The sequence below is a fragment of the Mytilus galloprovincialis genome, chromosome 1 (genome assembly GCF_965363235.1).
Source record: "Mytilus galloprovincialis chromosome 1, xbMytGall1.hap1.1, whole genome shotgun sequence".
NCBI lineage: Eukaryota > Metazoa > Mollusca > Bivalvia > Mytilida > Mytilidae > Mytilus > Mytilus galloprovincialis.
This window is the reverse complement of record NC_134838.1, coordinates 123,966,849-124,088,430: the sequence shown is the minus strand read 5'-3', so window position 1 is coordinate 124,088,430 and position 121,582 is coordinate 123,966,849. Positions and strand designations below refer to the sequence as shown.

At 31.9% G+C, this 121,582-nt stretch overlaps 4 protein-coding genes across 10 annotated transcripts; 2 read left to right on the top strand and 2 right to left on the bottom strand.

Moving 5' to 3' along the window:
• Window positions 1-6,599: 6,599 nt before the first annotated feature.
• On the top strand, window positions 6,600-22,335 carry LOC143056933 (A disintegrin and metalloproteinase with thrombospondin motifs like). Of its 2 annotated transcripts, none has more exons than XM_076230152.1 (14): window positions 6,600-6,870; window positions 10,796-10,841; window positions 11,578-11,792; window positions 12,681-12,797; window positions 13,608-13,749; window positions 14,194-14,387; window positions 14,927-15,162; window positions 15,428-15,567; window positions 15,814-15,943; window positions 18,922-19,065; window positions 19,571-19,700; window positions 20,109-20,216; window positions 20,632-20,684; window positions 21,317-22,335. In XM_076230152.1, exons 1-13 carry the CDS (start codon window positions 6,796-6,798, stop codon window positions 20,680-20,682), a joined length of 1,728 nt encoding a protein of 575 aa, XP_076086267.1. In that variant the 5' UTR covers window positions 6,600-6,795; the 3' UTR covers window positions 20,683-20,684; window positions 21,317-22,335. The 2 variants fall into 2 exon arrangements, with proteins under 2 accessions (XP_076086267.1, XP_076086258.1); XM_076230143.1 differs by having other exon boundaries at window positions 6,601-6,870; window positions 21,330-22,335.
• Window positions 22,336-23,746: 1,411 nt separating this feature from the next.
• On the bottom strand, window positions 23,747-64,275 carry LOC143056919 (choline transporter-like protein 1). 3 transcript variants are annotated; one of them, XM_076230131.1, is made up of 20 exons: window positions 64,193-64,275; window positions 59,968-60,075; window positions 58,467-58,609; window positions 57,803-58,039; window positions 54,277-54,391; window positions 53,876-53,939; window positions 51,799-51,907; window positions 50,444-50,564; window positions 49,050-49,097; window positions 44,587-44,658; window positions 38,045-38,111; window positions 35,469-35,530; window positions 35,082-35,188; window positions 34,179-34,232; window positions 30,544-30,630; window positions 29,397-29,512; window positions 28,609-28,775; window positions 26,370-26,462; window positions 24,753-24,845; window positions 23,747-23,943 (listed from the first exon to the last, which is right to left on the bottom strand). In XM_076230131.1, exons 1-20 carry the CDS (start codon window positions 64,208-64,210, stop codon window positions 23,854-23,856), a joined length of 1,971 nt encoding a protein of 656 aa, XP_076086246.1. In that variant the 5' UTR covers window positions 64,211-64,275; the 3' UTR covers window positions 23,747-23,853. The 3 variants fall into 3 exon arrangements, with proteins under 3 accessions (XP_076086246.1, XP_076086228.1, XP_076086238.1); XM_076230113.1 differs by having other exon boundaries at window positions 64,157-64,274; XM_076230123.1 differs by having other exon boundaries at window positions 59,968-60,072; window positions 64,157-64,258.
• Window positions 64,276-67,757: 3,482 nt separating this feature from the next.
• On the top strand, window positions 67,758-90,762 carry LOC143056907 (post-GPI attachment to proteins factor 6-like). Of its 2 annotated transcripts, none has more exons than XM_076230103.1 (12): window positions 67,758-67,915; window positions 69,206-69,371; window positions 69,986-70,184; window positions 71,516-71,649; window positions 73,271-73,545; window positions 74,036-74,367; window positions 75,350-75,555; window positions 77,174-77,319; window positions 77,803-77,981; window positions 79,595-79,861; window positions 80,829-81,039; window positions 85,106-90,762. In XM_076230103.1, exons 1-12 carry the CDS (start codon window positions 67,825-67,827, stop codon window positions 85,246-85,248), a joined length of 2,349 nt encoding a protein of 782 aa, XP_076086218.1. In that variant the 5' UTR covers window positions 67,758-67,824; the 3' UTR covers window positions 85,249-90,762. The 2 variants fall into 2 exon arrangements, with proteins under 2 accessions (XP_076086218.1, XP_076086209.1); XM_076230094.1 differs by having other exon boundaries at window positions 80,829-81,075.
• A 4,725-nt stretch (window positions 90,763-95,487) lies between these two features.
• LOC143056887 (uncharacterized) lies at window positions 95,488-112,812 on the bottom strand. Of its 3 annotated transcripts, XM_076230073.1 has the most exons (12): window positions 112,669-112,812; window positions 111,457-111,493; window positions 109,461-109,618; window positions 108,930-109,011; window positions 107,033-107,216; window positions 106,028-106,095; window positions 104,736-104,812; window positions 104,029-104,135; window positions 103,416-103,567; window positions 98,824-98,946; window positions 97,537-97,551; window positions 95,488-95,933 (listed from the first exon to the last, which is right to left on the bottom strand). In XM_076230073.1, exons 1-11 carry the CDS (start codon window positions 112,732-112,734, stop codon window positions 97,547-97,549), a joined length of 1,059 nt encoding a protein of 352 aa, XP_076086188.1. In that variant the 5' UTR covers window positions 112,735-112,812; the 3' UTR covers window positions 95,488-95,933; window positions 97,537-97,546. The 3 variants fall into 3 exon arrangements, with proteins under 3 accessions (XP_076086188.1, XP_076086181.1, XP_076086196.1); XM_076230066.1 differs by lacking the exon at window positions 97,537-97,551; XM_076230081.1 differs by lacking the exons at window positions 95,488-95,933; window positions 97,537-97,551; window positions 98,824-98,946 and adding an exon at window positions 101,434-101,659.
• Between the last annotated feature and the right edge of the window lie 8,770 nt (window positions 112,813-121,582).

Genomic DNA, 121,582 nt, shown 5'->3' with positions numbered 1-121,582 from the left:
AAAATAGGTAGGTCTGCAATGGGGGTTACAAAGGGATGTTGAATGGGAAGTCTTTGATTGCCACTGGAATGTGGGTAAATAGGACAAAATAATTCTGTGCAACATGCCACCTTGAGACACTAAAAAATTTGATGTGGTTTACATACAGGGAGCATGCAACTCTCTCTACAAGAGGCATCAGATTTATCATCCCCATTCTGACCCAGTGTGGAATCAACTTTATACATCCTGCTCAATCAAACAGATACCCTACTTTTGAAAGGGTTTTACAGCTAGCTTGTTGATGACCAAGGTGCTCATATATTTCAAGATCCCTGTCCCCCTTGGGCAGACATAAGATGAAATTAGCTTGTGAGTTAGTGAACAAAAATTTAAGTATCTACCATTGCTAATAGAAAGAGTTGGGGTTCTTACGTAATATATTATCAGTGAAAATGATATATATTGTCCTGGAACAAATAAAACAATTGTAAAGGCACAATATAAATTGTAAGCAGGGTTCTAGAGGCAGAAGCTCAAATCAATATTACAATTTATACAAAGAAAAAAATGTGTTAAAATTATTTGATATGTACACGACTAAAAAACTTAAAAAATGCCATGCTTAGAAATTGGTATGGCTGTGCTGTTTGAAATGTGCAACAATTGAAAACAGATAGGGTTTCATCATGAGAGATATACAGATCAACTAAAAAGCTTGTATAAATGTTTTATTAAAAAAAAAGGGGCAAATATGTGCTGTTCATAATGATGAGAGGTTGAGAAACTGGCTGAATTATTATTAAAAAAAAAAACAGTTAAGAAATTGGTGGACTGCTGCTGATCAATAAGCATTTAAAAAAATATATAAAATTTGTGCTTTATAAATAGAACTGTAAGTAAACCTCAAGAGGATGTCATAGAAATTCCACAAAGCTCATAAATTTAATTTAAATGAAATATTAATGTACCAATGAAGTCCTTTTAAAGGTTTAGCATACATCTCATAGTTTAGGTACATGTTTATTCATTTATAAAAATATTCACTGACTTTATAGCATAACAGTTACTTATAAGACCAACATGAACATATAATAATTTGGCATTAAAATTAGAAAGATCATATCATAGGGAACATGTGTACTAAGTTCAAAGTTGATTGGACTTCAACTTCATCAAAAACTACCTCGACCAAAAACTTTAACCTCAGGCGGGACAAACGAACGAACAGACGTACGAACGGACGCACAAAGCAGAAAACATAATGCCCCTCTACTATTCTAGGTGGGGCATATTAAAAATATATAATATGACCCATTAGCTGATTATCTTAAATAGTGTCTTTGTAATCTATTTAAAAAATTAATACAATTTAATTAGTATTCAGTAGTATTGTTTGTGCTTCGCGTAGAGCGGACAAGTCTAGCCTTTTCCAATTGATTTTTATTGGATAAGAGAGTTTCGTTGACATCCTTATTTCAATATCAAGATGATTTATGAGCTTAACATTTTTGGCTTGCAGGATATATTTAGCAGATCTCAAGTGAACCGATCTAGTTTAAATCTATCTAAATGTCTAAGTGTGAACGGATCTTATCATAAACATGACCGCCTCGGAGGGAGGAGAATTCTGCATATCGAAATCCCTTTAAAAGCAAGGTTAGGATACCAAATCACATGCTTTACAATGTGAACATAATGCATTTTTATTGCAAATTATTACCTAAGTGACAACAACCTTTACAAGACCAATAAATTTTATTTCCTTATCGTGGGTTTACGTGTTATATTTAAGTTCAAAGATATAAATACATTACATGTTACAGTATGAAATATTAGGTGGTTTCTGGTTTGATATTATCTTTCCTTCCTGTATGCACACTCAGCTTGTTTAAGTCAAATTAATGTGCTTGGTTTGCATTACATTTAATTCTAGTTTTTCCAATAAAACCATTCTACATGTATAAGCGATTCCATTAATCATTGTACGAATTATTTATAGTCTTGACTTATAATGGTTTCCTTTTACAAATTGTGACTTGGATGAGAGAATTGTCTCATTGGCACTCATACCACATCTTCATATACATTGTATCTATTTTGATAAAATGGGATAATAAAATGATTTGTGTATCTTCAATTTTGAATTGTCCCGCACAGCAAATCTCTAAAAATTGCCAATGAGTCAACTATCGACAAAACTAGCTAAGACAAAAGAATAACATGCTGACAGGCATATATAGTATCTGGCGGGTTAGACATGTTTGTTAGCGCTTAAACCTATCAAAACCTGGTCGGTACTGTAACAACAATATATAAAAACAAACTGTAAAACAAAACAAAATGTAAAATGTTGGAAATGAATTGAATTGAATTGGTACGAAGTACAAACAAAGCTATTAACATTAAGAAAAAAGTCAGAAGAAACTGACTTTGGTTCTTTTTTAATAACGATTGGGATATACTCCACAAAATGCAGTTTTGAATTTTACTAAGTTGATAAGTTTTGTTCTGTTTTTTTCATTTTAGCAAAAACACCTTTCAAGTTTATTTTAGAATGAATATTAGATTGTACGAGACTAATTTAAAAAGGAGATTTAGATTTTTCGATTTATGAGTTGGACTGTCGACTCCCTTTGGTATCTTTCGTCACTCTTTTATAATCACCAGAAACCGTTTTGACCATGTTACTATTGAGAGCCCGGTGTGAAAAATAAGGTAATGAAAAATCTCTATATAAAATAAAGAGAAATGGCCTGATTTTCATCGAGCCAACCTTCAACTCGAGTCGTTTGTGGAATTAAGTGACTGTACCTAGATCACGTACGGCCTTCAACCAAATTTAAAAAAAAAACGTAAAGTCGGTATCAAAGTCCTCAACATGACAAAATGTGAAACAATTCAAACGAAAAATTTAACGGGGTGATTTATGAGAAAACAAACATGTTTGTGATCGTTCAACCCTCCCCTAACTGTTGATGTTTATGTTGTCTGTCCTCATTATGGCAACTTAGGTGATAATAAGAATCTGAGCAGAATATTAAACAAGAAAAGGTCAAAAGTTGTATGCATGATTTTAACAAGGATATAATCTAACATATGTTTAATTACGATGTATTTTTAAATACGTTCTTAGAGATGTCAACCCTCCCCTTGGTTTTCATCTTGATCTGATCAAAAATTACACAAGAGAACATGCAATTAAAATCAGTATAAGAAAAGCAATTCAAAACACCGATCATTAACAGTACAAAAACACACAGAATAAATAATAAATCACACGTATTTTTTAAAAAGAATGACGAATCATACAAAAATAAATGTGCGTAATTAACAGTAGAAATGGGATATGCCTTAAAATTCATACTTTTTTTCGTTTTGTAACTCGAATAACCCCATGTAAAACTGATTTTGCACGTGTGGACAAGTAATACAGCAACATTTGAGCAGCGTTGTTTTAGTGCTATATATATATTTCTGTAAAATTCATCATTCTTTTCAAAATACACGGTTTTATTTATTATCAGTTGTTGTATTGTTAAGCCCCAGTCCCACTAGACCACGATCGCACCACGCTCTTCGCGATCTAAAATGAATTCAGATCGTGGTGAGGTCGCGGTATAAGCGGTATTTTCGTTGCCGCCACGATGCTGCTACGTCATCATTACGCTTCTAAACGACCCCGCTACGATTACACCACGTTTTCACGGCGCTTATTCTGCGACCTCGCTACGCTTATCCAGATCTGTCTACGCTCACCACGTTTTCACGACGACCATTCCACGAGTAATCCGATTGGAACACGATCTTACCACGCTTCTACTGCGATTATAGCAAGTTCTTTTCACGATTATACTACGTTAATACCGCAATCTTAACTACGTTCACAGCAATGGTGTCAACATCATGTTCCATATCAATACGATTCCATTCTTTCTATTTCTGATTAATACCTAGATTTTTCAGTAACAACATGTCATGCCACCAAAATATACAAGAACTCTTGGGAGTAGTGGTAGGGTGATAGAGGCAGAGGAAGGTTTGACAGTAAAGAATCCTGAACCAGCAGAGATGTCGAACCGACCAATCCAACCTAAATCACAGACCTATTGCTGGTTCATCAAGCTCAAATGACGATATGTAAGTGAACGATAGCAGGGATGACACAGACGTGTCAATATAAACTTTGAAAAAATATGTGGTATGATTGTCAATTAGACAACTCTCCACAAGAGACCAAAATGGCACAGAAATTAACAACTATAGGTCACCGTACGGCCATCAACGATGAACAAAGCCGATGTCGCAAAGTCAACGATAAAAGGCCCCGGAATGATAATGTAAAACAATTCAAACGAGAAAACTAACGGCCTTATTTAAGCATGGTCGAGCCATTAGAGAGGTCCAAATTACATACAGACAAACAAAACCCGAAGAGCTTTTATACATTTTATGTGATAATGAGAAAGAGCATGATGATCGTAGTATGAACGTAGTCAGGTCGTAAGAAGAGCATGATGATGACGGTATGTGCGTGCTAGAATCGTACTATGATCTTCAACAGCGTGGTGTAAACGTGGTATAGTCGTAGTTGGGTCGCAGTGAGAACGTTCTAGTCGTAGTGGGGTCGTAATAACATAACTTTGAGATCGTAGCGCAGTCTCTCCGAATCGAATAACGCTTTCACTACGCTCTCGCTACGATGGTACAGCGATGGTACCGTGATACGACCTTACTGCGATCTACACGATCGCACTACGATCGTCAAAATTTGCATTTTTTTCACCGATCGTAGTCCGATCGTGGCCTAGTGGGATTGCGGTATTAATAACGGTGTTTTAAAGTGCGTTTCTTGTATTGATTTTAATTGTATGTTCTTTTGTGTATTGTTTGATCGGATCGAGATGAAAACAAAAGGGAGGATAGACATCTCTAAAAACTTAAATTGAGACAACTATCGAACAGAGTCCAGCAGACGTGGATTTTTAAAGCATCTTTATGTCACTGTACGGCCTTGAACTATCAGTGTGTTCTTCGCGTATGTCATATTTTAATGATACGGTACTCGTATTTGGAGCATTGGATGCTTTAATAGAAAATATTCAATTGTTTATTCTAAATGTATTCACAATTTTTTATTGACTCTGGACGATTCAGTGCTTGATAGACACTTGTATACAAATTCTTTGTTGTTGGGTTAGGCGCATTGATGTACACTTGTATACGTCTCATCAAATCAAGCAATGCTCAGTTGCATGTGTACGGGTAGATGTTGACCTTTTTATGAAAGCTGTTTCAAAAGATGATAACTTCACTGCATTTTACCCAATTACATGTAGTACCAAATGGAATATGAATACAAAGTTTCTTTCAAAGGAATTGAGCATATGCCAAATGAAACTTCGTTAACAACTTTTATTGAATGTACAATTAATTGGGTAATGCGCTTGATTAAGCGACTAAATATCTCATAAAAGCATCTTTTTTGGATTATACCATAATAATTTGTATACCATAATCATTTGTAATAATTTATATACCATAATGATTTGTATACCATAATAATTTGTATACCATACTAATTTGTAGATCATATTAATTTTTATTTTATCAAAGTCATAACAACTGTAGGCAGACAACATATAAACAACAATAAACTAGAAATGCTTTTATTCAAAATGTAGTTATAAACACTTGTTTTTTTTTTTTTTATTCAGTACAATATTTTTTTTACACAAGCAGCTTTTGTGAATGATAACACTACTAACTGGTTCCATCGACCAAATAACGGAGAGGACACGTGACAAAATAAGAAAATTAGTAAAAACAATTATCATGCAATAAAGAATTATCTTTACTATCCTGTTAAATTGCTTTTTATATGATAATTTCATTTATTTATTTATTTGTTTATCTTTTTATGTACATGTGTTATCTTATTTCATTTTGACTTTTCAAAACATGACGGTCGAATCGTATGATGCAGATGTAAAATTAAAGGCACAAATTACACTCAATACGATTTTTATTACAAATCTTATGTCGACAAAACTAGGAAATGTATGCCCTTCAGTAAGCAGAGTGAGTATACTCAAATAACGGAGTTTATAGTCTTTCTGGTTTAATATCAAAAGTACCCACTTTCTTCATTTTTCTTTGAATGAAATTAAAATATCTGAAGATTTGTTTAAATAATAGATGGCTCTGCTTTGCGCAATAATGGAGTGAGTCAAGGTTGTCCATTATCGGGTTTAATTTTTCAGTTATGCATTGCATTATTTGATTTTTGTTATTCTCTCCGGTTTCCAAATCTCGTTTGGTGCCATGATCTGCAATGAACTACACGGTGCGTCATATATATTATTTTGTATTGATATGAATGATAACAATTTCTATTTTACACTATGTACTACTCTAAAATTGTTACAGAATATTGATGTGGTTATGTTTTTTTGAAAAATGAGGATTTTATAAATATTATTTGAGTGAATGTGATATTTATTATTCCTGTCATACTATGACGATAAGTTTTTTTTTACTGTGTCTATTTCTAATTCCATTATTACTAGCGCCGTAAGGCTAAAATTAACCAAGCATGACATAGGTTGAAAAGTGAACTCTTCGACGATCTTGTACATATATGAAATGAAGTATCAGTAGAGGCCCGAGGCTGGAGATAGCAGTTGGTACTTCTTTCACTGCATAAACATTGCATGTAGGAAGTGATAAAGTAATGGAAACGATGCCGACGTAACAAAGCAATATTATTTAAATCGAGGATTACTATTTCTGCCAACAATAGTTTTGTGGACTAATATGGGAAGTTATTATGTTCTAAAGTGTTTAATATTGTCTCTTGTTCAAATTTCTTTTGCTCAATGGGATTTTACAGTAAGTAATTTAAAACTGATATGTAAAACTATATAGTATCAATTCGTTCTTATTTACATCTTTATTTGCATTTGTTTAATACCGTATCTAATGATATGTGTGACTTCTTCAGTAGCATATAGGTATAAACTATTTAAATCACATGCTTTTGTTTCACATCCTTTCCAGAGTATCATGGTATTTTACTATTTTTATTTAAAAAAAAGTTGTATGTTATGTATATGAAAAACTTATCTTCACCCTCTATGTGCCTCTCATTTTTCTATAATTATTATAAAGCTCGAAACAACAAATCTTAACTGTCAACTAGTATATGTTTAATGAATACAATGTAAACTAAAATTGGCTATAGAGAAAGCAATGCTTTATCTTTAGTTGTACGGCTTTTATGAAATAAAAATAATTCGATGATAAAAAAAGATGTACATGTATTGTGTACAAGCAAAATAAAATTTGTCATATAATTCTCTGTTTTCTGAAAGAAAAAAAAAACGGTATTGTATCTTTATAACTAATTATTATGTTATCAAAACTGTTCAATTTAAAAAAAAATAAAACAAATTTATTTAATAAATTTGTTTTTGGTATATCGAAAATGTAGCCTTGGGGTAGATATTGACATTGATAAATGACAAATTCCATGTTTTCCTATATCGTCAGTGTATAACGTAACGAGTTATAACATAGTTTGAATCACACACACATTCACCATTCCCATATCCTTAAACCATGACTGAATAATCCAAGTAATACGTTTCCTGAACAATTCTGTTCGGTACTTAATCTTCGAAACCGGATCCCTTCGAAAATAGAACATTTGTCCTTTACTGCTGACTGGGCTTCTCGTATATATAATATTAGGCCATGATTTTCCGATTCTTGATGATTCACACATTATTATTTATATCTAACCCACATATACTAGTTTTTTTTTACGTTGTGAGATAAAATTGTATGTTCTGTGAATATAAATAACTCATATAATTATTAATTACTTTGTCTCTCAGTAATTGTAAATAGGTTATTGTGTATAAATACGAACAGAAATTAAAGACCGTGATATATACGTTTTTAATTATTTGTATACACAAGATATTTTTGTTTTTCGAAATCATTTCATTATTTCAGTTCATTTTTTATAAGATTTTTAATCAAAATTATCTCTATTTAAAATATAAATAAACTAGAAGTATACCAATGGCTTAGGTATCAGATGAGTATAGGAGTCAAAAATCGCATGCTCTGCAAACCGATTGAGACATGGTTCTTAAAGTTTCTTTTGAAAAATCACCCGTACTGACAATAAATTTCTGTAAATCCATGTATATATTTAATGTAGACTTCATTTCCGAAACAACAACGGTACAATGACATTTCTCTGACCCATACACACAATCAGGTTAGTATATAGTTGTGTAGGTAGACATCAAATACTGTTTTTATTGTGGGAAATGTCGAAGTATAATTACTAAATAAGAACGTATTCATGTAATACAAGATATTGGGAGGTTTTAATTAAAGTTACTGTTTCCTTACATAACCCTACTACTATTTATATGTTAAAGTAGATGTATAGGTCATTTCAAAACTCTATTACTATTTATATGTTAAAGTAGATGTATAGGTCATTTCAAAACTCTATTACTATTTACGTGCTAAAGTAGATGTATAGGTCATTCCAAAACAACACTGTAAATCAAGCTGGCAAAAATAAATTTTCAAAATTAAATGTGTATGCTTTCCCTCGAACAGGTTGTGCATTGTCTAAAAAAGAACCTTGACAGGTATCGTGATTAGGCAGTTACAAATTCAAAAGTGACAGTGTTTGTATATATACATCTGAATAATAACGGAGAACAAAAACGGACAAACGAACTTAATTATTCATCAACTTTAATCGTGACAGTCATAGGGAGGGGATTTTCTTATATAGACATAACTATTTTAAATCAATTATGTGCCACCTTCAAGCGATATCTTTTAGAAAAGTATATACTCCTATTTCTTACATTTCATCAGCGGGTTTTTAAAAATATTTTTATCATTGCATTTCAATTTTCCTTAGAGATTGGGTGTAAACCGTTGTACAGCCTATGCATTTTCTTTGTACTATTATTTATTGTCGTTCAGAGGAAAAAGAACCATATAAATTGTCTCATTTGAGTTTAATATTTCATTTGTATTTCGGGAGTCTTTAATTCGAAAAAAAATCTTGAAAAAGGAACCACCAAAAAACGAAACTAACCAAACTCACACACAGCTGATGAAGAGGAGAAAAATGTCAAATTATAGTGGAAAAACTTATTATTTTCTCTATTGCAATGTCATAATTTTTTAATATTCAGAGTGAATTGTGATGATACTTTTATAGTTTTGTCCATCAAGACGTTCTAGATATAAAATCATAGCTTATTGTAGTTTGTCTGTCTGTATCTTGTTGCTATAACCATTTATTATTAATACGTTAATGATAAGAAAGTTATCCATTAAAGCTAGATGCATGTCTCCTTTAATGTAAGGATTGATGCGTAAGAAACATTGCTTTGTCACATAGGTTAAGATACGAAAGTCAATCTGCCAATCACTGACCTTTGAGGTCTGTTAACCATTATCACTTTGTGTCATCTTTTACCACAAATCGCAAAGAATGCTTGAAAGAAAAGCTGCTTAGTTGTGTTTTTTGTGGTTGCATTTAAAGTAATCAATTAATATGCGGCTATGTTTATATTTTTGACACTGGTCCTTATGGACTTAAAATACATCACCGTTGTTGTTTTTGTGTCATAAAATGAAGGATTTAGATTTCATAACCTGATCTTTCAATAACAGACGTTGTGTTATAATAAGGTTAAACTTGAACTTAAAAACAAACAATAAAGCCAAAACAAAACAGTGTGTTACGTATCATTATAGCTTACTATCTGTCACGACAAGGTCAGTGAGTAATTATAACAGAAGTTTTAATTTACATTTTGATTTATCAAGTTGTATTAAGACGTCTGCCTACTATTACAGTCATTACAGTCACCATAAAAAATCTAGTTCTCATTTGATTTTTTTTAAGACTTATTCATTTAGCTTTTACCCAAAAATATGAGCTATTCCAAATTTCTGATTTTCCTTCATGAACCAAAAAATATTCCTTCAGTTCTTTGTGACACGCTTCTATGAGTCTTAAATCATAAGTTGTCTATCTTGTTTCTATATTTGAAAGTCATAATACCAAAATAAGATTAAGCTTATATCGGCCCATTTTGAGTACTAGTATTATGCACTGTACAGATATACTCTTAAATTTAGCAGTTCTGTGTTATATTTACAATTTAAACTATTTGTTTTTCTTGGTTGTGGTTGTTTTGGAAATAACTAACACCGTAACTGTTCAAAAATAATCTCCCTTTTATTTATTAGTACCCATTTCTAATAAAAAAAAAACATTTCATGTAGGTTAGATTGCTTAATAAATGCACTTACTTTTCAAAAGCACATACGCATGAGTTACTCACAAAAATTTCCCTAGCTATCAGATTCCCGTCTATTTTTAAATGTTAAATGCATTTTGTTGATATTTTCCCGATACATGACCAAATTGATAACAAAAATCGTATTTAAATAAAAAGTGAGAAAAAAATATTACATATTATGTCAGGCGTTGTGATGTATTTTTTTTAAATATGTTCTATTAAGTTTTCCTCATAAAATACTCCAATAAAAATCAAGGAGGTTGTTAACCTTCATAAATAAAATACAGTGTTTCAAGTTGTTCGGGAAGACAAATGAAGCAATTAAATCACATATACATGTGTTTGATATTTAAGTAAATATGAAATAAAGTAAAGATAGAGGACTACGAAAAAAACAATCGACTGTACTTTAAAATTATCAGTTGAAAAGGTTTTTATTATGCCATTATTACTTTTTGCAGAATAATTTAAAAGAAATAAGCCAGATCTGGGAACCTTTTGTCTCTGGTAAGTTTTCCTTTAAATGCCGAATTTCTTCAAGGTGTAAATAGATAGAATCACAAAATTAATGTTGAAAGTGGGGATCTAAATATTTTATTTTTATTGTATAACAACATTTAATGGAATTAGAAAGCAAAACAAAAAACGTATTTATCCACAAAAACTTGAGATTTAGTAACAAACACACACCAATCCATAAAAACCGGAAGTGACCTAAAATACGTACGTACCATTCAAATCATATCGATGAATAGCATTACGACTTATAAGAATTGGTCATTATATATAAAAAAAAAAAAAAAAAAAAAAAAAAAAATTACAAAAAATTAATAAACTTACACAAGTACCAATAGCACAACACAAAACTTATTACTGGAGCACGAACACACCTACAATCATACATCTTTAAATTTTAGGCAAACTTTTACACATAAAAAAGAGAATATAGGATTAGCAGTCGGTGCAAATACACTGAAGACATCGGTCAAAATAATTTAAAAAAAACAACAACCATGACTTAAAGGAAAATATAAAATATTACACAGAAAACTAGTCAGAGCGGTATGAAAACACCACCGAAATCATTTCAATACAATAGCTTTTCGGTTGAATGTGTGTTTTGGCGAGAATGGGTCGCAATTTGAGAATATAGAAGGGATGGACACTTTGTTTCAAATCAATAAGATTAGTTTCTTTTTTCTTTCTCATTGTATTACAGAATTAAGATTTCTATTCGTTTCAGGTATAAGTCCCCATGAGGATCTCCCAGTAGATTTTAATATAACGGGTGATCCGACACAGGACCCTTACATAGATCTACATTTACTAACAGTTGATCGTATATATAAAATGCAGCTGCAAAGACTGGAACATAATATTCTTCATGAAGATGTTCGTTTATTAACAGTGTCCGTTGATTCTTCTGGAAGGACCGTATTTAAAGAGCAACTTAAGCCGGTATGTTTGTCGAATTATCAATAAAACAAGAATGTGTCCTCAGTACACGAATGCCCCACTCGCACTATCATTTTCCATGTTCAGTGAACCGTGAAATTGGGGTAAAAACTTTAATTTGGCATTAAAATTAGAAAGATCATATCATAGGGAACATGTGTACTAAGTTTGAAGTCGATTGGACTTCAACTTCATCAAAAACTACCTTGACCAAAACTTTAACCTGGAGCGGGACAGACGGACGAACGGACAGACGGACGGACGGACGGACGAACGGACGCACAGACCAGAAAACATAATGCCCCTCTACTATCGTAGGTGGGGCATAAAAAACACTATTAAACTATCGAATGCGATAATTCATATGACATACTAGTAGTAACGGGAAACATTATCAAGTTTTCTCATTGATGCTTGACTTTAAAAGCTGTTAGAGTATGTATTAATTAATCTATTAAGTTAAAGCTCAGTATCATATCATAGGTTTGTGTAGAAATAAGAAATACATCTAAGGAGGAATATAATACTGACAATGACATGTTTTATGTAGTTTTAATGAAGTGTCGCGCTGGAGTCGTAAAATAACTATAAAAACAACATACTGCAATAAATCTGACATCCCTCTATTAAAACGTCACCGGAAACATTTTAACCAAACACAATTCTAGTTTCGTTAGATTATACATTAATTAATTGATATGTTAAAATAAACAAATTTATGTCAAATGTATTAATACAGTTGATAAAAAGGACATAGACCTCAGGTGAGAGGAAACTAATCTATGGTCCATGGTCTGATATGGAACAAATACATGATCTATGTCAATATCAGACTCCTTATTATCAAAGAGATGTCACTATTTGATAAATTAAAACATATTTTATATTCAGGTCGACATCTTTTCAAAGGCAAAAGAAATGAACTTTTATCATGATATCAACACAGGCACATTAATTAACGTCAAAGCTCGTCGGAAAGGAACTGCTGATAAACCATTTACATTTATTGTAAGTTTAAATGATACAGGCGAAAGCTGACAACCTTGTTGTACACACATCTAAGTGCATTTGTATGTAAACTTTAATTATAGTACATTGAGCTATTTGTTTCATTAGTTACACGTAATTTACATTACATGTTATAATATTAATTTACCTTTTAATTTAAGATGTAAAATTATAGTTAAATGTATATGCACAGGGCATCCGGCTAATTAAATAAGAAACGACCATCCGTTATATATGCATGGGATACCTTGAATTGTGTAATATAAGTGCAGAAAACATCATTATAATACATCAAATATACTACATCACGAATAAACTACAATTTTCAAACATCTTATCATTATCTTAATGATGTATATAGAATGCACCACATTATTTGTATTATAATTTTGCACTTGTATAACTTTCAGCAAATATATGCAAATATGTTTACCTCGACTGCTGAGTTTGAGATCACAGTATCTTTTTTTATTTACTTGGTTCAATCCATCATTTTCTACATTTGGAAATGCCTGTACCAAGTCAGGAATATGAAAGTTGTTGTCCATTCGTTTGATGTGTTTTATCCTTTGATTTTGCCATTTGATTAGGGACGTTCCGTTTTGAATTTTCCTCGGAGTTCAGTATTTTTATGATTTTACTTTTTAATATCCCATCTTATGTTCAACGTTGCCTTGTTTTTGTAAACATTTAAAGATATAATTGCTTTAAACATTTTAGGAAGGAGTAATGTTTGACGAGTTATTGATCTTTTGAACATTTTGGGAAGGAGTAATGTTTGACGAGTTATTGATCTTTTGAACATTTTAGGAAGGAGTAATGTTTGACGAGTTAATGGTAGCTTCTCCACTGGCTCAAAAAAGACACAAACGATCTATTCATCGTCAAAAACATATTTTATACAAGAAAAGCGAAATGAATAACGAAATGTTTCATTTTGATACAGTCAAAGGTAATTATTTACACGTTATAAATGTTTATACTTCAATATACCAGTCCAAGTTATAGGATCCTTTTTAAAAGTTCCCATAACCATCGTCAAAAAGAGACAAATGAAATATTACCTTTTTTTTTAACTGTTTCTGTTTTGTAAATATCAAAAGATGCTAATAACAACTCCGAATCTTTATTCTTTTTCTCTCTCAATAATATCTATTTGCATTCTGTTGGGACGGACACTTCAGGGAATAGACAAAAATTTAAATATAAACTACTTTTAGCTACTTCTGGTATGTAAATATTAAATGATGCTAATGACAACTTCCAATCTTTATCAATGTTCTCTAAAAAATATTTATTTGCATTGTTTTGGGGACTTAAGAGTTATTAAAGGTACCAGGGGACTTAATATCTTTCAGGGGATTAAAACGTGTCATCAATATATGTTTTATTTCAGTGCCAGAACATATTGACAAATTACAAGAACCTCAAAAATCACCAAACATAACATACAGAACAAGACGGAAACGACAAGCTGGCACTCCAAAAATTGAGCCAGAACTGTTGTTATTTGTTGATTATGCTTTGTTTAAAGATTTTGGCGGGGATTCCAATGAACTCCTCGAATACCTACTGCACTTTTGGCACTCTGTAAGTATTATGTATCTACATTTTAATTGTAACATTCCTAAAACAATTGATGACATCGATACAAATATCTTTAAATTGTATCACCTTTTCGTCTAAAGCGAATATTCAATATTGTTAAATAACTGTTACCTTTTTACGTTTAAAAAAAACTCCCAGCAGTCCTTACATATATATACTACATATGATATCACAGGGTTTGCGTTTTCTGATTATATTTTCATTTACCTTCATTGGTTCGAATGATCATTAAACATTTTTTTGCTCTTTTGATTTTTTTCTGGAGCATCAGTAATCACATATAAACATCAGACTAAGAAAAAGTTATCAAAGTTTTATTTGTTAACTGTAAAAATCTATTCATTTTATTCATTTATTCGTGAAACTCGATAAAAAAAAAATAACCAAGGGACATATGAAATCTCATTCTTCGAATAATCGAGCAAATTTTAACCATTTACATCTCTTTTAAGCGAAAAATCACAAATGATAAATAATATTGTACTTTTGTATTAAACTTTTTATTCATTATTATTTTTAAGGTAAATTGGAAATATTTGACAATCGCCTTATCTGGGAAGTGGCCAATAATTGATATTAAAATTAGAGAAATTGGTGTATTTAAAGAACCCAATGCACAACCATTTATAGAATCTAGTAGGATGACTCCAGGAAGTAAACTATTCTCATTGTATGATGCAATGGATACTCTTCAAAAATGGCTAGTTAAATATGAAAATGCATTACCATTACATGATATAGCATTTCTGCAGACAGGGTAAGTTTTATAACTTTAATTTATTTCTATGAAAAACAGTGTCATGTCCACATTCGAAATATAAATAGACAAATAGAATGTCATTGTTATATAGAAGCATTATTTAGGAAGTCAACTAGATATGCATTGTCTTTTTCAAACTAGAAGAAATTGTAGAACTTGAAAACTAACTGATTTTTTTTAAAACCAGTTCTTATTGTAAAATTTCTCATTGTGAAATGCAATCAAATTAGTTTTATGAAAAAAATAATTATTATGATTTTAGTGAAAATGCGTGTAGAAAGACACAACACACTGACCCAATAGCACCATGGGCGCCAAGCATACTTAGCGCATTAAGACATCGGTTGCCTCTCAAAACTATTGAATCTATGGATGATGACGAATGTGTCAAAGGAACAGCAGGTACTTTATATGATATATACTATAATTGACCTTAATATGTCAGGTTTATATTGCTTTTCAACATGTCAAAATGTCAGTCAGAAATCCAAAAAACTTTTGTCGGAATTATCCAAGGAGAGCCCGTCATATAAAATAAATACAATTGAATTATAACGACCGAAAATAAAGATCTATCGATTCAAATTGACAATTAGATCACTTTCCCAACTAAATGCATCGTTAATTATTGTGTATCTTTTGTTATAGGCGTTGCATATGTTAGAGGTGCATGTCTGTCAGCACCATTCTTAAGAGGAAATGCCTTTAATTTTGGGATTGGAGAAGCATCAACCAGTTTTAATGGAATAATAATAGCAGCCCATGAAGTAGGCCATCTGTAAGTTATTTCTTAGGAACGTATTATTTCACAATTGTTTTTGTATCTTTGTATGACTAAAAGCAACTTACATCAGTTTGATTTATCGACAACATGAGAGGTTAAATGCTTTTCAAATATATTCATATTCAAGGTTATTTTTAATTTTGTGACAAATGAGCAGGCAATTCGACCGCTAAGAAATCCCACGGAATTTCCCTAAAAATCTAATGTTTCAACAAATTTCGATGTACCTCGTTTTGATTAAAAGACTGTATAACCTTTTCGTTTAATCTCTCTTTTGAAACGATGTACGTGCATCAGAAACAGCATAACATTTTTGAAATAACAAGATATACCATTTGTAAAGCATGTAGTAATATCTTGACGCTGCACACAGAAATCCCTTGTTTTAAACATTTTGATACAAGAAAAATCAACAAAACCGAATTAACTCTCAGACATTCTACCGACTTGCATTGTTTATGATTCATAAAATTAAAATAAAAGCTTTTATTCTGCGTTGTCAAAGGCGAGATATGTGGTCTAGAAGTCACTAGACTCGGTCCGTCCGTCCGACCACCTAAAATTTATTTACGACAGAACACAAATACAGCACAATAGAATAGTGAACTGTGCGTCACACGAATATGTTAACGCAACAAACAGTGACTTCACAGGTAAATTTCTAAACATACAATATAAAATTGGGATTAAATTTGTAATGGTGTTATTTGATTATTTTCTAACCGCTACAAGAATATAAATATAGAAAGGTGTTAGTAATTGTGTAATTATCAATATTTCATAATCATGTCTGTTTTTTACTAAATTAAACTCTGTGAAAACCAAAAAATCCTGTGCATTAAACTTAAATTCATTTAAACTATATGGGTGTTTAATATATTTGCCTTTACATATAGATAATAAAAATAGAATTAAAATCATAAACGGTAATCATAAAACAACATCCAAGTTGCTTTAAACTTAAAATCATATAAAAGAACTAGGTGCTTAATATCTTTACCTTTACATACATATATAAAATGAAAATAGAATTAAAACCACAAATGGTAAGACATAAAACAATATCCATACAGAGTTACAAACGAAATGTCATAACTGAATACAAAAAATTTGGGTGTGAAAATACCTATTAGTTTTTTACAACATTAATAAACTTTGCACAATGATGGCACATTTTCTACAACCTTTGCATATATTACCGTATCTATGACATTTTTTTTCTGAATTTTCGTTTTTTAATGGTCTTATCCAAGTTTAACCCACCATTTTCTACATAGGAAAATGCATGTACAAAGTCATGTATATGACAGTTGTTTTTGCAATTCTTTTGATGTGTTTAAGCTTTAGATTTTGCCATTTGTCAAAGATTCTATCACCACTTTTGAATATAATGTAGACGAAACATGTGTCGGACGGATCACATCATAAGCCTGGTATCCTTGATGAGTTTCAACAACCACTTTATCCATAACACTGCGAGTGGACTTTTCAACAATGATTACATGGATTCTATCACCAGACAAGTAGTCAGAACTTATATGTTGACATGAAGTATTATTGTTACAGTGATTTTCAGTAAATTTACTGTTTACCAAATTTCCTGAGTCGAAATACAAAGTTGTTTTTTACACCACAGGCATTTATTACAATAGACGTATTTGGTAAAACTTTTAGGAATGTTCAGTTTTAAATGCTCGTTAATGCTCACTGATGAATCTTGTGTAAACGAAACGCGCTTCTGGCGAACCGAGTTTTATCGGGTAAATTCAATAAGAAAAGTAACACACAGACAATAAAACCTTACTATTTACAATTATTTCAATGTAATATAGAATGCGATTGTATTCAATGTTCTACGATTGATACAGATTTCAGTGCACACGATACATGCATTTTGATATAACCAACTCATGCATGTGGAAAATTCCAAAAATAAATTGCCAAATACAGCTAAGGTTATCTAGGGATACAAACTTTTTTTTTCAGAAATGTAAAGTTTTGTAAACAGTCAATTTATAATCATGACCATATCAATGATAATTCATGTCAACACAGAAGTGCTTACCAATGCATACCTATGAATACAATTGCAATAATTTGGTGTTAAAAATTTTGTAAGGTAATTTTTCTAAAATTGTTTCATCCGAAAATGCCGAACCAATAGAAACCTTTAATACGATAATTCTGAAAGTGTATAGGTGTACAGATTTAAAATAAGTAAATAAAAATACTATGTTATAAGTTGAATGTATCCGAAGCGCATTTCTGGATTGACCTCCATCATAAACGCTCAATCCATAAATGTGAAAGTCAAGAATGTTCAAGACTTAAAGACTTTTATTAAAGGCATAAATAGCTATTTGACTAAAAGTGAGGTAAAAAACAAATTCATCCAAAGTCAGCTGAGAGAGTTGGATCCTTAGATTCGATGTAAAAATGCTTTATCAAATGAGAATTTAGAAAATTTAGTGAAAAATAATGAAAAGTGGTCGGTAACTGAAGATGAAGTACATCTTACTTTTTTTATACAATAAATCTCACTCAAAATAAACAAATGTAAATAAAATGTTTGCTAGTTGAAATACAAAGAAGACGTTTACCTTGCTGTATCATTTAGTTTTGTTCACTTTTAGAGTTTTGTCGATTCCCTCAGTTTTTTGTTTTGTTTTTCTGTTTTTGCCTTGATTTGTATCTTCTTGACTGTTTAATGGGATTAAACATCGGTTAACTACCAGATTTTATTTATCATGTAGTTTTCAAGTTTATTGGTCCTCCAAAGTTAAATCTTGAATTATGTTTCGCATTTCAGTGTGCTCAAATCTTGTTCTTATTTTGTTCCAATTTTTGTATGAATAAAATATTATATCGTACAATGTCTAAATTATACATACGAAAAAGCTGTAATGTATCATACTTGAATCGGAAATCTATGGTTTACAATGTTCTTAATCAATCTTTTTCGACTTGTATAGACTGGGTGCCTACCATGATGGAGAAGCGGAGGCTAGGTCATGCTCCACACAATCAGGTTATATAATGAGCTATACTAGAGACGACTCGTTTAAGTTTAGTAGATTTTCATCATGCTCAATCAAAAGTTTTCAAAATTTCCTCAGGTGAGTTTGTTATCTGTATTTCTGTACTTAATTTTTATTAAAATCAGTTCATATGTTTTCGCGGTAAGGTTTAAAAGTAAAAAAAAGAAATAACAAATAAAAGTAACAATTCAAAAGAAAAAGAAAACAGTTGATTTCATTTTTATATAGCAAGCAAATACTGGTACATTATAGGGAACATATTATTCTGCTAAAGTTACCACATGCTGACTTTATCTGAGCATCTTCATTGTTAAAAAAAAAATTAGAATAATATTGATAGTTCTATAAGCATTTCATTATAGTCCGAACATTTATGAACCTTGAATTTATTATTTTAGTTATTATACATACTGTGTCGAAGACCCATTGGTAGTCTTGGTGTGTTTTCTGATCATTGGTTGGGTTTTTGTCTCCTTTACACATTCCCAATTTCCATTCTTAATTTTAGATCTAATGTGAAAATCGTATTCATTATCATATGTTATACATACAGACCTCTTAAAATCTTTCTTTTACCTCACAGGATGGAAAGAGCTAAATGCCTTTTACAGCGTTATAGTAGAGAATCATTGGAATTTCCAACAACTTTTCCTGGCAAGTTTATGAATCTCAATGAACAGTGTAGACGATTTACAGGTGGACCACCGTGTGAAGTATGTTTTATCTTTTTCAGAAACATGAAAAAATTAAACTCTGAATATACGTTTTCCCTAAAATGCTTGCTTGATTAGGACACACGTTTACCTTTTCATGTATGTATTCACTAATTAGAGCCATTGCCCTTCAATTTTAAAAAATTTTCACCTTTTTTTTGTATTTTGGATTATAATATTGAAAGCTACAATACACAGACGGAAACTTTTAAAAGCAAATGTGATCAGCAAAACAAATCTTCGAATAAAAAATGATGAAATTGTATGTCGACTCATTATAGGTGTTATGTTACCTCAATTATGAAACTAAACAAAAATGAAATCGTTGTGGTTTTTTTTTTATCTTAATGTATATTATATTTATAATTTTTTTTAACCCAATGATAAAGAATTATTTTTTTTCCGTAGGAAGGACCTACCCAGTGTGAACATTTATGTTGTGACGACAGAAATGGAGAATGGAGATACACCCGATCAGAACCTGCAGTAGATGGGACAACGTGTGGATCATCCAGAGTACGTTTACTTTTGATTAGTGTTATTTGGAAAAAGAGATTAATTGTTCGAAATTAATCGATTTATGACTATTGAATAGCGGTATACTACTGTTGCTTTAATGTATACAGAACATCTTAGCTGCCGTCCACCAGTATTAAAAAGAAATTAGAAAAACTATGTCCAGTGAATTAATGTGTATTTTGGAATTTTGTTTCTCATCAGATATACTCCAGTGGTAATGACTTATTTTTTAGAAATCCACTAACACAAGGTTTTTTCCCTAGGAAAATCACGCATATTGATTTCAAAAATGTCGAAACTAATTAAATAAAATAAACACGTTATCATTATTCATGTTTTTAAGTAAACAGTTCGTCTCTCTTGAACATTAAATTAGTGTGATACATTCTTGATTGATCATTTCGTTTTACAGGTGTGTCTAAACGGGCAATGTGTTCCACTTTCCACAATAGGACGAAAATAAAAGTAAGTACTGACTAATTTGATCAATTGCATTGAAATCGCTCATTATTTCACATAATTAAGGGTTTTTCTACATTTTGCAAGGATGTTTTTGCATTAATATATCACGACAAGAAAGACTTTTTAATGCAATCAATTATCTCGAGAATTATCAAAGTACTTTTCAACTTCACATGCTTTCTTTAAATAGTTAAATTGTTTCCAGATTAGTAAATGCAAATTCCTTTCGGAACAAGTCTTTACATCACAGCATTAAAGAAGGGTAAACTTGTATGCAAATTGAGAACAAAATTGTGACTTACAAACTTTGACATACAAACATACACATGTCCTGTACCAAGTCTGGATTTTGGCAGTTGTTATCTAATAGTTCGTTTCTATGTATGTTGCATTGTCTTTTGTTTTTGCTGCACTTCAGTGTTTCTGTTGTTTCGTTGTTTTCCTACTATAATTGATTTATTTCCCTCGGTTTTAGTTTTTAACACATGTTTGTTTTCTCTCAATCGATTTGTGACTATTGAACAGCGGTATACTACTGTTGCTTTTATTTATTGAGAAATTTGGTAAACAAAAGTGAAACCAATTATTTCATTAAACTGTATATCTCATTGTATTCTTAATATCAACTTTTTCATATTATTGTTACAGTTTAAGCCAGCTGCGGATATTCGACAATCATCTGTCTCACATTTAGACAACAATCGATCTGGATGAATATGCCTTGTGACCCGATTCTGAGTTTTGTATCATGTGAGACGAGCCGTGAAGATCTCACAACTATTGATTATGAAAGTGAAATCCAATTGTGACTTTTGTGATTAAAACAGACTTTAGTTCTAATGTGACTCCATAATTGGACCATATGTAATGTTCCTTTATGCCATATGATGGCAAAGCCTATACAAACTGTACAAAACTATGCTGTATACAAAATCCGTTGAAACAATTAATAAGTAGGTTTTTTGTATGTTATTTCACTAATTATCATACACTTTAAATCTTTACAGCAACTACATGGAATTTTAAGTGACCACATATAGTATTGGAAGTCAATGATTTATTATCGTTGAATCAAGCAGATACATAAATTTTATCCGCCCCTTTCTTCACTATGACCAACCAAAATTTGACCAATGACGTCGAGTAGAAAAAGACAACCTTCCCGGTCTGTAAAGCCAATTTGTACTCTTAAAATTGGAAAACATACTGGGAATTTTATTTTCATGTAATAATTTCGAAGTCTAAATGTTTGAGTTGTTAACTTTTTTGTATGTCCTTTTTTTCTATCAAGGACATAGAGCCTAAACAATCTACAGGTGAAGAAGTGAGGACATGAAAGAATAACACAGAAAAAAAATTTCATACATATTTTGATTTTTTCGTGGAGTGGTTGAGCAACTCTAAAACAATTAAGCATACACATATATTTTTTTCTATGAATATGAACTTCTAACTAAATAACGTTCCAATACAACGAAATTATTTTCTGTTTTGATGAACACCTCTATGATAATTTCTTCTCAATAATAGCAGATATACAACCTTCAATCATATTGATACAGTCATTTTAAGCAAATTGTCTGAATTAACACTTTAATACATATGTTGTCGTATAAATGTACACGTTGTTATTTTTAATAAATGTTTGATTGCAGTCAGTGTACCTTCTATTCATTTATTTTTACATAATGTCCTACCAGGAATATTATTTGGAATATTTACTTTCATATGGATTAATTTTAAAAGTGCTGAAATGTAAATCACATTTAAACACAATATGGTTATAAAAATAGAATTTTCTATTTTCATTGTAATCAGAATTTTTTCATTATTAGTTCTTTCAGCACTTGTCTAATAATTAGACTACAATCCTGCAAATACCAATTCATGAAGGGGGCATTAGAAAAAATATATGAAAATACAAAGATGCTATAAAAATCACAAATGAAGAGAACTAAACAGTAGTGTCTCAAAGACTGCTGTTGTCTTTTGGTTTTTTTTATGCCATGGCGTTTCCTATGTGTCTTCCGACTGACGAGTTTAAATATCACTTTGGTATCTCCCAAAAATAAACGTTAGACTACAAAGACACAAAATATTAACAATTATCGCACCTCGGGTATATTATCACGTTGTAATTGGTTTAACGCCATCACGTGGTTACCCCCTATGAGACTGTAGGGGGGTTAGTAAATTTCATAGGGGGTTCATGACGCGTTAATGGTGACGTCATCTATTAATGTTGTTGTGTTTCATTGTTTATTTTTCAACAAAACACAGAAGAAAAAGTCAAGCGTGCGATAAATTCGTTATCCGGTCTCACCCCCTATGGATTTTACTAACCCTCTATGGATCCGTAGGGGGTCGGTAGCGAACCATATAACATATATTGTTTACCAAATTTTGAACTTTTGAAATACTAAGGCTTTTCTACCTCAGGCATATATTACCTTAGCTGTATTTGGCAAAACGTTTTGGAATTTTGGTCCTCAATGCTCTTCAACTTCGTACTTTATTTGGCCTTTTCAACTCTTTCGGATTCGAGCGTCACTGATGCGTCTTTTGTAGACGAAACGCGCGTCTGTCGGATATACAAAACTTAGTCCTGGTATCTATGATGAGTTATTTATATTGAGGAATTATGACCTCACCATGAAAATCAGCGTTGAAATAGAAGTTTATTTCTATTGTTCGGCCTATAATACTGATTATATATGTATATCCTCACAAAATATTTTAATTCAAATTTCAACATAATCACATCAAAGTGTTTTTAAAAACAAATTCCAAAAGGAAATTAGTTAATTGCTAATTCCTAAATATCAACGAGGAGATTTCAAACGGCGAAAGATGAAAAATGGACAAGTTAAATCAAAATCTTTTTTGATAGCTCTTTAACTTGAATGCATGACTTCAACTACAAAAGACCACATAAATAATTAATTTTTCTTTAAACAGTGTTTCTAGCCAGACTGAGTGATGTTTTGAAAAATCGAGAACAATTTACCTAAACAATGGGGAAAAGAAACTCTTTGTAAGGAATACATTGAACATACAATACACTATTTCAATTCAAAGAATTATATATTTTTTTTAAGAATTAGAAAACTTAACGAGATATAACAATATACAGTATGAATAAATAAAGGTTTCTGAAAAGTTACAAGCACAATCAGACATTTTCTAATTCTATCCCTTCCTTTCTGTTTGTCTTTGTCTTTTCATCTTTAGCTATCATCTTGTTACTGTCATTAAGATATTTCTGAAAATTAGGAAACTACACACTGAAGCATTATATATACACTTATTTAAGGATTTTAGAATATTACGAAAATCTACAGAAATTGTCAAATACTCTTTGTTATGAAGGACAATTTAAACAATGGAATCATAGACATTAGACTAAACTTCAACAGCTTCAGTATTAATTATGTTTTGACAATGCAAATGTAGGATATTGACTCAGTAAAAAGGACAGAAGGGAAAATGTGGAATTGAATAGTCAATGACAGTTGCAATCAAGTTCAATCTTCACAGAGTGAACCGTGGTGCAACGACTGGGATTTTAAACTTTATTTCAATTTTAAGACCATAAGTAGAACATATAAACTAAATTGGAAATACGTCAGACGGACAAAAATAATCACGTACTATCTATGACAGGTAACAAAGACGGACAAAAATAAACACGTAGCATCTATGACAGGTAACAAACATGATTCCTGTTTCATGTGACAGTGAGTTACAATGATGATCTGCCGTACCAGTTCGTGACGGCGACTGCAAGCTGGTTTTACATTTCAGTTGTCGTTTTACCACCTTCGATTGTGTGTGAAGTACTGATTTTAGACAATCTATATTATAACCTACTGTAGTAATTTAGTCAAAAATAAGAAGAATTTGCAATATCCAAGCCACATGTCCTCCAGTAATCCAGATGAAGTTTTTGGATTAATCATTTTCGACAAAATTTAATAAACAAACAAAACAATTTGCAGCATAAAAAAAAATGCAAACATTGCATTTCATTCTTCGGAATTTTACGAGATCTAACCAACATACTATACATACCATCAAGTCTTTACTCATATAATATGGCTTTGTAACTCCATCATTTCTTTCACAGTCTTCACAAAAACACAAAAATATTGTGTCTATGGCAACCTAAAAGTAAAACTTACACTATACCAGATGATAATTGACATCATTTCATTTTATAAATTCTAAAAAGTTATCTATATCCACTTTTTGGGTTTTAAATATCGTTTATCTTCGTTCTTGATTCAGGCCTACAACTGTGTAATTCGAAAGTTACATATAAGTCGTCTGAATCAAAACACACGTCTGGCGTAGACAATAATTAACCTGGTATTTTTTTTTACATCATCCTTAATACAAACAGTTCTATGAAAACAGTTTAACCTTTTACATAATTATAAATAATAGTACATGTATTTAATATTAAAGGATACAAGAAAGATAAGACTGAGCTAATTATTCTGCTAACACTCAGATGAACGTATGCTAAAGTAACAATATACATTACACAAAATGTATATCAAATTCTCATTGCGTATACTTCAAATAAAAAAAAACATCTGCTTAAATCCTCCGAGGCTTCTAGTATCAAACTAAATTTGTTAGAGATGTATCATCAACAGTTTAGATGATAGTTTTAAAATAGCCCTTTTCGGTTTTGTCTTAATTAAAAGTGGTATGGGTTTACGATTTTCGTGGTGGAAATATTTCCACTTGATCTTTCGTTTTATTTATACTCACCGTGTAAATTAATTTAAAACTATTTCAGCATAGTTTTCGCAGTCATACGTTTTTTTCATTATTATGAACGTAATTTTCAGTATTAAAAACAAAAGGTTGATGTTACTTGACTAACTAACTAACTAACTAATTTTATTCAGTATAAAGTCCAGTACAAAAGGATAATCGCTGAAATACATGAACTAACTAACTAACTAATTTTATTCAGTATAAAGTTCAGTACAAAAGGATAATCGCTGAAATACATGAACATATAGAAAAACAAAACATAACAGACAACAATTGTGACACTTATAACAAGCAACAGACAAAGCACCCTATGACTATACAGGGAGCAGCGCCTTTACTAGTATTCTTTATCGGTTTATGAGATTCGAACATCGGTATCGGTAAACTACTGTTGTCTAAATTAAATTTACATTCTAGCAATTAGTAAATGCAATAACAAACCATAAATCGATGGCTATTATTATTACCTCTAAATGTATGTGCAAAACTTAATCAGTAATCTAAACATGCGTGCATTGTCAAAATCTGTAATTACTTGAACACGTTCTAGCTAGACAAGTAATTGGGAAATGTAATAACAAACCATAAATCGATGGCTATTATATCACCTCTAAAGTACGTGCAAAACTTAATAAGAAGTCTAAACATGCGTACATTGTCAAAATCTGTAATCACTTGAAGATGACAAGCTTCCCCTTACCTGAGATTCCCTTAAAAATCAACCATGCTTATTTTACTGTTATATCATATATATGTTCAGTCATATTTTCAAGCTTAAAGAGAGTACTTTGCAGATTCGGAATTTATGATACAAGGATAACTTAAATTTTATACATATTGTCCGCTTCTCACCATCAATCTCTACTACAGCTAGCCATTGATATTTACGACGAAACTTACCTCATACACCAGAAGAAAACAATGAGACACTGCAAACCCAAAAGCTGCTGCAACTGTTATTGGCGCCCACATGTAGTTAATGTCGTCCCTGTGCTGAAGTATATATAGTTGCCATGAATATACAGAACATAATGTATTGTGGTTTCGTCTTAAGTAGGTTTTGTACAATATAAGATTGTCACTTTGAAAAGGAAATTCCGAAAGATAGAAACTTGTGGAAATAGCATTTGTACGAGAGAAAGTGGGGACATCGAAAATTGACTTTTCTTGATAAAACAAAACAAATGGGGAACTAATTTTGAACACCAATAAGATATTTCTTTGTTTCAATCAATTGCTTCTTATATTAACTTCATCAATTCTAATGTCATTGTGAAGTACAAAAATAATTTACTATTTATTGTAAAAATGAATTAGAAAGCCTAAATCTTATAAATATCTCTTTACATTGACCATTAATACCGACTTCTTTGTCTTTGCATCGGAAATAAACATATTTATTCTAAAAACAGTTGTTGGCATGATACGGGTTATGTTTTTCTCATATATGACATAGTCTTTCAATCAGTTTGAATTGAGGTATGGGGCTGGCATGCCAGAAGCCGCTTATAGGTTGCACTTTGTAAATACAGCTGTTTATCAAAACACGCCTCTTTTGGGGAGTAATTGAATATTCATAGAAAAATAATTTTGTTTACATACTGGTTTCCAGTTATGCTCTCTGTGTTCCATATCGCAGAGACAGAACTTGGGAATGTTACCAGTAAATAAACACGTACATATTGTTTACATTGAAATCTGTGGTAACCTTTCATTCGACGTAGGGTTAGTTAAGAAAATTAGTGTAAGTTTAAACTCTGAGAAGTTCAGGGCATATAAACGTTGAAAATATGCCGCACAGCCCTATATTTTGACCTTTGAAAAAAATTGTGGTGCATATGAACTTTCAATTCTAGGATAAGATTTTTTTCAAAACTTCATAGTAAAATTGGTACAGTTTTAGCCGTAAAAGGATTTCCTATGGGAAATTGCATTGTCAATATTTACAGAAATGCAACCTATAGTCCTTTGTTAATTTATGTATCTTTGTTGTTTTGCTTAGTTTCATTTGTTATGTATTCTGACATCGAACACGGATTTCTTTTAAACTGAGTTTTTCTGTGCATATTACTGTGTATGTTTTTTTACTAAAGTTCATTTATATGTATTGGAGTTTAGTATTACGCATTTTTCACTGAACGAGTACATTCTTGTTTTGGGGTCAGCTGAACCCCGCCTCCCGGTGCGGGATTTTCTCGCTTTGCTGAAGACCCTTTGGTTGCATCAGCTGTTTTTTTTCTACTTTTGAGTCGGTTTGTTGTCTCTTTGAGACATTCCTTATTTCTATTCTTAATTGTATTCTTCCATATTTTGTAAATTGTCTCAAGTATAACAAAATACAAATAGAAGGGGAATAATAGAATTTCTGTCGTTTAGATTTACAAAGGGAGCTTCAAACCTACTCTAACTCGCCATATATTTTCCCTGAAATAACCATGTATACCTAGCACAATATCTTCAATAGTTCATTCCGCCATCATGATATTGTGTCATAATTCAAATTAAAACGCATATTTCATTCTGAAAATTATGTAATAATAATTTTATGCAGAGATGCACATTCACCTTTAATAATGTTTCTTTATTTTTTTTCTAAATATGAAGGACTTATAATGATCAATGAAGGTGCAAACCATCAATTTTACATGACTTAAAGTTCTGTTTTTGGCATCTCAGTATTAAAATGTATAATGAATAAAACGAAGTAAAATTTGTTGTCCGAATAAATATTTATAAAATGGTTTAGATCTTTAACATTCGAGTCAGTCATATCTGTACTTCTTAGTTATATTAGTGTTGTAGCTGAATGTTCTATAAAAACAAAAGAAGAATGTTTTTGAGGACACAAATACCACGCTGAAGCTTTGCAACTTTCAAAGTTATAAAGGGGCAAAATTTTTATACGGCAAATGACTTAAAACTTAAGTTAGAGTTCGGAAACGAAATGGGACAGACGGAAGGAAGGACGGACGACGGACGTTCAAGGGTAATATTTTATCTCCCCGTTGCCTATGAAAGGGGCGCATGCAAATACTAGTTAGTGAAATAAATAAGACGGCACATAACACTCGTATAAGATTTTTTAATTGGATGTCTGTTAGAAGAGTCAATCTCTTAAAATAACATTAAGAAAGATTACCTTTAGAAATTCATGACCAATGACTAATACGATTGCCATTGTACTTAGTTTACCAAGAAATAGTACAAAATCGCCAATGGAGTTTATAGCTGCAACTCTCAAAGCATTGGCAACGATGAGCAGAAACGCCTTTTGTGCTCCTCTACAGAAACTATACCCGTAAATAGCTACAAAAATAATGAAACATGTGTAAAGAAAGCATTTTCTGAAACCACATTTAATATCCAACTTTTTAGTTCATGTCCACTGACAGAATATTATGGTGAATGTTAAAATTATACATATCATCAATATATGCGAATCAGACTATTTACCGGATTTGCTATAACATAAGCAACACGACGGATGCCACATGTGGAGCAGGATCGGCTTACCCTTCCGAAGCACATGAGATCACCCCTAGTTTTTGGTGGGGTTCGTGTTGCTTATTCTTTAGTTTTCTATGTTGTGTCAGGTGTTCTATTGTTTGTCTGTTTGTCTTTTTAATTTTTAGCCATGGCGTTGTCAGTTTTTTTTCGATTTATGAGTTTGACTGTCCCTCCGGTATCTTTCGTCCCTTTTTCATAGTGTTTACAATTATATATAAAAAATGTCATATGGTTTTAAAATGTCAATTGGTTTAATACAAATAAAATAAAGAGGTTTGTATTGGTTCGTTTTCCTCAAATTATTATTGATTGTCGTTTGAACTTACATTGGTTGTCATGTCTACCTCTAAAATTGTTCATTTAATTTGTCTACAACATGTACACACATGCACTTAACGGTTACAAGGTCTACAAACGTACCTATTTCAATATAAGCGTTCCTATTTAGGTAGGCTAGAAATTTTTCAAAACACCAGAGGCAACATTGCAACATTTTTAGAAGGAAATCAGTCACCTTCCCTACTTTTCCACGAAGCCTAAAATAATCAAAACATTAAATAAAAGGAATGATTAACTATTGAAATTGATTAAACAATTGACACTTAATTAATAAAATTACATATAATTTCAAGTGTGACATGCATAACAAAATCCTTATGATGTAATATATGTAGGCAGATAAACACACAGTAGCATTATTTTATATCTATTGAACAAATATATAATATAACATTAACTCTTAACACGGTAATTTGTGTCGATGTAAATATGATATAGAAGTAACACTTTTAAGGTAGATTTATACTCTTTGACCAAACACCCAAACTGAACATCTATTGGTGCTATGATAAGTTTGTTTTATTAAACAATGATGAGCAAAGAATGATTTTACACAATAAATATATATATATATTCTATAAAAAAAAAATATAGAATTTTGAAAAACCTATTTTTCTATTTACATAATTGCTGTGTATACGGTGACTTTAATATTCAAAAGTTGTAAGTTAGATGAAGAGATCTGTTACTTTCTTATAGGAATATATTTTTCAAATACATGTCAATTATTAGATCAGGAAAGTGTTATTGTACATCAATTTTAGTGTCTATCCAAATTCGTTTACACAAACTATCAAATCCTACGTTTAGCTACCTATGGTATTTGGTCGTGTTCGTGTTATTCAATCTATGTTGTCTTTGTTGTGCTTTCTGATCTGTTTATTGTCTGTTCACAACACTATTGTCGTTCTGCATATCATGGTAATTGATTACCTCTTGGTATCATCTCTCCATTTTTTAAATGAGAGCAAACATATTTTTGTACAATTTATTTGGATTATATGCGATTGGAAAAGTGTAGGTCTTTGCTTGAGCAGTGTTCATTCTGTCTTTATGGTTTGATACTTCGCAATTGCTTGAGAAATTTCAGATTTGCAAAAAAATATATTGCAAAACTATAGCTTAAGACTTGACTAATTGAGTTGATGTTGTTCACTAAACACAATTTGAAAAAAGTTACATTCATATTCATAACAATTATAATCAAAATTGCCTTTACAGTACTCACTTGTTCTGAATATATCCAAGGACCAGTCTGGCCAGACGGACAAGAGCAATAATAAACGATCCAAATGCAACAGATCCAAGATGGTATCTGCCAAAAGATAATTATTACTTTTTATTATTATTCTGTAAATATGCTTTTTAAGTTACGATCTTATATATTGGTATCCTCTAGTTTAGCTTGTCAGATGAATTGTGTATTATTTCATGACTGAGATGTCTAAACTTTTTTGTTAGTTATTCATTTGTACTTTTCGTATTTCACTGATCAAGATTAAAAGGCGGTAGGTCGAGATCTCAAAACATAAATCAACTTCACCACACGCTCATTTACTTTTTCCAACGCAAGAAATTATATTTTGTGGTGATATCTGCACTTTTTTTTCATTCATAAACAGTTTGAAACAGACAAATATTTGCCAATTTCCTAGACTCAGCGCAGTTTTCAACTGTTCATATTGTACCTAGACTTATGTCTCTCGGTGACCACATGTTTACCTCTGTGTCTTTTGAGATTTGATGTACCCTCGTGGCGCTGTGTAATCGGTGTAATTCATATAACTTGCAAATATACGATATCCAACTAATCAAATAGAACGTTTTAATGCCATATATAATCTGATTAGTCTTAGATGAACTAATATTAATTTAAATGCAGTTTATAACGTATAGCAGGTTATTTTCGAGGGGTGTAAATTTTCGCTTATAGAACAAAATCACCAGAATAAATTCCGCCAATTGAACAGAGCACAAAGGTATTGATAGATTTTGAATCCGCGAGATAATATCCGACATAATATTTCGTATACCTTGTTCAATGAAAATCGCGAAATTTTACACCCGCGAAAATAACCCGCTGTACGATAGTATTCAGACTGATCTATCTGATTGAAAAGGAATTTCGTTAATAGGATTGAAGTTTTCAATATTATTAATAACTGTTTCTATTCAAATAACGCATAACTGTGTTTTAAACTATTACCTGAACGTTTTTAGAAACGCAACACTACATTATTCTTTTTCATTCCAAGTTTTCAAATATGCATTTTTCTAACATATATGTATGAACATATATTTCATTTATTACTTCACTGTCTTTGCAATTTGAAAGTCATATTAAGTACGTCATTTTCAAAATTCTATCCATGTGGTATGTACAGAAACCATACTTTTCTCCTTATCAATCACTGTACGTGTTACCTCCGAAGGCAATGAATGCCTGTAACAAACACCAAAATAATTGCCAGAAGGGTCAAACAATTCTGTTAATATAAAAAAAAAGAAGATGTGGTATAATTGCCGATCAGACAAATCTCCACAAGAGACCAATGACACAGAAATTAACAACTATAGGTCACCGTACCCATACCGCTTGGTCAGCTATAAAAGGGCCCGAAATGACAATGTATAACAATTCAAACGAGAAAACTAACGGCCTAATTTATGTAAAAATAAATGAACGAAAAAAAAAATATGTAACACATTAACGAACGACAACCACTGAATGACAGGCTCCTGACTTTGGACAGGCACATGTATGTACATACAGAATCTGACGGGGTTTAACATGTTAGCGGGATCCAAACCATCCCCCTAACCTGGGACAGTTGTGTAACAGTACAACATGAGAACGAACTATAAAAATCATTTGAAAAGGCTTAACTCACCAGATGGATACAAACACAAATACTACACAGAGTGAACGTGGCTGGCCGAGTACTTGTATATCCACAAAACAAAAGACACTAAGTACAGATCTGAGCGGAGTACTCGCAGTTACAGGCAGCTAGTTCAAAGCCACTAACAACTAATAAAAAAAAGTGCATCTAAGACTAAATTATCAATCAGTAAACATTCAACATCCAATGGATTTAGTGTAAAGACGTCATAAACAGTAAGAGAAAAACACAACCTTGTGCAATAGGTACCAACAGATTGTAGATCCATGAATGTGTATATGTATATAACAATAATATTTAGTTTGCTTTCAATTTACTGATAACAAAATCAACATTAATACCAATGAAAAAATACTCGATGATCTCAATTCAGTGTTGAATTGGTTACCCTTTAGAATAAATGTATGTAAAGGATAGATAAGTTTACTATGATCGTTTCTAAATTGCAGACACAGTAAACAACATTTCCGTTTTCCGAACTTTAAAACCAAATCTTTATATCTATTGACGAATTTAGTAAAGGTTATAAATAGTTTGTGGTAACGAGATACCTGGCTTAACAATTTACCAGTAATACATAGATTACGTTCGTTAAGATCAAAAACGTCACAACAGACATAGGCATAGCGAACGAGTTGTGAAATATAAACACCGTAAGATGGTGCCAAAGGAACATCAACATCCAAAAAGGGAAAATTAACAATTAACAATAGGGAACGAAAAATCGTTCCTTTTGTCGTAAATTTTAGTGTTTAGTTTCCCGTGTAAAACCGAAATATCTGAATCAAGGAGAGGACAGTTATTACCGTTTAAAATTCATTTCTTTAAAGTAAGTTCCTTTGAGAAAGTATAATGAGAAAATTCTTGATTATTTAAAGAAAAAATATCACAAAGATAACGCTAGATGTTGTTGAATTCATCAAGTAATTGCAATTAAGACGGGTCTTTACTGAGTTATGTCATAAACTGTGATTCATAACAGTACAAAAACTAACTAAAGTCTGCAAGTAAAGAGGCGCAACAAGTGTCCATTGGAATACCTAGATCCTGTCGATAAACTTTTTTTCCGAAACATACATGAATATTATCAAGGAGAAAATTAACAGCTTTAATCATCTCATCACACCCCCAGTAAGTATATCTAGCATATTTACCTTTCTCATTAGAGAAGGAGGCTTTAAATGAGTTGCAGCAAATATATTTGCACTCAGATTTACCAGACGACCATTTAATTAAATAAGAAATTTTGTTTGATAAGATTGTTTGGAAGTGTAGTGTAAAGAGTAGAAAAGTCAAAACTGACAAACAGAATCAAAAGTACCATCAAAGGCACGTAATTTATCTAAAACATCCAAAGAATTTTTTACACTGCAAAAATAATAATTCCACTATTTTCGTAAATTGTTTTCCAATAGTTTATAATGAGCTGTTTGATAGTAGTTAATGAACTTACTAAAGTTAAAAGCACTCAAAGATTAGGTATGTTTTGTGTTCTTTTTTTTTTGTACCTTTTATTTTGCCTTTTTCCCATCTATTACATTGTGTTTTTGCCAATACTGCAGTTTAATCTTTAGGGCTTTAAATGTTTCTGCAGTCGATTCTTCTGCTTTAAAAATTTTGGGAAACATTTATGGCAGGAGTTTGTCTACCATGGCACTCGGCGACTTGATTAGAATGTGATGTTGCGGCCGTAAAACATGTCTCGCAAATGACGTTGTGTGATCAAAATTATATTTACATTAAATTATTCGGTATGTTCAATAAACTCAGATAAGTCGAATTTTAAACTTGTCTTAACCGAAAGAAGTATCCTAATCATGAAAAATTGTTTTGTTAGGATCAATTATGATTTGGTTAAAAACAAAGTCAACAGAGTGTGTGTTGCGTTGTTACAGTCAGTCTGTATATTTCATTAAAAAAGTATGTTTTTTTTTCTATTTCAAGAAAATGTCACACTTACCTTATAAGTCTTTTGATAGATGCAAGTACTGGCCATCCAAGTTGGCTCTTATCTCTAAAATGATGGAGAATTGATATATTTCATCTTTCTGTTTATTTTAATTATAAAGTTTAACATGATTATTAATAGATATTCTAAGATTTGCAATTTGACATGTATTGTTAAATTTGTCTTCATCGAATTTTGGTAACTTTAATGGAATTGTCTTAACTTTTCATAGATAAGAAGCATAAACACATACATTGATACACAATTAAGTTTATGACGTTATGATGCTTTTAAAATTGTCACTTATTCACACATAACCATGATTCTGATTTATCCCTATCTTTTAGTCGGTAATAATAAAAAGAAAATTAACAAAAAAGAAATTGATCGCATTGTCGTGTTTTAAAGCATATCCTAAGTTGCAATTTAAAATACTGAAAACAAGAATGTGTTTATAGAACACGAATGCCTTACTCGCAATGTCATTTTTTTATGTTCAGTGAACCGTGAATTGGGGTCAAAACTCTAATTTGGCATTTAAATTAGACAGATCATATCATAGGAAACATGTATACTAAGTTGCAAGTTGATTGGACTCCGACTTCATCAAAATCTACCTTGATCAAAAACTTTAAGCTGAAGCGGGACCGGCAGACGAACGAACGAACGGATGCAAAGACGGGAAAACATAATGCCCCTTAGTGGGGTATAAAATGAAGTCTGAAAGATCCGTAGAATGCTTTCTGTTCATGTTATCACTTTTGCAGACTAGATATGAATATATCTTGTTTAATAGAAATGGAGAAGTGTGTGACAAAGTATTTGTTAGACAAATGAATGGTTGGTCGGACAAAAAGGGGGGGGGGGAGTAAAGTGCAATATAAACCAACCCTCTAGAATGATTAATGATATTACCTTTTGAAAAACCACGTTGCGATAGCACCAGCAATAACCATATCTTGACAGGCCACAATGAATGCTGATACCCATAGGATTCCAAATATATGGTACCATCGTAGATACTATATACAATATATAAATGTTAGAAATTGATTTTGATTACACTTCCGATTAAAAGTTTTGTGGAAATTGTGTTTTTTATTTCTGTGAAATATAGTTTTAAAAGTCATGTTCTGAAATATAAAACTTTTTTTTAGATTTTTGAAAGGTGTTTTTTAGATAAAACCTTTTTAATTATTTTAACTTTAACCATTTCTCAGACTTCACGAGTGCAAAATCAATCACTTTTTAAAAAAAAAATGTTGCAGACATTATAAAATTTGGTCAGCTTTCAAATATTACCCTCATAGTATCCTCCATACCATATTTGACAATTCCTGTTGAGTTATTCACTACCGGAATTCCTGAAAATATATCAGAAAATACGAAGTCTAAAATCTAGCATACCAACCTTATGTTTGGTTGGCATATGCAATGGGAAGTGATTTACGAATGCAATATCCTAATTTGAAGAAAATTGAAAAATTGAACATCAATTTCTTTCATGTTTATTTGTTTTTGGAACTATTCTGTTGTCTCAACAGTATGCTTTAGAATTTAATTGACACTCATGCTGTGTTTGGCAAAACATTTAGGAACTTTTGGTCCTCAAAACTAGCTATTCAACTTCGTACTTTTTTGGCCTTTTAATATATCTTTTTATTCGAGCATCACTGGTGAGTCTTTTGTAGACGAACACGCTTCTGGCGCAAATATAAAATTTCAATCCTGGTATCTATGATGAGTTTATATGGCAAATCACCAACATATTATATATAAAGGAGCCTTTCAAATCAGAATATTCGATAATGTTTCAGCGTTTTTAAATACTATATTTCCGTCAATAAGGCATACAACGAAATATATGTCTTGAAAAGTTGGTCAAAATAATTTATTAGTTGCATAATAAAGTAAAATTCAAAATCTACATACAAAATTGCAAAAAAACAAGTAAAGATCGATCTTAGTTGTGTAAAATTAAGAAATAATTCATGGCACTGTAGATAAACTCATCATAGATACCTTGACTAAATTTAGTATATACACCGTACGCGCGTTTCGTCTACAAAAGACTCATCAGTGACGCTCGAATCCAAAAAAGTTAAACAGGCCAAATAAAGTACGAAGTTGAGGAGCATTGAGAACCAAAATCCCTAAAAGTTTTGCCAAATACAGCTAAGGTAAACTTTGCCTGAGGTAGAAAAGCCTTAGTATTTCAAAAAATTCAAAAATTTGTAAACAGTAAATTTATAAATATAACCATATCAATGACAATTCATGTCAGCACAAAAAGTGCTAACTACTGGGCTTGTGATACCCTCGGGGAAATAAATCTAGATTTGTTTTCAATTAACCATGGGTTGGACATTTATATTTGATTATTTTACCCTGAGCGTTAGCGAGGGGTAAAATACGAATATAAATGCCCAACCCATGTTTAAATAAGAACAAATCTACGGCTGCCATGAATTATTTCGATTCTTATAGGACAAATTCGGAAATTAATTTTGTTAACCGTGAAAGACCTTAATTAACATACGATACTATTTTGGCTGTTTCGTTTGACCCAATTTTGATAATATTAGTAATATTATATGATTCAATGATTGTTTTTTTAATCGCATTTGTCACTTATATTTTTTCTTCAAATGTAATTGTATTCGTCCTGTGCCATACAAGAAGCTTTAAAACAACTTGTCTTTACATTTGATTTTTTGTTTACGGAAATATACCTGTGACGTCACCTTGTTTTGTTGCCATGCCAAGACAATAACACCATATCGCGGAATTTTCGTTTTATGAAATTTTATCATGAAAAATAAATTGAAATTGACTGATATGTTTGTTTTGATGTAGAATATATATATATATATATATATATATATATATATGGTATCTAAATCTTGACCTACGTTAACGTGGGGTTTTGATGTCGAAAATTAAGAATATCTGGTAGTATAAATAAGTTGGTTGTAACGCGGAACAGCCGTTTCTGTGTAATACTGCGTTTGCGCTAAAGGTGGATATTTCATTGTGATTATACTGGTTGAAGATAATAGGTCGTCATATTAGAATTCCATATATTCTTCAAATAGATATATGGTTAATGGTGACTTAAGATTGTATGGAAGCATAAAATTATGAAATACTGTATTTGCTAGATTAAACTAATCGTAAACAATCGTTTTCACCAAAATCATCCATATGACATAGGCCCATTCCTTTACTCTATTTCAGCAGAAGAAACATACCATGTCGACTCACCCGGTCTTTCTGCTTTTGAGGTTTGTGCAATTCACTCACTTTTTTTTTTTGTTTTCTTGATTTTTCATTTGTCTTCTTAATTGTTTTGTGAGTTCAAAACGTCAGTAACTACTTTTGCCTTAATTTACAAACAGCAAAAACGATAGTCACAGATAGAATTTTAAAATTAAGTATTACACAGAAAGGATATCAACAATAGAATACCACATCAACACTAGAACACCACACTTAAAGTATTTCGCTGGAATGTATAGCAACTGGCAACAAGTTTAATTCCCTTTATATTTATACTAAGTATTATTTGGAATATTAAAAACAGACTTTCGCTTCTAGAAAACTTTAATCTACAATTAGAAATAAAGGCCAGCAGATACTATTACGGATTAAAAAAATAACTGACCACCTTTAGAACAGGAGTAACTTGAAACCAAGTATAACGTTAAAGTTAAATTCATGACCCATTACATGGACAATGTTGTCTAGAATTATTCATTTGTTGAGCAGAATTAACCTCATTGTTATGTATGTATTACTAACATTATAAAACAAGTTGTTAAAACCGAATTAGATTTTAAATTCTAAGTAAACTTAGACAACAATTGTATTTTACTTACCAGATGTTTCAATATGTGCTGCTATAACAGAAAGACCAGCTAATACTCCACCAAGTATAATCAATGTCTAAAAGATTAAAGTTACAATCAATATAGTGTCAATAGTAAAGATCATTATATGTATTTCAAATTATTAATCAAAACAAAGGCAGATGGGTTCTAGGTTGTGTAAGCTCCACTTCAATTTAAGATCGTAAGCATTATTGCGGAATATGAGAAATGACCATCGATACTCATCCCTTTCGTAGTCGCAATCCCATCATCCATTATCCGTGTTTTGTTGATAACCAAATTTAAACTTATCATTAGAGATACGACAGGTGCAGGAAGTAGAATGGGAACTACTAACCCTTTCTGACTACCAGTTCACCTTATGTATACATGGGACCCTGCTGTTCCTTATTAAGCTTACTCTTATATTTAATGCGTTTCCCTTAGTTTTAGTTTGTTACCCCAATTTTTTTTTTTGTCCATAGATTTACGAGTTTTGAACAGCGGTATACTACTGTGGCCTTTATTTGAAACTGTTTTGTTGATTCTTTTTTAATTTTTGGGGGTATTTTTTTTTTAGTTTTGAAAATGGTGTTGCTTGTTTTAAGAACCGATTTTTTTATGGCTTTTTGAATCTTTTATTTTTTTCATGACTTGTCCATACCTTCATTTGTTCTTAATCCAATAAAAGGAACTGGACCATAAATAATGAATCAATATTATAAACATTTCAAAAAGATGTACAAGAGTGCATTTCATAAAATACCAAATGGTATCAAAACGTTGGACTTCTCGAAGTGTACTACTTTACATGACTATTCCGCTCTCTGTCCAGCTTTAGGGGGCATGTACATTATCCCAAAAGGGTGTCTTATGTTGATAAAAAAAAGAGAGAAAGAAGGATAAACTAAAGTATCATTTTTTTAACACGCCTTGTACATTATATTGCACATTATTGCTGGTACTAATTAAGGTATCAATTTTATATTCAAGTAAAAAATATCCTACTTTGAACTATCTTGATTTCAATAACAAATACACCAAAGTAGAAGTCAATAAAATGATAGATAATTTATTGTGAGAATAGTAGATTAATATCTCCAAAAGACAGTGAATAGTATATATGTAACTCTGCAAGCCGACTTGAACTTGTACGCGTATGAAGCATAACTAATTAAAACATTTCTATTCTTGTAATTATATATAAACTTTCCACGTTCTTATTTGCATCCGTGAAAAAAGTGAAGTTACGTTCTGGTAATTAACATTTTTAATAAAATTGAGAAAGGAAATGGTGAATATGTCAAAGCGACAACCACCCTACCATAGAGCAAACAACAGCCGAAGGCAACCAATGGGTCTTCAATGTAGCGAGAATTCCCGCACCCGTAGGTGTCCTTCAGCTGGCCCCTAAAATATGCATAATAGTACAGTGATAATGGACGTCATACTAAACTCCGAATTATACACAAGAAACTAAAATTTAAAATCATACAAGACTAACAAAGGCCAGAGGCTCCTGACTTGGGACAGGCGCAAAATTGCGGCGGGGTTAAACATGTTTATGAGATCTCAACCCTCCCCCTATACCTCTAGCCAATGTAGAAAAGTAAAAGAATAACAATACGCACATTAAAATTCAGTTCAAGAGAAGTCCGAGTCCGATGTCAAAAGATGTAACAAAAGAAAATAAATAAAATGACAATAATACATAAATAACAACAGACTACTAGCAGTTAACTGACATGCCAGCTCCAGACCTCAATTAAACTGATTGAAAGATTATGTCTTCATCATATGAATATCAGGTACAATCCCTCCCGTTAGGGGTTTAGTATCATACTATCATAAAATATATGAGAAGTACATAACCCGTGTCATGCCAACAACTGTTTTTTTTAGAAATAAATGTGTTTAGTTCCGATGCAAAGACCCTATCAGTGAATCAATGTTAAAGCCAAAATATGCAATCTTTAATGACCTGACAACAGTATCGTAACTATATCCCCTTTTAATAAGTCTATTTAAAGGTTTTGTTAGTTTCTGAGGAGAATACTGACATTTTTGTGCTTTATAAAGAATATTTCCATAAAATTTTGGATGTGAAATACCTGAACGTATAAGATGTCTGCATGTTGAGTTATATTTACGAATTATTTCCTTATACCGGTGATAAAATTTAGTGAATGTTTTGACCAGTTTGTGATATCGAAAACCCTGGTGTAATAATTTTTCAGTAATACATAAATTTCTCTCGCTAAAATCTAATACATTGTTACATACACGAGCGAATCGTACAAGTTGAGATATATAAACACCATAAGATGGTGACAAGGGAACGTCACCATCTAAAAATGGATAATTAACAATAGGAAATGAAAAATCATCTCTTTTATCATAAATTTTTGTATTAAGCTTCCCGTTTATGATATAGATATCAAGATCGAGGAAAGGGCAGTGGTCATTGTTATCATTAGCTTTATTTAAAGTAAGTTCTACAGGATAAATTTCTTTAGTATACATACTGAAGTCGTCATTATTTAGAGCCAATATATCATCCAAATATCTAAAAGTATTGTTAGATTTTTGTATCAAATGTTGTTTTGATGGGTCTTTGCTAATTTTAGTCATAAATTGTAACTCATAACAATACAAAAACAGGTCCGCAATAAGTGGTGCACAGTTAGTCCCCATTGGAATTCCAATAACTTGACGATATACGGAATCTCCAAAGCGAACAAAAATGTTATCAAGTAAAAATTCAAGTGCATAAATAGTATCAAAGCATGTCCAATTGACATAGTTCTTTTGTTTATTGCTACTAAAAAATGATCTAAAAGAGTTTGAACATATGTACTCGCATTCCGACTTTTTAAATGCCCAGTTAATTAGGGATGTGAATTTTTTCTTAATAAGAATATGAGGCAAAGTGGTATATAGGGTAGAAAAATCAAAACTTTGAACAGATTCAAAATCACCAATATATGCATGCAATTTATCAAGTACTTCCAACGAGTTTTTGACACTCCAAAAGTAATTAATTCCACTATTTTCAAAGGCCTTATTTGAACAATTTATTATCAGGTTTTTTATTGTACCAAGTGTACTAGTAAGTAAAACAGACAATTTAGTAGTTGAACAATGGCTAGAAGATGAAATAAATCTATATTTGTAAGGTTTTTTGTGCAGCTTCGGAAGCCAGTACATAGTTGGGACTTTCATTGTGTTTGGTTCTGCTTGTAAAGAAGTAGCTAAAAGTTTATGTTTGTTACAGATATCGTTTTCTGAAAATGAAGTCAGTTGGAATGTTGGTGAATTCGTGATTTCCTTTTGCAGAACCTCTATATAAAATTTACGTCAAACAATAATGATATTATTAGCAGCTTTATCAGCCGGGACAAAAACAAATTCCTTGGCTAGTTCTGTTAGTTAATTTTTGATACGCGAAATAGGGTTTTTATAGTTTTTGTTGAGGGTAAAATGTTCTTTAAAATGTTGTATTCGAATATCAACTATCTTCATTACTGAATTAAAAAAAGAGTCCAAAGATTTTTTGTCAGCTTTTTCCCGTTTTACCCATTTCAAACAGTAGGCACGGAGTGAGTCGTTGATGATATTACGACACTCATTCCAGTTAATAGTTGACGGGGGACGATATTTAGGTCCTTTACTGAGAAATGATTTTAACTCTCGGTCGCGAATGATGTTAAGGTCTCCTGTTATAACATGGGAAATTGGTCCATAGGTGTATTCTGAATTACTGCAATTACACGACATAGGTGTATTTTCAGTGATATTTACATCTTTACACAATTGGCTATAATTAAACACATATTTTCGGGTAGATTTCTTGTAAATATAACAAATGAGAGGGAGTTCAGTATTATCAAAATATCCAGGAATTTGGTCTTTAACAGAATGGTCGTTAAAAATACCGGCAATATTTACAAAATCAAAACCTTTATTGACATACTTTATTTTAATAAAATGTTTTTTATGATCTTCAGGGCGATCAATTTTTGGAAACAGTTTAGAATAACAATATGCCATTATAATTTGGACAATTTCATACTTAGGACTGTAATATGAAATTGTGTTGCAATCCTCTAAAATTTTATTTAATTTATTTATAGGTAAAGAACAAAGCTTGGTTAACAGATAATGTCTGCCGTTGTTTTTTGAAATGGAAATTAGGTCCGAAATATTTGTATGGTTGGTCCGAAATTTTCTTTGATTGCGATTTTTTCTGCGTCCATGAGAACGATTTTTACGAACAGTTTTAGAAACTATATCCAAAATGTTAACAGAATCGGTTCTTGATATATTGCCAATTCCCATGATATTATCATTAAGACCGAGAGGGTAGACTGTCTGTAATTTTTTAATCCAATTTAATTCATTTATTTTTCGTGATCGTACAAACTTGGAATGAGATTCACAAGGCTGCTTATTTACTACTTCTAAAGGTTGAACTGTTAAATATTTAATAGGATGACTGTGCTTCTTAAGATGTTGATAAATGATACTTTTGAATTTATTGGGTCTTTTAAAACGATACAGGTGTTCTTGCGTGCGTTTAGATAAATATCGCCCAGTTTCACCTACGTACTGAATACCGCATCCCGGTTTGTTTCATGTGAGTAAATAAATAATACTGTTTGTTTTTCAAGTAATATCAGTTTCAAAATTTAGAGAAAATGTGCGACCATTAAATGTGGACCTTACTGTATTGTTGGTGGAAAGACGGGGACACGTAAGTCATTTTTTGGCATGACACTTATCGATAGAAGGGTAACCACGATTTTTATTGTTAAAAATGTATTGTCTGACAATTTCTTACCACTTCAATTGTACTGCTTGCGTGACTGATTTGTCACCGCTAAATATTTTGTTCCAACGTTTACTGCAGTGAAATTTGTACACCTACTAGAGCAAGTCATGTAATCATAATGAGTGAACAATGGTTAAAGACAATTCCAGTACTGAAGTTTTACCTCACTTTCTTAATATCTATACTATTAAACGAGAAGACCTCATTTTTGGTGTCGCTTCTCCTCCTTTCACAAGAAATGAATCATCATGCCTCTGTGTCCTATAGGTAACATGTATAGTCGCATTTGTCATCTATTCTTATGATCATTAAGTTTGGGTTATTTTGGGATAAAAAACGAAAAAGAATGCGTCCGGATATTTTCCCGTCATTGGACAAAACTTTAAGTCAGATTAGACTTCCGGTTCGTGTTTTTCTGTACTTCGAACATACAAAGACTATGAAATAAAGTATATGAATTTGCTTTCTGCTATCATTTTGAGTTCTAGCATGTATCATCCTTGCTTAACGTGTTTCAGTTTGGGTTATTTTGGGAGGAAAACGAAAATGAATAATATTTGCTATTTACTATGAATTAGTTTACAGTAGCGGATCCAGAACTTTTCATACGGGAGGGGGGCGTTGACTGATATAAAAGGGGGGGTTACTCTCATGCTTCCCTATTTAATCAACAATCTTTTTTCAACGAAATGGGGGGAAAGACCCCCCCCCCCAAGCCCCGCCTGGGATCCGCCTATGCTTTACTATTCATGGCGTTCACTGATGTATATATATATATATAAGTACCTTTGACTTTTGATACCTCTCTTGAAATTCTCTATATTGAGTAATTAAAGTATATGCATGTTCATAGAGTACAGAAAAACAGAAGGTATAAAAATCTGTATTTGGAAAATAGGAGGGCAAAAAAATGTGCCCAGTCCCTAAGTACCTTTGAATTTTGATACCTCTCCTGAAATTCTCCAGTCAGTATATTTTTTTTTACAGTTCAAGTTACATACGCTCTATTTCCCCGCGATTTCGCGGGTGTGTTCTAGTATTATTATAAAACCAAATATATCCTAACTCATATCTACGGATTGCTACAAACTTGATTGCTGTATCGATGTTTTCCAGTATATGCATGACTTTACAAGACGTTAATTTACTCTATTGCTCGATGCACATGACCTTAATTTAATCGTCCTTTACATGCTGGTCTAGAAACATAATCAATTGGACAGTGGTCCCGTATGTCGGCAATTCAGTGAGACCCTACTGTTAGATAGTAGTTACGTTGTATATATTGTGCATAACCAATTTTGATCCCACTTTTGTTGTATCTTTTTAATAAAGAGTGAAGAAATATCAATGGAGCAACATAAACCAAAAGGCGAATTAAGTGAAGACTCAAAAATCGAATGAAGTGTAGAAATAACACGTCGAAAAAAAACCAAAAATATCATGGCTACAATAAAAACTTAAAAGACAAATGTTCAAAATACACATCGCAAAAACTGAAAACGAAATCCACCAACAAGTCGATGTGAATGCATGTCCTCCAAAAGGGTTTTAACTTATCAATGTTACCAGGCTTACTATAATGTGAGCATATTCTGATCCACTTTGATAACCACTAGAATTCCTGATAAAATTACATGAAATCCTTGTCAGTGTATATTGTGAACCAATACTAATCGGTTTCTATAAATTTGACACATATTTGTGAATTTTAACTTACCCATAGAGGTTGGAGCAACAAGAATGGAATACATCTGATTGCTTTTGCAGCCTCTTTGAATAACTGGACAACCTAAATATCAAACTAATCGTTAATCAATGATGAAAATAAAATATTTATATAACAGCACAGGGTCAACAGACAACCAAAAAGTATTGTTATTTTTTTGTAGTATGTCATTGTCATGTATTAATTTAATTCAATTCAAGACCGAACTGGACATTTGCTTTTTATATAAAATTATTGATATAAATACAATCACATCTACCTATGTTTGAGATATATATGATATATATTGTTTTTATTGGGTAAAATTTTTGCCACATGGTGTTGTTGTTCACCCTTTTGATGTAGGTTCTTCAATCGATTCATGATGGTAAACAAAAGATAAATCTTTCTAATTGATTGATATATTATTGAGTTTTAATAATAATATTCCAATTACTATGTCGTTAAAATTTTTGGGTTTGAGTGCATTCCTTATGCCCGCGTCACACTGTCCCGATTTTTACGCCGATGGCAACACGATAATGGAAATTTTCAAAATCGGGACTGATCGTATCCAGATCGGGCTATTCGTAGTGCCATCTTTAACCATCGTAGAACCATCGGCCACTTTTTCTAGCCTTCGGGGACAACTTCGGGAAGGGTTCTAAATTTTTTAACATGTTAAAAAATCCCCGAAGGTGCGTCCGATGTTGAGGGTTCGTATTGAGTTCGTATCACCATCCTCACTATCGTAATGTCACCGGGAATGCATCTTTGCACATCGTATTGCATTCGTGTTTCCATCGTTTCCATCGGGCAGTTTTGACATTACGATGTCTACACGAATGAATCACGAAGATATCCGAAGGTCTAACGATGGCAACACGACTTCGTGAAGACCTCGTAATCCCGTCGTGTTGCCATCGAATAAAAGTACGAAGGCGACAAGATGGAACTACGACGGCAATAAATCCAGCTAAATGTAAGTTAATTTTCGCGTTAAAATACATTTAAAGTGCCATGCGCGATATGCACTGGTCAGTCTAATATGACAGTTAAGAAAGACGTTCACAAAACATGGAGCTCATATCATATGATTCTATGAGAACAAGAAAGGCAACAGCGTTGTTTCTATTAATTCAAATGGAACAAGAAGAGCAGCTATTACAGGCTCAGGATTTACTTTTACAAATAAAATATTATTTTTTGTCAATTTTCCATATCAAGTAACATAATGAAAATCATAAACGCGCCTCGTACACCAACACTGCAGGTACACGTATATAGGGAAACCAACTTTTTCTTCATTATTCTGATTTTTTTATGTATCGTCTGAGTTGTTGTCACACGAATATTTACTCCATAACCATTTTGTTTTCTATATGTCATATTTTGCCGCATTTGTTGCTTTCCCTACATCCTTCCTTTTGTCTATATTATTATGATATTCTCCTGGAAAGAGCTCTTTTTGAATAAAAGGGATCAACGAACCCATTACCTTACCTTTAAGATAGATCAGTAAACATGGGCATAATTATGGGTGATTATTCAGACTAGTGCATACCTGCCAACTGTCACTATTTGCAGGGGATTTCCCCCATGGAGGCTCCCAAATTGAAATTTTGAAAGAGCAATTTTGTCCACAATTTTTAACAAAACAATTAAATTCACAATGATTTGAGGCTTATAAAAGTATGGAGAAGCCAAAAAACAACATTAAAATGTATTTGAAGGACCCCTTGAAGATTTTTTAGGACTATGACAGCCATCTTGCATGCAAAACCCCCATGGGCATTTTGAAAAGTTGGCAGGTATGCTAGTGCACACATTTTACAGTTCAAACAAGGCAATGCCGAGCGTGGCATCCCCTCGTATGTAACATATTGGGGACAAATATGGACATAAAATTGAGAATGGAAATGGGGAATGTGCCAAAGAGACAACAACCCGACCATAGAAAACTATATTTGTATATACACATGCAGAAAATGGTAAATTGAATATGCATATTTGATACATAAACTATTTTTCTAGAAATCAACCAAAACATTCAGTAACTGGAAATACCTTTAATATTGTCTTTAGAACCAGCAGGTAAAAAAATGAGCAACCAATTCCTGTGTATTATGCTATTTCAAGGAGAAAAAAACAAGTCCATCTGCATGACCTTGACCTTTGGCCTTGAACGTAAAAAATGTCAGATCATTACAAGGAGGAACAATATACCAAATGTGGTTAAAATCTTTTGAAGCATATTGGTTTTAGAGTGTACACAAGGGTGATATTGCCCTGTATTACAACTGCCACTGTGACCTCGACCTTTGCACTTTAAAGTCAATAGCGCTTAAGATATTCTTAACGAGTAACACCATACCAAGTTTTGAGCATTTTGGGTCTAGAGTGTCAATAACAATTTTATATACACGCAACGTACATGTAATAGGCGAGGGGATAATAAACTAAGTTTTATAAGAATTAGACAAAAAGATCGATTTCCCGCCATGCACGGCAGACTTGTACAGAAACGACATGTTGTCGAAATTGTTTTCGTATCTTTTAGACATCGTATGGCCATCGCGCCATCATCGTAATCCATCGTGTAGCCTTCGTAATCTATCGTGTAGCCTTCGTGATCCATCGTGTAGACTTCGGCTGAGATATGAAGCTTAAATATCCATCTTTTGCTATCGTATATAATTTCGGCACCATCGTATAGACTTCGATATTCATCGTACTTTCTTCGGTCACTTTTTGGTATTTTAACGAGATCGGGACCAACTTCGTACGAACTTACAATTTTCGCATTCGGGTGTCCATCGTATATAAAAATCGGGACAGTGTGACGCGGGCATTATGAACGTAAACCAACACAATTGGTGTTATTCTCATTTTAAAATATAATCCTTTAAAAAAAGAAGCTATGAATAATGAGAACTAAACTCTAAATAAATGTCAACAAGCGTTTTTAAAGGTCATTTTTTGCTAAATTTATGACAAAATCTGCATTCTTTATTAATCTAAAAAAAGAGTGTGGTATGATTGCAAATGAGACAACTGTCCACAAGAGACCAAAATAACACAAATATAATCATGATTATATCAAAGATTTAAAGATGTGAGCCGATTGATGACTACACATGGCATAATTAGTACATATAAAACAGGCATTGTTGAATGCCGTACAGTGACCTATAGTTGTTAATTTATGTGGCATTTGGTCTCTTGTGGAGAGTTGTCTCATTGGCAATCATATTACATCTTCTTTTTAAATGTTTATCATATCAGAAAGCTTTTTTTATTTCTAATTATCATATGAAAGCAGCAAAATTCAGCAAGATATATAACATATTTTTCTAAAGAGCATATTCTTTTTGTTATTAAGTGGTTTACATGTTAAAATGCACTATTATATCATTTATTTATGTATTTTTCTGTCCTGAATTTTCTTGCATTTATTTGTACTGTATAATGTATTCCTATCGAGTAATGTTGTAATTTAGCGATATTTTTAACATTCCAATATAGTATACGGAGATTTGGCTAGCCATTAAACCAGTTCAAACCGCCATGATTTCTTTAAATGTTCCGTACCAAGTCAGGAATATGGCAGTGTTTATTACATAGTCCGTTTCTATGTATGTTTGCGATTGTTTTTATAGCCGTTCTGTGTTCCTGTTGTTCCGTTTTGTTTCCTCTTAGATTGATACGTTTCCCTAAGTTTTGGTTTTTGACCCGGATCTGTTTCAGTTTAATCCATTTATGACTATTGAACAGCGTTATACTACTATAGCCTTTAATTATTTATACCTTTGAAATTTGTAGAGAAAAAAAATCTTTAAGAAAATCTTTAAAAAAATTTGCATATGTGCGACATCACAAATCTTGGCCATTAATTTAAACTCAATGGATAAAAACATTTAGAATATTTTACTTCTTGTTTAAGATAAATCCTCCATGCGAATTTATAGTAAAATATTTGTACATGTGATGTATGTTGAGATTAGATGAATACTATAGTGAATATTTTTTTTATTTCATTATGTAATGTTAAGTTTAGAGTAAAACAAAATTTCAAATATTTCGGGACAGAATTTTTTTCAATTATTTTGGATAATGTTACCATAATTTGTCTTTCCAAATCGATATAAATTAGAACATCAGTAAACTGTTGTCTCTTTTATCTATGACGAAGAACAACTTAATTGAATCTACACTACAACAGTTTTATAGTAATCAATACAAATATGCTGACCCGACAAGATGTGTCGTAGTCTAAACTAAATAAGTTTTTGCGGTCTTAGATCTAAGATACAAATAAAGTTTGTTCTGTGATGTTTTATAGATGTTTCTTATAATTACTTCTGATCAATATCAAAATGATATTAAATACTTTTATTTCTTTAATTAATTTATCAAACGCGCGGGTGGATAGATATTTATTACATATTTGATAATTTTTTTCGTCATATACTTACTAGTGCAATTCTTTTAAACATCATCAACAACAGCAGCAGTATAATGATCTATAAAAACAAAAACATATAAAAAAAAATCGTTTAACTCGCCATGATTATTTTTAGACCGTTTACCCATAGATCAAACGATGGCTTTGAACGTCTTTGGCCAGCTGAAGGACGCCTCCGTGTGCGGGAATTTCTCCCTGCATTGAAGAGCTATTGGTGACCCCATGCTGTTGTCTTTTCTATGGTCGGGTTGTTGTCTCTTTGACACATTCCCAATTTCCATTCTTAATTTTATTTACACATGATCATTCAGTAATGATGTTCGCTGTATCTTCTTCTTTTGTACGGTTGTAGTACAAGCATTTCGATATAGGTAAAAGTTGAAAAATGTTGTTTTTTGGCAGAGTAATATACACAATACGAGAGTGAAGTAAAGTTATTTAGTTGACAACTTATAACTTGTAAATAGTTGAAAATATGGCTATCTTAAATTGGTGGAGATGTATCAAAACTTATTCGCAACTGAAGAATAATGAGGAATATAAGATTCAGCGACAATGTTGCCTGACAAGAGATGTCACCTGCTTTCAATTTTCAGTAAGTTCATTTCAAAATTGTAATACTTTAAAAATGATATGTTAAATGTTATCTAGCCTCTTTACCAATGATGAAATAATTGAAAAATAAGAAGGTGTGATTTGATTGCCAATTGAGACAGCTATCTATCAAAAGACGAAAGGACGAAGATGTCAACAATAACAAGTCACATTACGGTATTCAACAAGAAACAAATCTGTATTGTAAGTTATAAAAGGAATCTAGATTTTTAAACTTGTCACATTGCAATGGGTGTTGCATACTTAATAGGAATAGCTAAACTTTTCGACACATCGAGTATCACTCCTTTTGCAGATGACAAATTCCATCAGGTTTTTACAGGATTTTTGTTTCCTTTTAATGGATTTATAAGATTTGAACAGTGATAAACTACTATTGCCTCTAATTTGGACAGACACATTAAAAAATGTGGAGGGCTTGAGTATGTTTTAGGGACTCAACCCTCCCCTACCCTGTTCCATTAGTGTATCAATACAACATAAAACTGTTCAAATCAGTTGGAAAGGGCTCGAATCATCAGACCGGCACTAAGCGCAACAAAACATACGATGTATGACGGGATGAATATGCGTTCAATACTAGTTATTTTAATAGAATGTGCGTTTATAAGATTTCGGTTTGCATGGGTTAAAGTCATTATCATATGAGTTCATGTTGATAGTTAATTATATTTTTCCGTTGTATCAATTTGGTATTATATGTGCACACAGTAATACATTATATGTTAATCAGTGTTTACATACAATTATGTCAATTATTAACAAATCATGGATTGTCAATATACTAACGGTAATTCCACTGGCTATACAAGCATAAATTAACCAGGTTTCCACAGCTTCACTCCTGTCAGCTGTCTGTTGTGATGCAGCGAGACTATCATATGCCATTTTCAGGTTATACCATGAAGACCTAAAAAATGAAATAGAAAATCGTTATACAGTCCACAGAAAGCCTTATAATAGATTGGTTTAAGTGTTTTATGGAAATTCCATATTTGTTTAAGTACTACTGACCCCCACTACTAGGTAAAATTCTGATGTCTTTTGACGGATAATGCATGTGTCTTTCTATGTTGTGATGTTACACTATTGTTTCAGAAAAGGGAGAAGGTTTGGTACCATTTAAACGTATAATCCCGCTGCAAATGTTTGCACATGTCCTAATAGTTATCAAAGGTACCAAGATTATAATTTAGTACGCCAGACGCGCGTTTCGTCTACATAAGACTCATCAGTGACGTTCTTATCAAAATATTTATAAAGCCAAATAAATAGAAAGTTGAAGAGCATTGAGGATCCAAAATTCCAAATACGGCTAAGGTAATCTATGCCTGGGATAAGAAAATCCTTAGTTTTTCGAAAAATTTAAAGTTTTGTAAACAGGAAATTTATAAAAATGACCACATTATTGATATTCATGTTAACACCGAAGTGTTGACTACTGGACTAAGTCAGGAATCTGATGTACAGTGGTTGTCCTTTGTTTATGTTATTCATACACGTTTCTCGTTTTATATAGATTAGACCGTTGGTTTCCCCGTTTGAATGGTTTTACACTAGTAACTTTTGGGGGCCCTTTATAACTTGCTGTTCGGTATGAGCCAAGGCTCCATGTTGAAGGCCGTATCTTGACCTACAATGGTTTACTTTTTATAAATTGTTATTTGGATGGAGAGTTGTCTCATTGGCACTCATACCACATCTTCCTATATCTTTTATCAGGAGATGTTAACTATGTGGACGCATGTGATACATTTCTAATACTGTGTTTCTTACTGCTTGTCTTGAATTATGTGTATAGTATATATATATATATATATATATATATATTAGTTGAAAACATAGGTTAACAATCTTTGTAATGAGCTTTGCAAACTATTTCTATACTTGATTCGTTTATTTGCTGAAAATATTGAAAAACGTGCCACCAGTCATTGTAAGACTGTTCTATTACCTCTAAAATGTGTTCATGTTAAACCTCTCATTGGCAATCAAACATGTTCTTCTAATTTTTATATTCGTTACAATTTGATTAATCTTCAAATTGATTAGGGAGATTAAATAGCACCAGCCCATAAACTATTCATATCAAAATCCATGTTATTTTTTTCTGATTAGGAAAAACATTTGACACATATGCTTACCAGCAGTACGCTGTTGCTCCAAGACAAAACGCAACTACAGCTATCACTATGAACCATATTATAATGGCCGCCAAAAATCCAAAGCATGCCACAATAGTTATGGAAACACCTAATGAATATCAGGAATTTTAATATTAACATTATTATAGAATAATCTGTGATAGAGTTAGAGTACGATGTTCTCGTAAAATATTCTCCAAAATTACATCTGTTCCAGACATAATCATGGAGTTGCATTATTTCTTTAACTAACAAAACAAAAAAGATAGTACATTTCTATCTATGCAAGTTACATATCCTTGTACCAAGGCATAACATAAAGTGCATCAGTATGGATAAATTACATTCACTTCATTTTTCAACAGGGAAACATATATATAGTGCATCAGGATGCGTTAAAGGATATGCTTAACCCGTGACAAAGAATAAACAGGATGTTCACATATCATCACGTTCTTACTTTATTGCAAATTATAAAAATATACTTATCCATTACTGAACGTACAATACAACACAGATCATAATTTAAACATGTTATCATAATATTATATACAATAAAGGCAATAGTAGTATAATGCTTCCGTAGTCATAGATCGATTTAACTGAAACAAATCCTGGTCACAAACTGAGGTATAAACACATCAACTATGAAGAAATAAAAAGGAAAAACAGAAACACTGAACTGCTATAAAAACAAACGCCAACATACATAGAAACGGACAATGTGATAACAACTACCATGTATATGACTTGGTACAGGACATTTCAAGAAAAACGGTGGGTTGAATCTGGTTTTATGTCTAGCCAAACCTCCCACTTTAATGGAAATGTTAAAAATACCGCTAAAATGACAACATTGCGTGACAAGAATACAGTACAAATAAATGCATTCAGGACAGAGATATATAAATAAAACGCCTGCTCAATTTATTTTTTTAAGATATTATCTATGTTAATCAAATATTTTTTTTAATCTTTTCAAACAGATTTTAATTATTGTATTTATTTCTACTATAAATTCAAAGCCAACACTTTTAATATATTGTTTTTTAATAAAACGGTTTATAATACTTGTTGATTCATTGCAACTGACATCAGTATGCACACATGATAAAAAAATATAACACCAACTAAGTATTTCATACAAATAAAGCAAACCAACATGTAAATCACGAACACATGTGAATTCAGAATATAGAAAGTAGAATTATAATGAACAAGAATATCCCGCTCGCAGGATTATATTTCCTAGTTTATTTCACAGTTGAAGATCTAAAATTTATCAAATCCTACTACATATTGAATATTTAGGAGTCTATATCCTTTGTTAAATTATTCCTTTTAAAATTGTTATACGTTGACGACTGATGTACCCATATTTTGACTATTTTATTTATTGTGTCTGTTTAGTTAACGCATCGATGTAAATATAACGGAATTTGATGAGACTGTCATCAAAGTGAGAGGGTTAGCGCTATAAAACCAGGTTTAATCAACCATTTTCTACATTTGAAAAATGCCTGTACCAAGTCAGGAATATGATAGTTCTTGTCCATTCGTTTTTGATGCGTTTTGTTATTTGATTTTGCCATGTGATTATGGACTTTCCGAATTGATTTTCCTCTAAGTTCAGTATTTTTGTGATTTTACTTTTTGCGTAAGATATTGTTTCACAATATTACATATTTCCATAAAAGGTTTTTAGATATTTTGTTCCTGAAGGCATTTTGATACAAATTTCAATTGAAATTTGGCATTTACTTTTAAAATGTCACTTTATAATACATATGTGTACTAAAGTATACGTTTCAAGTCGTTCAACTTTATGGTAAAATTCCGTAAATTAGAACTTTTATCTAATCAGTGAAGCACAACTAAATTCATTGAAGGTTAGAATCAGTGTGAAAATGTGAACCAAATCTCATGCTGATTTGACCACAATTTCACGGGAAAATAAGGATAAGAGATGGACGAACGAACGAACTAAAAGATGTGCGCACAGAACCATTACATACTCCTCCTACTTTCGTAGGTGATGCATACAAATTCCGTAAAATCAGGAAACAACTATGATTACCAACAGATATTGCACATAGATATAGTATTTCCTTCCATGTATTTTTCATGTCAGATACAATTTTCTGAAAGATATAAAAGTATTATACAAATGACAGAATATATTGACATTAGCTTGTTGACATAAGTTTTACTTTAGAATCTAAACATATGATAAGATTATATATCCCAAAAGGGAAAGGGAAAGGAAATGTTTGTTTCTTAGAATTTAATCAAAATAACTGTATGTTTAATATGAATACAATGAATTCGTGAACATTAAGGAGCATAGCAGATTTTGTTTTGAAACTTTGGCAACACCAGGATAAATATAATTGCACAAAAAAGGACTGATATGATATAGTCCAAAGATAAAAAAAAATAACTTAATTTTGTTTACACCTTACATTTTATCCTTTATACCTTGCTTATGTCTCCTCCTACGGTAACGCTACTTAACACTGATGTAAACGATCTTGCCATCGTTCCTGCCAGGTTGACTAAGACTTCTGGTATACATCTATTGAACACGCTTACACTAAAAACAAATATATTAAAATGTATTATATTGAAGAATAAATCGACTTGGAATTCATCTACAAGAGAAACTATTTCCTCTTTTTTTTTACTATCTAATCATTTTACATGCAGTTGTCTGGATGTTTAATGTCACTCACGAAAAACACTGACACATGTTTTTGCTTTCAACTGAATTTAGTTACTTATAAAACTACTATAGGGTAACCAAAAGTTAGTCCAACATGATATATTACACCATGGCTAAAAGAAAAGACAAACATTAGTCAATATATTACAACAAATAACACTGGCTGCGTTAGCTTGGTATCCTCGTGGTATGTACAATCCAACCAGTAATGATACCGATCTAATGGATGAAAATTTGTATTCTTTTGTGACGGTTGTAAACGAAAAACCGTACCTAAATTAATATCTGTAAAATCCCAAACTGACGACAGTAACTTTTAATACAAAACTAATTCTATCATCGTTTGTATTAAAACGAAATAATTCTTATCATTTTTAAATAGAGAAAAGAACTGACTCGGTATCTGTCTTGAGAAAGGCACGAACTGAGATTCAGCTAGTTTATGTTGTGTCGTAGTTCTCCTCTTATATTTCATGCGTTTCCGTCAGTTTTAGTTTGTAACCCGGATTTGTTTTTTTTCAATTGATTTATGAATTTCAAACAGCAGTATACTACTGTTGCCTTTATTTTTTTTGTTAACCCTCAGTTATCAAACTTTTTACTATCTATCAGCGTAACAGCAACAGATAGATAGAAGAAAAATACAATAAAATTCGGTAGAGATGTCCGATACTTATTCCAGTGTCTTTGACACATGTTTCTGAAATTACTTCATCATGTATATGATCAACAAAATGTCAGGAAAACATCAATTGGAAAATATTTTATTTCAAAACATGGTCATGGATTACGTTTTTGTGGTCCGAGTATAAAGTTGTGACGTTATAAAGACAAAATGGAAAACTTCATTAATATCTTTTAGGCTTTTACCTAGAATTTGACATAAGCGGTCATCTAAGACTTCTAAGTTTCAGAATATATAACAAACGAGACGGTTTTAATTTTGAAATTGTCTATTCCCCCACTATAGTAACAATATACCAACTTTACCTACATACGTAATATACATGTCCCAACTGTTTCAGTATTCAAAAGCTTGCAGCTGCTACACCGAGTTTATAAAATGTCAACAAAAGTTATTGAACAAGGGTTATGTCAAACAATGTCTCGTCCTTTTCGTTCAAAAAAGTTGATCGGAAGCACCCAGACCTTGTTGATAAAAGTTCCGTATAACCTTCACAAATAATACATGATGGTCCTGAAGTTTAGATCTTAGGTACTGACGTTGTTTATCATCTTATTTGCGTGTTATAGTGGTCCTTTTTTTTTTTTGTCTTTTTAAATTATAACTTTAACTGTTACCTCTAATTTTGGGAATATCCGTTTGACGTGCCTCGGTACTTATACATCCTGTCATTGTGTTATTATGCTATGGGAATTGTTGTTTTCTTGTATTTCGTTCTTGCTTATGTGCTTTGTGGCACAAGACACTTTAGTGATAATTTTTTAACTAACAGGGAACATTTTGGCGAAAACATTATACCCCATTTCAGCGCAGGATTATTTCATACACCATTGTTTTCGATAAAATTGAGAATGGAAATGGGGGATGTGTCAAAGAGACAACAACCCGACCATAGAGCAGACAACAGCAGAAGGTCACCAACAGGTCTTCAATGCAGCGAGAAATTCCCGCACCCAGAGGCGTCCTTCAGCTGGCCCCTAAACAAACATATACACTAGTTCAGTGATAATGAACGCCATACTAAGCTCCAAATTGTACACAAGAAACTAAAATTAAAAATAATACAAGTCTAACAAAGGCCAGAGGCTCCTGACTTGGGACAGGCGCAAAAATGCGGCGGGGTTGAACATGTTTATGATATCTCAACCCTCCCCCTATACCTCTAGCCAATGCAGAAAAGTAAACCCATAACAATACGGACATTAAAATTCAGTCCAAGAGACGTCCGAGTCTGATGGCAGAAGATGCAACCAAAGAAAATAATCAAAATGACAATAATACATAAATAACAACAGACACTACTAGCAGTTAACTGACATGCTAGCTCCAGACTTCAATTAAAATGATTGGAAGATTATGTCTTCATCATATGCATATCAGGCACAATCCTTTCCGTTAGGGGTTTAGTATCATACCATCATAACTTATATAAGAAGAACATAACCCGTGTCATGCCAACAACTGGTTTTTAAATAAATGTGTTTAGTTCCGATGCGAAGACCCTATAAGTGAATCAATATTAACGCCAAAATATGCAATCTTTAATGACTTGGCGATAGTCCATTTTAGAGCAAACTCACCTGGTTGAACAAAACTCATCATACTAAAACCACGAACAGTAATTTATGCTGTTTGCATATACAGTTTGGTTAATCATGGAAATAACGTTTTTAACTATTATTAAATTGAAAACAGCATAATTTATCAAAACAAAAAGTGGAGATGAATGTACACCTAAATATAGACATATCAAGAAAATGAAGTTACTGCTCCAATTTTATGAACGGTATTGCTCAGGGGGTATATCAAGCGACCTTAAAAAATGATAAAAATTTCAGGCCAGAACGGACTTGTAACAACTGTGTTATAACTTTTAGACTTTGTTGTGATCAGCATAACATTTTTTTTAATTGTGCTTTTTTTATTGTTTTGAAATTTATTATTCATAATTTCGGTCGGTAAAATGGGCATTGACAATTTCCCTTTTCACTAAAAGTTGGTATAAAATTTTTCGCTAAAATGGGCATTGATCATTCATCTCTACGCTAAAATTGGTTATAACTAGAAGTTGGCGATAAAACGTCCGATCTTTTTAACTAAAAAGTCCGCCGATGCTTTGTCTATATGCCTTATTGTTTGGTTTTGTTGATATATTTGTTTGTTTTTATAGTGAAGATTAAAACACAATGTAGACTGTCGTACCCCTATTTTTGACTTTTTAAAATTTTTTACCTATAAAGTTAACATGTCTGTTTGTTTTGATCACACATCGTTAATATAAGAAATTTTATGCGACTGTCTAACAAGTGAGAGGATGATGATGGGAGCTTTTTACGACCTTAACTGCTATACATAGTTAGAGGATTGGCTAGCTATAAAACAAGGTTTAATCCATTGTTTTCTACAATAGAAAATGCATGTACCAAATCAGGAATATGACAGTTGTTATCCATTCGTTTGAAGTGTTTGATGTGTTTGAGCTTTTGATTTAGCCATTTGATTATAGGGACAGACTTTCCGTTTTTAACTTTCATCGTAGTTCTGTATTTTTGTTATTTAAATTTTAGATATTTTGATGTCCAAAGAAATAAGCTTACTGCTTAGTTATAGGTGGAGTAGGACATATTTGGTTATCTGACACATAAGACAAGGTATCATATCTACAGAGGTTGATTCCAGAAGTGTTCCGATATTCATCAATAGCTGAACCATCTACCAACGTATCATTTGGGCATCCCGACACACACGTGGAAATGTAGATACTTTCATCAAGTACCGGTAGTCCTGTATTAATCTGGGAGGTAAAATACGTCTGGTCGAAGTAAAATTTCTTTCTGAAACATAAAAAGAAATAGCTATATATATATAAATTATAAGAGAAATCAAACAATTAATGACCAATGGACAACAAATGAATAACATTAAATAATCGCATAGATTTAATCATGAAACACTACAAATAGCTAATTTTGGCATCTGCATCAGAGCAATCCGAAAAAAAACTGTTCAATGATGAATTCTATTAAATTGCATATTTTAAACATTTAATAGGCGTTGAAACTTCATGACAAAGTATTTATTTTAGAGATAATGGTTTTTAATTTGTCCCTGTTTTGAGGTCCTCATATGCCTCTGTATTGTCTCTTTTCATTGCTTCTTTTGTCCATTTAAGTTGTATTCCTACTTGCTCGATAAAAATCTCGACTTCAAAATCAAGATGTCTATCAACTGTATATTTATAAAGTGAACTATTTGACTTACACCTTCCCAATCATGTTCCGTCCAGACATTGGCGCGCCTGGAATCAGCTTGTTCTCACGGTTACAAATATTTCCCCAGCTATCTACACCGTAAATCATTTTATAAGGGTCACCTTTATTAATCCCTATGTATGCCACATAAACCTGAAAAAATATTGTAAGTATAAAATCAATTCTATCAAAATTACACTATTAAAATTCAGGAAAATGAGATAAATATTGTCTTTATGTATATTATTTCCAAAAAAACCCACTCTTATCAATAGCACCAAATAGCGAAGTACTAAGAGTTGCTTGTTTTTCTCTTTAAAAGGATTCGCAAATTTAGAAACAAACTCAAATTCAAAGGTAGAACATATTTCGTCTCGTACCCGTGTACAAAAAAAGGTAGCGTCTTCTACTATAATCTTAAAAAAAATAATTAATAAATAAAAAAGATTTACCATCAAGTTTGGAATTTGTTTTAAACCTGCGGCAATAATCCCCGAAAAAATCCGTTTGGCATGTACGTTAGAAAATGACGACTATATTTTTCACACATACGAGGAACAAATCTATGGTCATATGTAACAAGATATGAGACATTATGTCCTAACTAATAAACGAATAGTTTTCTATCAAAACCATGGTCAAATAAATGCTTTGTGTGTAACAACCCCCTTAGTATCAAGGAAATCATGATTTGAACGTTAACCTAACCCTTGCAGCAATTCTTTGAGTATGTGGTATCTTGCAAGGCTTAATTTCTATATTTCTATATTTCAGGAATGTGACAGTTGTTTTACATTCGTTTTATGTGTTTGAGCTTTTCATTTTGCCATTTGATATAGAGGAACCTTTCGTTTTGAATTTTTCTTGGAGTTCGTTCCTATTTTGTTTTGTTTTGTTTTGTTAATTATTTTACTTTAATTTTTCTGTCCCCATCAAATGTACCTCATACAGATGCATTCCAAATGTCAGACCCTCAATGCCAGTCGATCTCTATTATTGAATTATTGTTGAATTGATCTTATCCTGAACAAGCATGACATAGTTGTCTTTTGACTTTAGGCTAACAACAATCAATCAACTTAATGATTTTGGTATTCGCGATTCGATGCGTCCGACCATTACCCGGTTAACTGGTTAACTATTCGCGATTCGATGCGTCCGACCATTACCCGGTTAACTGGTTAACTATTCGCGATTCGATGCGTCCGACCATTACCCGGTTAACTGGTTAACTATTCGCGATTCGATGCGTCCGACCATTACCCGGTTAACTGGTTAACTATTCGCGATTCGATGCGTCCGACCATTACCCGGTTAACTGGTTAACTATTCGCGATTCGATACGTCCGACCATTACCCGGTTAACTGGTTAACTATTCGCGATTTGATACGTCCGACCATTACCCGGTTAACTGGTTAACGAGGATAAAATAAGTGAGCATATCATCAAACACTGAAACTAGATAAATATTCTAATGATTCCATAAAACATTACATTATACTTGTATTACCATTCCAGCTAAATACAGCACCAATATAATAAGGAAAAGTACATCAGTACAACTACGATCTGTCAGTGGGCCATCATCTAGCGATGTATCCTCTTCTTCATCTTTCTTCTTGCATATAAGTAAACAATTGTATCATATAATTATGAATTTCAAAAATAGTTTTAACATTAATGAGAATGCTCTTATCAGTTGTACATGTTGTAAGTAAGACTGACGGAAGAATAGGAATCGGCAAGTGTGCATATTGTTATGAGTTTACTTTTCTACATTGGCTAGAGGTATAGGGGAGGGTTGAGATCTCATAAACATGTTTAACCCCGCCGCATTTTAGCGCCTGTCCCAAGTCAGGAGCCTCTGGCCTTTGTTAGTCTTGTATTATTTTTAATTTTAGTTTCTTGTGTACAATTTGGAGCTTAGTATGGCGTTCATTATCACTGAACTAGTATATATATTTGTTTGGGGGCCAGCTGAAGGACGCTTCCGGTGCGGGAATTTCTCGCTGCATTGAAGACCTGTTGGTGACCTTCTGCTGTTGTTTGTTCTATGGTCGGGTTGTTGTCTCTTTGACACATTCCCCATTTCATTCTCAATTTTATATGTTATATACAAATTGTAAAGTTGTACAAATTACAATTTGTACAGAATTGTTGTACAAATTATCTGTGTTTCATGAACCTCTTAACACATTTAGATGATGCAAGCACACAGTCTTTTGTTCCGCATGATTCTGCTGTATTTACATGACTACAAGATACATTCTTATACTGAGCACTGATACAAAAGACATTATAAGAACACAAAAGACTTTTTATGGATATGATTTTGGTGTAAGGAGAAAAATAAAAATAGAACTTAAACTATTTAAGTGTCCTTATTTCCAGTTAAAGGACAAGGAGAATAGCATTAAAAGTTAGGTTGAAGTATATGAATTTAAGAAATTTAACTGGTACATTTCAGGCGATAAACTTGTATCACCTGGTGCAAAAAGGTATGTGACAAAAAACTTATAACTTGTACAAACTTACAACTTGTACACAACATATACATTTATTTGCTATATAGCAGATATTACACATTTAAAAAAAAGAAGACTTTGTGTGATTGCCGATGAAACAAATATCCTCCAGAGGCTAATTGACGTGGTTTTGAGCATGTTTTCAAGTTTGAGAGGTCCAGAAGAAAGTTGCCTCCAACAATTTCATTAATGTTTTGAATATTCAAAAACAAATAAAGTCTTTAACATTGTCGGATAGTCGGTAAATTTCAAAATAAATACTGGGATCGACCGATATAATCCCCTTTTCTCATTTGATTAAATTTTGAAATGTTTTAATACAAAAATATACGCATACTAGGTGATAAAAACAAAAATATATTTTATTAAAGTGTCACATACTTGTCTATAGATTTTCATACATATTATATACATTGCACAATAATAAAATAAGACAAATACCCAGCCTAGATAGGCTTATGAGACACTATATATACAAATATATATCTATTTAACAAAAATAAATTGAAAAAAAAATAGTAAAATGTTAAAAATGTTTAAAATTATCCGGATGTTTCGACGTTACGCGCGATGTTCGTACATGTAAGCGTAACACAACGTCGCGAATATTTCGTATAAATGTTCAAACCAAAACTTCGACTGAAACGTTGTTTTAAGCAAATGCGACATTCTTGTAAGACTCCGCAAAATCGACGGTGCTTTTTAACTACCCATTGAAAATTGATGTATTTTAGATTTTTGAAAACTTAAGAAAATTACATTTAAAAAAATCATAAAATTCTACCATTATAAGAGCACTGATAAGGAAACAATTGACGTAAATTTGAGTTGAGTTCGTTTTTACGTCAAAAAATGGCAGTGCGACAACCTTGTAAGCCTTTGAAAAATCGCTCATAAATTACCATATATCATTTTTCAGGACATTTATCTTTAAATTCATTTATATCGGTAGCATGAATAGACTACAGACTTTAATTACTGTCGAAAATACGCGCGAGTTCGAATCTTTCATTAGACTCTCGTTTTTGAGAGGATAACATATCGCAAGTTAAAAGTTTAAAGTTATGATATGAGTTATCTTAAGTTAACATAGTGGTCAGTGGATTCTTGAAAAATAATCCACTGTTAGAACAATAGACTGACGTCAGAGAAATGGGTTAATTTGATAGACGTAATTTTACACCAGGTGAAATGTTCTGTTCTGTTCTGAAATGACGCCGGTATGATAAAACGAATTTCCGTGGTCACCTGTGACACAGATATAAAAAATTGAGAATTGAAATGTGTCATTGAGACAACACCCCGACCAAAGAGCAGAAAACACCATAAGGTCACCAACACAGCGATATGTTCCGGCATATAGCACCATTGTGAGCAGCAAACCTCTAGCAAGGAAACTATGAAAGGAATGGTATCTTTATAGTTAATAATTTTACATCAAAAGGTCTAAGATTTCACTTTTGGTAGACAAAATCACCTCGAATACTGTTTATGTCTGTCACAGTCTTCGTTAGTCGACCGAAATTTCGAGTTTGTTTATGTTGACCGGTTCACACAGTTTGGACTCGAGCATATCTGCATCTGACGATCTCGTTTAGTGTTTGTGATACACTGGTTTCAGAGGCAGTCCTTCACCCCTTATAATACATATATAATATTATACTTTTCAAGTTACAATCAGTCCCATTCCTAGCGTTGCCGTGTTAATGTACCCCTTTTTCAAAATCTGCTTTTATAGTTGGTTTAAACGGGTCGTGCACAGCGAACAATAGGATACTTAATTTTTACATCAATGAGCTAGGTACCATTTGATTTTTAGGGGGGAGGAATTTGAAAACAAGAATGTGTCCATAGTACACGGGTCTCATTCGTACTATCATTTTCCATGTTCAGTGGACCGTGAAATTGGGGTCAAAACTTTAATTTGACATTTAAATCAGAAAGATCATATCATAGGAAACATGTGTACTAAGTTTCAAGTTGATTGGACTTCCAAATTCGTCAAAACTACAGGCTAACCAAAAAAAAAACAAAAAAACTTTAACCTGAACATCACACTATAATATTTCTATGTTCAGTTGACCATGAAATCAGTTGGGGTCACAACTTTAATTTGGCATTAAAATTAGAAAGATGTACAAAAAAGGGCAACACGACAGATACCAGGATTCAATAAACTGAGCTACCCGGAAAGACTGAAAAAACTCAAGCTGCCAACATTGTCATATAGAAGGGTCCGAGGGGACATGATTGAGACATATAAGATACTAAATGGTAATTACGATCCAGAAACAAGTTCATTCCTTAAATTAATTTCAAGCACTGAAAATAGACATAGCACAAGAGTAAACAGTAATAAAATCATTCACCAACGATTCAAAACAAGTCTGAGGAAAAACAGTTTTTCTGTAAGAATAGCCAAATTATGGAACAAGTTACCAGATAAAGTAACTAACGCGCCATCTATAAACTCATTCAAAAATAGACTAGATAGATACTGGGAGTACGAAGAAATCTATTATTCTGATTATCGAGCTGAATTAACCGGAAGCAGCATCAGAAATAATGGAGACAATATTCAATTATATGAGTCTGGTGAAGAGGAACCGTGAGGATCCTGTACCGGAAAACATCATTAAGTATCATTAAGTAAGTATATCATGGCATGGGGAACATATGAGTTCTACCTTGACCAAAAACTGTAACCTGAAGCGGGAAAGAACGGGCGAACGGACGGACGGAAGGAAGGACGAACGGACCGGCACAGACCACAAAACATAATGCCCCTCTACTATCGTAAATGGGGAATAAAAAAATGCCTGAGAAAATTGTAAATTCCCCCCAAATGTCAGCTTCCTTATATGGCTTATAACATGTATTACTTCGCCGTTTTTCAGCAAAAGCCTTATTAAAAATGAGACAAGAAAGGTAAACCTTTATCTTCTAAAAGATATCAAGATCATTATTTTGTTATCTAGGACTATTTTGATTGTAATTTGTAAACTGCACGACTGAATGTACAAATTGAAATGGTTTTTTTTTTTATAGAAAACAAGTGCATGTGCCGTTGTTGGGTTTTTTTTAGGTTGCGAAAAGAAAATGTCGTTTTACATAATTTATAAGGAAATAATTCCTTATTTCTAATTTATATGAAGATACACGTAATCAATATACCTGACCGTCTAATGGTTTCACTTTTGTAACCCATACCTTTCCACAGCAGGGCATTTTTATTATGAAAAACGTCAATATAGTTTGCGTGCTGACGTCACGGCTTAAAAAAGGGGTTGCACTAATGACAGGACGACTGCCCGGATAGTGACAGGACGGTTGACCGGACGAGATATAAATAGTTATAACTTTTTTGTTATTCATTAGATTTGTTTGATATTTGTAGACCTTAAAGATATTAAAATATATGTTATGAAAATCAAACAAAATAAGTGAAAAAAAATATTTTTGAGCAAATAAAGTTGACCGGACGGTATTCAAACTCGCCGTTATAAGCTATACATATATTCAACTAGTCGGCAACAAGTGTTAATATCTCTTTTGTTTTACAATATTTGTCCAAGAAATTCAGGAATCTGTGAGATTTGTAAATAAATTATTCGAAAATATAAATTTATAGTTAAAAAAAAAGTTTTTCTGCTAAAAAAGTTGACCGGATGGTATTCACATTTGCCGATATATGTTAAATAAATATATTGAAATGATCAACACAAGTGTTAATATCTCTTTTGTTTTACAATATTCGTCCATGAAATTCAGGAATCTATGAGATCAATAAATATATTATACGAAAATATAAACTTCATGATAAACAAAAATGTTTTTCTGCCAAAAAAATTAACCGGTCAGTGTTCACATTCGCCGATGTACACGTTGATTATACGTGTATGTTGATAAAAGAAATTAAGGATTTACGATATTTAAGCAGCTGATTTGAGTCATGAAACTGCGACATCAATAAATATATGATATGAAAATATAAACTTTCTTCAAAATAAAGTTGACCGGACTGAATTCACATTCACATTTAACAGAGACATATGAAACAAGAGATTCGCAAATCTAATAGAGTCTGTAGTTGTAATTTATGTGTCTTGTTTTAAATATATTAACAAGATCGACACAATAACTCTTTTTTATTTCCATTAAATCAAAAATTCTTGTCAAGCTTTGCTTTCTTAGCGGAAGGTGGAGCTTAGAAGTATCTGAATTGATGAACTTGACTGCCATTAGCACCATACAGCCTTCTGTTTTGAAGGTGTTTTTAACTTGGCTGGTTTTTTCAACTTGGCTGATGTCTTTTACCAGTAACCTGACTGGTGTTTTGGAGCCTGAGGTCCCAAGGGTAGGGACACTCAAATAATTGTGCCTCCTATATATTATAAGAGTCCGCAAAACTCTCAGGATTCACAATTTTGCGTACTATTTTTTCATAGCTTCAGGGCCGGGGTCTTGAACGGTCGCCAGATCCCTCACCGAATGGCGAATATATTTTGTTTCACTTTTAAATGAATCTAGTTTAGTCCCTGAATACAGTAGAAACGGATTCTATAGTAATCAAACTTTGAAGAGAAACTGTGATTTTTTTATAACTGAATTTAATCCATGTCAGCTATCTAGTTTTATTTGAGATTTTGTATTGTTTAATTAAAAAAAATAAAAAGTGCATGCAATTCACTGTAATCTTTGATTGGATTCTAATTGCCAACTAATTATATAAGTTAATTCAATTAAATGAATTTGATGTCTCAGGTGTGAGAACTTAAATGACATGATTATTGGCTTGATTGGTGATTACGACAGGTGTCAAAATTAGATAGTAATCTTAATTAAATAATAAATATTTTAAATATCAGGGGCCGTGTCAATGAAAGTATCCTAGGATATGTCATAAGATATGTCTTAGGACGTTATTTAGGATGGTCTTAGGACGTGTCTGAGACATGTCTTAGGATGTAAAACAAAGCTGTCTTAGGACAGTCCTAACTACGATGGTCCTAGGACCATCCTAACACATTTTTTTAATTGAAAAAATATGTTAAGATTGCTATGACATAGATTTAATGGTATTTTAGTATCTATATGTATAAAGAGAGGGAGGAGGACTTTTATATGGAAAACAATTAACGCAAAATAAAAGTTCAAGATTTAACGTTATTCTAATAAATAACGTTGTTTAATAATATGATAAAAGATATATAAATGAATTTAATACGAAAACAAAAGTAAATAGTCACGAAACTTTGTTAAATGCGATATTCGTGCTGCAATTTTAGTCGATAACTAGTTTTGTCCTTAGGTCCACTGGATTTTATTACATGTATCGAATGAGGATTAGTTAAAAAAAAAAGTCATATTTCCCCATTTTTAAATTAATATTACACCGTTTTTAGTTTAGTCGCAAAAATGTTGCTTTAATGCTTGTATGTTTTAGGCTTCAAAAAAGGCAGCACGAAATAATCTCATGTCATACAATTAAATCTTTAACAAAAATTGAAAAAAAAATTGTTGTATTAATTTAATTCTCATAACAGTATGATAGTTTAATATTGTATATGTATTTTTAGTATTGAGTTTATGCCATATTTGTTGTATTTATTACGTTTTAGGACATTGTAACCTTTAGGACTATCCTAAGACACCTATTTGTATGTCCTAACTTTAGGACCAAATTTAGGACATATCTTATTTTAGGAGACTTTCATTAACCTGACTTAAGACTAAGACGTGTCCTAAGACCATCCTAAGACATGTCCTAGTCCTAGGACAGCTTCGTTGACACGGCCCCAGGTCTTCTAGTGTGCTGGACGTGTGTGGTGAACTTACCCAGGTCAACATTTTGGGCTCAAAGTTTTTATTATAAAGTGTATATTTATAAAGCTCACAGATTCCTTAATTTCATGGATAGATATTTAATATGTGTCTGATCAGTACAATATATTTAAAGCATATATCGGCAAATATGAATTCCGTCCGGTCAACTTTATTTGCTCAAAAATATTTTTTTTTTACTATAAATCTAATATTTTCGTATAACATATTCATAAATCTCCAAAAATTCTTAATTTCATGGACAAATATGGTAAAATAAAAGAGAAATTAACATTTGTGTCGATCATTTCAATATATTTAAGGCATATATATCGGCGAATGTGAATTCCGTCTGGTCAACTTTTTTTTGAAGAAAAGCATTTTTATGTACTATAAAGTTTATATTTTTATATCAAGTATTTATTGATCTCATAGATTTCTTAGTTTCGTGTAAAAATATTGTAAAACAAATAAGATATTAACACTTTTTTTTATCAGTTCAATATGATTAATGCGTACATCGGCGAATGTGAATACCGTCCGGTCAACTTTTTATGGAGAAAAACATTCTTTTTTACTATGAAGTTTATATTTTCGTATCCAATATTTATTATTTTCACAGATTCCAGAATTTTGTTGACAAATATTGTAAAACAAAAGAGATATTAACACTTGTTGCCGACCAGTTGAATATATGTATATGGCGTATAAAGGCGAGTGTGAATACCGTCCGGTCAACTTTATTTGCTCAAAAATATTTGTTTTCACTTATTTTGTTTGATTTTCATAAAATATATTTTAATATCTTTAAGGTCTACAAATATCAAACAAATCTAATGAATAACAAAAAAGTAATGACTATTTATATCTCGTCCGGTCAACCGTCCTGTCACTATCCGGGCAATCGTCCTGTCATTAGTGCTTCCAAAGTGAAGAGTTACTTCCCATTTTTCCAATCTTCAGTCATTATCATGTGGCTGATGTAAACAAAGCATGATTGTCGGATTTTGTCAATCGAAATGTACAAACATGGATGTTATTTTGATATAAATCATTTAATATGGTTTATAATTGTTATAGCCCTACTACTACAACCATGTAAACCTCAAGGTAAAGCATGCATGATGTCCTTTTAGACACCGACCACCATCATGACCATGAAAACGATAACGTTATCTACCTTACCTTATCTCTGTATCTTTACCCCCTTTGACTTTGTAAAGGAACCATACGCTAGTCTGTAGAACTTGTGATATCATTTTCTATATACAGTGATGCCTCCACCAATTAAGAATATGGTGAAGTGCTAGATATATATATATATGCAGTGCCTTTAAAATGTTGCAACTCTCAACTACAAGTATGTTAACTCGCTCTTAATACTAAATGACAAACTACTGATCACAGTAAGGCCTTCGACAATGAGCAAAACCAATTCTAGATTATAAGCTTAAAAAGGTCCCAAAATAATAAATGTACAATATTGCAAACTAGAGAAAAGTAAATTTCCATAAATCTTTTCACAGGACCTACCAGTGATAGGTTAAGTGCTGTGGTCATTGTAGGTTAGGAAAGGTTTCAGCGATAGGTTAAGTGTTGTGATCATTGTAAGATAGAAAAGAGGTTACCAGTGATAGGTTAAGTGCTGTGGTCATTGTAGGTTAGGAAAGGTTACCAGCAATAGGTTAAGTGCTGTGATCATTGTAAGATAGAAAAGAGGTTACCAGTGATAGGTTAAGTGCTGTGGTCATTGTAGGTTAGGAAAGGTTACCAGCGATATATTAAGTGTTGTAATCATTGTAAGTTAGAAAAGAGGTTACCAGTGATAGGTTAAGTGCTGTGGTCATTGTAGGTTAGGAAAGATTACCAGCGATAGATTAAGTGTTGTAATCATTGTAAGTTAGAAAAGAGGTTACCAGTGATAGGTTAAGTGCTGTGATCATTGTAAGTTAGGAAAGATTACCAGCGATAGGCTAAGTTCTGTGATCATTGTTGTATCCATCCAGATCTTTGTTTATATGCACTGATTACATGAAAAACAACATAGGATACATGTACATGCATTATCACTGTTGATCCAGGGTTTTCTTAATATAGTGTACAATAATGAAATTGACTGAAAAGATTCATATTTAAATTATCAGGTTTCTTCTTCCATAATTAGTTTATTTAACAGCCTGTCTTCTACCATGTCTACAGTCATTTGGACAGTCATTTAGTGAGGATTTGTCATTGTCGCTATGGGTATAAATTCAACTGATTTTTTTATTGCTTTGTGTATAAATCAAACTGATTTTTATAGAATCCCACGGTCAATATAGGTTTGCTCTTTGGTTGAGTTGTCTCTTTGATATACATTTGTATTACCCATTTCCATTCTCAATTTTATGAACTTTTCAGCTTACTCAGCAGAAGTGGAATGGACTACAGCAGTGCGACTCTCAGATTATAAAGGTTATAAGTCAGTCAGTCTAACAAAGTACACCATTCCAGAGGGTACTATAGAAGTATTATGGGATATAAGTGCTGACACACTGCCAAAATGTCCACAGAAGGATGTCTATATGTAAGTACAACATGTAGTACCGGTAATATAACATAAGATTTAGAAATTTTTTAAAGTTACAAATATACAGAAATTGAATTTAACAATTTTCAAAGTGATTCCAATAGTTGTTATTATCAAGCATTTTATAAGAGCTATCTCTATAGTATATATTTTATCACACCCAAGCTCTAGAAAAAAAGGGGGGTTACCCCTGCCTGTCCATGACTAGGAAATTTCCATCAATTTTTTCACAGGACCTACAAATCAGATTTCCTGAAATTAGATAGCAGGCTTTATGTAAGCATGCCATATTGTGTAATGTGCTTTCAGATTCATTCTTCACAGCCTGTAGCTTCAAAACAACCTCAATTACTAATAATTTGTTTACAGCTGTAAATACATTGTAGTGCTCTTGCCCAAAAAAAAGTAAACATAACAAGATAGAAAACTTTACGATTGAGACATGGTTTGAAACTGGTAATACTTAGATCCAGTCAATATGTGAACTAAAAAGGATCCTTTGAGCCTCTGGTATGTGCAGCATACTAAATATTATAGTGTATGGACTTTGATTTTTCCCATTCTTGCAATTAAAAGAACTCAATGTTTAACTACTGTATATATCTTTACAGCTATATAAGGCAAGGCAGTTATCCACTTGTGACACCATACAATGAAACATATCCAGAAAATTTCCATATTGAAGACAGCCATCACCTGAAACTAACAACAAATAATGTGACACTACCTTATTCCATAAAGATGCCTAAGTCAGGATCATGGTTCTTAGGAGGATTTCTACCAAGAGCACAAAAACAATATTTACAAGCGGTAATAGAAACAATCAGATTTTGTTAAAACTATTGACAATGGCTATTAGTATACCTTACATTATATAGTAATATATTTGATTGGCTCATATGGAATCATGTGTCATAGGTAGTTTAATTTCAATGTTTTCCCTGCACAAATTGGCAGGAGCAATGAATAATCCCAACAAATTGAAGCCTCCATTGAAAAACCCTATCATTCCCCAGTAAATAACCCTTGTCGTACCTCAATGATCACGAGTTAACTCCCTTTAAAGTATGACGTCACTTAACATCAGATAAACAAAAACAAATATGGCAACGGCTAGGTTAGAAGTCCATCAAATGATGCAGAAACAAGACCAAACAAGACTTGGAAATTCATCTAGTGTCGACGATATCTCTTGTGAACAGAGCCATCAATATATTACAGAAAGAGTCTACCTTTGTTTTACATATATACCTGAAATTTCACACAATAGACACAAAATAGTTTTTTAACCTAAGTGTTTTGACAATCTGTTACAATATTTTATTGTTATTTGTTCGTTCAGTATGATAATTATAAAAAAAAAGAAGATGTGGTATGATTGCCAATGAGACAACTCTCCACAAGATACTAAAATGACACAGAAATTAACAACGATAGGTAAACGTACGGCCTTCAACCATGAGCAAAGCCCATACCGCATAGTCAGCTATGAAAGGCCCAGAAATGACAATGTAAAACAATTCAAACGAGAAAACTAACGGCCTAATTTATGTATAAAAAACAATTATGACCCATTGAGTCGTTGAATATCGGGTTAATAACCTTACTCGGGTTGACAATTTTGGATAGTCACCTCTTCAGCAGGCCATATAAATTGTATATAGTTTATCTTAAAACAGATGAATAAAAAATGTTGGTATATATATTTCATTAGGATAGCAACCAAAGGTCATAAAAAACCAATAGACTAGAGTCACTAGACAATATTCAACTTTTATCAAATCAAAAATCTCAACACAATGTCAATCTTATGACAAAACAAGAAAGACAACATTTAAAAGTTTCAAGTAAATATCAGATTGGTCTTACTTCTTGAATTGAATATTTCATAGATTCATTTATTTTGAACTTATGTGCAATGAAACTAAACAGATGTGACATTGTAGATTATTGTACTTACATGTTACTTGTTTTACCATAAAATTGAGCATGAACTACATGTACATAAACTGAGTGAAAGCACTTCAACATAGAAAATTGAAGATTTTAAAAAACATCACAAAAGATTCAATATGAAAATGAACAAAAAAAATCAATGACAGGTGAATTTTGTGTGACATATCCTTATTTTATTTTATTAGGGTCTGAATAAGAAAAACTGTGTGTATGGTATGGGTATCCGAGTCATATCTAGATATATGGTTGATATTGACGAAGTTTCAACAGGGAAGTTGTATAATTTTGTATTGCCTGCCAACAAATCTAAAACCATCAAGTAAGTAAACATAGAATTCTCAATAAAAGGAGATTTTTTTTTGTTATTTATGATAGATACATTTTATTTTAATTGAAAATGAAAACATTATGATGTAAGCAGATAACTGTTAGAAATATATTAATTGGTACAAAATTATGAAGAATAAGTATGATGGGTTTAGAGACAATTTTCAACCAGGGCTTCCAAAAAATATTTGAGCCACCCGGACATTTTATATCTGATCCCGATTTTACTCCCTTAAGACTAAGTCACAAAAGGCAATTATGGTAATCAGATGACCATCCCAATGATTGACATTAGTTTAAAAAAAACGATATTAAACTTAACTTTGATAGTATTTGATGGTCTGGCGTTAACTGTTAAAGTGGCAGTGCATTATTCGAACTGTGCACATCAGCGAGCTCATTTCTGCATAAGACTCTTTATTTGTGCAAAATGATGTTCTCAAAAACTTTACTTTTGTTTTTAAAATCACATTTTTCTAAAACGGGATGTTGACTTGACAATGGTAAAACATGGACCAGAAACGGATACGTAAAAGTCTGTGTACAATACAAAGCATGACTTGAGTGAAGAAGCTCTTTCCATGTTATTTCTTCAACAAAATACTTAAAATGAAAGTTAGATACACATGATACAGGTATCAATGATAATTAAATTTATTTTGAAGAAATGTAGGATGCATATTTAGATTTCCGACCTGCGCACATGCCCACACAAGTTCTAGTTCATACAACGTAGTTCTGATGATTTTTCATTTAAAACCTTTTAAAGTTTTTCACCAAAACATGTTTATAAACGTATTTCTTTTAATAATTTCAATCTTTTAGACAAAATCAATTAGATACAAATGGCTGAAATGTACGAAAATAACTTTGAATAGACCGATCAATTTATACCATGTCCGGTACCGAAAATAGTTTACCTGTCACCTGAACGGGTAGATTTCAGCTGTCTAACAACAAATTGGCCTTGATTAAAATTAGAAAGTATTGAAGTAGGGGTTGTTTAGATAGTAATTAATCATCATGTCACTTTTATGACCGGAAATGTGTGGGTGATAAAGGCAAAAGGTTGGTCAAAAAGATCGTGAATTATGTTAAAATGACGGTCTCTTAAGAAAGCCTTGAACACTAAAAAGTAGATGACCGTTTCATGCTTTGCCCAGCCGGACTTTTACCGGACATTATACAATTGTCCGGAATATATGACCGTTTTGGAAGCCATGCTTTTAACAAAGACAAAACCATCTACAGTTCTACAGGTCACTGTAGACCTTCAACAATGAAGAAAGACCCATACTGTTAGGTAATTTTTAAAAGACCACAGTTAAACTCAAAAAGAAAATATAAAGGGAGAAGGAAGCCTTTTTTCATTTTGATAAATGTAAATTGAAAGGGACATAAGCATATGATTAATCATGATTAGATAAATTATGTTTCTGAGGTAAAATTCTTTGAAAAGATTCAGTATACATGTAGGTCTAGTTACAGATGTGAAGTGTCAAATAACAATAATATGTAATAAATATCTTTGACTTGAAGCTACACTCATTCATTTTCTGCTATTGTCTGCTACTTATTGTAATTGATAGTACACAAGATATTTTTATCCCCAGATTAACAGTCCCAGAAGGAACTACATCATTCTCTGTATTAGTGGATGGTTGTTCTGTAAACACTTCTAATACTTCTTCCTGTCCTGTCCTCATAGCAGCAGCTTCTGGTCATATTCCTAATGTGTCATTGGATACCAATGTAAACTGCACTTCTGACACATGTCAGTTGGATTACCAATCACCTTTCATCAAAGAATGGAGTTACATCAGAATTGTACCTTATCTACAGGCCAATGATACAGAACTGAATGTCAGTCTTCAAGTTAATACTCAAAGTAAGCATAGAAATTGTGTTTGAAGTAGAACTAACTTTACCTCAGTTATAGGAAATCGAAAATGTGTATGCCCCTCTTATGGGGTATCGTGTGTTTCTGTCTGTGTGTTCTTTTGTCTGTTCATTCATCGTCTTGGTCTGTCCAGCTTCAGGCTAAATATTTTGGTCAAGATAGTTTTTGATGAAAATCCAATCCACTTGCAATTTATTACACATGTTACCTATGTTATGATCCTTCTAATTTTAATGCCAAATTAGAGTTTTTATCCCAATTATTATTGCACAGGCTATCATTCATTCTGTTGTTAAGTTAACACATTGAATATTAAGGATCTTCTTGTTAGCATGAAATTAGTCATCATTGAAAATACTAGAAAAGGTTATAAAATAATGATATGATTCAGTTCAAACATATGGGAAAAACAATTTCCAATGACATTTGAACTTTGTGCCATCTTAGACATAACAGTTGATAAATGTATGTTTTGCAGATTGTTTAATGAATCAGTATATAGTTGGGGAACCAGTTGACCCAGTTGAAGAAGATGATAACCAAACTCAGATTATACACTACAAACCTAAACCAGCCCCTCCAGTTACTAACTCATCATGTGTTCAACTTCAACAGATGGGAAGATTTGACATCATGAATGAGGATTTCCTCTCAATATTCATCTTCCCTGACCAATTCCTTTACCCATGGCCGAACATGAGGTTGTTCTGTCCAGATACACAAGTCCTTCTGACGTACTTTGATTTGTCCACAGAGAGAGATGCTGGAGGGACATTAAAAGTGGTTTTCACTACATCACATCTATATGTGGTAGGTATAATATTATAGCAACATTTTTAGCACACCTGATCCATGGAACTGATGAGCATTTAGTATTTCTTTGAATTTATCTATTATCATCTTTTAACTTGTTTCTTGGAACAGAATAAAAATGGCTTTATTTGTCTTTATATTAGTGTGAAATAATAAAATCTAACTAGGCCTAATTGGCACCACATACAACTGTTAATTAAAGGCCCCTGCATGACAAAATATGAAGCATTTTCAATTTATAAAAATAATAGCCTGTCTGATATATGGTATGCTGAAAGCAATAACTGATGATAAAAATTGACTGACAGTGAAAAACAACATCCACTGGAATACAGGCTTGATACAGGCACATAAAAGGGTGGAGGAATTAAACATGTTTATGAGCACTCACATTGTCCCAAATCCTCTCCTTTACCTAGACAGTGTGTTACAGCACAACATAAGAAAAAACTACTAAGCACAAGAATTAGCCTCAGAAAGACAAGGCCTCGAAGTACTGATACATGATAACTCATGGTTGCTAAAAGCTAGGAAAAGGACACCAAGTACATTAAAAAACTTGATAATTTTAATCTCCTTATAAAGGGCACTGATATACCTACAGTGAATGCTTGCTATTTACAGGTTTAACTGTATACCGTTAAGAAATATTACAAATGTTAATTCTTTCAAATACAAAATAACAGATCATTTATTGAAATCAACCTAGCTGTATCAATTATATTAAAAACTGATCATGTCATCATGTTTATTTTTTCATCACATTTTATCAAGTTGTATTGAACATTATTATCATACTTGACTTTTTATACTAATGTATGCAATGTATATGTTTGCATTTTGTTTGATTTCTCATGATGAGGGCCTCAGGGAAGATTAGTTATACATGTATAGCTAACTGTGTAACCCTCTTGAAATAAAGTATTGTTGTTGTTGTTGTTGTATATAAAATGACAGAGTTTATGTTCAATCTTTAAAGCATCCTCAACAAGATGCCAAGGTATACCTGTGTGTTATGAAATCTTCCATTCCTTCACTAACAACTGTTACAGAGTGTCCAGGAGGGGTGAGTTTGATTGTAAACTCAACATCTGAGACAGCATCAACATCCAAAGTTTACATCCCATATCCTTCTGGCGGACGATGGTACTTGGGAATGAAAAGTGCTTGTTACAACAAAAACAAGTAAGTAATTCACTCCAGTTTTTAACAAATTTAAATGTAGCATCTTAATCAATACAACATGGTCTTAACAGTAGTCAGCTGATAACCTAACAACCATTTGATGTAATATATATGTAATCAACATTTATTAATTGGAAGATATTGTTTTAACAACAATATGAAATAACGTTAACCCTACTCAGAAAAACAAGGATATACAGTTTAAGGGCATACGATACAGTTTTGATCCTGTATTTACAGTTTGATGAAAATTTCAATATAGGCTAGTTTTTGCCTGCTTAAATCAAATATGTAATAAAAAATATACCTTCATGTGCTACTTTTTGAGTTAAATGAGGTCGAAATTTTGTATTTTTGCTCAAAATTCGGATTTGTGGCCATATTTTCCCTTTCGAAAGAAAGCCATAACTTTTTTGTTTTAAAAGATAAACACAAGTTGTTTTTTGTTAGATAATTTGTAATTTTTGTATTTTATAAGTATCCTAAAAAATTATGCATTTTTTATTCAGAAATAACTCATATTTTTCAAATGGTCATGAATTAAGAAAAAATCGTATTTTTTTGCTGTATATTTATCAAAATTAAAAAAAATTCCTCTATTTACAGTTTTATAAAATTTGGTCCACATAAACTTCCTGCAAAATGAAACAAAATGTCGTTTTAAAAAATAGGGGTCCATGCACTCGTTTTCAAATTAAATCAGTTTGAATGAATAGTCGAAAAATGCATCTTTTCCCGATATGTCATAGTTTGACGTTGCGAAAATAACATTTTACGTTAGCAACGTCATTACCTACCCTGTAACTGTATCGTATGCCCTTAAATCCAAATGATTTGAAATGTTCATGCAATGTTATAGGCTAGACTTATTTTTATAAAGATTACTGTAAGTTGTATAAAAAAAAAAAAAACATTTGAAGGTTTTGTCAGTAGGAGGGATTATAAACATCAACACAGATGTGGGTTTTTTTATGCCCCACCTACGACAGTAGAGGGGCATTATGTTTTCTGGTCTGTGCCTCCGTTCGTCCGTCCGTCTGTGCGTCCGTTCGCTTCAGGTTAAAGTTTTTGGTCAAGGTAGTTTTTGATGAAGTTGAAGTCCAATCAACTTGAAACTTAGTACACATGTTCCCCATGATATGATCTTTCTAATTTTAATGCCAAATTATAGTTTTGACCCCAATTTCATGGTCCACTGAACATAGAAAATGATAGTGCGAAATTCAGGTTAAAGTTTTTGGTTAAAGTAGTTTTTGATGAAGTTAAAGTTACATCAACTTGAAACTTAGTACACATGTTCCCTATGATATGATATTTCTAATTTTAATTCCAAATTAAAGTTTTGACCCCAATTTCACGGTCCACTGAACATAGAAAATGATAGTGCGAGTGGGGCATCCGTGTACAATGGACACATTCTTGTTTTTGATGAATATAAGATGCTAAGACAAGTTATGTTAAAAATATTTCAGTTTCAAAACTTGTTTAAAGGCTCTTTAAACTTTACCCTCTTGTTTAACAAAAAAGATAAGAAAATAATGTGTAGACCTAGTTTATGTTATTATGACTTGAAGGAAATAAGAAATTTCCACTTTCTTATTTTCAATGTATTTTTCAGGACTGAAGAAAAATGTTTAAAACTACCTGTAGTATTGACCCAAGTTTTTGTGACAAGATGTGTAGACAACAAGTGTGGTGGGAAGGGAAATTGTCAGGAGTTTTTCAGTGGGATGTTGTTGTTCAGCTCCTGTGAATGTTTATCAGGTATTATTATATTCTAGCAAATGTAAATTGCTATGAAGGATGTATAGGTATAACATATTCATATATCTTTGTGCATGTCTATTCCCTATTCTATGTCTGCTTTAACTTTATATTGACAGCTTGAACCTAGGTCAAGCATGCACACAGGGCATATCTTGAGGCTCACAAGTGTTGAAACAATGTCCAGACGTTATTATTAAATTGCCATCTTATTCAACGTTTATAAGTTCGTCATAAGATAAGTATTTAATTCGAATTGCAGCTTTTTCCATTATTGATTCAAAGGGAGTACCTGTTTTTGGTAAACATATCTCACAGATTTTGTTTTTTATTTTGCAATTGATCAACATTTCACTTAATAAAAAATCAGATGACTTAGAATTGAGATGTGTTGGTAACAAACCTTTTATTACCCTCCAACCATACATTCATAATTTCTGCAGATTTCCTAAGTTAATTCCAATGTGTCTGTTCTATTTATAGATTGGAGAGGTTATGGGTGTACTGATGGATCCATGGCAGAATCTGATGGAACAATTCTAAGTACTATGTTGTTATTAACTCTCAGTAATGCATTCTTTATACCAGGAATATTCCTGTCGATAAGACGTAGAATGTTTGTAGAAGGACTGGTTTATGTCTTTACTATGTTCTTTTCTACAGTGAGTACTATTTGCTATTGTTTGTATATGATAAGATCTTTTACTTTCCCCATAAAATGTAAAAAAAATATATATTAAGCTAAACATCTATACTATTAAACGAGAAGACCTCATTTTGTGTATCGCTTCTCTTCCTTCCACATTAAATCAATCATCATGCCTCTGTGTCCTATAGGTAACATGCATAGTCGCTTTGTCATCCATTCTTATGATTATTCAGATTGAGTTATTTTGGGAGAAAAACGACAAAAAAGGAGTCCGGATATGATTCCGTCATCAGACTAAGTTTTAGTCATGGAAAAGACTTCCGCTGAAACATGCACAAATACAACCAATCGTATGATAGATTACAAAAATGAAAAATAAATAAGCCAATTAGAGCGTTCTCCATATCATGATGTTTAGATCGCAAGAACCACAACTATAATACCTCCTTATAGAGGACAATTATTTTTCGTGTTTATCTACATGTAAAGTACGATTATACTACTTTAATATATAGAGACTCTCTGTATTCTGTCTACTGTTTTCTTTGAAATGTTTACTATTTAAGGGGTCACACCAGTTGCATATATATTAAAATAAGTAAAACATGTGACACAAGTACAACCAATCGTATGATAGATAACAAAAATGAAAAATAGATAAGCCATTCAGAGCGTTCTCTATATCATGGTGTTTAGATCGCAAGAATCATACCTATTATACCTACTTAGAGAGGACAATTATTTTTCACGTTTATCTACATGTAAACTACGATTGTAATACTTTAATATATAGAGACTCTCTGTATTCTGTCAGGGACTTTCTATGTTAGTATAGAAAGTCGAGTCGACCTCGACCAAAAACTTTAACCTGAAGCGGGAGAGACGGACGGACAACCGAACGAATGAACGCACGGATGCACAGGCTAGAAACATAATGCCCACAAAAGGGGAATACAAATTTATTGTTGAAAGGGATCTTGCGGGTGTGTTCTAGTGTTATTTAATCTAATTTCAAGACATATCTTATCAGTCTTAATTAGTAACAAAAAATCTGAATATGTTTACAGGGGCAATGACATTTTTCTGCATTTAAGGTAACATGAAGAAATTGTTAAATGTAGAAAAAAATCCAAAGCCTGATTGAAGGCTGTACGGTGACCTATAGTTGTTAATGTCTGTGTCATTTTGGTCTTTTGTGGATAGTTGTCTCATTGGCAATCATACCACATCTTCTTTTTTATATTTGTAAGAAATCTTATAATATGAAATTTGAAAACAACAAATAAAGATGTATGTAGAAATAAATCCTGATATTAATAAATAGTACACAAACACTTTGTATTATTTTCAGAAATGAAATAACTAAGATGTCTATATTAATTATAAAAAAGAAGATGTGGTATGATTGCCAATGAGACAACTAGCCACAATAACCAAAATAACACAATAATTAACAACTATAGGTCACTGTACGGCCTTCAACAATGAGCAAAGCCCATACTGCATAGTCAGCTATAAAAGGCCCTGATATGACAATGTAAAACAATTCAAACGAGAAAACTAACAGCCTTATTTATATAAAAAAAACCTTATTGAAAGAATAATATCTGGTTGTGTATTCTGTAGTTTTACCATGCCTGTGATGTCAATAATGTGAAGTATACATGGTGTATGATGGATTATGGAGTGCTCAGTTTCTGTGATTTCTATGGATCTATCATGTCCTTCTGGGTGACCTTGCTGGCAATGTCACAACTAAATGATACAGTTCGATCTATTTTCCACATGCTTGGTGCTCTATGTCTAGCCATGGGTGTGGAATATAATAAACACGGACTGTGGGTGTTTGTAGCTCCAGCTCTTACTGGTGTCGTTATTATGTCAATTTCTTGGGTAAGTTCATGGTCAGCTGACAACTGAAAAAATTATTTTTTTTAATTCTCTTGTCTTGTTTTATTGCAATTCCATAAAAATTAATCTCAGATTTGAAAAGATATTTGGTTAATCTACGAAAAAAAGTTATTTGTTTATCTAAGAATCAAACAGTAAATTGACATGTCAAACTCACATCTAAATATTTATTCTTTATATCTAAGGGGGGAAAAATGTGGTTGGATTACATGTATCCTTGAAATAACCATGAAATTGCTTTATTACTGTTCACTAAAAATTACTCTAAAGAAATTCTTGAATGGTAAGTAACTTAATTTTTAAGTACTTTGATGTATGCCCAATTTTGAAAGAAATGGAAAAAGCTGTTGATTAATAGGTTTTTGACTTTTTACATATGAAATCAGTGGATTTATTATCATATAGTTGGAATCTAAATTGATGGTCTTGATTATAAACATATAAACTATAAAACGCAACATATGTCAGAATTAAGGTTGAAATGACAGGGGTGCAGCAATCTTCTAAATTAGACTTACAAGTCCCTATTACACACTTATTATACTGTCATTTCTCTCAAGTATTTAATTTGATGTTTTATGAAACAATGTTTTAATGTTTGGTGTATCATCTTGCCAATAAACATATGGCTTTGGATTTTGGACAGTAGACAGATGTCCAGTTCTTAATTTCTGCAAGTCCAGAGATATTGGGATAAATTAACAGAGCCTGTCAAATATAAGCCATCAATACCAGATTCCCTTAACTGAGTCATAATATTTGTACTTCTATGCACTAGAATATACTCAGGTTACATCCACATTTGCTATGTACTTTTCAGTCATTTAATTCATTTACATGCAGTAGTATTTGTAAACCTATTTATAAAAGGTAATGGAACATATTTCACAAATTGAATATTTTTTTGTTGAGATTAATATATTTTCAGTCATCTTTATTTACATTACAGGTAGTGCAATGTCGTAAACGTAAAAACTGTTATCCATCAAAATGGAGATATTTAAAATTCATTCTACCTGGCGTCTTACTAGCAGGGACAGGACTTATCATATTTGCCTTCTTGGAGACAGACGAGAATTACAAATACACACACAGTGCCTGGCATGTTGTCATAGCGCTGAGTATTGTCTTCCTGTTGCCATCACGTAAAACATCCAAAGGTAGTTTTAGCCTATCAGATGATGCTGTTTTATCAGGTAGTGGCCATGTTCAGGTGGTGGACACAGGCAGTGGCAATAACCATTTAATTAGTGGCCCTACTGACTGTACTAGTTAATGACTAACATTTCATAGCTTATTTTATTTCTTTATTTATCAGAGCTAATTCAAACATCCTGAATATTTGACAATTATATTTTATCTTGATTCTGCTTTACATTCATTGAACTGTTTTAATGAATTGTAATAAGTCACAACATTGAACTGTCAGAAAACAAAGACCATTTTATCTGTTTTTTCTAAGATGTGAAACTTCTTGAAGTACTTGTATTAAATACATCTAATAAATTGGATTTTTATGTGAAAGAACTATTGTTTAAAACAAGATGATATTGCTTTAATTTCATGCATAGTATGTCATTTTATATTATTTTTATTGTTTTTAGATAAATCTTTGTTTTCTCTAAATTGAATTTACCACCATTTTGTCTTTATGTCAACTGATATTGTAGACAATACTTTAGATATTTTTTAAACTTGAGTCATCCATGTTCTGTTGTGGTATATGGCATTTTGACAGTGTGATTGTTTGAGTTAGCTCTTCTATGTACTAATTTTCTTTGTTTGCTCTAACATCACAATACTCAAGTGTTCAGTTAGTTTATTTTGTATTCAGCTTACTCACATTACATTTTTTTATTCTGTTGACTATTATAGCATTAGTTTGTGATTGTTTGAGTTGGCTTTTATATATTATTTATTCTATGAATAAAAATCATTCCATTCCCAAGGACCTGATTAAACAAATTTCAAACCTCTGACCTTGACTAGATTGAGTCAGACAGAACCGGAAAGTTGGTGTCATACCTCAAAATTATCTCCCCTTGCATGTCAATTTGAAGAATAAAATTTTGTATATGTATTGTTCAGAGTATTTTGGGGGATTAAATGAGTTTTATTTTACATTTTATCTTCTCTGTGCTGACCAGAATTTAATTAGTTTTCAAACGATAAAGTGAATTTTGTTAAAAAATCAATTAATGAGGAATGACAAATCAAATTTTGAGTACAAAGAATACTCAAAATTTGGTCATTAAAGTCATTAAAAATGCTTTTATTTCTTACATATCCTGAATATTATATATTTACATTGCATGATATTCTGTTTGTTCTGCATGCTTTTCAGGACGGTAATGAAGTCATATTACAACACCACATATGCTTCCAACAAAAAAATTAGACGAAATATAAACAATGCAACAAGGTTTTTGATATACAAATCCTTGATCACAAGAGTAAAAAAAAAAAAAAGCTGAAGCATGACAGACATTAAAAGTTTCTTTAACTTCAAAAAAGTAAAGCACAGAATGGAATTGTTCAGTATGAAAAACAGACATGCATATTGCAGCATCACTCGTGTGTGATGGCTGCTTGGGTTTTTTTTCCCCCAAAGATTCTTCATACTAAAACATGCTCCCAAAACAATATTGGATTTGTTGAAACTGTAATATTGCAAATGAAAATTTAAAAAATTGTATGCAATTTTGTAAAATTCAAATAAAAGTTTTCAAGTTTTATTTTAATACATATTACAAGTCCATTGAAGTGCATTAATGTAACAATAAGGCAATGTAACCGTAGACTCAATAATTATTGTTACCTTCATAATTAATTGGTTCCTTACCTAACCTTGCATTCCAACAATTAGTCTCCAATGTAAAATATAATTTTTATTATTGTTACATTTCCATGTAACCATAGCCAGTGCCAGTAAGGAAACTAGCAATAAGACTGAAATAGAAAAAAAACAACATGGGTTAAACTCAGGGTTCATTGTGGCAGGATTGAAATGTGTGTTCAAATATGGTAACTGCATTTTGAAATTTGAAGGCTTGGTGCCCTTTTATTTGAATAACAAGGGGAAACTTCATTATATCAGGTGAAATGTTCACACAAATATAACTCATGATGCTATTTAAAAGAGGCAGAATCAGTTTATATATTTGATGAAAATTTGTGATATTCAGTTATAAACAGAAATGTAGCATTTATTTTAAAAGCAAATTAAGTTGTATGTATGTCTTTTAAAAAATTGGAATATTTATTTATACAAATTGTATTTTAAATTTTTATGAAAACTAGAACAGATAGTTTATTTCACTTATGATCATGGAGGTGGCATGTTATGAGTAATACGGTACATGAGTTGAGATCAAAGTAGGAAGATATGTATTTCAGTGTAATGGATGCATATTAGAATAAACATAATTAGTTCAGATACCATATATGGTGGCATTGGAATCTTTGGTTGTCTTTCAACTTTAATGAACAGATATACAAGTTGCCACCTTCAAGTTTCTTAGTGTAGATTTAGTTTGTAATTTTGACATAGTGAATATGTAGTGTATACTGTTATGGTGAGTCATCTTGAGTTATTAAATATTTAATCAGATTCTATGTTGATTTTGTTTTGACTGAGCACCACTGATGATTTTTTTGTAAATAAAAGGCATGTATGGTGTACTGAATGATATACCTGGTATCTTTGATGAATTTTTATTCCATATGAAAACTTTACACTTTTGTAAACCAAAAGACTTTCGGCCAAGAAGAAATCTGAGAGATGAAGTATTAGCTAGCATTTTAGACTGTGTTCACACTTTATTAAGGGAAACCCAGCAATTTATTTATAGATTGTACTATGTTTTTCATTTTGAGGTAAGTAATATAACATGACCATTTCACATTGTCCAAGCCCTTTACAGATTTTATTGACAGCATTAATTGTTAATTTGGATCAGATTTAACTTTTATTTGTTTAATTGACAGTATTCTCATTACAGATTTGAAGAATTAGTTATAAGTTAGGTACCAAAAGGTAATCATTTGCAAACATCAGTTAAACTAATTGACTGGTTAAGATACAAATTGCAGTTACTCTTTTTGAAGAAAGGTTTCATACCAGTACATTCTTTGAAGAAAAATAATATAATACAGAGTAATCTTAAAAGTTATCTATTGTCTGCCTTCTGAAAAAAATATTCAATTGTTTTCATTATACCCCTCAACCTTCCTGATAGCAATAGGTGGAGGTATAAATTGTTCAGCATATCCATCTATCTAGCTTCTCTCTGTGGTATTCACATCATTTCTTAACTGATCTTGCCAATTTTTCTCTGTAGCTAGTTATGCTTCACATTTTACGTATATGCTCCTCTTACTAGTATGATATCCATGAAATAAAGCAAATTAAAACCAACAAATATATCAGCTTCTACTTAAATGGTATAACCCTATAGGTAGAGAGTTCATGATGAATGTTTTAACATGAAAAAAATGAAGTTATATTAAATTCAGGAGGCACCAATTTTTCTTGTATTTTCTATGTATTGGATAACCATGAATTCATTGCTCAATGAATTACTTATTTTCTGTAGTGTTGTTTAGAGGCTTTTGCCAACCAAAGAAATGACATATCCACATAAATACATGTTTTCCTCAATCTATAAAAAGTTAGTACTAACCAAAATCATGAATACATAGCATAGAATAGTTTACCATGGGAAGAATTTTAAAGAGTAGCAAAATCAAAAATTTGAACTAAAAAAAAAGTATGTCTGTTTGACTCCATCAATAAAGAAAATCTGAAGAAACTATTAAAAAGATAGGAAGATGTGGTATGAGTGCCAACAAGACCACTAAAAATCTTCATTGCAATTTTATAGAATAGAAAATTAATGATTTTGGTGGTAAGATTTGTTCTCTTTGATATGTATACATTCTATGTGTATACATTCTTTGTTCATAATTGAGCTCTCTTTTATAAAAATAATTGGCATTTCATATTTCCGAGATGAATTTGTAAACATTTTAAATGGTAAATTAATGAATACATTTATCCACAACTATTCCTGTCAGATTAAGTCAACTATTTGATAATAAAAACTTAAATAGATATTTTATCAATTGGAACTAACAATTGAACCTCTGGAAATGAAACTTTTTTTGTTGTTTTTTTCTTTTTTTTAATATCAATAGCCTTTTTAAGAGAACTTTTTTAATTATTAGATGGACAAGACTACAGCCTAGTACAGAACCATCAAGTTGAAGCTGTGGGAATGATGTCTGCTGATGGGATAGGAGATGATTCTGATGATGAGTGTATATTACAACCTAGTCGATCTCGACAAGATTGGAATGTTATCTTATGACAAGAGAATAGAGAGCAACCCACCTAATAGAATATAGAGTAGAGATCTTTGATTGTGTTTTCAATTGATTTAGTGCCAAAGTAGACTTAAACTGTGTGTGGAGAGAAAAGAACCTTAATTAGCTCTATATCCACTTATTCAAGAGTAGCTGGAGATAACTGGAAAATATGTAGTACATGTAACCCTAAATAATTGATATATGATACTATAGTATATTGTTTGAGAATAGCTTTTCTATCTTTCTTTATCTTGCCATTGTATCATGCTACCTCATTTAAAACAATAGACATACCTGCCAACTTTAATTATTTGCGGGGGATTTCATCCTGGAGGCTCCCAAATTAAATATTTGGAAAGAGCAATTTTGTCCACAATTTAAAAAAAAAACATTCAATATAATAATGGCTATAGGTTGCACTTTGTAAATACAGCTGTTTCTCAAAATTAATTTTGTTTACATACTGGTTCCCAGTTATATAAAAAAGAAGATGTGGTATGATTGCCAATGAGACAACTATCCACAAAAGAACCAATATGACACAGACATTAACAACTATAGGTCACTGTACAGCCTTCAACAATGAGCAAAGCCCATACCGCATAGTCAGCTATAAAAGGCCCCGATAAGACAATGTAAAACAATTCAAAGGAGAATGCTCTCTGTTTTCCATCTCAAAGAGACATAACTTGAGAATGTTACCAGTAAATAAACATGTGCATATTGTTTACATTGAAATCTGTGGTAACCCTTCATTTGAGGTAGGGGTAGTTAAGAAAATTAGTGTTAGTTTAAACTCTGAAAAGTTCAGGGCATATAAATGTTGAAAATATGCCGCACAGCCCTACATTTTGACCTTTGAAAAAAATTGTAGTGCATATGAACTTTCAATTCTAGGATAAGATTTTTTTCAAAACTTCATAGTAAAAGTTGTATAGTTTTAGCCGTAAAAGGAGTTCCTATGGAAAATTGCATTGTCAATATTTAAAGAAATGCAACCTATAGATATAGGAAGATGTGGTGTGAGTGCCAATGAGACAACTCTCCATCCAAATAACAATTTATAAAAGTAAACCATTATAGGTCAATGTACAGCCTTCAACACGGAGCCTATAGGCTTGTTAAAGTATTAAGAAAGGAAAAAACAATATTTGAATATATTTGAATGCCCCCTTGAAGGTTTTGTAGGACTAAAAGAGCCATCTTGCAAGTAAAACCCCCATGGGCATTTTGAAAAGTTGGCAGGTATGAATAGTCCAAAATTTATCTTAGTTTAGACTTTGAACATTTAATTTGTACAAGAAATATGCTCAGTAAAAATTTAATTTTAAATATGTCTTAATATCACAGCCATGATGTCATTGCAAAATGTTTTATACAGCACATTACATTTGTTATATAAAAAGCATGCACAAAAGTGACAAAAACTATTAAATTTGACTCATGGATACTATACCAATAACAGTTTTACTGTACAGTAATGGTAATTTAACTGGATATAATACACCAATCTTTAGTTCTTTTTTTATGCCCTCTCCATAGCGGAGGGGGCATTAAGTTTTACCATTGTCCTTTTGTATGTAAGTATGTACTTCCTGTACGTCCTAGGTTGGTTTCCGTTCTCTAACTTTAGTTTTTCCTCCACTAAATGTGTTGAAACTTATACACAATGCCTATTACCACAAAATATAGTCAAATCAAGTTCGAAATTTGGTACCATCCCTTTTACCGTTCTTGAGTTATGCCCCTTTATAATCATAATAGTTGCTGAATGTTTCATTTCTGTTCTCTAACTTTAGTTTGTCTCTACCAAAAGTTATGAAACTTATTTGCAACGTAGTGCTTATTAATTATTTCATAAGTTGCACTGATTCTCCCAGGTCAATCAGTGTAGATGAAGTCATTGAAAAAACAGTAATTTTCTTAAATGATCACCTTGTTTTGCCTATTGAACATTTTCTTTCCTGAATAATGGTGTTATAGAATAAATAGGTGAGGGAAAAGGGGGATGACATTGGGTCCTTTGATGTCTTATCCTTTCAACTGTTGTTCTGTCTTCATCTGCTTTGAATAATTTAAGCAAAACAATTTTACTTCTGCATTTATTGAATATTTATGTATAGACTTTAATATAGATTTTTACAAGTCAGTCTGAATGCAAAAGTGTTTAATCAAAAAGATCATGTTTTATAGTTAAGATTTTTAAATGTCTATGCTCACTGCCAATAATTGTGAAAATTGAGAAATTATGTTCTTTTTTATAAGACAGTTTCTCTTGTATCTTATCTTTACTTATAGGCAGTCTCAAATACATTACCACAAGGGTTTGAAAGACATTACTTCTGGAAAACATGGCCATTTGTGTTGTCAATCTATTTTATTGCTCCAAATCTTTCTGAAGATCAATTGTCATCTGCTGTTAAATCAAACTTTAAATCTCAATTTTGTATCAGATTTTCTCCAACCATAATATTTATAAAGTTTATAAGTATTTTTGTTGATTGGAGCTGGGACATATATACTATAGTGATGAACTGTATTGTTCAAAGTAATAAAGATTGGTTGATTGGAGTGACTTCATCTCATTGTAAACCATATCCAACTATTAGGAAAAACTATATTGCTTTTAGCTCACCTGGCCCAAAGGGCCAAGTGAGCTTTTCTCATCACTTGGCGTCCGGCGTCCGGCGTCGTCCGTCGTCATTAGCTTTTACAAAAATCTTCTCCTCTGAGACTGAAACTACTGGGCCAAATTGAACCAAACTTGGCCACAATCATCATTGGGGTATCTAGTTTGAAAAATGTGTGGCGTGACCCGGTCAACCAACCAAGATGGCCACCACGTCTAAAAATAGAACATAGAAGTAAAATGCAGTTTTTGGCTTACAACTCAAAAACCAAAGCATTTAGAGGAAATCTGACAGGAGTAAAAATGTTTATCAGGTCAAGATCTATCTGCTCTGAAATTTTCAGATGAATCGGTCAACCCGTTGTTGGGTTGCTGCCCCTGAATTTGTAATTTTGAGGAAATTTTGCTGTTTTTGGTTATTATCTTGAATATTATTATAGATAGAGATAAACTGTAAACAGCAATAATGTTCAGCAAAATTAGATTTACAAATAAGACAACATGACCGAAATGGTCACTTGACCCCTTTAGGAGTTATTGCCCTTTATAGTCAATTTTTAACCATTTTTCATAAATCTAAGTAATCTTTTACAAAAATCTTCTCCTCTGAAACTTATGGGCCAAATTAATCCAAACTTGGCCACAATCATCTTTGGGGTATCTAGTTTAAAAAATGTGTGGCGTGACCCGGTCAACCAACCAAGATGGCCGCCACGGCTAAAAATAGAACATAGGGGTAAAATGCAGTTTTTGGCTTATAACTCAAAAACCAAAACATTTAGAGGAAATCTGACAGGGGTAAAAATGTTTTTCAGGTCAAGATCTATCTGCCCTGAAATTTTCAGATGAATCGGTCAACCCGTTGTTGGGTTGCTGCCCCTGAATTGGTAATTTTGAGGAAATTTTGCTGTTTTTGGTTATTATCTTCAATATTATTATAGATAGAGATAAACTGTAAACAGCAATAATGTTCATCAAAGTAAGATTTACAAATAAGTCAACATGACCGAAATGGTCACTTGACCCCTTTAGGAGTTATTGCCCTTTATAGTCAATTTTTAACCATTTTTCGTAAATCTTGGTTATCTTTTACAAAAATCTTCTCCTCTGAAACTACTTGGCCACAATCATCTTTGGGGTATCTTGTTTGAAAAATGTGTCCAATGACCTGGCCATCCAACCAAGATGGCCACCACAGCTAAAAATAGAACGGGGTAAAATGGAGATTTTGGCTTATAACTCTGAAACCAAATCATTTAGAGCAAATCTGACAAGGAGTTAAATTGTTAATCAAGTCAATATATATCTGCCCTGAAATATTCAAATGAATTGGACAAGCGGTTGTTGGGTTGCTGCCCTCCAATTGGTAATTTTTAAAGAAATTTTGCCGTTTTTGGTTATTATCTTGAATACTATTATAGAAAGCGATAAACTATAAACAGCGATAATGTTCAGCAAAGTAAGATCTACAAATAAGTCAACATGACCTAAATGGTCAATTGACCCCTTAAGGAGTTTATAGTCAATTTTTAACAATTTTCATTAATTTGGTAAATTTATGTAAATTTTTACCAAATATTTTTCTCTGTTACTAATGGGCAAAGTTCATTATAGATATAATTGTAAGAAGCAAGAACGTTCAGTAAAGTAAGAACTTCAAACACATCACCATCACCAAAATACATTTTGTCATGAATCCATTTGTGTCCTTTGTTTAATATGTACATAGACCAAGGTGAGCGACACAGGCTCTTTAGAGCCTCTAGTTTATAGTAGCATATAATTAGCATACCCTGACTAGTTATGAATAAGCAGCTATTTCAGGAATATTTTTTATCTTTAGAAATATGAATAATGCAATTACTTTATAATATCCTGTTATTTTTTATTATTTTTTTATATTAACATGAACATTATAGTGATTGGTAAATCTGTATATATTTATATGCTTGTTATATGATTTTGATCTCATTGTTATGAAGAGTTGGATCTGACTAACTGTACTATTTACTACTCTGAGTATACATCTGGTAATTTAAGGATATCGTTAATATTTCACTTATATCATGTAACCTACCTTTAGAAGTGCATAAATACTTTAAATTAAAAAATTATTGTGTGCATTTATTATTGCAATTTTGTCATTTTAGACTTAAATGCGATTTTAATTTTACGATTTGGGGGAAATCCTGCTTAATTTCATCTAAAATATTTTAAAATGCAAGTTTAAATTATTGCGTTTACAACTCTGTTGCAATTTTTGCAATAATAAAAACCTCACAATAATTTCTGAATTTACAGTATTATAGGGTTATTGCATGAATATTGGGGAATATTGTCCCGAGTAGACTTTTATATTGCACGAGCTTGCGAGTGCAATATATGTTCTACGAGGGACAATATTCCCCAATATTCATGCAATAACCCTTTTATTGTATAGAATATAATATTTGAAAGTAAAAATTGGTTTAAACTAAGATTTTGTCGTTAATGACGTCATGAATTTTAAAGATTTATTGCACTAGTGCAATATTAGAATTTATTGCACGCTAACTTTTGGTTACGTTCTGTGGAAAATATTATATTGCTATACAATAAATACAATTATATCAGTTTAAAGTATCACTTGTCTATCGTGTGTTCACATTTCACCTCTGAAACTTGTGTGCCAATCTGGATCAAACTTGACAGGAATATTAATGTGTTGATCAAATTCAATAAATAATCTGTTATAAATTATGTAAGTTGGTAATTGCCACCAAACTATGCTGAATAAGATATCAAGTTTGTCAATGATTATATTATTATTATAAGTTAACTAGTGTACTTTATATATTTTTTTTATTCTACATTGTTAAATAGAATGAAATAAAACTAGTCAATCTCATGTTGGTTTTTTCCCCACAGAGTAAAACAGATTTAGGCATTAGCAACCTTGTGTTTTTTATCGTGTGCTGATTGTGAAGAAAATGTTGCAACATATGAGGGAGGTGATTATACTGGCATTTGGTAGATTTATTTATGGTTATTGTGGATATTTGTATTGATTTACATGAATATATTCTGTTTTTACTCACTGGATGTTGTTAAGGAACCACCAATCAATCAATACAGAATTATTATTGTTTTTTTCTCTTGAAATGAATAGTATCTTCAGAGGCGGATCCAGAAATTTTCATAAGTGGGGGCCCACTGACTGCCTAAGAGGGGCCCACTCCAGTCATGTTTCAGCGATTCCCTATTATAATCAACCATTTTTTCCCAGAAAAGGGGGGGCAGGCCCCCTGAAAAAACCTCTAAATCTGCCTCTGATCTTATTTGGTTCATTATTCCATGTTTGAAGGTTTGTTCCTACCTGATAATGCACTGCTGCAAATGTTTCTTAATGTTTTATGATAATGGCCCTGTGAAGAGTAAGCCTTTAGTGTGTCTGTCTGTCTGTTTGCTCTTTATATGTTATGTTATGACTCAATATTGCCAATGAGACAAGTATCCAACAGAGACAAAATGACTAAATTGCTAGCATTTATATCATAACCCTACTGCCTTCAACAATGAGCAAACCCCATACTGCTTCTGTGAGTGAGTGGTCTAAGTAGTTCACCTACTGTATCACTAGTCTGTCAACACTGAGTTTTGTGAGTTTAAACCTACTGTATCACTAGGCTGTAGACACTGAGTTTTGTGAGTTCAAACCTACTGTATCACTAAGCTGTCGACACTGAGTTTTGTGAGTTTAAACCTACTGTATCACTAGGCTGTCAAAACTGAGATGGTGAGTTTAAACCTACTGTATCACTAGGCTGTCAAAACTGAGATGGCGAGTTCAAACCAACTATCACTAGGCTGTCAACACTGAGTTTTGTGAGTTTAAACCTACTGTATCACTAGGCTGTCAACACTGAGTTTTGTGAGTTTAAACCTACTGTATCACTAGGCTGTCAACACTGCGTTTTGTGAGTTTAAACCTACTGTATCACTAGGCTGTCAACACTGAGTTTTGTGAGTTTAAACCTACTGTATCACTAGGCTGTCGACACGTTTGGGTTTTGTGAGTTTAAACCTACTGTATCACTAGTTTGTCAATACTGAGGGTTTGTGAGTTTAAATCTACTGTATCGATAGGCTGTCAACACTGAGGGTTTGTTAGTTTAAACCTACTGTATCACTAGGCTGTCAACACTGAGTTTTGTGAGTTTAAACCTACTGTATCACTAGGCTGTCAACCTACTGTATCACTAGGCTGTCAACACTGAGTTTTGTGAGTTTAAACCTACTGTATCACTAGGCTGTCAACACTGAGTTTTGTGAGTTTAAACCTACTGTATCACTAGTCTGTCAACACTGAGTTTTGGGAGTTTAAACCTACTGTATCACTAGTCTGTCAGCACTGAGTTTTGTGAGTTAAAACCTACTGTATCACTAGGCTGACAACACTGAGTTTTGTGAGTTTAAACCTACTGTATCACTAGGCTGTCAACACTGAGTTTTGTGAGTTTAAACCTACTGTATCACTAGGCTGTCAACACTGAGTTTTGTGAGTTTAAACCCGGCACATTGACTAGGATTTTCAGTTTTCCTCCCAAATGTCATGGTTTTCAAGGTCACCCACCTATAAAAACTAACTGCTGAGATAAATCCAAAAATTGAAAGTGGCAATAACAATCAATCATAATGCATAGCAAGCTATAAAAGACACAGACATGACAAAATATAAAATAATTCAAAAGAGAAAACATACAGAATGATAAAAGTACATAACAAGCAAATAACAAATATGATATACAATCATCATTGAATAACAGGCTCGCGACTTTCTACAGGCACATTTAAAAGTGACAAGTGAAACATGTTTTGAGGCACCCAACCCTTCCCTGACCTTGGACTGGTGTAACAGCACAACAGAATATACTACATTTGTATACAAATCAATTGGAAATGTTTGACTCATATGATTGATTCAAAGCACAAAAAGGTATAGATCTCAGATTTCTTGCAGTAACTAAAAGCTAGTTCAAGGCCAGTAACAACTAATAACACTATGCATCCAGTTCATATCCAATGGATTTAGCTTGAAAACGTCCTAAAACCGTCTAAAAAAACATGACCTTGTTGATTTTAATTTGTTGTTGCAGAAACTATAGTAATTAGTAGGAGAGAAACTATCGCTTACAAAATTGATCAGGACAACTTCTACAAATAAGTCATCAAGGTTGAATTGTTTTAGTGTCTTCCAGACTTGCGTCAAACTTGGTCCCTGTTTGTTCATGGAACCATTACCATCCAATTTTCACACAAAGAAAAAAACTCTTAATATTAAGTGTCACACTATATCACTGCATTATGGAAATAGCATTTATCGGGCATTATAAGGCTTATCATGAATTTCCAAATTTCATTAAAGAGAAGTACACAGTACAAAGAACTCCAATAAGAATAAACTAAACAACCATACACCTTTCCAATTATATTGCTTAAGGATTCTACACTAAGGTTTTCCTTATTTTCAGATCAGGCTTTAACAGTTTGAAAGGTTCCACTCAAATAACAAAAACAGATGCAAAGGTTTGGCTGTGACAAAACAAATATTTACAAATATATAACATTTTAATAACAAAATTACACAACAGATATAAAATAAACATCACAGATGAAAGCATACAAATATAAAATTTGCATAATATGTGTATTCTAACTTGTAAGCACCTTTACAAATATTGTATGGAAGTTTTTGAGAACTTTTGATTTTATTCTGCAGAGTTGCTTCATCAGAGAAGTATTTGTTATTGTATTCAATACACTTCAAATACAAAATTATCATGGAAGAGCACAATCTTATTAGTAAAATAAAATTTTCGTAACATTATTAGAAAAAGATTGAAATCGTCAATTATTAATTGTGTAAGTGTAAAAACTTGTTAATGATAAAGACATTAATATTCACGTAATACAATTATAATTTTGTGAGTATAAGTAGCAATGTGTTTAATTATAGAAATTTAAGCTGCATATTAAATAAAACTTTATTATCAAAAATGGAAAAAAAACCAAATGGAACAATAATCTTTTTTTTTTAATAATATGCTTCTGTAAAAAATCCTACACATAAAACTGTGAGAACCTTGATATTTATTGATTTTCTTTTTTTCTTCTCTAACCCATCCATCCAATTACTTTTACAGCAATACTGAATATCTTTAATATCTAAATGCAGATGATAATGCTTCATTTTACAGATGACCTAAGTTAATGTTTCATGAGCAACTGCATAAATGAAAAAGAACAGCATATCTCAATGATTGTAGATGTTATTTAAAAAAGCATTTTCAGTTTACCCAACCACATTCTGTAGTTTGTAAGTTAATAATTAACCTTCACTTCAAACACAACACACATACACACATCAGTTTAACACTAACAAACATCATTCTAACATACATGTATAAGTTTCTGATTATTATGAAAAGTATAAGTTGTCATGGATAAATATATATATTGTGTATATGGAACATTGTATATAAACAGGCAATATCTAGCAGAGAGATTCTAAAACATTATGGCAGGATTTTTAACATTTAACTCAACAACATCTGATTTTGTTTTACACAATTAAATACAATGATCATACATAAAAATGATCTAGCACTGATTTACTAGATTCCTTAAATAAGCAACATTCGATCAGCCTGATCAGTAAGACATGCACAATTAAGATTTGACTGATAAAGTGGTGTAGGAGGTACAAGATGTATATAAATGTAAACAAAACAAATGCACATGCTTAGGGAATTTGTAGCAGACAATTATTAGAACCCAAAAATTGTGAAGGTCAAAGAAGATTAACATACAGCTGTTCCATATTAAATTTCAATAACAATATAAATTTTAAAAATATGACCCCAAAAAGGGTTTAACACACAACAGCTACATATTCAGACTGAAATTTTACCAGAGTTCAAGTTTCAAAATGATATATCTTGAATAAAAACTTTATATTTAAATTTTCAGCAATTTAATCAGGTATGTGTGGTGATAACCTTATCAGAAACGTGTCATCAAATACAATTTTTGTTTGTCTTTATGTTTTTCTGAAAGATTTCATAGCAAGTTAAATGTAAAATGTGAAGGTTAGTAAACTCAGAGTTAGTAAAGAAAAGAAGCCACAAATAACTGGCAGTGTTAACAAAAACTTTTGATCAACTAAAGCTAAAAACAAAAGCACTTTGGGCTGTACCAATAAATACAGTGTATAAATACCCCATACATATGGTTATTAAACTAAAATATTTTATAAACTTTGTGTGTGTTAACCCTTTCCTCCATGGATTTTTTTTCTTCACATACTTGATTCGCATAAGGATTTTTTTCAATAAAAAAAATCATCAGGTTTAAAGTATTTATGCATTGTGAAAATGAATATTTCATCAATGAAATTCAAGTCAGATATTCTCATAAATATTCTTTTCATATTGGATACAAACATTTTTAAGTCTGATGCAGACATTTTGTAGTCTAAGCATTTCAACTGAGGTACTACACAGGCGTCAAAAGGCGTCATTATGAAGTAAAGGGGGTGGCGTCAAAAAGCGTCATTATGGAGGAAAGGGTTAAAGTAACTAAATACTCAACACATAAGACCTTCACCAATGAGGAATTTAAAAACATATCTCTAAAAATTGGTTCTCATTAGCTGGCAAGTATCTATAGATTGCATTTTAGTATAATTTTACACATTTAAACTTTTAAAACCACCATTTATAAGGTCAAGGAAGATAAAACATTATTAAAGTGAGATTATCTATTCTGATAAAATAGTCTTAAAATATACACTTTAAAAATTTTCTAACTGTTATATATTATATATTGCTTAATTTCTGTGATAACAGTATTTTCTCTTCTGCTACGATTCATTCAGCTCTGAATCTTTCTTTCTTGTTAGCTACAAGTCATTCAGCTCTGAATCGTGTTTTCTTGTTAGCTACAAATCATTCAACTCTGAATCTAAGGAGCCCATCTCATCATCAAGATCTAGGTCATCCAAATCTAAATCATCATCATCTGAAATTAAAAAGTTCAAAGAATTATTCAGCTTTATTTTGAAACAGAAAAACATACGTTCCATATAAAGATTATTAAATAGAATGTTCCCTTGGTAACTTTGCCCTTTTTATAAGAAGGAAAAGAACATGGTTTTGAATTACCAAAATGTAATTTGTGTTAATAAATCATAAAAATAATTAATAAGAATTATTTTTTCAGATCTTTTTGATCAATTGTATGCATTGTCAATAAAATACATCACGTTTTTAATATGTTTTATCCAAAATAAGCAATGTTTATCTTTATTCTTTTTAAAGCTCATGTACATACACTATAAGGACCCTAAAATTAAATTTCCACACATCAAATGAGTAAGTTCGGTAAGGGTCATATTTGGCCCAGATTGTTAAGTTTAATGTTTCAAGATAATAAATGTGTTACAGTGATAAAAAGACATGTGATAATTTTTCTAGTCATTGTATTAGCTATGATTCATTATGATATTCGTTAATTAGGTTGGTCCCCTCCGTATAACATTCAGTATGCCTTCGGAATATACAAATATTAATGTCAAGAATTTCAATAACGGCCGGGAAACAGACTATTCGTTAATAAATCCTAATTTAAAATTGTAGTTAGAAATAGGGGCCGTTTTAGGGTGTTATCAAACCTACTCCTTTCCACTTCATTTTGCTGTATTGTTTTTTTTTGATAGAGCAGTCAATGTGTTATAGTTTATGCATAATTTCTGTATATAATATTACTTAATTTGAAGGTTAACATAAGTAATCAGATATTTTTTGTTTATTTATGAAAACAGAGCTTGCAAGGAAACCATGTTTTCCTGTTGGGAAGACCAACAATACATTACTGCAATATGGCCACACAAATTTTCAAGAATATAAGATATCACTGTCAACCTTCATCTGGGTGTATGCAAATCTTATACATCATAACATAAGGATGAATATAACATAAATTAAATTGTCAGAAACAGAACAAGTGAATTGTAATAACTAATAAAAATGGTGAATTAATTAACCTAAAAACCTTGAAACAATTCAGCACAGTACTATATCCAGATTTTTTTGCAAATAATTCTTATATAAATTATATATTTGATGATGTATAAATAAATACCATGCACAAATTGTTTCAAGCTCCATTGTTTATCTGTTAAAAATTTCATATTTAATAAAACCTGCCCAATATAACTGAAATGATATATCATATTTTTATAATAAAATTATAATACAAAGCAATAAATGTAAAATAACAGCCCAATGTTTTTGTAACGAATGCTGAATCAGAAATATTTTGCTTTTTGAATTTAAGAATAGATATACCATGATGGCCCTCATTGAATTATCTGAACTTTTGCAGAATATTGGGGAGAACAATTCGATAATTTCATTCAAATAGTTAGATTTTAAACAATCTAGATCTATAATGTTTACCAATTTAATAATGGCAGAATAAAAGAATACGGGAGACTCTAAAGTGTGTTTCTAAAGCTGTAATTGAACATCTAAATTAATTTAACAACTGTTTGTAATACATGTATCTATTGCTTTTGTAATTTTTAAAGACCTTTCTCCATTAGAGTAATGAACATTTTTACCTGATACGAATCAACCTTAAAGAAAATACATGAAGTAGTATCAGGATTCTTATCATCAAAGTGAAACAATTTATAATTTAATAAACATATATACACTAGGATTATCATTATATCAAAGGGAGACAATTTATAATATAATAAACATATATACATAGCCATATCAGGATTCTTTACATAATATCAGAGGGAAACAATTTATAACAAAAATATATTAAATATACAAATGAATTTTACAACAGATTGTTAATAATCATTATAATACAAGTTTCAAATTATATAAAAAAAAAAGTCTTTCAGAGAAATATCACACCTTTTATCCATTATAGAATACATCGTGTTCACATAAAGTTTATGTCAATCATTTTCTTTATGTATCCTTATATATTCATTATGCAATTAAAAAAAAAACTTGTCTGTTAAATCTACTGTTATGATATTGTAATTATGTTATGTAAATGATATTGTAATTATTGTATTTATTTATGTTGGCCTGATTTGTATTGTGTGGCCTGATAGTTGTTTACAGAATAATTTTAGAATTGTGCAGTTTAGAAATCTCTGGAACAATTACAGAATGATTGGAACTTTCCAGAATGATCCTAATAAAAGATGCATTATATAAACTTCTACATTTTACTAGAAACTTCTGTTGTAACTTTCCAGGATGTTCCATTATAGACTGTTCTAGAATCTTCCATGACAAATATATATATATACAGACACTAAAGTTAAACTCACTCTAGTTTTTACTCTTGGACTTACACTTGGACTTAGACATCGATAGACATTAATATTCATAGCATTTGGATTGACACTTTTATTCTACAAACAACATCATACTGGATTGTGACCGTAGTAGTGAATGTAATATTCAGATTGGATTCCGAAAGATATCCGGATACAGATAAAGATAACAGATTGGACTCATATTTTGACAGTTAAGTTAACAGTAATATTTGTGTAATACCTTTTGTAAACTTTTGTATATTAAATGTTGTTAAATTTTACTATTGATTTGTGTCTTTTGTTGGCTTCAATTTAAAGGCGATTTCTGGCCGTAACACTACTGAAAGCTGTTCATATCACATTCCCTTCAACAAAATCCTTTATAAAAGATTTGGTTTGTAATTTTCTAAATGGTATAAATAGAGATATATTTTCAAACTCAAATTCGCTGATTTTATCTATAATGGCCTAGTGCCAATTAATACAAATTTCCATGTATAGATTTTGTGAAATTCTTATGAATGTCTACAAATCTTGAAAGTGTAAACATAAAATGCTTACCACTGTCTAAACCTTTAATATCTTGTTTCTTTGGGTTGAATATTTCTAAATCAGAATCATCATCAGACACCAAGAAGTCGTCTGAATCTACATCATTATCTAACTTGATACTGGCCTTGTATACTGGAATAAATAATCAATTTAAAATACAAATTGGATTTTATTACTGTAAATTCCGAAATTATTGCGATGTTTCTAAAGTGACAAAATCTCATTAATAGATGCATGCAATAATTTCTGAATTTACAGTATTTATGACTGAATACTTTCTTCAAAGTCTGTGAGGTCAAGGTCAAATCTACAGAAGACATTTCAATCATGAAATGCAAAGTATATATATGATCCAACTAAAAACAGTTATTTTAAAAGAAAACCTATCACTTATTACATGAGGGATTTTCCAGTAAAATTTACCTAGGATGGTGGAACGCCAACGATATTTTTTTACATAGGTGGGGGAGTTATCAACATAATTATATTTCTTTTGGTGGGGGTTTCTGAATGATACATTAAACATATTGTACCTCCTGTTATGAAGGAAGATTTTCCTAAAAAGGTCATTCGAATGCAAATAAAGTTGGCAGGTCATTTATTTTAAGCATCCGTTTGTGTTCTTATCAAATGTGACAAGCTGGAAGCAGGGAGAGTTATTTTATTACATACAATTTATAACTTCTTGAAGTACCAGTACGCTTTCTCCCTTGCCTTCCCTCTTCCTAAAAAATTATGTGTGGCTGACATCTTAACTACTAGGACTCTAAAAATATTTATGCTACGGACCATTTGATTTGTTCTTGTTTGTAGGTGGCCTTGGATATTTCTAAAACAAAAATGAGCCTAATTTTGCTGAATAATCTGACCTTGGTATTCAGGAAAGTATATCATCTTGCCCAACCGTTGCCTGTTAGAAAAAATAAATTGTTTACGAAATAGAAAGTTACGACCGAGTCTACCAACATGTCCCAATAATATTTTATTAAAATCCCAGACCCAATCTCCATCCAACACTTGAAATATGAAATGGTTGGTGCCAACCAGTTGCCCTACCTGAAAAATTTGCTGTACTTGAATCTCTTTTCCTTGCAAAGAATATGTCCTTAATAAAATGAACTGGACAATTCTTTGCATTTTTTGTCCAAAATAATATTTTATTGCATACAATTTATAACAACTTCAAGTACCCTCTCCCTTGTATACCATCTCCCCACAAAAATATGTATGGGTGACATCTAAACTATGCGGTCTATAAACAAATATTTATGTTTGGCACAGACAATTAGATTTTTATTGTGTGTGTTACGGAGGTGATATTGAAGGGAAAAAATGGCCTAATAAAATTTATTAAGATAGCTGAAAAATTAGATTGGAGGGGATGAGAATATATTTTTTTTTACCCGCATCACCAAAGGTGAAAGCAGGTCTAGTTATTGCTCAACTCCTTCGGTCATTCCATCTGCCTGAGAGACCTTGAATATCAAACTTTCGTCAATGTTTTCTATGCTTCTATGAAAGGCAATGATTATATATTTGGTCTAAAGCTTGATCATGTTGAGGTGTCATGTGTAAGCAATTTTTTAGATCTGCAGGGCAGCCATTTCCTGTTTATTGATAATTTGAAATTGAACTACTCAATATACAAGGAAAATTTTTCATAAAAGTCTTCTTGGTTTCTAAGAAAGGGAATGATTTTATATATCACATATGACAACAGACCTTCTACAGTTGTCTTTCTCCGTCCCCGAAAGTTACCTTCATGAGAAACATGCTTTCCTTTCCGGAGCACCTGAGGTTGCCCAATTTTTTTCGGGGTCTGTGTTTCTCATTTGTTTTTTAGTTTTCAATGTTGTTGTTCGTCTTTGTGTGTTGTTTGTTTTTGGGTTTTTCCTTTGTTCATTGATTACCCTTCTTTTTGGAGAGCGCTTCAGTGGTCGAGACTTCTTTTTAGTATTTAACTGGATGTAAACTAATTGTCTATCTATTATGTGTCTATAAGCCACAGATGTCCCTCCCATAATTAATATATAACAGTTAGAAATTTAACCAGTCGATCAAGCATAATATACAGGTCAGAGTGACTTATGGTTTATTAGGCTATGGTGCTATCTTCACTATAACATGTCTATGTTTCGAGATATGAACATAAACCAAGAATTTATAAAGTCATTGAAGCGTAAAATGAAGGTCAAAGTGGACCATGGAACACTATCCAAGACCCTTCCATGGTTTAAGTATCATACTATACCATGTGGACATAACCCATGAACTTAACTCGAGTCAGTGAAGCGTAAAATGAAGGTCAAAGTGACCTGAACTTTATTGAACCTTGATACACTACCCCAAGATGTGCCCACGGGTGAACTATCATAACTATAATGTGTACCTTTTGAGATATGGATCATCAACAGCATTCAATGGAATAGAGATAATGTCCAGGAGACAACATTCCAAACAAAACAGCAAATACAAAATATCTAGAAAAAGACTAGCAGTTGCCAACAATAGCCCAAACCCATGATGCTTGGCAGTTCTAACAGACAAACCCCAATTAGAGAAATGCAACATCAGACTGAGAAATTCTAATCTGACACAGGACTTCATTCATAATAAAAATATTGTGAAAATTTTAATATAACCATTTAAAACAAAAAATACAAGGTTTAAAAAAATGCTTCTGGATAGGAGTGGTCCATTTTTATATATCTTTTTCCATGCATGGTTCATTTGAAATACAGGGGTGCAGGAATTCTTTAGTCCTACTATTATCTATAATTCATGTACTGTTGCTTCAAAATGTCTTTTAATGCAATCTCAAATGAAAAGACTCCAATATTCTGCACTGAAATAGATAAACCAACAAAATTTTACATTTATTTGACAGGATGCAACATTTTTGTATACTTTAAACAAGAATGTGTCGTAAGTACAGGGATGCCCCATCCGCATTATAACTTTCTATGTTCAATGGATCGTAAAAATGGGGTAAAATCTCTAATTTGGCATTAAAATCAGAAAGATCATAGCATAGGGAACATGTGTACTAAGTTTCGAGTTGTTAAGACTACAACTTCATGAAAAACTACCTCGACCAAAAACTTTAACCTGAAGCGGGACAGACGGACGCATGGACGGACGAACGGTACGACACACAGACCAGAAAACATAATGCCCATAAATGGGACATAAAAGTTTTATTTTATTTCTCTAGGTAGAGGGTCTTGGAAGAAAATAAATGTACTAGGTGGGGGTATATTTCTAAAATCTTTTCCATAGGTGGGGGGTCAAAAAATAAGTAGCTGTCCCCCCCCCCTTCCACCCTGGATAATTTTTACTGGAATAGCCCTAACTGAATATGAATCCCTAAACCATGTAATTGAGGTCAAGATCATTTGTGATCCATGTCAATACTGACATGCACACTTAAACAATAATTCTAACCACCAAATATAGCTTTTACTAATAGTCAATTGTGCAACTGACCTTATTATAAGAATTTAATCAACAACACTAAAAATCACTTTTCCCATAGATAGTTCAACTGTTACTTTTTTAAGACCTGACAATGGTAAAACATGGACCAGAAATAGATACGTAAAATCCGTGTACGTTTACAAAGCACTACTGAGTGAAGAATCTCTTTCCCCGTTATTTCTTCAACAAAATACTTGAAATGAAAGTAAGATACAGGTATCAATGATAATTTTAGCATTGTTGAAGAAATGTAGGATGTATAATTAAATTTCCCACCTGTGCACATGCGCACACTTGTTCTCGTTCATTCAACGTAGTTCTGACTATTTTTTATTTAAAACTTTTTTTAAATTTCATCAAATCATGTTTATAAACGTATTTCTTATACTTTTAATCTGTTGGACTAAATCAATTAGATACAAACCGCTGAAATGTAAGAAAATAACTTTGAATAGACCGATCAATTTATAAGATGTCCGGTACTGAAAATATTTTACCTGTCACCTGAACAGGTAGATTTCAGCTGTCCAACAACTAACTAATTAGCGTTGATTAAAATTAGAAAGTATTGAAGTAGGGGTTGTTTTGATAGTAATTAAAGATCATGTCACTTTTATGACCGGAAATGTGTGGCTGTTAAAGGCAAAATGTTGGGTCAAAAGATCACCAATTATGTTAAAATGACTGTCTCTTAACCCTTTCTTCCATGGATTTTTTTTTTAATATACTTGATTCGCATAGGATTTTTATCAGTAAAAAAATATCATCTGGTTTAAAGTGTTAATGCGTTGTGAAAACGAATATTTCATCAATGAAATTCAAGTCAGATATTCTCATAAATGTCCTTGTTATATTGGATACAAATTTTTTTAAGTCTGATGCAGACATTTTGTAGTCAAAGCATTTCAAATAAGGTACTACACAGGTGTCAAAAGGCGTCATTATGGAGTAAAGGGGTTGGCGTCAAAAGGCGTCATTATGGAGGAAAGGGTTAAGAAAGCCTTGAAAACGAAAAAGTATATGACCGTTTCATGCTTTGCCCTACCGGACTTTTACCGGACATATATATGATCATTTTGGAAGCCTTGGTAGGGAGTCGCCGGTTTGTTTTTTGCTTGACTTACTTGGTTTTTGTTTCTTTGGTGATGTAGACTGATATTTTAATGATGATGAGTAGCCATTTGGCACTGGAGTACTATATCTTGGTGTTGTTGGACGACTATTTACAACAGCTTCCATGTTTCCAAGTCTATCCCGTAATAATGAAACTGTAGACCTTCAAAGAAAAAGAGCTTAGAGTAAAATAAGGAAAAAGTCAATTTATTGGTGTATTTATTTCATCTGTTTAATAACATTTATATATATAACAAACAAAACAAAAAAATCATATTGCCCAACATTCTGGTACATGTAGTTGTAAACTATATTGAACATATTCACTCACTCAATGGTTCATTACAATATAAAACAATGGCTTAATGAACCAGTAATCTTTTAAGATGAAACAGTCAGATAATTTGTAACAGCAGACAACACAAATGCTACTACTGAGCATGAATCTTCAGATAACCACAAAAATGCTAATTTAAACTAAGTCTTCTGGACAAACACAAGTTTTAAAGCATATTGTATCTTTCCATCTAAGGCCTTGATGAAACAAAAACAAAAACACAAATTAATGACTATTGTAACTTTCGAGCATGGCAATCAAGTTTGTGACAAAAAGATTGACTATACCTGAGTTCTGATATATTAAGTCTGTCATTATCTGACGTAGGACTCCAGCTTCCCTGCAATGGTCTGTATTCCTGTTTATGATGCTGTTTTGCTAGATCATGCACATTCTAAATTGAAGAAAAAAATTTAGAAAATAAACAAAGGACACAATTTAAAACACCTCCATCATCATATTTTAATATAGAGGGCAGGGTTCAACAAACCTAACATTGTTAGTTAGATAGGTTATTTAAAAGATCTTTGTCTTGATGCATGCTCTATATGTATCTTGTTCTTAAAAAAAATGCAAATTGGCATGTTTTTCATTAATTTCTGCAATAAATTGATATTAATGCTAATTATGGCTTCATAATACAAGTATGATGATGTGCAAATTTTCTAAAAAAAGAAAGACACATTTTCTATCTAGTCACTGGTTTAACAATGATATGAAGTGGCAAAAACGATTACATATTGATTTGAAGTATAAGCTTTATCTGGGTCTTATCGAACATAATTAATCTTTTAAATGACAAAAACAAGTATAAGCCTCAAATGGAAGACTGAAGATTGAAGATAATGCTCATTTGTTCCATCTAATCCCAAATCATTGAGAACGAAGTCTGCAATATTGAAAGGTAAGTTAAGTGTGATAGTTTCCTTTCACATATACCATACATATCCACAGTCAAACTTTTACTATATACATGGAATATTTTTTATTTTACCCGATCTAGGAGATCTTGCTTTCTCTGTAAATCTTTTCCATTATTAAATGCAGATGCTACATCTAACTCCATTTTAACTGTAATAAATAAATATTGTAATAAGTATATATACACATATAACTAATTTGTTTAAAATAAAACAATTGCACACGCTGAAATGTCTCGCTCTCTTTACTAATCATTGATATTATGTAGACAGTCCTAAATATAAAGCTTTATTACAATTGTCACATAAACCTAACATTAACCAAGAAAACTAAACATTGACCACTGAACCATGAAAATGAGGTCAAGGTCAGATGAACCATGCCAGGCAGACATGTACAGATAACAATTCTTCTATATAACAAATATGGACGACCTATTGCTTATAGTTTAAGAAAAACAGGCCAAAACACAAAAACTTAACACTGAGCAATGAACCACAAAACCTACATGACAGACATATATAGATAATAAAATATTTCCATACACCAAATATAGTTGCCCAATTGCATATAGTATTAGAAAAAAGACTGAAACTCAAAAACTTAACTTTGACCACTGAACCATGAAAATGAGGTCAAGGTCAGATGACACCTACCAGCTAGACATGTACACCTTAAAATCATTTCATACACCAAACATAGTTGACCTATTGCATATATACAGTATAAGAAAAACAGACCAAAACACAAAAATTCAACTATAACCACTGAATCATGAAAATGAGGTAAAGGTCAGATGAAACCTGCCAGTTGGACATGTACACCTTACAGTCCATCCATACACCAAATATACTAGACCTATTGCCTATAGTATCTGTGATATGGTCTTGACCACCAAAACTTAATCTTTTTCACTGATCCATGAAATGAGGTCGAGGTCAAGTGAAAACTGTCTGACAGTCATGAGGACCTTGCAAGGTAGGCACATACCAAATATAGTTATCCTATTACTTATAACAGAAAATTGAACATTACAAAAAATCCTTTTCTCGATAAAATAAGTTGTGATTTTTTAAAATAATTTAAATGCAGAAAGTTCACATTTTAAAGAGAAATTAAGTAAAAACAACACAGGCTTTATTTTTTAATGTTATCTTCATGAGACCACTGCTGGACATATACATGTACATATATTTTGATAGAAATTGACTTTGTATTCCGTATTTGCAAGCATATTTTCTTCTTATTAAGATATTATTCTCTCTCTGCCCCAAAAATAAAGTTGTTTCATATGATCTTCATTTTTTTGTGATGGTTTCTACAATGATGTTTTACCATACATGGAGAATAAAGAGAGAAACTTACACAATCTAGATTTGACAGTATCTATATCTCTTTTTATAGTTCCAATGTCATCTTTTAAACTCTGCTTTCTAAAATATAAAAAAATGTGTTTTTTAAAACTCAATTCCTAATGAAATCAACAATTTCTTTCATTCAGTCAAATTATTGTAGAAGGTCTCAACATTGATTTCTTTTGTATTGGTGTTTTGACTTTCTTCAAAATAATTTGAATGAATGTTCTAAATATATCTAAGTGAAAAAATCAAAATATTCATGAAAAATCTTCCATTTTTATGCAAAAGATACAGATTTTTGAAAACATAATGGTCATTATTTTAAAAACTTAAAGAGCTTCTTTTGTTCTTTGAATGGTTAAAAGTCATAGTGTTTTTGAAATCAATTTACCAAATTTTGTGTTTTTATTATTTTTTGGTACAGCTTTTAAACTGAAATACACAAATCAAGCCTCTGTATTAGTTATACTAATGTATATACCCAATTAAAAAAAGAGAGTTTATATCCATTGGCTATGGAATTATTACTCCAGTAAATGCTGATGAATCAACTATCAAAATTAAATATGTGTTTTAATTAAAGACCATCTTGTGAGTTGTGATAAAGCTTTCATATCCATTTAAAACACTTTTCTGCAAAAGACTTTTAACCTACACATCAATAACTTACACTTCTTGTACATCTTTACTAAGTGAGTAGGTACTCCAGACATACACAATAACTTACACTTCTTGTACATCTTTACTAAGTGAGTAGATACTCCAGACATACACAATAACTTACACTTCTTGTACATCTTTACTAAGTGAGTAGGTACTCCAGACATACACAATAACTTACACTTCTTGTACATCTTTACTAAGTGAGTAGGTACTCCAGACATACACAATAACTTACACTTCTTGTACATCTTTACTAAGTGAGTAGGTACTCCAGACATACACAATAACTTACACTTCTTGTACATCTTTACTGAGTGAGTAGGTACTCCAGACATACACAATAACTTACACTTCTTGTACATCTTTACTGAGGGAGTAGAACTGATTGTCTGACATTCTATTACTTCCTGTGTTGCGTAACATTTGAATTTCACTGTTTAATAGTTGAATATCTCCATTCAGATCATGACGAACTTTGTTAAGTTTGCGGTCAATTTTGGGACTTTCACTGCCACTCATTTTATATACTTCATCTACAATTATAAAATCAAGAATAATTTATTTTATGACAAGATTTTTCCCTAAACTTGAACATTAGAAAAACAAGTTAAATAGAAATTAGTGTTTTGTTGGTTATTTTCAACTTATTTTCTAAAAGCTTTACATTATAATTTTTCTACTAATAGAACTAAAAACAATAACTCAAAATGTAAAATTATTATCATAATGATAGAATCTGTTTTGTCCAAAATAAAAAATTAAAGACATTCATAAGGATTATCTTTAACTTGCAGTGAGGTGAGAGTTTTTTTTGTGTGTGGTTTTTTTGCCGAGCACGAACTGATTTTGTGTCATAGATAGATACCCCATATCATTTGTTTTATATTCTATGGTATGGGTTTAAATAATTGTTGAAGCCATTCAAGGACAAACAGTTGCTTTCATCCACATCATTTGGTCTTTTGTAGGTAGATGTCTAATAACTATTCTCACCGCATCAGATCTTATTTGTATACAGTGTTGTCATGGACATCTTCTATATAAGGCAGATTTATTATTTTGGCATGTGTAAAGGTAAATTTAGTTCATTTTAATTAAATGCCTTGAAATTAAAAATTTACAAAGATTAAATTTTGGTAATCAAGTTTCTGTAAAATAAAAGTTGCACTTTTCTGGTTTATTTCCCTAGAACAAACGTTTCTAAAAGACTTCAAAGATAAAGGAAAATAATCTTATTTAACTGGGGACTAATATGAAATTGGATACATTAAAAGAACATAAATTGTGTTAATTTTTAAAAGATATGTAAAAAAATGAACTGGAACCTGAGGTTAGAAACTTAGGAACTCATTTTTTTTCAAATTTTCATATAAAATGTTCAATGACTCTGGAACAAAAAAAGGAAATATTTTTTCCTAACGGAACAAAACACTGTAAATTTTTTTAAATCTTTGGTAAAGACCCAGGATAGTTTTAGAAAGTTATTAAAATTTTTAAAACTTTAACCACAGAGTGAATGTAATGTTTCCCTGCAGAAAAACTAAGTCCATTTATAAGTAATTTACTGAAAAAATGAAATTTTTGTTTTACAAAATTTACTTCTGGTTAAAAGCTATTAAAATTTCAAAAACTTTAACCACAGAGTGAATATTTGTAAACGCCGCTGCCGACGACGAGGCAGACAGAATTTAGGATCGCTTAGTCTCGCTTTTTCGACTAAAGTCGAAGGCTAGACAAAAATGAACATGTCTAATGCATAACCCATCTCTTACTTAGGTCACATGAATTCAATGAAGTAGTTTTGTTCACTTGCAAGTGAATAAATAATCAGTAAGGTTTCTCAGATAATAATAATAGAAATAATAATAATTCTTTATTTAGGGTTACACAGTTAGCCATAAGCTAATCTTTCCTGACACGTGAGGAAGATGTTGTATGAGTACCAATGAGACAACTCTCCATCCAAGTCACAATATCTAAGCTTATTTGACAAAATTTAACCAAACTTACTTTTAAGTTCCCTAATCTGTTCATTATAGTTACTTCTGTCAGACTGTATTCTAACTTACTTTTAAGTTCTCTAATCTGTTCATTATAGTTACTTCTGTCAGACTGTATTCTAACTTACTTTTAAGTTCTCTAATCTGTTCATTATAGTTACTTCTGTCAGACTGTATTCTAACTTACTTTTAAGTTCTCTAATCTGTTCATTATAGTTACTTCTGTCAGACTGTATTCTAACTTACTTTTAAGTTCTCTAATCTGTTCATTATAGTTACTTCTGTCGGTCTCCAATCTATTTACCATCTGCCTTAACTGGTCGATCAACTGAAACAGAAATACTAAATGTTCACCCTTGATTATTTTATTTTATTTAGTCAGTAGGTTTTGTTTTGGGGTTGTTTTTTTTCTTGTGATGAAAAGGGGGGAGGTCAAAGGGACTCAGAAAAAAAAGAAATTGAAATTTTCCAACAAATTTAATCTGATCAGATTTTAGTAAACATGTTATGCATAATGAGAAAAAAAATAGCAGATATTTATTTTAGCATCCTGGTAAATAGGAGAAATTGAAATACCATCTTGTTACTAAAAAATATAGCCCACATCCATAGCATATTCTATACGAAAACCACTTCAGATAGCATCACATTTAATATTATAGCAGCATATTACCATAATGCTTAAAAGCCCTGGGAACTGGGAAGAACACTGATTTGTAAATGTAATGATTTATTTCTTGCTTTTTGATTTGTTGTTAATTTCTGGACTATATTTACCCTATTTTGCTCTTCCAGTCTATCACTTAATGCTTGTACCAGTCCTGAACTGGTTCCTGTTGGCTCTGTTGTACAAGGATTATAAACACTACTGTTAAAATCTGTTCTGGGAATTTCTAATAGTGAAGACGTTCTCCTCATTGGTAATGATACAGAAACTGAAAATAAAAAATATAACCAGTTAAAATTTACAAAATAAATGAAGAAACACATAAAAACTATTTTTTTAGGCTATAAGCATTATATTTTTTAAAATTCACATATTTGTTTTATTTTATTAGAGCACTATGTAAACAACAGGTGTTCAAATATGTATGTTTAAAGTTGAATAATTTAATTTTGGATGTAACACGTCTTCTGATTGGCTGACGTTATTTTGTTATGAGCCCATAGACATAATTTAGTCATGTGACCGTGACGTCATCAACGTTTTTTCGTGGTTTTCTACAGTTTAAAATGGAATTTAGAATTAAATTATAAGAAATGACTGTAATATTTTTTCTGTCTATTCAAAATAACATAAAAAATGTGGTGCACACTGTTAAATAACCCGCTATGCCCGTTATTCAGTGTGCACCAAATTTTTTATGTTATTTCTTCATAGACAGAAAAAATATTACAGTCATTACTTAAATATATAAATTTACTTAGAAAAAATATGCAAACCCTTATAAGTTAATAAAATACATCTTTATGTACAATAGCATAGTACTCAAAAAAAGTTACCTATGAACTTTTACATGTATGTTTTCGCTTTAATAATTACATCTGCATGTACTTTGTTGAAATTAACCCTCTCCCTTTAACAGCGGTACAGCTTACCGGTGAAACCAATTTCAAGATTTTTTTGGGGGCATTTAGACTTGTTCCATCGCCATTTGCTGACGTACAGGTGTGGTTAAGGGCTCAAATTAATCCTCAGATAACCAGCAATGCGATTTAATGTGCATCCAACCTCTATCATTATTAACTAATAATGATAGAGGTTAATAAACAAGTCGCCCCTTACTGATGTGTAATTTTTCTGTAAAAACCATTTATTTTTCTTCGAATTTTAAGGAATATTCTCAAAAAAGAAGTGCAAAGAAAACTGCTCTTTTAAGAGGATTTATGATTTTTTTTTCAATAACTGTGCAGTGAGTTCTTGAAGAATAGTATTAAACTAATAGTTCTAACTTGTACACTAGTTGCAAATGTAATTTTTAGTGTAGCAGCGCAATCACAAACTTGAAATGCGTTAATAATCCGAAGTCATTTCTTAAAGATATCATGAGAAAAGAGACAAAAACCGCTAAAATATTCTGAATTTTTTTTTGAAAGTTGAAATAGATGTAACAAAACATGGTTTCGTAAGTGTTGCGGTATGATAAAATTGAAAACACTTTTGTTTGAATAAAGGAATATGTATATTTCAATGAAAAAATGACATTTTAAAGAGTAGATTCCTCCTAGATTTGCGTAAAAATCATGCATTTGGCAACAAAAAATTATCATCTGAACACATATTCCAAAAAGAAAACAAACTGGGTGAGAGAATCTTTATATTATTTTTTTTTATTATTTTTTCCGTAGAAGTAGATTTTAGAACAATGGCAGATGAATATATAATCATGAAAAGGTTAGTCTTTCTCTTATTAATATGAACATATAGTACATGCAATTAAAATTGTTCCTTTTGGAGGGTTGGAGTTGACAATGTATAATCATTTTTTATTACAGAGAGAGATTTTTTTAGATTAAAACCTTCTTTCATGAAGTACATGTCTACTTCTACTTCTACTATATAATGACCGCCTTCAACACGTTGAAGTTTACGTCACTTGTACTGCGCATTGCTTTGTGAAGATATATATACAGTGAAATATAACAAATTTGTGATAGTAAACAAAAAACAAAAAAATTTTACATAGTGGTAGTGCATATTTTTAATTTATTATTTTTTTCATGTAATTAATAATTAAGAAATAAACACATTGCATACATGTGTATCACTTACAATTTCTGTCATTATATCTTGTGAAGTTTATCTTTCGCTGAAAGAGACAACAATACAATTTTATTTAAGCATCAATAAAATTTCTTGAAACAGTCTTTTACTGTCTAGATACAAACATGAACATGAAAAATCAATTAACAAGATGTAACTTTACAGATGTCACATGTTGGCAAGCAAAGACCTTTATGGTATTATTATCCTAACTCCTAAACTATACATGTATATACGTTTCAAAAAGCACTTGTTTAAACCCATTATAAAGTTTGGGAATTTAGTTTGTGTTGTCTCTCAGTATATCTTTTTCTCTAATGCCACGCATTTGAAAAACCAGCCGTTGGACATCAGAGTTATCTCAGACTATGCACCAACATGACCAACCACTTGTAACTTTTACATTGAATTTTTCAATAATCTCTTCTAGCTAATCACAATTTTTATAGCACTTACACTTACATGTACCTTGCTGATTAAGGAATGAAAAAAAGTACAGTGTATACATCTGAATCTCCCAATAGGCAATACGTTAACAGAATAATCATCACTAAAAATTATCTTGGAAATGATATCAATTTCGCACTCTTTCACAGGTAACACCTGGGACAATATCCCTAATGTGCCTCCAGTTGAGGAACACAATAGTTGTGTGTACAGTAAACAAAAAATCTCTGTGTAGTGATATTGGACATGTTTCAATTTTTAACAAGTGACTGAGCTTAACCATTTGTGTTGATCTGGAAAGTAGAGGGCCTTAGAATAAATGTGTAAAAACTATGGAGTTATTATATGTATTCAAAGTTAATTTTCAGAGATTATTGGGTGAAAAAAGGGACTTTTTACCATGAAGAGCCGCATCACAAAAGGATTTTTGGGGTATGCTAATTTACAGAAGAATGAATCACACTTTGTACCCCGAAAATTTAACCACGTATGTGAAAATGTCTCAGCTTACAATAGTTTACAATATGGGCTGAGCTACAGAAGAAAACATTACCATTCCCGCCTATGGAGAAACAATTGCGCATATTGCCCCACCTGCTTCTTATTAAATATTCATTCATCCAATTAGGGTGTGACACACTGATGATATATATACTAAGCAATGAATAAAACATGAACTGCCACTGGCAATATTGAACAGCATGAATTTAGGTCTTTGTGCTATTCAAATTAATTAACTTTTACAATATTTAGACAATTTTTACTTGCACCTACTCTTGTTTTAGACAAATTTGAGTCTGCCTCACGTAAAATTGACGCAAACTTATTTTCCCAGTCCATCTCTCCTCTTCTTTTCTTCGTTGTCAGGATGCTCGTTGTTTACAGATGGCGCTTTTGACCGGAAACGAAGAAATTGTAAAAACTAGATAAGTGATGGATACGAACATTTTACCGGAATCTATAACAACTCGCCCCAAGAACATATCGTCCCTCAAGAAATCGCCCCACTTTTTCACTAACTCGCCCAACTATTGTTTACAAAGTCGCCCCACTTATGAATAAAGGTTAAAATCCCGTTCAATAAAAGCCCTCCAACTCGTACCAATTATGAAAAATAGTAAAATCCCGAAGAATTTAGTCCTGCCAACTAAACCATTTATGAAAACAATGATAACCTGAAATTCACTGCATTAATCACAGGGGCTTGTTTAGTGGGTCAGACGAGGTTTTACTGTCAATGGCGATCGCTATCCTATATAAATACCGCTTGTTTAGTGGGCCAGACGAGGTTTTACTGTCAATGTCGATCGCTATCCTATAAAAAACCGGTGCATTAATGACTACCAAGGAGTTTAATCCCAACGAATAAAAGTCTGCAAACTCGTTCTTGTTATAAGTTAAATGATTACTAATGAAAACCTCAGAAATGTAGTTTGGTTTTTAACTCTTTTCTTTTTGGTTGAAATAAAGCAGAACTTAATAGAAGTCAGTATCTGAGTATGATTTCTGTGACGTGCGATGTTATTGACTATTAATTTGTAACTGTTTATAAGTTAACATTGGTATTCTGATTGATGTTATCACCGATTTACTGTATAAGTAAAAAAATCATTAGTGTTTATAACAATAATAAAGTTCAAGTATTCTCCTGTAAATACAAAATTAGATCTACATAATAATAACTTGATAATGTATCTCTACTACAATTTTATTTTAAGAAATGATTGAAGCATCTTTCAATTTCAATCATAATCATTTATTAGAGTTTCAATTTTTATTAGTATCACCAGTGATTATTTAAGTCTTGTGTAGATACGTTTTCAGTTGTGGGGTAAGTTGGCCGAGACCTTTATCATATATTTTCGGAATTTTATAATTTTTCATGAGTGAGGCGAGTTGGCATTCAATGTCATTCTATCATTTAAGCCAATAAATAAAAGGATTGTTTGTACGAACTACGTTCGGTGCCATTTAAAAATATATATATATATTTCCAGTACTCATAATTACCTTTCCTCGAACCTTGGTCCACTACTGAATCGTGATAAAGACTAGTAAATTTGGAACTGAAAAAGGAAAATTGACTATTGAGAGCGGCAAATCGTCACTTTCGCGTGCATGGGAAACATTTTTTTTCCAAATCAAGAAAAGGGCAACTATAAAGATGTTAGATCTATGCAAGTCAATGTTTGACACGTTCTCCACTTGGAAGCTATCGTTATTATAGGAATCAGTTGGTGTCTTTATTAAAGGTACTAGTAGCAAAAATTTTGCACGGTAAACTGTCGCATTGAATAAATACAATAACATGTGATATTGTATTTATTCCAGTTCAACTAATTTATTATAGCCGCCACATCCGAAGGAGGGCATACTGTCAGTTTACTAATGTCTGTCTGTCTGTCCGTATTTTCGGCAGTTATTTGTTCGTCCGTCTGTCCTGGCGTCCTATTACATTTCTGTTGCATTTTTTCTTAAGATCTACAAATCCTAGCTTTCCATTTACTGTCCCTTCAATTTAATTTGAATATATGCAATGCGATCGAAGTCACATTTTGTTATAAGAATCAGCCTTAAATCCAATCATTATCACAGCAGGTCGTAAGATAAGGACAACAAATCAGACTTGCAACATTTGCTTTTTCCCAATTCCAATACTTACAGTGTCGAATCATTAGTTATATCCCAATGAGCTGTCACAAACATTTTATCACAAATGCTACAGCTGTCTTCTTATCTTAGCAAACACGTGCATGCAACAAATAACGGATATAACAGCATTTTGGAAAGGGAAATTAAGTTTGTATCATATGATTTTAAATGTCTCAAAAGAAAATTTCAAGTATATTAAGCTTTTCCAAATGACCCCTTTTAGGTTAAGTTCGATAGCATTCTCCCATACAGACAGATTTATCGTCCTTTCCTCCTCAATGAGGGAGATTGGTTCGATAGGGGATTAATACTAACAAAGTAACAATGAAGCCAGTTCTTAAGGCTGAAAAGGTGGAAACATCAATGGCTGTCATCCTCACTGATCTTCACATGATCTTCTTCTTCTGATACTTCAAAACTATGGCCCAAGTACATCTAAAATTGAGAATGGAAATGGGTAATGTGTCAAAGCGACAACAAACCCGACCATAGAGCAGACAACAGCCGAAGGCCACCAATGGATCTCCAATGTAGCGAGAAACTCCTGCACCCGGAGGCGTCCTTCAGCTGGCTCCTAAACAAATATGTATACTAGTTCAGTGATAATGGACGTATGTCTTCATCATGTGAATATCAGGACCAATCCCTCCTGATAGGGGTTTATTATTATACCATCATGAAATATATGAGAAGAACATAACCCGTGTCATGCCAACAACTGGTTTTAGAATAAATGTGTTTAATTCCGATGCAAAGACCCTATAAGTGAATCAATATTAAAGCCAAAAAATGCAATCTTTAATGACCTGACAACAGTATCGTAACTATATCCTAGATTTAATAAAACAATATGCCGCAAATAGGCAGCAGCGTGTAAAAATAGGACAAAGTTTAAGTCAAATGCTTGATATTTATTAAGGTTTTCCTCGGGGATCTATACTTGGCCTGTCTGCAATCAACTATTAAATCCTTAGAGGAAGATTGCAACTCCCTAATATCATGGTTTTCATTAAAAAAAAAAGGCCGGCAAACTCAGAAAAATTTAAGGCAATCGCAATATGTCAAAAAACACAATCACAGATTTCAACCTAAACCATGTAAACGGCATCATTAAAAGGTGTGGTGATGAGGTGAAACGTATATAGGCATAACTATGAACTTTAAACTGAATTTCAAAACACACCTCAAATATTTGTAAAAAAAAAAGCAGAACGACAACTTAACATATTAAAAAAACAAACTTATCTATCCCAGACTATCTAAACCTTCACAACTTTTCATTGTTTCGTCATTTCAAACCCAGGTTATTGCCCACTAGCATGGCACTTTCTCTTGCTATCTCAGAACTAATATTTTAAAGATCTTTAAACATATTTGAGCTTTATTAATATTAATATTTAGTTATCTTTTGTATTTTTCAACATGATATAAATAGTTTGTTGTCCTTAACTATACATAATTAGTTGTCTTGTCTTGCTTTACCTTAAACTATGCTTTAGTTATATAAGTGACATTACAAAACCACTTGTAACTTTCCAACAGCAACTGCAATGAATCATCCACAAGTCATTTCAAGTTTGATTTAACAGTCTGCTTTTAAGTAATTTGTTATTTTTTATGTGGTTTTTCTGGTTTTATTTGGAGGGATGGAGCGGGTATTTTGCCTTTTTGTTGTTGTCATGTGTGGTTTCTTAACTCTCCATTAGTTTTATACAGACGATAGGCTTACTTAACCAGCGATAATTTTATTCCTGGTAAAAATGATTTTAGGCGGATACAAATTGCTTGTCACACACATATGATAAGTCCATGATAGTTTTGCAAGTCCGATTTCAGTTGACACCGTCCACCTGCTGTTTATTTTCTAGGTTACAACCTCCGTGTCCTCATTTTACTAGGAACATTTCTGTTGTGGAAACGTTCAAATATATAAAAAAGAAAGATGTGGTATGATTTCCAATGAGACCATTTTAACTCTTGACAACGTCAAGAGACCAAATTGACACAGAAATGAACAGCTACAGGACACTACACACGTTTATGTTTATGCATACACGAACCTCTCATTATTTCCGTATTTTTTAAATTTTTTTTATTAATTTGATATAGAAACAAGTGTGGACACAGATGAGTGTGGATAGTATGTATGGATGTTTGACAGTGTCTTATGACAAAATGAGTTCTATGTTTTTTCTATATGGTGTTATTAACTATGTTGCACGATGACAACCAATCTGAGCATTATGAGTGTTATTTATTAAATTTTTTATGCCCCCACCTACAATAGTAGATAGGCATTATGTTTTCTGGTCTGTGGGTCCGTTCGTTCGTTTGTCCCGCTTTAGGTTAAAGTTTTTGGTCAAGGTAGTTTTTGATGAAGCTGAAGTCCAATCAACTCGAAACTTAGTACACATGTTCATTATGATATGATCTTTCTAATTTTAAAGCCAAATTAGACTTTTGACCCCAATTTCACGGTCCATTGAACATAGAAAATGGAAGTGGGAGTTTCAGGTTAAAGTTTTTGGTCAAAGTAGTTTTTGATGAAGCTGAATTCCAATCAACTTGAAACTTACTACACTTGTTGCATATGATATGATCTTTCTAATTTCAAAACTCATAACTGCTCCAAAAGTAATCTGATAGAATTTCAAGCATTTTAAGCCAATATTATCAACATCTACTAATGAGTCTTAATATGTCTACATATCTAAAAAGTCATAGTATTCAAAAGGTAATGCAAAATTATTCCTTTTCATTTTTTTGGTTATATGGATACACATTTGAGTGATACATGTACCAATACAATATTTGTTGTGGTATGAAAGTGCAGTAATTAGCATTTACTGTAACTATGTTAATTCACACAAATTGAAAAATAAACAAATGAATGGACCAGATGCTCCGCAGAGCCCAGCTTTATACGACTGCAGAGGTCGAAGCCTGAACAGTTGGGGCTAGTATTGACACAACATTCAAGCTGGAAACAGCTCTGATTTTGAATTGTGATTAAATAGATGACACAGCTTAGGTTTCTGACACAGAATGAATGTGGTCTAATGAACTTAAATATTTGTTTTGCTTTTGTCTTAGGAGCAATTCACTATGCTGCTGAATATTAATCCTTTCAAACAAAATTATCTAAAGAAATTTTCTTTTTAATTTCTGAAATGAGAAACATTTAGAGGAGACAAACTTCAGTTAAGAGATCAGAAACTAAAAAAATGTATAATTTTTCCATTTGTAAAAGGGCATACCCTAGAAAGTGCTTGCAATCACTGAATGGTTATTAATGACTGCTTTAATTTATCAGTTGGTAATAAAGTGAATATTGTATTGTATATTGTATAATTGATTTAAGTTGACTGAACAAAGAAAGATAACTCCAATTTTCAAAGAAGATTTCATAAAGCATTCGTATTAGGTAATTCAAGAACCATTCTGGACAAACTCCAATTAACGGTCTTGAATTTACAAAAATGTTTGTTTTTGGTCCGTAATTATTAGACTGTTTGTCCCATAACCCACACAATATATCCGAACCTTCTACTTATGGTATTAAACATTGTGGTACAATTTCAGAACAATTGAAATACTTATACACAACTTTTTAAACCGACACTAGATTAAAGCTTGTTTTGGGCACCTTTGTACCCCTTATTCCTAAACCTTAGGGACCATAACCCCCAAAATCAATCCCAAGCTTCCTTTTGTGGTTATAAACGTTGTGTTATAATTTTGTTGATTTCTGTTGACTTATAATAAAGTTATTATCCAGAAACCATCTTTCAGACAGGATACCAATTTACGACCCCAAATTTTTTGTGGTTGTATAAAAATGTTGAACATGTGCAATGAAGTATAGTTTTAGAAATCGATTAGGGAGCTACCATTTGATTTTTATGGGGGGGGGGGGGGGGGGGGGGGGGCTAGGATGAAAAATTTTGTCCTGCCTTTTTTTTTAGTTGTAATCTCTGTCCTGCCTTTTTATTTTTCAGTCTATTCGGTCCTGCCTCTTTTTTTCTTAGCTTATCCTGACTTTTTTACAACAATTGTCATCCTGGCTTTTTTTTTTTGCCAAGTTACTCATCCTGCCTTTTTTTTTTACTCAAAATCCTGTCCTGCCTTTTTTTTCAAATTTCATCCTAGCTCCCCCCATAAAAATCAAATGGTAGCTCCCTTAGACTGGATAGGCCTTATAATTTTTTTTCCCTCCTAATTGAAGGACCGTTTACACTCAGGGCCGAGTCATCAGCAGGCAATACAGATGTATTAAAACAACCTAGCATCATATTGCTAGTAGTGGGAGTAGCATTGTCCGGTAAATTTGTTCCCACTTTTTTTTATAAAATGTATGGTTCAAATCAAAATAGAATGCTTTTATCTCCTGAATACTTACATTGTACATAGAGATGATACTACTTTGACAAATCCTTGTCCATTAGAGTTGTCTGTCAAATCTTAATTTCACAAAGAATGAATTGCATAACAATGAACTGAGCTCAAAGCAAAGTACTTTAATAATACACTTAGACAAAGAGCTAAATCCAGTGATATACTTTGTACTACAGGTCCTTCATGACCATCCATCCACCCAAACCATATCTCAATAACATTCCATACTACATGATTGGATTCAGAAGTCCTGAAAAAGACATGACTTTTTTTATCTTGTTTTATGTATATATGCACAGGTTAAACCTTTATTGTGGATATAATCATTCAGTATCTAGCAACTATCAATTTGCTTCATGCACATATTGATATAGGTTGATTGCTCCTCTGTTGGAAATTAGAACACACCTCCATCTAATTTTAGTCAACTGACGAAGAAAAATTCAAAACTATATAAAATGTTATCTAAGACTTGTCAGTGTCTATTTCCTTTGCCACTGAATAAGATTCCATATTTACAACCAATGAAAATCAAATATCCCTCTAATAGACTTAGCATTGAAATCGTTTTCTAAAATGGTAGTTATGTGGAACCTAGAACTAAAAAAATTGAAACAATATATCTTAAATATTTCAAATGCATGTACATTTAATAATTCTCCAAAATTCACTTTATTTTTCCTTTTTTGGTTTTCTGTTGGAGACTGTATATTGACCTCTATGTAGCCTTTTCAACTTATAAAAGGGGGGATACATAGAATTAAACTTTTCTGAAAGAATTGATTCCATTTATTTTCAATAAACAATAAATATTGAAGTCTATAACAGGCATCTAGGAACAGGCTCAACATTATTTCTAAACATGTATTAATATATACCAAAATGTGGACAAACCTACATTAAATATTCTACTTCAACGACTTTAATTAGTGGAGTAGATCAAATTAAAAAGTCACAATGGTTAAAAACTCCAATGGCAGTCTTTCCTGCTAAAATCTTGATGTGTAGAATGTGATATACCATTTTTGGGTCTATATACTGTCCTTTAAATTTAGGTCATTTTGACACGGCAAAATATGAAAAAAAATGTAAACTATGGTCTGGAAAGCACACAGTTTGTGATATTTTAAGGTATCTTTACTAAGAAAACCTGCAAATCTCAGTGGCAGATCCAGAACTTTTCAAAAAGGTGTGGGGGCTCTGATGGACCAGAGGGTTGCCCACTCCCATCAAGCTTCAATGATTTCTTACATATATGTCATAAGCTAAATTTCCCCCACCCCCTTGGTCTGTCTATGCATCTGTTTATCGTTCTGCGAAATATTACTAATACTAATTTTTCCCCTCCCTTACCTGGCCCTAGACAGTTGCTTACCTTTGTAAACATTTTATAATTATAGTCAGGTATATATTGATTGAGAGTAACCTACATAGTAGTTAATGGGACTCTTTTTCACGCGGTTCTGTGAAATATAATACGGCAAATATATACCCGTACATACTATCCGCATAACACAGAAATCTGATAGATTTTCACTCCTCTGGGAAAAATCAACCTGTGAAATGAAATACCATGCCTGGAAAAAAATTACCGGGACAAATTATCCTCAGGATAAAATATCACAGAGGACGAAATAAACCGTTACATTACATGAGAAGCCGGTTTGGTTACAAATAATTATGTCACGTGAAGGCGCACTGACGTCACAATTTGCATTAATTTTGAAATACACTACAGTTCACTCATACAGAACCCATTATCATGCAAACATGCAACGTGAATGTGATTGGTTATCAAATAATACAGAATTTATGCACGTACAGTTAATATAGAAGAAATTAGTTCATCAAATGTGAGTTCGTGATCTTGTGGTTAAGACCGATGGCTACAGTGCTGAAAGTCCTGAGTTAGATTCTCACTTGGGGTGCTAAAAATATCAGTACATCAGAAGGGTAATTTTCACCCTCTCACACACATCTTTGTTAATGTTCCGGGATTGTTGAAAACTTGCATATTCATCAATATTTGATTTTGTGGTTTTAACAATCCAGACAGACAAATAGCAATAAGGTGTTTAGGAAAACATGACCTAAAACCTCCTTCATATATGACAAAAATACATGGGAACTCATATTGAATGGTCAAATGTGTTCAATATGAAAATTGAAATTAAGATGGTAAAATCAAATATTAGCCGTTACTGTAAATGGACTTAAAGTATGACTTTTCAGCAAATTTAAAGGGAAATGACACGGAAGGGGCCAAATAGTGTTCAAGGGGAGCAAATGCTATTTAAATTAGTATGCAGGTTTTAAATATAGAGGGAAGTTGAGTCATCTTTTTGGGTGAAGTTAAATACTGACTAGTGTGTGGTTCTCATTGGGTCTAAGCGTGACCAATATTGACAATTTTTCGCAAGCGTGAAACGTGAAAGTCAAATTATTGTGTCATGAAAACGGGAAATGAGGTCTGTCGTGAAAACGGGAAATGGGGTTCTGCAGGACCCCGGAAATGACAAAAAAATGAAAATTGCTCATGTACATAGTGTAAGCGGGATATGGGAATCTGACAAAACAGTAAGTGGGATCTGGGATCAGAACACCCCCCCCCCCCCCCCAATGAGACCCCCTAATGTAGATT

Bases quoted from the DNA above. Each gene is read 5' to 3' on its own strand.
- LOC143056933 (XM_076230152.1), top strand. From the start codon at position 6,796: ATGGGAAGTTATTATGTTCTAAAGTGTTTAATATTGTCTCTTGTTCAA. The intron at 11,793-12,680 runs GTATGTTTGTCG...TTTTATATTCAG, and splicing joins TTAAAGAGCAACTTAAGCCG to GTCGACATCTTTTCAAAGGC. The intron at 14,388-14,926 runs GTAAGTATTATG...ATTATTTTTAAG, and splicing joins TACTGCACTTTTGGCACTCT to GTAAATTGGAAATATTTGAC.
- LOC143056919 (XM_076230113.1), bottom strand. From the start codon at position 64,210: ATGCCCTGCTGTGGAAAGGTATGGGTTACAAAAGTGAAACCATTAGAC. The intron at 58,040-58,466 runs GTAAGTCAAATA...TTTATGTTTCAG, and splicing joins CGGAACATGATTGGGAAGGT to AAAGAAATTTTACTTCGACC. The intron at 26,463-28,608 runs GTAATCTTTCTT...TATATACTTCAG, and splicing joins TTGGTCATGAATTTCTAAAG to CACAGGGACGACATTAACTA.
- LOC143056907 (XM_076230094.1), top strand. From the start codon at position 67,825: ATGTACAAACATGGATGTTATTTTGATATAAATCATTTAATATGGTTT. The intron at 71,650-73,270 runs GTAAGTAAACAT...TTTTATCCCCAG, and splicing joins AACAAATCTAAAACCATCAA to ATTAACAGTCCCAGAAGGAA. The intron at 77,320-77,802 runs GTATTATTATAT...TTCTATTTATAG, and splicing joins CTCCTGTGAATGTTTATCAG to ATTGGAGAGGTTATGGGTGT.
- LOC143056887 (XM_076230066.1), bottom strand. From the start codon at position 112,734: ATGGACTGGGAAAATAAGTTTGCGTCAATTTTACGTGAGGCAGACTCA. The intron at 109,012-109,460 runs GTAAATATAGTC...TTTCTGTTTCAG, and splicing joins GACTGGAAGAGCAAAATAGG to TTGATCGACCAGTTAAGGCA. The intron at 106,096-107,032 runs GTAAGTTATTGT...TTTATATTTTAG, and splicing joins AGTAAAGATGTACAAGAAGT to AAAGCAGAGTTTAAAAGATG.